The sequence below is a fragment of the Pseudochaenichthys georgianus genome, chromosome 16, assembly GCF_902827115.2.
Source record: "Pseudochaenichthys georgianus chromosome 16, fPseGeo1.2, whole genome shotgun sequence".
Classification (NCBI taxonomy): domain Eukaryota; kingdom Metazoa; phylum Chordata; class Actinopteri; order Perciformes; family Channichthyidae; genus Pseudochaenichthys; species Pseudochaenichthys georgianus.
This window is the reverse complement of record NC_047518.2, coordinates 46,267,838-46,412,016: the sequence shown is the minus strand read 5'-3', so window position 1 is coordinate 46,412,016 and position 144,179 is coordinate 46,267,838. Positions and strand designations below refer to the sequence as shown.

General features: G+C 42.5%; 5 protein-coding genes, 2 long non-coding RNA genes, 1 other non-coding gene and 1 pseudogene across 9 annotated transcripts; 5 read left to right on the top strand and 4 right to left on the bottom strand.

Moving 5' to 3' along the window:
* The first annotated feature begins 1,406 nt into the window (after positions 1–1,406).
* LOC117461598 (trace amine-associated receptor 9) lies at positions 1,407–4,876 on the top strand. The gene is made up of 2 exons (XM_034103538.1): positions 1,407–1,477; positions 3,647–4,876. Exon 2 carries the CDS (start codon positions 3,681–3,683, stop codon positions 4,728–4,730), a length of 1,050 nt encoding a protein of 349 aa, XP_033959429.1. The 5' UTR covers positions 1,407–1,477; positions 3,647–3,680; the 3' UTR covers positions 4,731–4,876.
* Positions 4,877–36,319: 31,443 nt separating this feature from the next.
* Positions 36,320–39,568, top strand: LOC117460233 (tubulin alpha-1C chain-like). Of its 2 annotated transcripts, XM_034101511.2 has the most exons (4): positions 36,320–36,433; positions 37,608–37,839; positions 37,919–38,067; positions 38,553–39,568. In XM_034101511.2, the coding sequence occupies exons 1-4, from the start codon at positions 36,431–36,433 to the stop codon at positions 39,525–39,527; spliced, it is 1,359 nt and encodes a 452-aa protein (XP_033957402.1). In that variant the 5' UTR covers positions 36,320–36,430; the 3' UTR covers positions 39,528–39,568. The 2 variants fall into 2 exon arrangements, with proteins under 2 accessions (XP_033957402.1, XP_033957401.1); XM_034101510.1 differs by lacking the exon at positions 36,320–36,433 and having other exon boundaries at positions 37,578–37,839.
* Positions 39,569–41,740: 2,172 nt separating this feature from the next.
* On the bottom strand, positions 41,741–44,041 carry LOC139435389 (uncharacterized). The gene is made up of 3 exons (XR_011644662.1): positions 43,954–44,041; positions 42,645–43,737; positions 41,741–42,290 (listed from the first exon to the last, which is right to left on the bottom strand). It is a non-coding gene; the product is annotated as an uncharacterized lncRNA (long non-coding RNA).
* A 647-nt stretch (positions 44,042–44,688) lies between these two features.
* Positions 44,689–49,892, top strand: LOC139435390 (uncharacterized). Its single transcript, XR_011644663.1, has 2 exons — positions 44,689–44,772; positions 49,159–49,892. It is a non-coding gene; the product is annotated as an uncharacterized lncRNA (long non-coding RNA).
* Positions 49,893–50,892: 1,000 nt separating this feature from the next.
* Positions 50,893–54,725, bottom strand: LOC117460296 (uncharacterized). Its single transcript, XM_034101623.2, has 6 exons — positions 54,369–54,725; positions 54,093–54,186; positions 52,861–53,196; positions 52,508–52,694; positions 52,111–52,238; positions 50,893–51,941 (listed from the first exon to the last, which is right to left on the bottom strand). Exons 1-6 carry the CDS (start codon positions 54,458–54,460, stop codon positions 51,618–51,620), a joined length of 1,161 nt encoding a protein of 386 aa, XP_033957514.2. The 5' UTR covers positions 54,461–54,725; the 3' UTR covers positions 50,893–51,617.
* An 8,562-nt stretch (positions 54,726–63,287) lies between these two features.
* On the bottom strand, positions 63,288–63,359 carry trnap-cgg (transfer RNA proline (anticodon CGG)). The gene has a single exon. It is a non-coding gene; the product is annotated as a tRNA-Pro (tRNA).
* Positions 63,360–76,645: 13,286 nt separating this feature from the next.
* On the top strand, positions 76,646–87,012 carry LOC117461517 (sorcin-like). Its single transcript, XM_034103422.2, has 8 exons — positions 76,646–76,934; positions 79,381–79,422; positions 79,511–79,580; positions 80,783–80,826; positions 82,675–82,822; positions 85,097–85,210; positions 86,410–86,468; positions 86,716–87,012. Exons 1-8 carry the CDS (start codon positions 76,893–76,895, stop codon positions 86,740–86,742), a joined length of 546 nt encoding a protein of 181 aa, XP_033959313.1. The 5' UTR covers positions 76,646–76,892; the 3' UTR covers positions 86,743–87,012.
* A 5,356-nt stretch (positions 87,013–92,368) lies between these two features.
* On the top strand, positions 92,369–120,086 carry LOC117460424 (NLR family CARD domain-containing protein 3-like; annotated as a pseudogene).
* A 3,993-nt stretch (positions 120,087–124,079) lies between these two features.
* LOC117460737 (sorcin-like) lies at positions 124,080–141,903 on the bottom strand. The gene is made up of 6 exons (XM_071206095.1): positions 141,874–141,903; positions 141,686–141,745; positions 136,212–136,368; positions 130,536–130,649; positions 124,483–124,541; positions 124,080–124,176 (listed from the first exon to the last, which is right to left on the bottom strand). The coding sequence occupies exons 1-6, from the start codon at positions 141,901–141,903 to the stop codon at positions 124,150–124,152; spliced, it is 447 nt and encodes a 148-aa protein (XP_071062196.1). The 3' UTR covers positions 124,080–124,149.
* Between the last annotated feature and the right edge of the window lie 2,276 nt (positions 141,904–144,179).

The window sequence follows — 144,179 nt, the reverse complement described above, 5'->3', positions numbered from 1 at the left end:
AGACAGCGTGCTCACAGCGTACACTCTGGAGGACTGTTCACACTTCCTGGGTGTATTTCCGGTGCAGTGTGGACATAGCTTTTCTGTCCTCAAGTCCGCACTATTGTGTTTGATTCTAGATTCAAGGCTTTACCATCAGCTCAGCAGCTTCAGTGCCGGCAAGGCAATGAACAAGTCTCAGGCTCCTCCAACTCAGCAGCAGGAATATATATATATATATATAGGACAAATAAAACGGATAGATGTGCCAGATATCCAAGTTAATACAAATAAAATATAAATAGTGCAAAAATAGTCTATATAAAAGTAAAAGTAAATGGAATATAATAGATAAATAATTTGCACGATGCAAACAGATGAATGTCATGGACGTTCTTTACAGAGTTCAGGTGTTTAGCCGTCCTATGGCCTGATGGATGAAACTGCCCGTGTTTTTATATTTGTGTGTATTGTTTGCAGGGAGCGCTTAATGCAGTATAAAATAAGATTAGATGAGATAAGATTAGATAAGATGAGATAAGATAAGATGAGATAAGATGTACTTTATTGGTCCCAATTCGGGGACATGTCTGCGTTGCAGCATCAAAAGACAAGACATAAGAGAAATGAAAAGACTAGAAATAAACAATCCAAAATGTAAACATCCAAATTAAATTAAAATAGCATTAAGAAGTAAGAGTGAAAAATATACATGCGGAAATACAAATGTACATTATCAAAATATTAAGCAGGATATTATATATTGGTTAATAGGTTCTTATTTATTGTTTTGTAGTGTTTTAGTTTTTGAGGAAAGGTCACGCGAAGCTCCGACAACTCACACACCGTTTTTATGGCAAAACAATTCAAGGATATTTGAGCGTCTTCATGTGATCTGAAATACATGTACAACAGTGGATGCAGTGGAGGGGCTACAGTCATTGTAATGGGAACACCTTCACTTCATCACCCTCAGCCAGGCCTCAGCGACACAACACATGTCTTCCCCTGACTGACGCACATCTATCAAATCAACCACGGACACGCACAGACTCACAAACAGGGAACAGGACTCGTGAGGAGGAGGGGGGGGGCATACACGCCACGCCACAAAGCTCTCATGGCTAAAAAGGGGAATATATTTTACTTTATTTTCGAGAATACAGTCGAAATGTAAGGAGTAAAATCGTTGTTGCTGCATTATTTCAAAAAGTGGAACTCTTGAAGATAAAGTGATAAAGTGAACGGGCGTGAAAACAGAAAGACGTGCTTTTTAGCGTCTCAAGGAGAGACATGCGGAAAGTGATGAAGGTTTCCTGCAGCAGCCTCTGAGAGAGGAGGGGGGGGGGGGCGAGGACACGGGGTGTGAGGAGCGTTTCTCCGCGGATCCTGCACACCGGGATCTTTCCTCGTGAAGGGGAACACGGGGGGCTTATCACGGGGGTTCGGCTGCACGTGCGGAGGACGGTGTGGATATACAAGGGGGTGACAACGCAAAGTAAGTGAAGCCAAGCTGTTGATATACTTCTGAACGTGGAGCTCAGGAAAACGGAATAGATTTTTACATTCATAAAACCCTCCTGTTTGTTCATTAAGACAACAACCATTATTGTTATATTTTACCGCTCAAGTTTCCTACATACTTATACTTTGTGTGCATTCATGTTTGTTGTTTTTACATTATCATTCATGTTTGTTGATTTGTGAAGCCCTTCAAATGTGTTTTGTGATATGGGCTCTCTAAATACATTTGAATTGAATTTGTATATTATTATTTAAATAAGATTTTTACGGTTTTTATTATTGGCTACGTATTCTTCTTTCCGTGCCTCTGAACGCACACTTGGACCAAAGCAGATTCCTCGTGTGTGTAAACCTACTTGGGAAATAAAAGCGGTTCTATTTCTGATTCTGTTTAATCCTCACCAGATTTATTTGACATCCTTGTAAACCGTGAACAGTCTGACTACTGGTTCACGTGAGTCCCTGTGGTGCGTTACAAGAATAGACACTGGAAATGTTTTCCAAAATTAACGTTTTTATTGATTTGTGGGAGTTTAAATATAATCTACCCATTCATGTTTTATGGCAGTCGATTTGAGCGGGAACGCAGTAGGTGTTACAGATGGACAATCAACTCGAAATTCGATGAAAGCGAATGCAGACATTTCACATGTTCATAGCCTGATGGAGGATAGCAGTACATCGGTCAGGTGCGACCCAAAGGACAGAGGGGTAGGATATCGGTTCCCTCATTTACCAAATGATTTGAACACTCTCAATACTCACTGAATAAGACTTCAAGCAAAGCTGTTGTTGTTGAACGGAGGATGATGTCAGCTGTCGTCCAACTGTCCGTCTGTTATCCATCCGACAACTAGTCAATCGCTCCGGTTATCACACTTTCTTCTTCATCCATCAACTATCCATATTATCAGTCAATGTTTATTTATAGCCCAATATCACAAACGTTGTCTCAGTGGACTTCACAGTGTGTACAGAATATCATGACAATACGACACCCTCTGTCCTCAGACCCTCTGTCCTTAGACCCTCTGTCCTCAGACCCTCTGTCCTCAGACCCTCTGTCCTCAGACCCTCTGACCTCAGACCCTCTGTCCTTAGACCCTCTGTCCTTAGACCCTCTGTCCTTAGACCCTCTGTCCTCAGACCCTCTGTCCTCAGACCCTCTGTCCTCAGACCCTCTGTCCTTAGACCCTCTGTCCTTAGACCCTCTGTCCTTAGACTCTCTGTCCTTAGACCCTCTGTCCTTAAGCCCTCTGTCCTCAGACCCTCTGTCCTCAGACCCTCTGTCCTCAGACCCTCTGTCCTTAGACCCTCTGTCCTTAAGCCCTCTGTCCTCAGACCCTCTGTCCTCAGACCCTCTGTCCTCAGACCCTCTGTCCTCAGACCCTCTGTCCTCATACCCTCTGTCCTTAGACCCTCTGTCCTCAGACCCTCTGTCCTCAGACCCTCTGTCCTCAGACCCTCTGTCCTCAGACCCTCTGTCCTCAGACCCTCTGACCTCAGACCCTCTGTCCTTAGACCCTCACATCGTACAAGGAAAGACTTCCAGAGAAAACCCACAGTTTAAAGGGGACATGGGAGAAACCTCAGGGAGAGCCACAGAGGAGGGATCCCAGGACGGACAGACGTGCAATAGATGCCGTGTGGAAAGTGAAAAGATAATACATTTGAAACATAGGTAGTCCAGATGTTTGGAAATGCATGTGTGTATAATAGGAAGATGAATCTATGAAGATGTCAACAATCTTGTGGGAGCCTTCAGGGAGGTAGTGTGGTGAGAGTCAGGCAGGACCGCAGAGAAATAGGTTCAGCCACGACTCGAAGTCCAGGACTCAGATCCAGGACTCAGGACTCAGGACACACGACTAGCAATAGGATCAGCCTTGACTCCGGATCGCGGCGTAGAGATAGACACCAACAAGAAAGACATTTGGGGAAGCTGGGTTGATGGGAACATGAGAGTACACAGGTACAGACAGAGAGAAGGAAGAAGCAAGGTGTCCCCGACAGTCCAAGCCTAGCTAAACTATCGTGTCCACGTACATGCACTCCCTCATCCATCCATCCATCCATCCACCATCCACACAATCTAACCGACCGGGTCTGGTAACTCTGACCCCTCGCTCTGTTTACATTTCAGGTCATGAAGTGGATAATGGACAGCAGCTTCTCTGATGAATGAGAGCGGCCCCCCCGCCCTGTTGGACCGGTCCGGGCCGGCCCACTGCACCGTGTGCTGCTGCACGCTGGCCAACAAGGTCATCCTGGTGCTCTTCATGGGGCTGCTGGTCGTCGCCATCTTGTTCGGGAACTTGGTGACTCTGGCTGTGGTTCTGGGGACCAAACACTTCCACACGCCGCAGGGGTACCTGAAGGCATCGCTGGCCGTGGCCGATCTGGCAGTGGGGGTCTTCGTGGTGCCGCTCTCCATCTACGCCGAGGTCCACCTCATGGTGAGCGACTCGGCACTGGAGTGGACTTTGTACGGCTCTAAGTACTTGAGGTTCCACCCGTGCAGCCTCATCGGGCCCGTCTTCGCCGGCTGCACCTTTGTTTCCATCACAACCATCTTCCTGCTGACCATCGAGAGGAGCATCGCCGTGTTGAAGCCGCTGCACAAGGACTCGGTGATCACGAGGAAGAGGACCACCATCCTCATCGTCCTCTGCTGGGTCGGGAGCTTCCTGTTGGCGGTGTCTCCCATGGTGTTCAGCAGCGAGATTGCGCTGGAGTACAACTCGTGCAGCCGGATGTGTAACTACGCGCAGATGAACACCCGGGCGTTCAACATCCTCCTGCTCTTCCCGGCGTTTGACTTCACGCTCCTCGGAGCCACGATGGTCATCAACGTCATCTCGATGTCCAGCATCCGGCAGCACTCGAGGCGCAGGAAACGCCTGGCGGGGAGCGAGTGCCCGAGCAGCAGCAAACCCACGTTCTCTGACATCAAAGCGGCCAAAACCATCGGCACGCTCACCGTGGCGTTCACCGCCTCGTTCACGCCAATCGCGGTCTTCGTGGTGGGGAATGTTTTGGGGAATGAATGGTGCAACTTTTCCTTTTTCGCCTTCTGGATTTTGGCCACCAACAGCTGCTGGAATGTCATCATTTACAGTGTGAGGGACCAGAGGTTCAGGCTGTGTGCGCACAAGCTCCTGATGCCTGTCCAAAGAAAAGACACGTCCAATAAGGACAAGACGCAGAACGGAGAAACGTTCATTTAGATCGTCTGTGAGCCTCGTTAAGAGACACGTCCGCATGTGGTGTCGTCCTGTGGGGATGCTACGGCTTTAAAGCATGGAGGCTTCTCAAACCGCCCAACACTCTCCCATCAGGAGAAACGCGCTGCAGCTTCAGACACGATGCAGATATGAAAACACAAAGGTTCCACACGAAGACACATCTCCAGCACCTTGACAACACATGCAGCGTTTAGAGGACATTCAGCAACTTGAGGAGACCAGGGGACACTAAAGGGTGACGCACACAGCTGGGAGACCAGGGGACACTAAAGAGTGGCGCACACAGCTGGGAGACCAGGGGACACTAAAGAGTGACGCACACAGCTGGGAGACCAGGGGACACTAAAGAGTGGCGCACACAGCTGGGAGACCAGGGGACACTAAAGAGTGGCGCACACAGCTGGGAGACCAGGGGACACTAAAGAGTGGCGCACACAGCTGGGAGACCAGGGACACTAAAGAGTGACGCACACAGCTGGGAGACCAGGGGACACTAAAGAGTGGCGCACACAGCTGGGAGACCAGGGGACACTAAAGAGTGAAGCACACAGCTGGGAGACCAGGGGACACTAAAGAGTGACGCACACAGCTGGGAGACCAGGGGACACTAAAGAGTGACGCACACAGCTGGGAGACCAGGGGACACTAAAGAGTGGCGCACACAGCTGGGAGACCAGGGGACACTAAAGAGTGGCGCACACAGCTGGAGACCAGGGGACACTAAAGAGTGGCGCACACAGCTGGGAGACCAGGGGACACTAAAGAGTGACGCACACAGCTGGGAGACCAGGGGACACTAAAGAGTGACGCACACAGCTGGGAGACCAGGGGACACTAAAGAGTGACGCACACAGCTGGAGACCAGGGGACACTAAAGAGTGACGCACACAGCTGGAGACCAGGGGACACTAAAGAGTGACGCACACAGCTGGGAGACCAGGGGACACTAAAGAGTGGCGCACACAGCTGGGAGACCAGGGGACACTAAAGAGTGGCGCACACAGCTGGGAGACCAGGGGACACTAAAGAGTGGCGCACACAGCTGGGAGACCAGGGGACACTAAAGAGTGACGCACACAGCTGGGAGACCAGTGGACACTAAAGAGTGGCGCACACAGCTGGGAGACCAGGGGACACTAAAGAGTGACGCACACAGCTGGGAGACCAGGGGACACTAAAGAGTAACGCACACAGCTGGGAGACCAGGGGACACTAAAGAGTGGCGCACACAGCTGGGAGACCAGGGGACACTAAAGAGTGACGCACACAGCTGGAGACCAGGGGACACTAAAGAGTGACGCACACAGCTGGGAGACCAGGGGACACTAAAGAGTGACGCACACAGCTGGAGACCAGGGGACACTAAAGAGTGGCGCACACAGCTGGGAGACCAGGGGACACTAAAGAGTGACGCACACAGCTGGGAGACCAGGGGACACTAAAGAGTGACGCACACAGCTGGGAGACCAGGGGACACTAAAGAGTGACGCACACAGCTGGGAGACCAGGGGACACTAAAGAGTGACGCACACAGCTGGAGACCAGGGGACACTAAAGAGTGACGCACACAGCTGGGAGACCAGGGGACACTAAAGAGTGGCGCACACAGCTGGAGACCAGGGGACACTAAAGAGTGACGCACACAGCTGGGAGACCAGGGGACACTAAAGAGTGACGCACACAGCTGGGAGACCAGGGGACACTAAAGAGTGGCGCACACAGCTGGGAGACCAGGGGACACTAAAGAGTGACGCACACAGCTGGAGACCAGGGGACACTAAAGAGTGACGCACACAGCTGGGAGACCAGGGGACACTAAAGAGTGGCGCACACAGCTGGAGACCAGGGGACACTAAAGAGTGGCGCACACAGCTGGGAGACCAGGGGACACTAAAGAGTGGCGCACACAGCTGGAGACCAGGGGACACTAAAGAGTGACGCACACAGTGAAGCAGCGTCTTCTGAAGCCCAGGGCGGACATTCCCTCACACTTTACTTGTAGATAAAATATTGCAACGCAGTCCACACAACAAGTTTCAAACAACACAACATATGAAAACCCCTCCTTTGCTTGAGACTTTGATTTGATCTCGAGCGTGAACTTATCTGTCGTCTCCGAGCTCAGTCAGGAAAGAGAACGCCTTTGGAAGCATCACGTCCCGCCGGGCACGTGGAGAGGACGAGATCAGAGAGACCGCCTCGGTCTGCAGAACGACAATCTGAAACCCATTCGTGAAACTGAACCGACTTCAATGTGGCTTCCATGTCTGATGTCCTTAAAGACGGGAACACATATAAATATATACTTTTCCAGGTTCTTTTAGCCAACTTCTGTCCTGATCATATTCTCCAAGTATGTATTTGCATTTTAACGCGTAAGATGTCACATTGTTGACATCATGCCTGCTGTCTTTTGACAGAACATCAGTCAGAGGTTGTTTCTAGCTTGATATTTGTCTCAATGATTACATCGATGTTGATGCATTTATATTTTTTGTGTGCATGAAACTAGGAAAACACTAGTGATGTTACGTATTGCGCCGAGGCTTCGGAGCGTGTGTCGAGTAATCCCCGAAGCTTTTTGTGAGGCTTGTATCGTTTTGGGCCAGTGACGTCATCGATGACAAACGAAGCCTCGCTGCCTGTCGATACCACGTGACTGCTTCAGCGATTCAGATCGGTTGGACCGTTGAACCACGACGCTCATAATACCCATGGATGTATACTAAGAACCATATTACCCCTCCTGTACCCGGGCCCGGTGACACGATGGAATCAAGAGAGCTCAGACCCTCACTTATAGAGGTCAGAACATGTCAATACGTATAAATACAAGCATAAATAAATGTAGGAATAAAAACATGAATACATATGTGTCAGTGTTTTCAGGGAGCTTCAGCGTGTGTGCTGTGGCTCAGCTGAAAGCAGTTGACTCACGACCGCAGGGTCCCTGGTTCAACGACTGAACAACACGTCTTTGTTGTTGTTTATAAAAGCTACAGCTACATGAGATAATGTAGTTAATAAATGTATTCTTTGATATGGTTTAGCATTTCTCCGGCTACAACATGGTTATGAATATGAATATTATTAAGGAATATAAATCCCTCTTTGCAATGTTTACCAGCCTCCTTAGGCTTTCAATCACAATCATTCAACTGGAATAAATACAATATTGTTAACATGAAAATATGATTTAATGTTCGTTGCTTAGAGTTATTCTAAGGCTTTACTCATTGGGAACTCGGTATGATAGAGAGCACACTGTTGAGATGTCCAATCTGGCTGTTGTACACACTTTGACCAGCAGGGGGGTTTGTGTTCAGATGAAGCCCATGATGAAGCCTCATGAGACGAAGTCTTTAGCGAACCAATTGGCTGGAAAGCTTCATAAGGCTTCATCTCGCCATCACTATAAATAGCATGCATCTGTCTCAAACACGCGACAAATTATTAAAAAGTTTAAGTTTGAACCCAGGAGTCTGTCTGTTACGCGCCGCCGTTGGTGCTTGTGTGTGTGTGTGTGTGTGTGCTTTTGTGTGTTTCTCTCTCCCTGATTGTCTCCAGGTGCAGCCTTTCCCCCAGGTGCTCCCAATCCCCAATCAGGGCCTCCTTAAAGGACCTGAGGAAGGCTGCAGTGGTCTCTCTCCGTCTCCTCTGGCTGCATGTGTGCAGCCTGTCTCTGTCTCTGTGTGAGGCCTGTCTCTGTCTCTGTGTGAGGCATGTCTCTGTCTCTGTGTGCAGCATGTCTCTGTCTCTGTGTGAGGCCTGTCTCTGTCTCTGTGTGAGGCCTGTCTCTGTGTGAGGCCTGTCTCTGTGTGAGGCCTGTCTCTGTCTCTGTGTGAGGCATGTCTCTGTCTCTGTGTGAGGCCTGTCTCTGTCTCTGTGTGAGGCCTGTCTCTGTCTCTGTGTGAGGCCTGTCTCTGTGTGAGGCCTGTCTCTGTCTCTGTGTGAGGCCTGTCTCTGTCTCTGTCTCAGGCCTGTCTCTGTCTCTGTGTGAGGCCTGTCTCTGTCTCTGTCTCAGGCCTGTGTTGTATTCATTATTAGGAGTTGTGTTCCTGGACACATTGGTACATTAGTTTACTGCGCAAATTGTCTGTTGAGCCAGTGTCCTTTTTGTCCATTAAAAGACCTGCTCGCGGCTCCAGATCAGGTTCCTCTCTTTTTTCTCGTGCCTGGTCACTTCTGTGTTTGGTACTCCCCTCCGTGCCCCTAGATTTGGAGTGAACGTAACGCTGTGTATAAAGCAGGATGTAATACTGTAATGGGATTCTAAAATGTGAATGTCTGTATCTCGAATTCTCAGTTAATTATAGACTAAATGAATAAATAAAAACTCATAACCTTAAAGGTGGGGTAGGCAGGCCCGGACTGGCCATCGGGAGCACCGGGAGGTTTCCCGATGGCCTGGCCTGCTAAGTGGCCTGCTGGCCTGAGGATTTTTTTTATGTATGTATTGTGAACGCAACGCTGCGCAAATGTGGGTCTGACTCTGCCTCACAGAGGGTGACTGGCTGTCTACATGATGTGGCCTGCCGACATGGCCACTTTCATACAGACCATACACTAACACTAATGCCCTCGATTGGTCTGTGTCATTCAAGCTCGGGAGGGTGTGTGTGTATGTGTGGCGCAAGTGAGCAAGAGAGAAAGCGCGCGCACCGGTTACGTGTAGGCTATTGTTGTTAGCATCTGGTGCTAGCTAGCTGCGCTAACGGATATCAGGAGCTGTTTCAACAACAAGGTGGAGGAGAGTCCTCTCCTGTCAGACTGAGAGGCTGATAACTACAGCTCAGGTGAGGTAAAGGACTCTCTGAGTGTTTAGATAACTTAGTTCTCTGTGGGTCTCACGGTTTGGTCACCATTCATGTAAACACATATTTCCATTTGAGGGGGGAGTGATTAGTAAAATATGCATGAATAATAATAAAAAAACGTTAACTAGGTGAAAAAATGTAAGATAAACTTTAAAAACGTGTTGAGAGCTAAAACTAGTCTTTGCTGCTGCCTCAAAGAGGAGCAGGGGGAGAGGAGGGAGACGGGTGAGGCTGGTTCAGGAGCACAGACACACTAGAGGCTTCTCAATACTCAAATTTCCCCTCCTCGACTCCCCTCCTCGATACTTAGACCCGCCCACAGGAGATGCGAGCGGAGGACCGAGGAGGGGAACCGAGGAGAGAGGAGGGGAAGCAGCAGACGTTTAAAGAAATGAGAACTCCTCTCCTCTGAGCGGTCATATTAAAGCGACGTCCGTTCATTATTACGTGGCAACAGCTGCATCAGCTGTCGAGTGTTTCGTCATATTTTATAATCTCTGTTAGATCAGCTGAACATTGTTCCCCCACATATTTACTTTGAGTTCATTGAGAGTGCGGTATAATGAGGCAATACCAGGCTACAGATGCGGACACACACACACATATATTTATATAAATATAAGCAATTTAAAGTATGAGAGCACTCTCATAATAACGTAACACAATCAGAGACTGGATATACCCCCCCCCCCTCTCTCTGGTCGCTGAAATGGGGAATTGAAATTACGGGCCAAAAGTTGTATTTGCAAGTATTAAAAGTAAGGACATCAAACCAACTGAGACCCGTCTGTCCGCCGCATCTGCGCACTGTACAACACACACCTACACACTGTACAACACGCACCTACACACTGTACCACACGCACCTACACACTGTACCACACGCACCGACACTATAGGCCTACCACACACATGCTTGGAACAATCTTCAGCAAGAATTGAAACTGAGCATCTCATTCCTCTGCATGTTTTAAAGCTAGGCTAAATGAAATGCTTGCTGATACAATGGGCACTTGTAAATGTCTATAACTATGTATCCTGTAAATATAATGTATAATGTCCTTATTGTTTTATGTTTCATGTGGGACCTATATGCTGCAGGTCTCCCTTGAAAAAGAGATCTATGATCTCAATGGGACCAATCTGGTTAAATAAAGGTTTGAAATGAAATGAAAACACCTACAGCTCCTAAAGCATAATCAGGCTACAGCCGTTGTGTATTTTATTGTGAAGCACTAAATGTTCTTAGAAAAATATGGACTCTTTGTAGATATCTACTAAACTAAAGCAAATAAAGAGAGTAGGCCTGTTATACTGAGTGATATATATTTTACACACTGCTCTGCTTTCTGCACGGGCCTCACAGCTGTTCTCTCTGTAAACATCGCGTTGCGATGAGAGCAGTTTCTAAAATAATATCCAGGGGATGCATGCAGAGCTGTCATTGGCTGAGATAAGTCCGGCCGTGCGTCACGCCGCCACCGTTCCCGGAAATGCATCCGCGGAGGACCCGTGGAGGAACCATCAGTGTATCCTCGGTTATAGCTCCTCCAGAGAGCCTCCTCGACGCTCGATCCTCGGTCCTCGGTGTGCATTTAGAGAAATGAGACGTCCTTCAAAATGGCACGCTGAAATTCATTTCCGGGTCACTACCGGAGGACCGAGGAGTCGAGGAGTTGAGGAGGGGAAATTTGAGTATTGAGAAGCCTCTACTCACAACTATAAATGAACCAAAAACAAATAAATAAACAAGTTTCAATGTTTTATCATATTGGATATGGTATGTTATTGGTTATGGCCATGTTATTATGATTATTTAAATGTATACAGTTCTGTTTCATGTGGGTGTAGTCTCTAGAGGCTTCTCAATACTCAAATTTCCCCTCCTCGACTCCCCTCCTCGAGACTTAGACCCGCCCACAGGAGATGCGAGCGGAGGACCGAGGAGGGGAACCGAGGAGAGAGGAGGGGAAGCAGCAGACGTTTAAAGAAATGAGAACTCCTCTCCTCTGAGCGGTCATATTAAAGCGACGTCCGTTAATTATTACGTGGCAACAGCTGCATCAGCTGTCGAGTGTTTTGTCATATTTTATAATCTCTGTTAGATCATCTGAACATTGTTCCCCCACATATTTTATTTGAATTCATTGAGAGTGCGGTATAATGAGACAATAACAGGCTACAGATGCGGACACACACACACAAATATATTTATATAAATATATACAATTTAAAGTATGAGAGCACTCTCATAATAACGTAACACAATCAGAGACTGGATATACCCCCCCCCCCCCCCTCTCTCTGGTCGCTGAAATGGGGAATTGAAATTACGGGCCAAAAGTTGTATTTGCAAGTATTAAAAGTAAGGACATCAAACCAACTGAGACCCGTCTGTCCGCGGCATCTGCGCACTGTACAACACACACCTACACACTGTACAACACACACACCTACACACTGTACAACACACGCACCTACACACTGTACAACACACGCACCTACACACTGTACAACACACACACCTACACACTGTACAACACACACCTACACACTGTACAACACACACCTACACACTGTACAACACACACCTACACACTGTACCACACACACCTACAGCTCCTAAAGCATAATCAGGCTACAGCCGTTGTGTATTTTATTGTGAAGCACTAAATGGTTTTAGAAAAATATGGACTCTTTGTAGATATCTACTAAACTAAAGCAAATAAAGAGAGTAGGCCTGTTATACTGAGTGATATATATTTTACACACTGCTCTGCTTTCTGCAGGACCTCACAGCTGTTCTCTCTGTAAACATCGCGTTGCGATGAGAGCAGGTTCTAAAATAATATCCAGGGGATGCATGCAGAGCTGTCATTGGCTGAGATAAGTCCGGCCGTGCGTCACGCCTCCACCGTTCCCGGAAATGCATCCGCGGAGGAGCCGTGGAGGAACCATCAGTGTATCCTCGGTTATAGCTCCTCCAGAGAGCCTCCTCGATGCTCGATCCTCGGTCCTCGGTGTGCATTTAGAGAAATGAGACGTCCTTCAAAATGGCGCGCTGAAATTCATTTCCGGGTCACTACCGGAGGACCGAGGAGTCGAGGAGTCGAGGAGGGGAAATTTGAGTATTGAGAAGCCTCTTCTCTCTTTATTTCCCCCTCAAAGTGAACCAGATTGATGCATTTAAAGGTGGGGTAGGTACGTTTCAGAAACCGGCTCGAGATACACTTTTTGTTATATTCCATGGAATGCTCTTAACATCTCGATAGCAATGAATATCTGAAGTGCTTTGACAACAAATCCATTAAAAAATATCATCTGTGGAAGCCGTGGCGCTGTAAAAAGCACGACCAATCATCTGAGCCGGCCTGGCTAAAATAACTGGATGGCCTACCTGCCTGTCAGCCTTCCATCTGTGCACAAACTTATCTCGTGCCCTCATTGGTCATGTGAGCGTTCGTGTGTGTTGGAGGAGGGGCTCTGTGAGGAAGTGGCAGATTTGTTCCGGTTGTGTATTTTCAAATTCTAGTGCACTCCAGCTGGTTTCTCCAAAATGACCTACCCCAACTTTAAGTCCAACATTTAAAAAAAAAATCTTACCGGGGGAGAATGCCCCCGGACCCCCCTATAGGATTTGAGGTCCACTCCCACTTAAAATATGTTCACATGAATAGGTTCCTAAATAGATTTGCACATTTGTTTAAATAGTAACCCATCTCCATGTTTATTTTTTGGAAGTAGATTTAGAGGGCTATCACTACGGGCAGCAACGCTGTAAATATTGACAAATAAATCCAGCAAAATGGCACAAAAAACTTGTAGTGGCCTGGCTGGGTGTATAATTCCCGGCCTGACTTATTGTCCCAGTCCGGCCCTGGGGGTAGGTAAGTTTGAGAAACCGGCTCGAGATCGCTAGAATTTGAAAATACACAACCGGAGGAAATCAGCCACTTCCTCACAGAGCCCCTCCTCCAGCACACACGAACGCGCACATGACCAATGAGGGCACGAGGTAAGTTTGTGCCCCGATGGAAGGCTGACAGGCAGGTAGGCCCGGCTAAACGGATTGGTTGTACTTTTTACAGTATCACGGCTTCTACAGATGACATTTTGTTATGGATTTGTTGTCAAAGCACTTCAGCTATTCATTGCTATCGGGATGTTAAGAGCATTCCATGGAATATAACAAGTGTATCTCGAGCCGGTTTCTGAAACTTACCTACCCCACCTTTAACCACCATGAACACCGTCAAAAACTATACATTTAAGTCCCCAAAATGTCCCCGGAGCGGCACGCGGGTTGAAGACGGGAGAAGATCTGATTTTCTGGTGAATAATGAGTGTTGGAATATGTCCTATTTCAGAATACTTAAAGCAGTGTGGTTGTGCAAGTAGAGGACTCCTGCTGCAACCGTACTTTAGTTTTCTTTGAAGAGGTTCCTCCCGAGTAACTCAGCTCGTGCTCTTCACCCTCCTGCAGCCTTGAGTCCTTCAGAGCCAGCAGGAAGAACAGTCTCTGCTCAGCATGACATGAAAGAGAAACCTCGACCCTCGAAACGATGTCAAACACTCTGCTTCCTCCACCCGCTGTGTCATCTTAGGTTGCCATGGCTACCGGATCTTCAAGTGTTGTGATAAAAGGTCTTTTATTCATCGATCAAACTTGTTTCTTCACGTGCATTGTCAAAGCTTCTTGGTCCTCTTCTGCCTCCTTTGCTTCAATGTCTTTCCTGCTTTAAAACCCTGTTGGATGTTGCAAGTCTGCTAGAAATAAAGAGCGGTGACAATCTCTATTTGGGTTACCTAGGTAACCCAAATAGAGATTGTCACCGCTCTTTATTTCTTCCAGCTCCTGGTAGTGTCCATCGCCACTCCAATGCTACTCTACACACTGTTATTTCCTTCACTCTTCCAGACTCAACATGCACTTATACTCAGCGAGCATTACTTGGACTCATCTTAAAAACTCTAGGCTCTTAACAAACAAATGCCTGGCTGTGAAATGAGTGTGCCAAGCGCCTTGCTTTGCCCTCTGATAAACCTACATGTCTTCATTAGAGTCCGTGATTAATTGTTAATTAGTTTTATTTAGCTTCGCCTCGTGCTCCTCAGAGACTCACAGCTTCATTGGCATTTTAATTACAGGATCAATTCCTGTACTCGGCATTAGGCGTGTTGATTAAGATGTTTAATTGGAGGGGCTTTGTTTACTCCCCTCATGCCCCTTTCACACCAGCGCCTTTTCAGCTCCGGCTCGGAGCTAGGCCTGAAAGCGCCGGGTTTTCCTGTTCACACCGCAGCGGCGCCGGCTCTTAGCTCCGGAATCGGGTTCACTTCCAGCTCCAAAAAATGGTCGGTCCAGAGGCAAGAGCTTCGGAGCTAAGAGGTGGCGTCGCTTACGTCTCTCTTACGTCGAGGCGTGCAGGAAACTAAACCCACCTCCCATGGGTCGACTGTTATGCCTGCCTACAAGCAGTAGTGCCTATAAACACACTTTATAAAGTCAGGCAGCACTAACCAGGCTTCATGTGATTCTGTTTATTTGTGCCTTACTTTGACCATCTGTTCGCTGTTATCGATCATTGTGGAGAGAGGCAGACGTGTTGTTTTGTATTATTGCAGCTATCGGATGCAAGTAGTCAGTTTAGCTTCGGTTGCTATGGTAACATCACCCGTTTGATACCAGAGAAACTTTCATAACAGCAATCGGGTGTCCATTTAGGTAGCACTTTCCTGGAGCGTCAGCTTCAGACAGACAAAGACATTGGAGTCCTGCTGGAGTAAGACTGACAAAGACATTGGAGTCCTGCTGGAGTAAGACTGACAAAGACATTGGAGTCCTGCTGGAGTAAGACTGACAAAGACATTGGAGTCCTGCTGGAGTAAGACTGACAAAGACATTGGAGTCCTGCGGGAGTAAGACTGACAAAGACATTGGAGTCCTGCTGGAGTAAGACTGACAAAGACATTAGAGTCCTGCGGGAGTAAGACTGACAAAGACATTGGAGTCCTGCTGGAGTAAGACTGACAAAGACATTGGAGTCCTGCTGGAGTAAGACTGACAAAGACATTGGAGTCCTGCTGGAGTAAGACTGACAAAGACATTGGAGTCCTGAGGGAGTAAGACTGACAAAGACATTGGAGTCCTGCTGGAGTAAGACTGACAAAGACATTGGAGTCCTGCTGGAGTAAGACTGACAAAGACATTGGAGTCCTGAGGGAGTAAGACTGACAAAGACATTGGAGTCCTGCGGGAGTAAGACTGACAAAGACATTAGAGTCCTGCTGGAGTAAGACTGACAAAGACATTGGAGTCCTGCTGGAGTAAGACTGACAAAGACATTAGAGTCCTGCTGGAGTAAGACTGACAAAGACATTGGAGTCCTGCTGGAGTAAGACTGACAAAGACATTGGAGTCCTGAGGGAGTAAGACTGACAAAGACATTGGAGTCCTGCGGGAGTAAGACTGACAAAGACATTAGAGTCCTGCTGGAGTAAGACTGACAAAGACATTGGAGTCCTGCTGGAGTAAGACTGACAAAGACATTGGAGTCCTGCTGGAGTAAGACTGACAAAGACATTGGAGTCCTGCGGGAGTAAGACTGACAAAGACATTAGAGTCCTGCGGGAGTAAGACTGACAAAGACATTAGAGTCCTGCGGGAGTAACGGAGCGTCCACACTACAGCTCCAAAAAAAGCTTGGAGCTGGGCGTGTCTGGAGCTTGGGGATTTTATTCAAGCAACACGGCCAACAACCAATCACATGAATCTCCCGCCCCCGACATACAAAGCAAAAACCCCCGGGGATTTTATGCTAGCAATATATATATAAACTCCCCAAACAGGCGAAAACCTACCAGTTTCCCCCACTGTCTCTGCCACCTCCCTCCATGCCTGGTTCCTCCGGTTTGTATCCCGGTAGGTGAAGAGGGTCTGGTCATACAAAACCGGGATATCTCTCCCAGCTTAGACGCGGTTTGATTGGCTACGGCTTCAGCTGTCAGATTTTGGGAAACGGGATTTGATTGGCTGGCGCTGGCTACTCCGGCATCCAGGCGACCAGAAGTTGAACAATGTTCAACTTCTGGTCGCCTGGGTCGCCTGAGACGCCTCGCTCGGCTACCCACAATTCAGTTCGGCGAAAAAGCGCGGCTACGTGACGTCACCCCATTGAAAGTGAATGGGCAGCTTGGAGCTGCTTGGAGCTTTCGACGCTGTAGTGTAGACGGGCCGTTAGACTGACAAAGACATTGGAGTCCTGCGGGAGTAAGACTGACAAAGACATTGGAGTCCTGCGGGAGTAAGACTGACAAAGACATTGGAGTCCTGCGGGAGTAAGACTGACAAAGACATTGGAGTCCTGCGGGAGTAAGACTGACAAAGACATTGGAGTCCTGCGGGAGTAAGACTGACAAAGACATTGGAGTCCTGCTGGAGTAAGACTGACAAAGACATTGGAGTCCTGCGGGAGTCACGAGGGAGGCAAAGAGGAGGCAAATCCTACTTTGATTGAGCTAAGTATCGCTGGTGTTTTATTTTATTTGGTTGTTTAGCCCCTCAGGCTATAATCATGTGTATTTTCACCATTCCTGTTCATGTGTCTTTTATCACTGGCCCCGTGTATCTCCTAATCGATATAACCCGCTCTCGTCTATCCCACATGCTCCACTGAGATCCAGCATCTAGTTTCAGGCGGCCTGAGGAACTGCCAGTCAGCTGTTCCTAAGGCTGACTTCATCTCTGGCTCCGCCTCCCTGCAGACCTTGGATGTCCTTGCTCTCACTGAGACCTGGATTACTCCATCCAACACATCCACCCCAGCAGCTCTCTCCACAGCATCCTCCTTCTCCCATACACCCAGACCCACTGGCAGAGGAGGTGGCACTGGTCTCCTGCTCTCTCCACAGCATCCTCCTTCTCCCATACGCCCAGACCCACTGGCAGAGGAGGTGGCACTGGTCTCCTGCTCTCTCCACAGCATCCTCCTTCTCCCATACACCCAGACCCACTGGCAGAGGAGGGGGCATTGGTCTCCTGCTCTCTCCCACATGGAGCTTCTCCCTCTTCAAGCTACCTAACTTCGCTCCTTCCACCTTTGAATTCCATGCCGTCACAGTGACCCATCCTATGCTATGAACCCTTGTTGTTCTCTACCGTCCACCAGGAGCCTTGGGGGACTTCTTGGAGGAGTTAGATCCTCTCCTCTCACACATCCCTGAAACTGGCCCTCCCGCTGTACTTCTCGGAGACTTCAACCTCCAGACGGGGAAGATAGACGAACTAACATCTCTGTTAACGGCCTTTGCTTTCTCACTGTCTCCGTCCCCACCAACTCATAAAGCTGGCAGTGTCCTTGATCTCATATTCTCAAGGAACTGCTCTACTTCTAACCTCTCTGTAAACCCGCTCCACACCTCCGATCACTTCTTCATTTCATTCTCTCTACTTCTAACTCTGCACCTGTCCTCCGTAACCTTCGTTCCCTCTCCCCCTCTACTCTTACCTCATCGGTGCTCTCAGCCCTCCCTTCCTCTGACTCGTTCCAACTCCTGCCTCCAAACTCTGCTGCGGAAACTCTCCTCTCTACTCTCTCCTCCTCTCTGGACTCTCTCTGTCCTCTCACATCTCGGCAGGCTCGTCAGTCCCCTCCTGCTCCCTGGCTAAATGACGCACTGCATGCTAATAGAACCGTCCTTCGGGCAGCAGAGCGGAAACGGTGGAAATCCAAACACCGTGACGACCTCCTAACCTATCAGGCTCTCCTCTCCTCTTTCTCTGCTTCCATCTCTCAGGCAAAAAGCACTTTCTTTCAAGATAAGATCCAATCTTCCTATTCCAATCCCCAAAAACTATTTTCCATCTTCTCCTCCCTCTTGGACCCCCCCAAAGCCCCTCCCCCCTCCTCCCTCTTGGACCCCCCCCAAAGCCCCTCCTCCCTCTTGGACCCCCCCAAAGCCCCTCCCCCCTCCTCCCTCCTGGACCCCCCCAAAGCCCCTTCCCCTCCTCCCTTCTGTCAAGCGACTTTGTTAACCACTTTGAAAAAGGTTGATGAAACACGTGGGTTTGCTATCCTGGCTCCAAGATGGTGGAATGAGCTCCCATTGACATCAGGACGGCAGAAAACTTACACACCTTCCGGACTGAAAACTCATCTCTTTCGACTCCACCTCGAGGATAGAACTATTAACAAAGCACTTATATACTAATAAAGGGCTGGCTTACCTAAAGCCAGTTGAGTAGCACTTGAAATACTTGGCTCTATGAAACCTGATGTACTTATATGATTCTGTTTTCTTCAAGGTTGTGTCTTCCTGGTCGAACGCACTTATTGTAAGTCGCTCTGGATAAAAGCGTCAGCTAAATGTAATGTAATGTAATGTTATCACCAAAAATGTGTTCCTGAAAGTAAAGCAAGTTCATAATTAGATAGACATCGTGAGGTATTTATTTTCGGTACAGTTTATGTTGAAACCGTTAGAGAGAGTGGCACACTTGTTAGCCTGTTCCATTCTTCTTCGTTTTCCGTAGCCGTGGCTTGGAAGTATACTTGCTTCGTTTCTGAAAGAAGTGACTTGGAAGTACGCGACTACCAAGCCAGCATCCTCGCGATTGAGAAACGGCCTCAGATTGTTCACGGAAGTTCGTGGCGGGCCGTTTGAATGCATTAATAACAGGAGATATAAATGCGAGTTTTGGTAATTAGTGGTCAATAAAGGTTTTGATTTGCAATATTTATACAACATATCGATTTGTGTATGTAGTTACATCAATATGTTTTAAAAAAAAAAGTAAAATTCGCTAATATTTGAGGATTAAGATAAAATAAGAAGTACTTTATTGATACCAATGTGGGAAATGTTTACGTTGCAGCAGCAAAAGACAAGGCATTGCACATTAGAGAAGTTAAAAGACTAGAATTAAACAATAGAAAATGTAAACATCTCAAATAGAAATAAAATAGCATTAAAAAAGTAGACGATATACATAGAAAGTGTGAACAGCTATCTTACCTGTTAACATATACAGGTTAAAGAGCCTGTTGCTGTTGTTTATTCCTTTGAATACTTGTATGGTAGTCAGGAGCATCACTTCCTAATGTTTATTGATATATTTAGAGGGAGGGAAGGAAGGTTTCAAAATTCAGATTAGAATAATTTCTACCATTTCTTTAATTCATATCCCACTGGTGAATTTACAAACTGAGGTTCTTAACAAGTGTCTAAATGAAACGACTAAATGTCATCACGCTCAACATGAGCCTCGTTTAGCTTAGCGGTGGTGACGTGAAGTCATGTGACCGTGCTGTAGTTCCTTAATAGCCCAACATTAGCCACCTTTAGCTTAGCGGTGGTGACGTGAAGTCATGTGACCGTGCTGTAGTTCCTTAATAGCCCAACATTAGCCACCTTTAGCTTAGCGGTGGAGACGTGAAGTCATGTGACCGTGCTGTAGTTCCTTAATAGCCCAACATTAGCCACCTTTAGCTTAGCGGTGGTAAAGTGAAGTCATGTGACCGTGCTGTAGTTAGTTTATAGCCCAACATTAGCCACCTTTAGCTTAGCGGTGGTGACGTGAAGTCATGTGACCGTGCTGTAGTTCCTTTATAGCCCAACATTAGAGTCCTTTAGCTTAGCGGTGGTGACGTGAAGTCACGTGACCGTGCTGTAGTTCCTTTATAGCCCAACATTAGCCGCCTTTAGCTTAGCGGTGGTGACGTGAAGTCATGTGACCGTGCTGTAGTTCCTTTATAGCCCAACATTAGAGTCCTTTAGCTTAGCGGTGGTGACGTGAAGTCACGTGACCGTGCTGTAGTTCCTTTATAGCCCAACATTAGCCGCCTTTAGCTTAGCGGTGGTGACGTGAAGTCATGTGACCGTGCTGTAGTTCCTTTATAGCCCAACATTAGCCGCCTTTAGCTTAGCGGTGGTGACGTGAAGTCATGTGACCGTGCTGTAGTTCCTTTATAGCCCAACATTAGCCGCCTTTAGCTTAGCGGTGGTGATCTGAAGTCATGTGACCGTGCTGTAGTTCCTTTATAGCCCAACATTAGCCACCATTAGCTTAGCGGTGGTGATCTGAAGTCATGTGACCGTGCTGTAGTTCCTTTATAGCCCAACATTAGCCACCATTAGCTTAGCGGTGGTGATCTGAAGTCATGTAACCGTGCTGTAGTTCCTTTATAGCCCAGCATTAGCCGCCTTTAGCTTAGCGGTGGTGACGTGAAGTCATTTGACCGTGCTGTAGTTCCTTTATAGCCCAACATTAGCTTTTTACTTCAGAAATCTTAAAGTGGTGTTAATATATGGAGATTAAACTGAAAATGAAAATAATAGTCCCCATGATCAAAATAAGAACCCCTTTGCATTTGTATTTAAAGTGATTACACATTCGAGATTTACTTGACAGTTGGAGGTCTCTGATTGGGTAAGAAGGATTCTATCTACTGTTTCTATCTAACAGTGATTCCTCCAGATTCCCCGGAGCAGAGCGAGCTGTTGAGCAGCTCGTGTCGACAGAGATTTAATCTGACGCCTCTCTGCCTGTTTACAGCTGACAGCAACAACCAGATTGAATATGCTCCATATCGCTTCTCCCACACACTTTCTGCTGTTTGTCCTGAAGAAATGCATCTGGCGCTGTGTTTTTATCACATGAACGTCTTTCTGGTTTTAGGTCGGTGATGTGTGAAATGTAGAGCCGATGTTGAAGGAATTTTCTCTAAATCACTTTAGGCTGTTCCTTGTCAAGGCCTTATTACAACAAAGAAACTTAAGCTGACATGTAGAATTGTACTTTAACAAAGGAAAGCTCATTTAAATAATTTTTTATTTCTAAGTAAACTAAATGTACTTGTTCTGCAGAAAACTGGCTCCAGTGACGTTATCATTCTGTATTGCTGCAGATTGGAAAATGTTTTCCACACATTTTGTTTCAAATGCAAAAATGATATCTCTGGCTAAACCTGATCACAAAACCAGAACCCAGAACAATGTGCACAATTATAATTTTATATATTCAATCCAATGCCAGTATGTGTCTGTAGTATATTTCTATATTTCCCTGTAGCCTAGTGAGACTGTATATTTTACTCAATTTATTCAATATTTTGTTATATTGTGTATTCTACTCTAGTCTAGGGATATACGTCCTTTCTATTCTGAATTTGTATATACTTACTGCTAATGTTAGTTTATTTTTTGTAATCTTTTAAAAAAATGTAACCCGTGTGATGAATGACAACTCTGCTGCTGTGTTAAAATAATTTATCTACCTACCTACCATTGTATCTACCACCTACCATTGTTTTTGAACTATGCTCAAAGCAGCAGTGGAGAAAGTACTCAAATCTTTAGCTTAGGTTAAAGTAGACTATGGTCGGGTAAAAGTGAAAGGCCTGCATTCATAATTTGAATTCAATTAAAATGTGCCTAAAGTATCAAAAGGTGTTTTTTGTGCAGAATGGGATTATTCACAGCATAATGTTATTATCGAATATTGTATTATTCTGTTTCTATCAATAAATACATTTCATAATATTTTAATGTTGTAGTTAGTCAATGCAGAGCAAATATTAGAATAAGAAGCAGTGTCTATTAGTAAAACAGTACTGCACCGTCAGCGTATCATGTGTTCTTAAAGTTATTTCCCCTGTAATGTAAAGTATATGTGGAAGTACTCAAGTATAGTACAATATGTCAGTTACTTTCCATCGCTTGGGAGCCACATTTATCTTTTGACTCTTCTGCACCACGCTGATGGATTTTTAAACCTCCTCATATCAAAGTCTAATTATTATTCATTACCGTTATATCTCTGCCACTCTGGAGAATATGTAAATGTCTGAATACAAATTCGATGCCAAAAACCACAGGTGCACTCTCTTTATGATTTGGCCGTGTCATTAAAGGGGCCTCATTCTGCTAATGTTCAGGATTCATATCAGTGTCTCTACTTTAAAGAGTCCTCTCCTGCTGATGTTCATATCAGTATGTAGTGTCTCTACTTTAAAGAGTCCTCTCCTGCTGATGTTCATATCAGTATGTAGTGTCTCTACTTTAAAGAGTCCTCTCCTGCTGATGTTCATATCAGTATGTAGTGTATCTACTTTAAAGAGTCCTCTCCTGCTGATGTTCAGGTGTATATCAGTATGTAGTGTCTCTACTTTAAAGAGTCCTCTCCTGCTGATGTTCATATCAGTATGTAGTGTCTCTACTTTAAAGAGTCCTCTCCTGCTGATGTTCAGGTGTATATCAGTATGTGGTGTCTCTACTTTAAAGAGTGCTCTCCTGCTGATGTTCAGGTGTATATCAGTATGTAGTGTCTCTACTTTAAAGAGTCCTCTCCTGCTGATGTTCAGGTGTATATCAGTATGTAGTGTCTCTACTTTAAAGAGTCCTCTCCTGCTGATTTTCAGGTGTATATCAGTATGTAGAGTCTTTACTTTAAAGAGTCCTCTCCTGCTGATGTTCGGGTGTATATCAGTGTGAAGTGTCTCTACAAAGGAGTTCAATGGAGGGAACACAGGGATTTTAGCCTTTGTAGACCATGTACTTAAATCTATAGAACCCACTACAGGAGAACAGAACAGGGCCTCTTTAATGAACATGCAGCACTTTGAAGTCTGACTGTTTTCCTCTGCCAGCACCCCAGTCTCCTAGAAATTAAAATGTCCATGAAACCTGAAATGTATTCTCAATTATGCAACTAGAACCAGAATACAATCAATGTCAAGTATCTAGAAACACGGCCCACTTGTGTCATGACGACAGGAAGAAGGTAAACCATGAGTAGTTATTAAGTGTGTCCTCCTTTTTTGAAAAGTGAAATCAAAACTGAACGGATCCAATTTTTTTACTAGGTAACAAAATATGAGAACATTGGTTCAGACTCTCCGGTTAAAAGGGGTCCCAAAAAAAATCAAACGTCAAACTGGAAAAGTACTGGAGAATCCAACAGGGCCCAAAAGACCTCTCAGTGTGAACAAACGGGAATAATAAACCTGTCTTTTCCAAGTAATTCGGATCAACCTTGAACATTTTTCCTCCGCCAATGCTTCACCTTTCCACCGAGTTTAAAAAAAAGTATCCCGCTGGCAAACGGAAGTAATGAGGTGATGATTAAAACTAGATATTTATAACATTTGCACAAAGATTAGAGATCTGTAAACTGGCAGAAGTAAATGACTTAGAGCCGAATCTAACGGATTCATACAAGAATCCAACAACAGCAATGTACTATTTCACGAATACTAAAAGCAATTCCTCATGCTTTTATGTCAGGCTGGTCGGGGTGTTGAGCAGCCTGTGGATATCTGTAATCGCCTGCATTCAGCTGTTTGTGCACTTGTGTGGAAGTGTCTTTGAATAAATACGAAGCGTGAAATGGTGAGTGTCAGGGAAACTGCAGAATCAAAGGCATGGAGGAAAGCGGCACCTTATCTAACTAATTATGGTGACGTGTGCTTAACCCACCGAATCCTCGCTTGGCTATCAGGTGAGGGTGCAATTAAAATCTATGCCTTCGTACATATGAATATGACAGACCTTAAGAACATGAAGCATGAGAAAGGATTTGTTTTGTCACATTTCGTTTCTGACACGGAACAATAATAAAGGATTAGAAAGAAACACAAAATGTCTCACAAAATGTTCAGGTGTATATCAGTGTGTTGTGTCTCTACTTTAAAGAGTCCTCTCCTGCTGATGTTCAGGTGTATATCAGTATGTAGTGTCTCTACTTTAAAGAGTCCTCCCCTGCTCATTTTCAGGTGTATATCAGTATGTAGTGTCTCTACTTTAAAGAGTCCTCCCCTGCTGATGTTCAGGTGTATATCAGCATGTAGTGTCTCTACTTTAAAGAGTCCTCCCCTGCTGATGTTCAGGTGTATATCAGTATGTAGTGTCTCTACTTTAAAGAGTCCTCCCCTGCTGATGTTCAGGTGTATATCAGTATGTAGTGTCTCTACTTTAAAGAGTCCTCCCCTGCTGATGTTCAGGTGTATATCAGCATGTAGTGTCTCTACTTTAAAGAGTCCTCCCCTGCTGATGTTCAGGTGTATATCAGTATGTAGTGTCTCTACTTTAAAGAGTCCTCCCCTGCTGATGTTCAGGGGTATATCAGTATGTAGTGTCTCTACTTTAAAGAGTCCTCTCCTGCTGATGTTCAGGTGTATATCAGTATGTAGTGTCTCTACTTTAAAGAGTCCTCCCCTGCTGATGTTCAGGTGTATATCAGTATGTAGTGTCTCTACTTTAAAGAGTCCTCCCTGCTGATGTTCAGGGGTATATCAGTATGTAGTGTCTCTACTTTAAAGAGTCCTCTCCTGCTGATGTTCAGGTGTATATCAGTATGTAGTGTCTCTACTTTAAAGAGTCCTCTCCTGCTGATGGTCAGGTGTATATCAGTATGTAGTGTCTCTACTTTAAAGAGTCCTCTCCTGCTGATGTTCAGGTGTATATCAGTATGTAGTGTCTCTACTTTAAAGAGTCCTCTCCTGCTGATGTTCAGGTGTCTATCAGTATGTAGTGTCTCTACTTTAAAGAGTCCTCTCCTGCTGATGGTCAGGTGTATATCAGTATGTAGTGTCTCTACTTTAAAGAGTCCTCTCCTGCTGATGTTCAGGCGTATATCAGTATGTAGTGTCTCTACTTTAAAGAGTCCTCTCCTGCTGATGTTCAGGTGTATATCAGTATGTAGTGTCTCTACTTTAAAGAGTCCTCCCCTGCTGATGTTCAGGTGTATATCAGTATGTAGTGTCTCTACTTTAAAGAGTCCTCCCCTGCTGATGTTCAGGTGTATATCAGCATGTAGTGTCTCTACTTTAAAGAGTCCTCTCCTGCTCATTTTCAGGTGTATATCAGTCTGTAGTGTCTCTACTTTAAAGAGTCCTCTCCTGCTGATGTTCAGGTGCATATCAGTATGTAGTGTCTCTACTTTAAAGAGTCCTCTCCAGCTGATGTTCAGGTATATATAAGTATGTAGTGTCTCTACTTTAAAGATTCCTCTCCTGCTGATGTTCGGGTGTATATCAGTATAGTGTCTCGACTTTAAAGAGTCCTCTCCTGCTGATGTTCAGGTTCATATCAGCATGTATTGTCTCTACTTTAAAGAGTCCTCTCCTGCTGATGTTCAGGTGTATATCAGTATGTAGTGTCTCTACTTTAAAGAGTCCTCTCCTGCTGATGTTCAGGTGTATATCAGCATGTAGTGTCTCTACTTTAAAGAGTCCTCTCCTGCTCATTTTCAGGTGTATATCAGTCTGTAGTGTCTCTACTTTAAAGAGTCCTCTCCTGCTGATGTTCAGGTGCATATCAGTATGTAGTGTCTCTACTTTAAAGAGTCCTCTCCAGCTGATGTTCAGGTATATATAAGTATGTAGTGTCTCTACTTTAAAGATTCCTCTCCTGCTGATGTTCAGGTGCATATCAGTATGTAGTGTCTCTACTTTAAAGAGTCCTCTCCAGCTGATGTTCAGGTATATATAAGTATGTAGTGTCTCTACTTTAAAGAGTCTTCTCCTGCTGATGTTCAGGTGTATATCAGTGTGTAGTGTCTCTACTTTAAAGAGTCCTCTCCTGCTGATGTTCGGGTGTATATCAGTATAGTGTCTCTACTTTAAAGAGTCCTCTCCTGCTGATGTTCAGGTGTATATCAGTATGTAGTGTCTCTACTTTAAAGAGTCCTCTCCTGCTGATGTTCAGGTGTATATCAGTATGTAGTGTCTCTACTTTAAAGAGTCCTCTCCTGCTGATGTTCAGGTTCATATCAGCATGTAGTGTCTCTACTTTAAAGAGTCCTCTCCTGCTGATGTTCAGGTTCATATCAGCATGTAGTGTCTCCACTTTAAAGAGTTCTCTCCTGCTGATGTTCAGGTGTATATCAGTATGTAGTGTCTCTACTTTAAAGAGTCCTCTCCTGCTGATGTTCAGGTGTATATCAGTATGTAGTGTCTCTACTTTAAAGAGTCCTCTCCTGCTGATGTTCAGGTTCATATCAGCATGTAGTGTCTCTACTTTAAAGAGTCCTCTCCTGCTGATGTTCAGGTGTATATCAGTATGTAGTGTCTCTACTTTAAAGAGTCCTTTCCTGCTGATGTTCAGGTGTATATCAGTATGGAGTGTCTCTACTTTAAAGAGTCCTCTCCTGCTGATGTTCAGGTGTATATCAGTATGTAGTGTCTCTACTTTAAAGAGTCCTCTCCTGCTGATGTTCAGGTGTATATCAGCATGTAGTGTCTCTACTTTAAAGAGTCCTCTCCTGCTGATGTTCAGGTGTATATCAGTATGTAGTGTCTCTACTTTAAAGAGTCCTCTCCTGCTGATGTTCAGGTGTATATCAGTATGTAGTGTCTCTACTTTAAAGAGTACTCCCCTGCTGATGTTCAGGGGTATATCAGTATGTAGTGTCTCTACTTTAAAGAGTCCTCTCCTGCTGATGTTCAGGTGTATATCAGTATGTAGTGTCTCTACTTTAAAGAGTCCTCTCCTGCTGATGGTCAGGTGTATATCAGTATGTAGTGTCTCTACTTTAAAGAGTCCTCTCCTGCTGATGTTCAGGTGTATATCAGTATGTAGTGTCTCTACTTTAAAGAGTCCTCTCCTGCTGATGTTCAGGTGTCTATCAGTATGTAGTGTCTCTACTTTAAAGAGTCCTCTCCTGCTGATGGTCAGGTGTATATCAGTATGTAGTGTCTCTACTTTAAAGAGTCCTCTCCTGCTGATGTTCAGGCGTATATCAGTATGTAGTGTCTCTACTTTAAAGAGTCCTCTCCTGCTGATGTTCAGGTGTATATCAGTATGTAGTGTCTCTACTTTAAAGAGTCCTCCCCTGCTGATGTTCAGGTGTATATCAGTATGTAGTGTCTCTACTTTAAAGAGTCCTCCCCTGCTGATGTTCAGGTGTATATCAGCATGTAGTGTCTCTACTTTAAAGAGTCCTCTCCTGCTCATTTTCAGGTGTATATCAGTCTGTAGTGTCTCTACTTTAAAGAGTCCTCTCCTGCTGATGTTCAGGTGCATATCAGTATGTAGTGTCTCTACTTTAAAGAGTCCTCTCCAGCTGATGTTCAGGTATATATAAGTATGTAGTGTCTCTACTTTAAAGATTCCTCTCCTGCTGATGTTCGGGTGTATATCAGTATAGTGTCTCGACTTTAAAGAGTCCTCTCCTGCTGATGTTCAGGTTCATATCAGCATGTATTGTCTCTACTTTAAAGAGTCCTCTCCTGCTGATGTTCAGGTGTATATCAGTATGTAGTGTCTCTACTTTAAAGAGTCCTCTCCTGCTGATGTTCAGGTGTATATCAGCATGTAGTGTCTCTACTTTAAAGAGTCCTCTCCTGCTCATTTTCAGGTGTATATCAGTCTGTAGTGTCTCTACTTTAAAGAGTCCTCTCCTGCTGATGTTCAGGTGCATATCAGTATGTAGTGTCTCTACTTTAAAGAGTCCTCTCCAGCTGATGTTCAGGTATATATAAGTATGTAGTGTCTCTACTTTAAAGATTCCTCTCCTGCTGATGTTCAGGTGTATATCAGTATGTAGTGTCTCTACTTTAAAGAGTCCTCTCCAGCTGATGTTCAGGTATATATAAGTATGTAGTGTCTCTACTTTAAAGAGTCTTCTCCTGCTGATGTTCAGGTGTATATCAGTGTGTAGTGTCTCTACTTTAAAGAGTCCTCTCCTGCTGATGTTCGGGTGTATATCAGTATAGTGTCTCTACTTTAAAGAGTCCTCTCCTGCTGATGTTCAGGTGTATATCAGTATGTAGTGTCTCTACTTTAAAGAGTCCTCTCCTGCTGATGTTCAGGTGTATATCAGTATGTAGTGTCTCTACTTTAAAGAGTCCTCTCCTGCTGATGTTCAGGTTCATATCAGCATGTAGTGTCTCTACTTTAAAGAGTCCTCTCCTGCTGATGTTCAGGTTCATATCAGCATGTAGTGTCTCCACTTTAAAGAGTTCTCTCCTGCTGATGTTCAGGTGTATATCAGTATGTAGTGTCTCTACTTTAAAGAGTCCTCTCCTGCTGATGTTCAGGTGTATATCAGTATGTAGTGTCTCTACTTTAAAGAGTCCTCTCCTGCTGATGTTCAGGTTCATATCAGCATGTAGTGTCTCTACTTTAAAGAGTCCTCTCCTGCTGATGTTCAGGTGTATATCAGTATGTAGTGTCTCTACTTTAAAGAGTCCTTTCCTGCTGATGTTCAGGTGTATATCAGTATGGAGTGTCTCTACTTTAAAGAGTCCTCTCCTGCTGATGTTCAGGTGTATATCAGTATGTAGTGTCTCTACTTTAAAGAGTCCTCTCCTGCTGATGTTCAGGTGTGTATCAGTATGTCGTATCTCTACTTTAAACCACATATGTATACGTTTTATTTGTATCGGGCTGTGTCGAGCCCCCAGGAAGTGCTCCGGACTCTCGGGGAAATATTCGTAGTGGCCAAACGACGGTACTACCACTTCCGTATCCAGTTCTTGTTATGTTCACTGGACTCTCAACTTCCGTTACGTAGCCAAGATGGCGGTCGTTGAGTGTGGGAAGTGGACTCATCATAGATACAGAAGTAAACGAGACAAAGCATAGTTTTATATGCAGTAGTGGGCTACACATACCAAGTACAGGATGCTACTTCTCCAGAGTCCTTCATATATCAACCAGAGACAGAAACACTGGTACGATGACTAATAGAAGACAGGGAACACGGAGAAAGTGTCCGTCGCAATCTTCAGTTTCTTCCCCAAAGAAAGTAAAGCCTCCATAAAAAGCTCACGTCGGCTTCTTTGCACAGCAGTGTCAGACAATAGTGAGCGCTGTGCCTTTATCCAGTTCAATGCATGCTCTTATGGTCTTCAAAGCACCTGAGTGTCTCAGCACAGGAGGAGGTGACTCATCAGTGGGATGGAGGAGAAAGAGAAACCTGGAACAGTGTGAGAGGCGTTCAGGGTGCAGGCTGGTCGACACACGGGAAAATACAGCGAGCGGATAACTAAAGCAGATTTAGTCGGATGTGAGCTGAGCCAGCAGGAGCCGGGATGGAGAGCACTATAGATTATTCTGTTACCTTTCTCTGAAGGCCTTTCATCACCTGTACATAAAACGTGTTCAGTATAAACAACGAATTCATTAAAGTCTACTGAGACAGAGCCAGGTCAATTATAGGTCCCTAATGTTTCATAAAACCCTGCCTTCCATGAATTATGTTTATGACATTAAACTTGCAATCGCAGCTTTTGTTTTTAACGCACATTAATTTCCTGCTTTTGAGTTTTGAGTTCAACAAAAATGTAAAAATACTAAATCTAAGTTAGATCAAGAAATGGAGCTGAGCGGAGTCGTTGTCTTCGTTAAACAATTTAAATCTACCTGACGTCACTTTATTTTAAATAGCTGAAAGGTAAGATTAGCGAACATGACAGCAGGAGCCAGAATACCCTTGAGCCTGAATTTCATATTTATAATATTAATATAATTATTTATATCACTTTTATTTGTATTTGTCGAGCACTTCCGGCAACGGCCCCATGGGTGTGATGTGTGTATTAAGGTCACCTGTTGCATGCTGGGGATGACAGAGGGTGAGCTAGCTCTGATTCTTTATCTGTCGTTTCATTTTGTTTATTAAACATCTCAACTTCCGTTTGGACTTTCTTCTTGAAAACTCGTCGAAGCCTAAAGCCAGATATAGCTTCTTCAATTTAAAAAGGGGTTTGATTTTAAGGTGTGTGTTAACAGTGACTTTAACACATGAACAAAATACCTCTAAAAAAAGGAGGAAATGTTGCAGCATTAAACCTTTAGAAATAAAAGACTTCTTAAATTGTGAGCAGTGCTTCAACTTCAGCCGGATGGTGATCAGTTACTTACTGAAAGCATTTCGTGAACGGTGTAACACAGGGGTGTCAAACTCAAGACCTCATTGTATGTGGCCCGTAAGAGCTTGCAAAGAATATAATACCTTTATTATACGGTTACACGCAGCTTTACAGAAGCACGTTGCCTATAAACTACATGTCCCACAATGCATCTCGTTTTGTGACACGCGCACTGAAGAGATTTGCCCTAGATTTCTGCTTTCAGACGTAGTTAATTATGAAGTTATTACCCTATCCGATAATAATCCAATGCAGAGGTAATAATGTAATATATTATAAAAGTATATTTATATAGTCTTAAAGTTACAACCGGCTGAGTTGCATCCAAAGAACACCTACTGTGAAACATGGGGGTGGAAACATCATGCTTTGGGGCTTTCTGCAAAGGGACCAGGACGACTGATCCGTGTGAAGGAAAGAATGAATGGGGCCATGTATCGTGAGATTTTGAGTGACAACCTCCTTCCATCAGCAAGGGCATTGAAGATGAAACGTGGCTGGGTCTTTCAGCATGACAATGATCCCAAACACACCGCCCGGGCAACGAAGGAGTGGCTTCGTAAGAAGCATTTCAAGGTCCTGGAGTGGCCTAGCCAGTCTCCAGATCTCAACCCCATAGAAAATCTTTGGAGGGAGTTGAAAGTCCGTGTTGCCCAGCGACAGCCCCAAAACATCACTGCTCTAGAGCAGTGCTTCTCAAACTTTGTTCAGTAATGTACCCCCTTGAAACATTTTCTCAGTCAAGTACCCCCTGACCGACCCCGAACATTTTTGATCGAAAAGGCCTATATAAATAATTACAATATAGTGATGTTCCCTCAGTGTGTGATGTATTAACTCCTTCGTGGTATGCATTAACAAACTAAGGATATTTTCATCTTCATGCATGAAAAAAAATAACATAACACTTTTATAAAACAGATTTTTTCAGGAGTTTTTCAATTTAAGTAATATTTTATTGTGAAAAACTATAAAATACAATACACACATTTGACATGTTTACATGAGGACCCCCTTGGTGGTTCTAGGAATGTTTTATATAAAATTGTGTTTTCTATTTAACTTATTTTACTAAGATAATTTTTTTAATTAGCCTTTTTTTTGTAATCTCACGTACCCCCTGCAGTACCCCAACGTACCCCCAGGGGTCCGCGTACCCCATTTGAGAATCACTGCTCTAGAGGAGATCTGCATGGAGGAATGGGCCAACATACCAGCAACAGTGAAAACCTTGTGAAGACTTACAGAAAACGTTTGCCCTCTGTCTTCATTGCCAACAAAGGGTAAATAACAAAGGATTGAGATGAACTTTTGTCATTTCATAACATGCATGTTTCCTGCTGCTGCAGCGTGACGCAGGGAGAATACAACCAAAAGGCGTGTGTTAGAGTCCTGTTATTGTGATATCTGAGTGCACTGTGGCTCCCTACCACTACTCTGCTTCTCATATTTTCTCCTCTCACTTTCACTCCCGACCTCGCTCACATCGTCACTTCTAATTATCCCGCTTGATGCCAGAGACGCAGCAGCTGATGCTTCTCTGCCGCAGTAAAAGCCTCGCTAAGTGTCAGAAATCAGAGGTTACTTTGTTCAAGAGGCTTTCGCACCCTTCCTCATTCAGGTTGTGTTGTTTTGTTGCAGGACAAAATAAATAGTAGGCTACCGTTATCTTCTTCTTGCTTGAGTTTTGCAACTAATTGAGTAATTAATGAATCCCTATGTTCAATATTTTCATGCTTGTTTGCAAAGTAAGCTTTTGGTTTTGAGCTCTTCTCTTCCCTGTAGTGCTCTATCGGTGTTAGTGCATGTAAATGGTCTGCAAAGGCTACAATCCCTGTGTTCCCTCCAGAGGGAGTTTCTCTCCCACAAACTCGGTTTTAATTTGTACTTAAATACATATTTGATCATAAACTGTCTTTTTAAGTTAAAGTTACCTTTGGATTGAAATAGTTTACACATTACCATTTACCTCTTGAAAATGTATCTTGTGATTAAAAAACTTTGACTATTTCTAACTAATGATTTAAATGGACTCTTTCACTAGAGATCATATTTATTTTATAAAATGTTAATAGTTGCTCTTTTATAACATCCTAATTCGTGTTACTGTTTCTATATCTGCACCACGATACACCAAAGCAAATTCCTGAGAAATGTTCTAATTCTTGAGAGCACTTGAGAGTCCTGACTGTTCTGCCCCCTGGTGGTCCTAGTGGTTAAAGCAATGGATGCGATCACCTTTAAAGTGACTTTCAGTGAAGTTGAAGAAGCGTCTCCTCTAATTAGGCCGCAAGGTGAACTTCGAAAAGTCCTTTAGAAAAGAAATCCCGCTTCACAGAAGTGGAACTACATAATCTTTAGTTCATAAAACAGAACGAGTAATGCTTATCCACCAAAAAAAGTTCCTGTCAATTCTTCTAAGCACGTAATTATTGGCTGAACTAGTCCCTTCAAAGCGTAATAATATCTTGGTCAAAAGTAGTGCCACGGTCCGTCACGTGTTCGTACTACACCAATTGGGTAGCTGCATATTGTCAACAGAAGTGAAAGATGGCCGCCTGCATGGTTGCGCTAAACCAGACCAAATGGATTCTAAACAGTGCTGTATGCTTGTTTTATGTCATATTTTGTCATATGTCTTAATACATCACTAAGTCCGAGGTATTTGCGTTATATACGCGGTATTTGTGAGAGGTTTTACTATCTGGGAACAGAGTTGACCATCGAATCAACATTGGCTAAGCGTTTATCAACCAACTCCAGCAACAACAACATTCCTGGACTACACCATGGCCCTTTCTCATTTCTCGAACTCCCCTCCTCGACTCCCCTCCTCGATACTTAGTCCCGCCCACCGGAGATGCGAGCGGAGGAGCCGAGGAGGGGAACCGAGGAGAGAGGAGGGGAAGCAGCAGGCGGTTAGAGAAATGAGAACTCCTCTCCTCTGAGCGGTCATTTTAAAGAGACGTCCATTAATGATGACAGAAGACACAGCAGCCCTCTGTCTGATGGACAGATGTGTTCATGATGACTTATATATGTACTTTGATTCATTCACAGTGCGGTGTAATGAGACAATAACAGGCTGCAGATGCGGACACACACACACACACACACACACACACACACACACACACACACACACACACACACACACACACACACACACACACACACACACACACACACACACACACACACACACACACACACACACACACACACACACATATATATGTATATAAATATATACAATTTCAGAATCAAACAGAGCACTCTCATAATAACGTAACACTATCAGAGACTGGATATATCGCCCCCCCCCTCTGGTCGCTACAATGAGGGAAATAAATTACGGGCCAAAAGTTGTATTTACAAGTATTAAAAGTAAGCGGGACCAACTGGGACCTGTATGTCCGCTGTATACGCACACACTGTACCACACACACCTACACCACGCACACGCACATACAGCTCCTAAAACAGGCTACAGCCGTGGTGTATTTTATTGTGAAGCACTAAATGGTTTTAGAAAAATATCGACTCTTTGTTTGTAGATATCTACTAAACAAAAGCAAATAAAGAGAGTAGGCCTGTTATACGAGTGATATATATTATACACACTGCTCTGCTTTCTGCAGGACCTCACAGCTGTTCTCTCTGGAAACATCGCGTTGCGATGAAAGCAGTTTCTACAATAATATCCAGGGGATGCATGCAGAGCTGTCATTGGCTGAGATAAGTCCACACACTGTACAACACGCACTGTACAACACACACCTACACACTGTACAACACACACCTACACACTGTACAACACACACCTACACACTGTACCACACACACCTACACACTGTACAACACGCACCTACACACTGTACAACACACACCTACACACTGTACAACACACACTGTACAACACACACCTACGCACTGTACAACACGCACCTACACACTGTAGCCTACCACACACACACCTACACACTGTACAACACACACCTACACACTGTACAACACACACCTACACACTGTACCACACACACCTACAGCTCCTAAAGCATAATCAGGCTACAGCCGTTGTGTATTTTATTGTGAAGCACTAAATGGTTTTAGAAAAATATGGACTCTTTGTAGATATCTACTAAACTAAAGCAAATAAAGAGAGTAGGCCTGTTATACTGAGTGATATATATTATACACACTGCTCTGCTTTCTGCAGGACCTCACAGCTGTTCTCTCTGTAAACATCGCGTTGCGATGAGAGCAGGTTCTAAAATAATATCCAGGGGATGCATGCAGAGCTGTCATTGGCTGAGATAAGTCCGGCCGTGCGTCACGCCTCCACCGTTCCCGGAAATGCATCCGCGGAGGAGCCGTGGAGGAACCATCAGTGTATCCTCGGTTATAGCTCCTCCAGAGAGCCTCCTCGATGCTCGATCCTCGGTCCTCGGTGTGCATTTAGAGAAATGAGACGTCCTTCAAAATGGCAAGCTGAAATTCATTTCCGGGTCACTACCGGAGGACCGAGGAGTCGAGGAGGGGAAATTTGAGTATTGAGAAGCCTCTGAGGAGTCGAGGAGGGGGATTTGATGAAATGAGAAAGGGCCCCTGTGTATTCAAATGTAAACAGAAAGCAATCATCAATATAGAGTTGTGGATTCAAAATGTCAGTCGAGGGAAATCGTAATATGTGCTGGTCACTAAAATGAAATATAAGGTCATTGCCAGGGGTTATCACCACAAACCAAGTCCATGGATCGAATAATCCTATTTAAATATATTGGTTGGTTTATGTACAGGAGAAATTATATTGTATATATACCGTATATATATATATATATATATATATAATATTGACATTAAATGTGCTTTATTTTGTAAGGTGTTTCTTTGGTTTTGGATGGTAAGCTTTCAAAAACACATCATTACACATATACCGGGCTTTGATGAGGATGGATTATGATTACATGGTTCATTAAGCAGCAGTTAAAAGTACTACAAAAAAAACTGGACAGAATACAATGCATACAATGAGATTACTGTGGGTTCCCTTACCCATACAACTGTACTATTTGGTATGCCAGAAACAGATTAAGCCATTAAGCGAAACCTACAAGTATGCCCTACTCCTGCATATTGCAGCATGGAAGCCAGCATATGGATATGGATATTCTGACCCACAATACTTTATGGAGCAAGAGGGCAAAGGTAAATATGCAATGTTGTGATGAAGTAGTGCAGTGGTGCCCTCTGGACCTGCAGTGCAGCAACACAAATTGCATAATGCATAATACCAATTGAGATTTAATACAAAATCTTACATTGAAATAAATAGTTAAGTTCTTTATGCATAAAGATACAAAAGAGAAAAAATGGCATAATTTAAAACAAACAAGCTATTGTCAGAGTCAGTAATAAAGAATATAAGGAGGGCTTACTATTTCCTATACAATGAATGATATTTAACAATAAAGAATGACAATATTACTCATATCAGACAAAGATATGTTTGAAAATGACTTAAATATATATATTTATATTGATCGTAAATCAAATATGAACGTCAAAAGTCGTTTTTTCTTATTATCTTATTTCTAAACGTTCTTGTTTAGTAATATGCATGTGTTGTATTATTCTACTACGTCTATTTATTCATGTTCAGCAATAACCACGTTTTCCCAGAACATCCATGGGACTGAAGTTCTTAGGTGGGGTGATTCCGCTTTGAACAGGAATTGCCAGTGTTCTTGTTTTCCATGTGCTCAATAAAGTTTCTTTAAAAAAAGAATTCAACCAATCAGAAGTGGACCCACTTGTCTTTTCATCCAATCAGATTCCGCAGCAATTGTGCCGTAAGATATATAAATAGCCCCGCCTAGAAAAAAAAACTACACCTGATACTTCTTACCTGCTGGACTCGTAAAGGCTCTGCTGTGAGAGATAGCTTTGCCTCTTCTTTATCGAAACCCTCTGTCTTCACAACTTCAGAAAAATGGTGAGTCCAGCTTTTCTCCACTTAGAGGATGTGTGTTTAACCAAATGAGCTCTGAACGTGTGTCATCACGCGAACACGCAGTTACAATAGGCGCGAATTGTTGGAAATATACTTCCTGTCTCATCAGTGGCGGGTTTAATGGTTTCATATTTAAAACATGATATTAACACGGATAAAACATGTGTGTCCACATTTCAGTGAACCAGGAGGGTTTCTGCCCCGTTACTTCTCTTCTTACTTCTATAAGGATAAAACGGAGGACGGAGATCTCTCTTTGTCCCCCAGCAGCTGATCTCAGAGCACGCGCCCCTCTCCTGCAGGGGGGCGTGGTCAGCTGCAGCTCACTGAATCATATATATACTTTATATAGATATGGCCCTACAATATATTGTTCAAATATAGCACGATAGGTCCACGTTAAGTAATACAAGACAGAATGATGATCTCCGCGCTCCAGCTGCTCCGTGCGTGCGTGCAGGTGACATGTCATATCCAAGCATTAGAGGCGGTTGGATGCTGCTGTTTTGAGCATTGCAATATATTTATTTTCACCATGTTATTTATTTATGATTATCCTGAGGCTCAGCAAACATTTGATGTCAGCTTTTTTTCTATAGCTAATGGTTACTGAAATAGAGCCCTGCTGTTTTGTCAGGGCCTTTTCTTTAAATATAATTTTAAAATGTCGATACAGTAGCCCCTCTTTTAAAATAGTGTTTATAGGTGTTGCTATCTGTTTTGTGTAGCGTGGCTCCAAAAGCAAGTCCGTGCATTCATGGGGTGGTGTCAGAGAGTTACAGGTCTGTAAATGCAATGAAAACATTTGGCCACAGCAAATAATTTATATTAAACATTTTTACTTTTGAATACTTCAGTACAAAGGATGTATTGAATAATTAAGCGATAAATGTGTGCACATATACATCATTCATTCGTCAAAACAGGTGCTACATTTGATTTAATTAAAATCAATTTAAAAAAATAAATAAAAATTAACTATAACTGTCGTTCTGTTCAGGTGAGCGTCATGATGTTTGGTTCTTATTAAAACAGTGTTTCTGTCGAGCGTCCTCCCACATGTGGTGGCATGCACTAGAACGTGTGTCACTGTCTTTGCACACGACTCAACTCGGCTTCCTTTATGATGTTTCCTAACACCTTGTTCCTCCGACAGCGCGAGTGCCTCTCGATCCACGTCGGGCAGGCTGGTGTGCAGATTGGCAATTCATGCTGGGAGCTTTACTGCCTGGAACATGGGATCCAGCCGGACGGCAGGAAGCCTGCTGACCAGACCCCCTCAGGGGGAGGGGGGGGGGACGATTCCTTCAACACCTTCTTCATGGAGACTGGGACTGGAAAGCACGTCCCCAGAGCGGTGTTTGTTGACCTGGAGCCCACTGTCATCGGTGAGTTCTAAAGGATCAAAGTAAATGCTTTCCCCGTCTGTCGTTCAAACGCTTCAACAGCCTCATGCTCCGCCCTCAGACGAGGTGCGCACGGGGACTTACCGCCAGCTGTTCCACCCCGAGCAGCTGATCACTGGCAAGGAGGATGCTGCCAACAACTACGCCCGAGGACACTACACCATCGGCAAGGAGGTCATCGACCTCGTGATGGACAGGATCCGGAAGCTGGTCGGTACATTCAGAACAGAATGCGTCAGTTTTGCTGAAGAACCTTAAATGAATCGGTTTATTGCTAAGTAGGGTTTCACGTGCAAGGCGTATGCATCATATTGTGGTGAATGGCACAAATAAGTATTGCAAAAGCCAAGTATCATAATAAATATGTGAAGTATATGTTTTAAAATGTAGAGCGGTTCAGTGTTTTAAACACGAGAAGTAACAATCTGGTATCACTCTTTGAAAGTGAGCATATTTCCCCGATTCTGGCCCGCTGGCATCGGCTTCCTCCGCCCGGCACCACTCGGTTAAGAGCCTCCTGATCGCATCCAGAGCGCTCCGTGGTGCGGCCCCCTCTGACCTCTGACCTCTGATCTGTTATCTCTACGTCTACATGCTGTGCACTATGCGCTTTGTTATCATTCGCCGTGACCCCGTGGCACTGCTGTCGTTGTGTTATATAAATACATTTATGTGATTGTGTCTTTCTCTTTCAGTCCGACCAGTGCACCGGTCTTCAGGGCTTCCTGGTGTTCCACAGCTTCGGAGGCGGCACCGGCTCCGGCTTCACCTCCCTGCTGATGGAGCGTCTGTCCGTCGACTACGGCAAGAAGTCCAAGCTGGAGTTCTCCGTCTACCCGGCTCCCCAGGTGTCCACCGCTGTGGTGGAGCCCTACAACGCCATCCTGACCACGCACACCACCCTGGAGCACTCGGACTGCGCCTTCATGGTTGATAACGAGGCCATCTTTGATATCTGCCGTAGGAACCTCGATATCGAGCGTCCCTCGTACAACAACCTGAACCGGTTAATGAGTCAGATTGTGTCCTCCATCACCGCCTCCCTTCGCTTTGACGGGGCCCTCAATGTTGATCTGACCGAGTTCCAGACCAACTTGGTGCCCTACCCCCGTATCCACTTCCCTCTGGCCACCTACGCCCCGGTCATCTCCGCAGAGAAAGCGTACCACGAGCAGCTCTCGGTGGCAGAAATCACCAACTCCTGCTTCGAGCCGGCCAATCAGTTTGTGAAGTGCGACCCACGCCACGGCAAGTACATGGCCTGCTGCCTTTTGTACCGCGGCGATGTCGTTCCCAAAGACGTGAACGCTGCCATTGCCAACATCAAAACCAAGCGCTCCATCCAGTTTGTGGACTGGTGCCCCACTGGCTTCAAGGTGGGCATCAACTACCAGCCGCCCACCGTGGTTCCTGGTGGAGACCTGGCCAAGGTGCAGAGGGCGTTGTGCATGCTGAGCAACACCACCGCCATCGCGGAGGCCTGGGCTCGGCTGGACCACAAGTTTGATCTGATGTACGCTAAGCGTGCCTTCGTGCACTGGTATGTGGGCGAGGGCATGGAGGAGGGAGAGTTCTCTGAGGCCAGGGAGGACATGGCCGCTCTGGAGAAAGACTACGAGGAGGTTGGAGCTGATAGCCAGGGAGATGATGAGGAAGAAGAGGAGTATTAATGTCTTTATTAATGTCAAGTAAATAAAGTTGTTTGACTGAACCTGTGCTTTCCTCTCGTCAATGAATCCACTGTCAGCATGGCCGACCGTCCAGAGGGGTTGGATGTGTTCACTTGCTCAGTTCAAGCAAATGTGTTTCCGCACAGATGCTATTACTCAATTCAGTCACTAGGAGGCAGTGGTGTTCACATGTATATCTCTTCTCTGCACAGACCAGGCATGGAGTCCAGTTAAATGTACTGCTAGATTAATCACTAAATTATTTCCCAACATCAGATGATTCAAGAGTCACTTTGCATATCTGACGTTGACTTGTTTCAGGTTGGATTTGTGCGTTACGTGAGAAGAACAGAGTCCTAACCCCGGCCTGATCTCCAATAGGGTGTGACGTCACTCTGGCCCGAGGGAGGGGTAGTGGGGCGGGGGAGGCGGGGCTCTCATGCTGGCAGACAGGTGGTGTTTAAAGTACTTGGTTCTGCTGTTCGCAGACTGGAAGCAAGGCCTTAGGAACCATGTGAAGCGACATCGAACAGGCTACATAGTGTCGTAAGGAGACGAGTGTTAAACGTTTTGTTTCAGTTCTGTAATCATTCTCCATGTTGGTTTCTAATAAATGCTTGTTCTTGACACGAAGCAGAGATATTTAATGTCATTAAAACAAAATGGACTCTACAATACACCGACCTAAATGAATGCATTCCTGTCGCCTCTTCGGTACTTCATGGATTTTGTGCCTTATGATCAGTTATCGGGCAGAAACGCATTCCAGATAAGAAATGTTTTAACGCTCGTGAAATGTCACTTCATGCGTTGCTTAGAAGGACTCCCAACCAGTTTGTTGATCTGCAAAGGAAGTGAATGTTAAAACCTGTTCTTCTCAAAAGCAAAGTGTGAAATGGCTCAGAGATAATGTGTGGAGGCTGCTCTTCTCACCGGAACACATGGCGTTAAGAACCATTCAATGCGTTTCTCCATCTCACAATCAGGAGGTCATTGGACTGTTTGGGAAATTAATAAATGTGGCTTTGCGTAACTGCCACTTCAAAATGATACAGACGCACACACGGTGCCCTCATGCGCACGGGGTGACCTATCTGGCTCCACTAAACGCCCTGAAATAAGGCATTGTGAATCAGAACGGACGCTTTACTAAAACATTCATCACATTGTTCACAGGCCAAAACATCCCCTTCTGTTGTGTTTCGATATCTCTTGTTTGCTCATTACATTACATTACATTGCATTTAGCTGACGCTTTTATCCAAAGCGACTTACAATAAGTGCATTCGACCAGGAAGACACAACCTTGAAGAAAACGGAATCATATAAGTACATCAGGTTTCATAGAGCCAAACATTTCAAGTGCTACTCAACTGGCTTTAGGTAAGCCAGTCCTTTATTAGTATATAAGTGCTTTGTTAATAGTTCTATCGCTCGAAGTGGAGTCGAGAGAGATGAGTTTTCAGTCTGAGCCGGAAGGTGTGTAAGCTATCTGCTGTGCTGATGTCAATGGGGACATAGATATATATATATATATAAATAAACACTATGACTCACCCGCGCTGCTGGCCAATGGAGACCGACGTTGCCACTTGGCCGCCATCTTGCAACAGGGAGTTCTCTCATTCATAACATTATGGTTTACTATTTAAATAACCATAGCTTGCTCAATTTTCAACCAATTTTCAAACGGTTTGGTTTTTTATAAACAAAAGATGTAGTTATGATACTGCATACTTATAATCATGGACTTTCATATGAAAATAACATTAATCAGATAAAGCAATAGCTATACACACACAAGGTATTTATATTAAATATTTGCCGGTGTATATATTTCCATTTATTTTATTATATTGTTAATATTTAAAATAAATTATAAAATTAAAATACATTTATATTTTATATATAAAAATAGGTCTCATGTTACCACTCTGTAAGCCAAGAGTTGTTAATTGAGCAATGCCTTAGCTTTAAGAACAGGGACACAACTAATGACAATAGCATATGTTGGTATATTATTTAGATAGTCACACCTTTATCAGAAGAACCAAACTAACATAAAATGTGCTCACAGACAGGCCAGTTCTGTCTAATCTATCACAATTATTTTTGACATGAGATCTTCATATCATCCTAGTTTTGTATTTAGTTTCTAGATTTGTAAATAAATCCAGAACCTTTGAAATATGTTATTGAAAAAAGACCAAGAATAATATAAACTGTACCATGTGTCCTTCTGTAGTCCATTTGTGGTTTGTCTTGTCTCACCCCGGCTGATATATCACAAAATCCACTGTTTAAATTGTCCCTATATTGCCCCTATGCAATATAGGGAACAATTTAAACATAAACTATCCTATGTGTCCTTGGGTGTAATGAAAGGCGGCCCCCCAAAATAAATGTATTATTATTATTAAGAAGAACAACTTGGTGTGGTGTGGAGGGGATGTAGGAAGCAGGAGCAGGTGGGGAGAGATGGGACTTCAAGGTTATTTGTTTTAAATGTGTCTTGGAGATAAGGACCAGCTGCACACAATAAAATACAGTATAACACAACACCAATAAGACACACGGTGACACATGGCACACCAACAATCAATCATCGTCCAGCCTCAGCTTTGGTATTCTTTCACAACCATGTTATGGGTTTATTAGACTGAGCAAACATAAACATGTGGTGATCCCACAGGTTCTTGTTTCCAGACTGCGGTGATTGGAGCATCCGTAGGCTGCACAAAAGTCCGGCATAGTCAGGTACTTCTGTAAACACAAAGCCAGCAAATTCCTGTATCATAATACAAGATGTTTTTAACAAGCCAAACCACTTGGAAGAAATCATGCGTAACTTAAGTTATGTTGAAAAGAAAGAGCAGTTCTGCCTCTCCCACTGGTGTAAAGTTGCTGGGTCAACTTTGTAATACTAGGTCTCACTGACAGCCTCTTGTTATTAGCCAGCTAATAAATACAACCACATACACAAAGAAAAGGTGCAATTTCAACATGTCCAAGCATCCTGTATCATAGCCATGCTAATCATGTTTATAATAAACCAAACCGTTTGTAAATCAGTCAAGATTTCAGTGAGTTAAGAGTATTTTTGTGCAGATCACTCACCTTACAACAGCTACCATAACGCGAATCAGAGTAACTGTTAACTGTAGCAAGATGGCGGCCGGTCAGCTACGCTGGAAAATATCCCATGAGCCATCTAGTGTTTATATATATATATCTATGGGGAGCTCATTCCACCATCTTGGAGCCAGGATAGCAAACCCACGTGTTTTTGCTGATGGGAACTTGGGTCCCCCTCGCAGCGAGGGAGCAGCGAGCCGTTTGGCTGATGTAGAGCGGAGTGCACGTGCTGGGGTGTACGGTTTAACCATGTCCTGGATGTAGGAAGGGCCAGATCCATTCACAGCATGGTACGCAAGCACCAGGGTCTTGAAGTGGATTCTAGCAGTTACCGGAAGCCAGTGGAGGGAGCGGAGGAGCGGCGTGGTGTGGGAACATTTAGGAAGGTTGAAGACCAGGCGAGCCGCTGCAGTCTGGATGAGCTGGAGAGGTCGGATGGCACATGCAGGTAGACCAGCCAGGAGGGAGTTGCAGTAGTCTAGGCGTGAGGTGACGAGAGCCTGGACCAGAACCAGAACCTGCGTGGCTTTCTGGGTCAGCTGGGGACGCATCCTCCTGATGTTGTAAAGCGTGTGTCTGCAGCAGCGGGTCGCAGCAGCGATGTTTGCAGTGAAGGACAGTTTGTTATCTAGGATCACACCCAGAGTCCTTGCAGTCTGAGTCGGGGAAACAACAGAGGGGCCGATGTTGATGGTCAGGTCAAGAGTGGGACAATCTTTTCCCGGAAGGAAAAGCAGTTCAGTCTTGTCAAGGTTGAGCTTGAGGTAGTGAGCAGACATCCACTGAGAGATGTCAGCTAGACAAGCAGAGATGCGTGCGACGATCATTCTATTGCAAAACATATTTCAAACCCAACAGGAACATACAGTCCTACTGTGACACCCATACGCTTCCTATTGCCCCGTTGATTGACAATAATGCATATTAACCCCAGTGAAAAGAGAGTTTCATGGTGTGGGACACCAGTCTCAATGCAATCAGTTGAAGTGTCACTGGACTTGCTTTGGAGCCTGAAGAGACGGAGCAGCAGCAAGATGAGAACACTGGCTCCATGTTGCACCATGTCAGCAGTTTCCTGTTGAACATTGTAGATCGTTAAAACAATAATACCAGTAATCTTCACCCGTCTGCTGCAGTGTCTCAATCAAGTTTAAGGCAGGGTGGAGAGAATATTCAGTTTGTATGTTAACATTCTTCATAATACAACACGTCTCGTGACAAAGTGTAATGATCTTTCCGGTCTAAGCGGCAGTGTGTGCCGATGAAGGGTTAATCCTTTCTTTTTGCCTACATGTGACTTCTTTAGCGCTGCTGCTTGTGAGGTAAGCACAGAGGACACACTCTGCCATCCAGCCCCGACTTCAACATGCAGACATCCTGTAGGAGCCAATGAGCTGTGGGTATAAAGGTAGGAACGTGTGTGTGTGCACACACGGAGAACACACACACACACGGGATTACAAGCAAAGCAAAGGTATTGTGTAAACGGTGATATCGTGTGGTGAATATGGAAAGAAGCAAGTCAATGGAAATAAATGGACTGTTTCAAACTGGAAACTTTGTTTCTGACCTTTATTCGGCAGCACACTTGTGTGCGTCAATTCCACTTCCACCCACCCAGCGGACCCTCGGAGGCTTAAAGCGTTGGCTAGCCTCTGCAATCATCAGATCAGACGTTCTGAATCAGGTTCATGTCCAAGAGGAGCTTCACATGGCGGCGATCTGCGTGAGGAGGCTTCTTCTTCTCTTCTTCTCTCTGGTCCTGACGGAGGAGGAGGAGGAGGAGGAGGAGGAGGCGTCTCTCTCAACACGTCTGCCGAGTGGTGACCTGCAGATTAAAACGCCATTTGTATTTTAGTATTCCCTCAAGTTTGTATACTGTGTTATTTTAATCACATGTTATGTGTTTATTAATGACCTGAGGTGGACGATGTCTCGTGACAAAATGTGTAGGAAGAGAAAGGCCAGGTTGAGAAGGATGACCGTGCAGATATCATTATGGTGTTCGGGCCCTGAAAGAGAAGTAAGCATGAGACCTGAGGGCAGCGGGAAGGCAGGGGGCCATCTTGTGAATGTGGAGAAACAGTTTGGAACAATTATCACATCAGAGGTAAGATAAAGAGTCGGAAGTGTGGTCCCGGCTCTCCTCTCGCCGCTCCTCACACCGCGTATCGCCGCTCCTCTTGCCGCTCCTCTTGCCGCTCCTCTTGCCGCTCCTCTTGCTGCTCCTCTCGCCGCTCCTCACACCGCGTATCGCCGCTCCTCTTGCCGCTCCTCTTGCCGCTCCTCTCGCCGCTCCTCTTGCCGCTCCTCTTGCTGCTCCTCTCGCCGCTACTCACACCGCGTATCGCCGCTCCTCTCCGAGCCTGTGCTACCGGCGGAGATGTAAAGTGGATTAAATAGCCGGTGTAACGCGGTGGGATTACCTTCTCTACTCTGCTGTGCTGCTGTAGCTGAGGCCTGGTTCCACCTGCTCTGCTCTGCTGTGCTGCCGCCCGCTGAGGCCTGGTTCCACCTGCTCTGCTGTGCTGCCGCCCGCTGAGGCCTGGTTCCACCTGCTCTGCTCTGCTGTGCTGCCGCCCGCTGAGGCCTGGTTTCACCTGCTCTGCTCTGCTGTGCTGCCGCCCGCTGAGGCCTGGTTTCACCTGCTCTGCTCTGCTGTGCTGCCGCCTGCTGAGGCCTGGTTCCACCTGCTCTGCTCTGCTCTGCTGTGCTGCTGTAGCTGAGGCCTGGTTCCACCTGCTCTGCTCTGCTCTGCTGTGCTGTGCTGCTGTAGCTGAGGCCTGGTTCCACCTGCTCTGCTCTGCTCTGCTGTGCTGTGCTGCTGTAGCTGAGGCCTGCTCCACCTTGCTCCGGGAACAGCGTGGATACTGTTGTGCTGGACTGGGAGAATGGCGGGTGTCGTGTTTCTGCTGTGCCTTTTCTTGGCTGTGCTGGACAAGGAGAAGATCGCTAGTCGTCCTGAACAATCTACTGGATTCGGGTATGTTCTGCCGCCCGCAGTGGACATCCCCTGTACAGTTTCGGAGGTGTTGCACAAACAATTGCTGGTTGCACTGTCGCGGACATTCATTTCGGAAAATGTTTGTCTTTCTCACATGCCTGCCACGATGGTCCTTCAGAATTGTTTTTTAAACTCTAATCTCACTTTCGCGAAGTTTGCTGGTGACTCTAGAACAGCTGACAATGTATGTGTGTTGATTAAGAGGAAAAGGTGCTTGGTATTTTTATTGTTGTTACTATCAGGAAATGTACAGCCAAATCCAGGTCCACCGAGCAGTATTAGTCAAATAGCTACTCCTGCTGATTTTATATCTAGATCTGGGCTAGGTTTAATTCATTTAAATGTGCGTAGTCTGTTACCTAAATTAGATTTTGTCCGTATTTGGGCGAGCTCGACTGATGCTGATGTCATTGTCTTATCAGAAACGCGGCTAGATAAATCCATTTTGGCCTCTGACATTTACATAAATGGTTACAGTGTATATCGTACTGACCGGCCTAAAAAAGGTGGTGGCGTTGCCATTTATGTGAAAAATAAGTTTTGTGTAACTAATATGGTTTCCAAATCTGTTAGTAAACAGCTAGAATTTTTAGCCGTGAATATTGAGGTAACAAAGGGTCAACAGCTCATGGTGGTGGGCTGCTACAGGGCCCCTTCGGCTGTCAAGGACTCTTTATCGTCTTTGGCAAAACTGTTATCGCAACTTTCCTACAAGGAAATAGTGCTGCTTGGTGATTTTAATTGGGACTGGTTAACTTCTGTGTCAGAGGATTTTAAAAACCTGTGTACCTCTTTGAATTTTACCCAGATTATAGACAGTCCTACTCGCCCAAATATTAAGTCCCCAAACAAATCCTCCTTAATTGATCTAATTTTAACAAATGTTCCACATAAATACTCATCTGTGGGAGTATTTGCTAATGATGTGAGTGACCACTGTGTTGTAGCCACAATCAGGGACACTAAGGTCCAAAAGGTTAAACCACGTGTCATCACAAAGAGAGACAAACAACACTTTGTGGAGCAGGGTTTTGTGCATGATCTGTTTGATTTTGATTGGGGTAGAATCAATTTGTGTGCTGATGTAGAAACTGCATGGTCTTATTTTTATCTTGGTTTTATGAAAATTATAGATAGACATGCACCTCTGCGTACATTTAGAGTGAAGGGACGAAACAATCCCTGGTTTTCTGCTGAGCTGTCCAGTCTCCTTCATGAGAGAAATAATGCTTGGGCTAAGGCTAGGAAATCAGGCTCAGAGGTAGAATGGCTACGTTTTAGGCAGCTAAGAAATAGCTTCACATCCCAAATAAAAAGTGCTAAATCAAAGTACTATTTGTCGGTTACCACAGAAAACCTGAATAATCCTAGGAAATTTTGGAAAGCCATAAAATCGATTTCCACTGGTGATATCCCTAATGAGCTAAATGTGCCTCACCACAGCATCTGGCACTATATCAGACAGGGCTACTATGCTAAATTGCTTTAATAAGCATTTTGTGTCTTGTGGCTCTCTGTTTGGCTGTGTGGCTCCTGTGAACGCTCCAATCCTTGACTCTGAACAATGTGGTCTGGAAAACCCTTTCAGTTTTACTCCTTTAACTGTTGGTATTGTTCATGAAGCATTATCCAAGTTAGATCCTAGGAAACCGGCTGGCCCGGACAACGTAGAACCTTTCTTTTTAAAGATAGCTGCAGATTTTATTGCTCCACCTCTTACTTCTCTTTTTAACCTCTCCCTCAGCACGAACACAATTCCAAAAGTATGGAAGTCTGCTTATGTCTTGCCTTTACTGAAAGAAGGGGAGGCAACTATTTTAAATAACTATAGGCCAATCTCTAAATTGTCAGTTCTGGCTAAGGTGCTTGAACGCCTAGTGAGTGAACAAGTAAAGGAGTTTTTATGTATAAATGATATCCTGTCTAAACATCAGTCAGGATTCAGAAAGAAACACAGCACCATCACTGCCACGATGAAAGTGGTGAATGACATTACTACTATTTTAGATAATAAGCAGAGTTGTGCAGCTCTGTTTATTGACCTTTCCAAAGCGTTTGACACCGTCGATCATCGCATTTTAAAGCAGAGGCTACTCAGTATAGGCATATCCAGCCATGCAGTGGGTGGTTTGTGAACTACCTCTCTGAAAGGTCCCAATGTGTTCACTTTGATGGGCTGTCTTCTGAGTGGTTGAACAGTTCTAATGGTGTACCACAAGGTTCTGTTTTAGGACCACTTTTATTCTCCATATATATTAACAGCGTAGGTGATAATGTGGATGAAGCTACTTTACATTTTTATGCGGACGATACTGTAATGTATTGTGCAGGTCCCTCCATTAAGGAGGCTGTTGTTAAATTACAGGCTGTTTTTAACACTATTCAGACTCAGCTCTCTGAACTAAAGCTTCTTCTAGATGTGGATCAAACCAAGGTAATGCTCTTTTCAAAAGCTAAAAAGACTCCAGAGCCTGTTTTAGATATTGTAACTACGCAAGGAACAAAACTTGAAGTTGTTGCCTGTTACAAATACCTTGGTATCTGGCTTGATGATTGTCTCTCTTTTAAACTTCATGTCAATAACCTGCTAAAAAAACTGAGGGTTAGGCTAGGGTTCTTCTACAGGAACAAGTCCTGTTTCTCGCTTGAGGCCAGGAAAAGGCTAGTCACTGTGACCTTTGACCTGTGCTGGACTATGGGGATTTGTTGTATATGAATGCACCTGCCAATTACCTGAGCAAATTGGATGCTGCGTATCACAGTGCACTGAGATTTGTCACAAATTGTAAAGCGCTGACTCATCACTGTACACTGTATACCAAGGCAGGTTTACCATCTCTCTCTGTACGGAGGCTCAGTCACTGGTACACTTTTATCTATAAAGCTTTGTTGGGTAAACTCCCGTATTATATCTGCTCTCTGATAACACAGAGAGTTGCAAGCAGCTATTGTCTGAGGTCACATGATGTAGTCTTGTTAGATGTGCCAAGAGCAAGGACTGTCTTCGGTAAGACAGCTTTTATGTGCGCAGCTCCACTTGCTGGAACAATCTTCAGCAAGAATTGAAACTGAGCAATCTCATTCCTCTGCATGTTTTTAAAGCTAGGCTAAATGAAATGCTTGCTGATACAATGGGCACTTGTAAATGTCTATAACTATGTATCCTGTAAATATAATGTATAATGTCCTTTATTGTTTTATGTTTCATGTGGAACCTATATGCTGCAGGTCTCCCTTGAAAAAGAGATCTATGATCTCAATGGGACCAATCTGGTTAAATAAAGGTTTGAAATGAAATGAAAATCACTCAAGAAATATGTGTGGGTATTTTGGGAAACCAACAGACATCAATGTTCAATTGATGATCGAAGCTTGTTCCTTTTTAAGAAGATGCAAATGTATTTTTAAAAAAAAGTGATTTTAGTTGTTAACTTATCTATTTTTAAGACAGCTGTAATTATATTTGTAATAATTATATTCCGACCTCTGCAGCTCACCCAGAATGCAGCGGCTCGTCTGGTCTTCAACCTTCCTGAATGTTCCCACACCACGCCGCTCCTCCGCTCCCTCCACTGGCTTCCGGTAACTGCTAGAATCCACTTCAAGACCCTGGTGCTTGCGTACCATGCTGCGAATGGATCTGGCCCTTCCTACATCCAGGACATGGTTCAACTGTACACCCCAGCACGTGCACTCCGCTCTGCATCAGCCAAACGACTCGCTGCACCCTCGCTGCGAGGGGGACCCAAGTTCCCATCAGCAGAAACACGTGGGTTTGCTATCCTGGCTCCAAGATGGTGGAATGAGCTCCCATTGACATCAGGACGGCAGAAAGCTTACACACCTTCCGGACTGAAGACTCATCTCCCTCGACTCCACTTCGAGGATAGAATTATTAACAAAGCACTTATATACTAATAAAGGGCTGGCTCCTCTAAAGCCAGTTGAGTAGCACTTGAAATACTTGGCTCTATGAAACCTGATGTACTTTATGATTCTGTTTTCTTCAAGTTTGTATTTTGTTGGTCGAACGCACTTATTGTAAGTCGCTCTGGATAAAAGCGTCAGCTAAATGTAATGTGATATTTCTGAATCACTTTTAAAGGTGGGGTGGGTAATTCACTTCAGAAACACTTGTTATATTCCATGGAATGCTCTGAACATCCCGATAGCAGCAATGAATATATTAAATGCTGCCTTTGACAATAAATACATAATAAATATCATCTGTGAATCGCTGCAATGTTTGCCGTGTGTGTGTGTGTGTGTGTGTGTGTGTGTGTGTGTGTGTGTGTGTGTGTGTGTGTGTGTGTGTGTGTGTGTGTGTGTGTGTGTGTGTGTGTGTGTGTGTGTGTGTGTGGTGTTAAGGACACAAGTTCCCTCGCTTTTTTTTTTACCTACAAGTGATTCAGCTATTGTATTACAATAAGATATGCGGCGATTTTTAAAACGTCCAATTTCTGGGACGTTTTGGCGTCTACTTCTGCACTAAGTGGACACTGGTTAATGAAATTGTAGCGTGTTCAAGTAACCAAGGGATATAGTAGTTATCAAATAAGTATAAGATGTGCACAGTTATAAGTTTCACAGATGCAATGCACTGCTGTTGGGGGGAGAGACCGCCCCTTCCATATGAGTGTGTGTGCACAGCAAATTTGAAATCTAAAATTCAACACCCATGTAGTTAATTTTAACACTGAAAGAGTTTATATTGAAACCACCAGCAAAGTGTTAAATTAACACTTTCCAAAGTGTTGACAATATAACACTATCACAGTGTTACTATACCAACACTAAGAGTGTAAGATGTGAACACCAACGCCAATAACCACACTAACAGTGTTGGCTGCATCTTCAATTCAACAGTGTCCTGGTGTAGAGTAACACTACAGTAGTGATACATCTTCTCCCATCTAACACCTTTAAGAGTTAAACATGTACACTGAGCTAGTGTTGAATGCACATTATACTGGTGTTGCATTTTGCATTAGCCTCAACACCTCTGGGAGTTCAAAATGAACACTAATCTAGTGTCAATGTTGGGTATTGGTATTATGATGTACAACAAACTGGTGTTAAAAGTTACAATGACCAATAAATCATTCCAGATAACATATATGCCAAGTGCTTTATTTGAATGGTGGCATGTCTCTTAAGACTGACAAATGTTCACAATGCACAAATTCTCACAATATGCAATTCAACAAATAAAAAAGATAACCCTCTTTGACAGGGGATGTCCGAAAAGGTTGTTTGTTGCCTGCCGTGCCAGGCAACAAACAACCTTTTTGGACCTCACACACCCATGGGGTGGGGGGATAAATACAAATTACAGCACATAGCTGTCTAAGACAACATAAAAAAGGGTGTCATTGGTACTTGCAGACATTTGCAGATAAAAAGGCTTATGAAATTGCAGTGCATCAGGTTTGATGACTGAAAGACTATCCTGCTTAACAACATTAAAGGCATGAAAACGCTCAACAAATAAACTTTCCATGTCTCTTAAGACTGACAAATTCTCACAATATGCAATTCAACCAACATTCAATATTGTTCAACAGCAAAAATGTATATGTACAAAAATAAAAAATAACCCTCTATGGCAGTGGAGGTCCGTGGAGGTCCGAAAAGGTCATTTGTTGCCTGCCGTGCCAGGCAACAAATGACCTTTTTGATCCATGTCAGAATCACCAACATGTAAAATGTCTTCCCTGAGAATAACAGCTTGTTGGACTGGTGATTAAGGATTATTGCTTGAAACGACCCCATCCTTATCATGGTATTTCTTCAAGTGTTTTTTAAAACCTAAAAAACTTTTGAACTGCAATGAGCAGCCATCCTGAGCGCATATCAAATAAAAATGTTTTCCTGGATACAAGCCATGAACAAGCTTAATGTGCCGAGTTAAGGATCCAGGCGTATCAAGCAATAATCTGCATATGTAACACTTATACATTACTCACAAACTTAGTTCTCAGTTCCTTGACCTTGGGGCTCTCACTGGTGGTGTCAACGTCTATGTTATAGACAGTTGTTTGCAGAAATGTGTACATGCTTTTGAGTGCTGGATCATAGCTAGTGCCTAAGACAAAGTGAAGCTTAAAAAGTTCATCAATTGCTGCTAAGGAAGTGGTAGCCTCACAGGGGATGAGCTTCTTGTCAATCAGAATGAAGAAGTTGCCGACAGCCTCCTTGCTGGTCCCTGAAGCAAGAAGATATGGCTGGCTCGTGTCCATATGGCTCTGAAGGTGCTCATCCAGACTCCTACAGGACTGAAGGACAAGGCAAGCAACATTTTAATTTTACATGGCTAATTATGCGCATGTGTGTGTTTTTAGGAATAGTTTATATTTGCACTAGCCTAGTCCTACTTTATCATAGTGACAGCTCTCTGTAGTAGTTCTGGTGGCTAGATCTAACATTCTTAAACCTGCCACATACCTTGTGAAATACGACCAGATGGTCAATGGCCTGAGCTACACTGATCTTCTGGGTTTTCTTCCTTCCCGCAGGCTGGGGTGACAGGAGGTGCAGAAGGAGGAGGATGGATGCCATATCACTGTCCCACTCTGTAAGAAAAGAGAACAATGATCAACTTCTTTTTTTTTTTTTTACCAATCTGTATAATGTCCAACAGTTCATAGTGCATGTACAAGCAAAATACAAGACATGAAGTCTCACAACACAATAAAGTATGGAAAAAGTGAAGTGGCCTGAATACTTTCCAAACCCACTGTACCCTGGCATTCTCCAACTGTGTGGTCATACACTCCCTCCAGCCTCACATAGACCATTTACAATATGACATGATATGACAATGCAGTTCCTAAAACCATACCTGGTGATTCCAGTGATGGTTCATCAGCCCTTTGGTTCTTGGCAGACAACAACAAGCGCTTCAGCAAGGGTGTGGAAGTCAGCATTTCTGCCTGTTGGATGACCTTTGCTTTGAAGGAGGTTGGCCACTTTTCCAGTAGTTTGGATGGAGTTTCTGACCCAAAGAGGAGACTGAAGTCTTGGAGAATCTAAAACACATATACAGCACAAACGCAAGAACCACCATCAGGTTTTCAATTTACTACCAATGCCAATTTCACAGATTTAGATCATCTCCATTTAACTGAAGGTTGCTTAAAACATCTATCAAAATAACATTCATAATAAGCAAAAGTAGGAGTAATAAAATATTACCAATCCTTTAGTGTCCAGCAGGCGCGGGAATACTGAAAGGACAGTGGAGGATCTCTCAGGATCGTGGACAAGGCGCCGTCTATATTCCAGTGTGTCTCTCATCTTCTTCATGATGACTTCTCTGTTGTTTGTATGATTCATCACAGATATGAGTTCTTGAAATCTCTGCTCATCTGGATGATCATCACAGTGGCCTATCTCTCTCCTTAGCATGGGGCCTCCATTCTCTTCTATTCTGGAATCCTTGGACCTCACAGGAAGTCGCGTTGCTCTCTGAACGGACTTCAGTCGCCACGCTAGAAACCCACCGCCTTTCTGCCCGTCATAAAAATGCTCCTGACCGAAAAAAACAAAATTGACAATTCACCCATTGACAAACATTCACATAACCAATGGCGGCAGCTGCCATGCAAGGTGCAGGCCTGCTCATTGGGAGCAATTTGGGGTTCAGTGTCTTGCCTAAGGACACTTTGACATGTGGACAGGAGGAGACGGGATTTGAACCACCAACCCTGCAGTCATTGGACTATGCGCTACCTCCTGAGCCACAGCCGCCCAAATGAATTAAACTACCCTACAGTATGTATACAACTACAGGAATTCTTAAATGCAGTAGCATGTTATAGAAATCCCACAGCATTCAAGGAACCATGTAAGCCAGGGGTGTCAATCTCAATTTCATCGCGGGCCACATCAGCATTATGGTTGCACTCAAAGGGCAGGTTGTAACTTTAAGACTATATAAAATGATGTATTATATATTACATTATTGCCTCTGCATTGGATTATTATCAGATAGGGTAATAACTTCAGAATTAACTACGTCTGAATGTAGAAGTTAAGGCAAATAATTGCAAATCTCTTCAATGAGAATGTCACAAAATAATTTTAAAAGAAAAACCAAATTCTGGAAAAAAAGTCAAAATCAAAAAAAGAAGTGACATTTAAAAAAAGGGAGGTGAAATAAAAAAAGAAACATTTAAAAAAAAGTCAAACTCTGAAAAAAAAAGTCAAATTTGAGATGCATTATGGGACATGTAGTTTATGGGCAACGTGCTTCTGTAAATCATCATGTAACCATATAATAAACATATCATTCTTTGCAAGCTCTTTGCTGGGGCCACAGAAAATGAAGTCACGGGCCGGATTTGGCCACCCGAGCCTTGAGTTTGATACCCCTGATGTAAGCCATCTAAAACAGTCTACTTTGATCATAATCAAGAATAACTCACATAGCCTGTCTTCCCATGTGGATCTTGGAGCGAGGGAAACAGGGTAACAATCCCCAGTGCATACTTCTCTTTGGTCAGTCGCTGAGGGATTCTCCTGTAGAGAAAAAACAGTCATTTTCAACATTTAATTCATTTAAGTCTAAGAGACTCAGTTTAAGATCATATAAACCTAATGAACTCAATTTATGTAGAAATACAATTGCACCAACTTCATCCACACTTAGCCTATACATACATGACACTTTCATGCAAAGCTATAACAAATTAGAATCTTACCCCTCACTCTGCACCATGTCTGCAACTAGAATGTTCACCATCACTTTTCTTGTGGCAGGACTAATTGTTCCTTTTTCCTCATACTCCTTCATCACATCACTTCCTCCTGGTTTGGTCAGCAGAACCTGTTTTATCAGCTTAAAACAAAACGCAACAAAAATGACACCCGTTAAGTAAGCAGTAGGGATGCTCCGATCGCCAATTTCGGGGCCGATCGCCGGAATCAGTATCGGCCGATACCGATCGCGTGGGCGGGGCCTAAATGGAAGATTTAAACATCACTTTAAATCTTCCATTTAAAGTGATGTTTAAAACTCAGTTAATGGGCTCATTCACTGGAGCTTCCACAAACAACAATCAACTTAATTATTACATTCAAATGATGTACATTATTCAAGTTTACATTCACTTTGGAGAATATTGATAACACGGGAGAAATGAGCGGAATCTCTCTCTCTCTCTCTCCCTCTCTCTCTCCCTCCCTCTCTCTCCCTCTCTCTCCCTCTCTCTCTCTCTCTCCTCTCTCTCTCTCTCTCTCTCTCTCTCTCTCTCTCTCTCTCTCTCTCTCTCTCTCTCTCTCCTCTCTCCCTCTCTCTCTCTCTCTCCCTCTCTCTCTCTCTCCCTCTCTCTCCTCTCTCTCTCTCTCTCTCCCTCCTGACAGCCTGTCAGTATCTCATGCAGCTCACTGATCTAGTAATGAGTGACCCGACAGTGAAGAATAAATATATTTATAATAACTAGTTTAGCTTGTTCCAGAAGTAGATAAAATAACTAAGTGTGTTAGGTCTAACTCTTGTGTGTTTCGCTCCGCTTACCGGTCCGGCGGGCGGAGCTGCAGGATTTCTGCTTCACGTTGCATTCCGCTATTTTACTGTCTTTTTCAGACACCTTAAAATACTGCCAGACCGTTGAAGCCATTTTGGCGAGCTTGTTTTGCCGCACACAGAGAAAAGTGTCATGTATTTTACGTCATGCGATCGGCTCTCACGATCGGCATGTTTAGAGAGCACCGATCGATCGGTAGAGAGTGAGTATCGGCCGATATCGATCGGTGACCGATCGATGGGAGCATCCCTAGTAAGCAGTATAGGTTTATGAGCAATCTACTGGTACAGACACACGGATGGACAGACGTCACTAAACTGTAAAACAATGGTGTACATGACATATTGAATATGCACTCACATCTTTGGCTTGTGGACCCTGCAAAGCCTCCTCCTCTTTTCTGAAGCGTTTCAGAGTGCCACTGTAGAAATCGATTTCACTGCTGCTTTTCGAAGTGACTGAAATAGTATCTGTGCCTGAAGCGGGGGATGAGGATGGCTCTGGAAAATAATGTCATCACACAAGAGATATTAAATATGAATATTGAAATTATATGGTCTTCCTTTGTCATGTCTTTATGTAATCTACTGGTGAAGTGTTCTCAAAAATACAACAGACCCACTGAAAACCTCCATTGCAAGTATGAGTCCCAAAGTCCTTGTCCACAAGAGCGCACTCTACTTGGGACCAATACTTAAGACAGCAATGGTGTTTTTTAGTCTAGCAAAAGCTTAAGAACAAGGCTTTCAACAAGAACCCCAAGTAAGTACACAATTATGTATTTTCACCAAATCAGTGGAGTACGCACATTTGATTCCTATAAACAATACTTTACCTTTTAAGATAGTATTGTTTATAGCAATGAAATGTGTGGTGTGCTTGACACTTGCATGGGGATAATTAGCATACAATACAATTGAGAAATGTAAAATCGACCCTTTTCTCAGCAGCCATGTTGACATGCAGCGTAAACAGAGATGTAATTTAGGATGTAGGCAGGCCAGGGCCCTGCTAATATGCCGTCTCACTGGAATGGCTGTGACACACTAAATAGATCGGGCCAAAATTCATTTGATCTATTACACCTGTGTTTACCCTGCTATGACGTCAACATAGCTGCTGAGAAAAGCGTTTATTGTCGTCACTCACCACCACTGTCATTCAGTTCATCTTTGATGACAAAGCATATTCCACTGGTAGTGAGTAGATCTGGAAATGCGTAGTCGTCCACTTCTGTGCCAGTCTCATCCTCCACTGATAAGATGCTGTCCACATGGATGGAAAACCTCTCTTTCACTAAAAGGATTGAAGACCAAATATAAGCAGAAGCCACACACACACACACACACACACACACACACACACACACACACACACACACACACACACACACACACACACACACACACACACACACACACACACACACACACACACACACACACACACACACACACACACACACACACACACACACACCCCCACACACACACACACCCACACACACACACACACACACACACACACACACACACACACACACACACACACACACACACACACACACACACACAAGGGGGGGGGACTGCCTCAACAGTGCATCATGTCCATCTAATGTAACAGTAGGTTAATGAGGGTGGATCGCAAAATTCCCCTCTGTGGGACTAATAAAGGTATTCCGATTCTGAAGTGGTTTACTTGCCTTCAGTGATGAAGATGTCAAAAGAAGCTTCTGGAATTTTGATGTACTTCTTTTGGTTTCGGTATTGCACTTTGACTATCATCTTCAGCTGAAGAGAAGAGCCCTATATGGGTAAAATGGAGAAACACAACATTTGTTATTCCACAAGTTATTATGATGCATCACAACTTCCCCTTCTTAAGCAAGCAAATACTCCAATTGTGTAAGGGTGGCATAATATAAATTGGAACTGTCTTTAGATAAAGAAATTCTACTTTATGCTCCGTTCTTTTATTTTTGTATCTTTAAGCTGAGGCTTCTATCTGTGCATGACAAACGTTTCGGGACCAAATTAAGCACAGTGTTGGTGTGTTGCAACCCAGTCTCACGGCATTTCGTGTTATAGTAAAAAAAGACACGATTTCCCCATTTTTTTCGTGTCACACAGAACGACTTTAAAAGCAATGTAAATAATAACAAATTAGAAGGAAAAAGAGATTTTAAAAACAAATACAGATTTCAGTATTCTGACACAGAACAATATTTAGAAGCAATGCATTTGTATTGGTAATATGTTTCGTGCCTGCGCCAAATTACAAGGAAAAAAAGATGACAACAAATACAGATTTCAGTATTCTGAGCCATTTCTTTTCCTCCGACATTATACCATTTAAAATAAAAGGGTTAGGCTAAGGGTAAGATATTGAGTAAGAACATGTTTTTATGAACCACACAGCTTCTGGTTTTCCAAGAAAAGAAAATCGTTCTGTGTGCCACAAAACAAATGCGAAAATCGTGTTTGTGAACACAAATCAATAGATTAAATGTATGCCGTGAGACTGGGTTGCAAATATTCTTAGAAATATAGTTAACATTATTAGCTACCACAAACAACTACAATTATTTTCAAGGGAAATTAACTAATGTTAGCTAACTGGGGAACAAATTCAATTAAATGTAACGTTATCTAGATAACTCACTGCATGCAGTCTGTTGTCGAGGCCACACAAGATGGCTGCTTCCGCACGGAGCAGAAGAACACGTGCTAGAAAGGAAAAGGAGCCAATTAGCCAACAACTGTATTACTGTACTACATACACTTAAATAATTTCACTTGGGGAACAAATTCAATGAAACGTAGATAACTTACAGTCACACGGTCTGTCGAGACCACACGGTCGAAACCCGCGGCGACTGATGGCTGCTTAGGTGACACTGAGATAGTGATAGAAAGGAAATTGGAAAAATAAAAGTTGTTAGCGAAGTCGGCTAACTATACCGATAAGGACCAACACCAGAACCTCTTAGCTAGCTAGCTGTCGAACTAACGTTAGACATGTGCAATACGTTGGTGTTTGTAATGACATAATAGTATGTAACATAGCTAATGTTATCTAAGTTGACATCTGTGTGTAATTCGACAGCTAGCCAGCTAGCTAACTGGCTAGCTAACTGGGTAGCATTTAGCAAGCAGGTGCACGGCCAGTACAGACAAATATTCTTAGCAAGCTAGTAAACATTATTAGCTACCACACACACAACTGTAACATTATTTTTAAATTAAGTAATGTTGGATAACTGGGGAACAAATTAAATGTAACGTTATTTATCTAGATAACTTACCGTCACTCACTGACTGCAGTCTGTCGAGGGCGAGGCCAAGCGATCACACTTGCTGCAAGACGGACTGATGCTAGAAAAGTAAAAGGCGGCAATTATCGAACAACATTTTTACGGACACTAGAGCTTGTTAGCTCGCTGTCGAACTAACGATAGACATGTGCAATACATTGGTCTTCGTAATGATTACATATTATGTTACATATCTAACGTTAATTCGACATCCATATCTAATTCGACAGTTAGTTTAGCAAGCAAGCATTGACTGTATGGTCTGTGCACCTGCACCTGGTCATGACAGTCAAATAGTAATAGTTAGCAAGCTAGTAATGAAAACAATACATTTACAATTACGCTACCTACCACACACAACTGTATTTTCAAGCTAAATTAATGTAAGCTATCTGGGGAACAAATTATGAAACGTAGCGATAACTTACCGTCACGGACTGCGGTCTCTCGAGACTGAAGGTTGCATCAAAATGATGGCGGAGATCTAAATAATTTCACGCACATCACGTAAAAGTACCCGGATTGAGAGAACACACTATCCGTCGTTAAATATGTTTAACACCATGATCCAACCCTGTACTATATAGTGTGTTAACAACAGGCGGTGTTAATCATGTTAAATGTAAACCACAACACTTTACCCCGAAAAGCTCTAACACCAGGATTTTCACACTGGCGAATTTGCTGTGTGTACGGCGGGCATGAGGCGGACTCAGTGCGGTGAACGCTGGTTTTATTGCTTCTGTATCCGTAGCACCCCACGCGATAGTTGGGACTGTGTACTGACGTCAGTAAAAAAGGTTTTCCCGCCCAAGCGCAACTGTCAAACTCCACCTATGATGTTTGCGAAGCTTTGGTCCGTGAAATGCCGCGCACACAGTACCGGCTCCAACATCTGAGGGAACATGTTAACAAGAAATGTCAACCACTGACTTCGTCGTGTTCTGCCCTCGGTAAAGCATGCATTGAACATTCCCCTCACCAGACAGGAAACAGACCCTCGTTGGCATGGATACAGGTTTGAACTGAACCTGAGCTTCCAACAGTATATGCTCGGCTGGCAGAGGGTGCGGGATAGCGCTGGGCGTGGCTACTGGGTATCCCTACGTCACGATACCCAGGAAGAAAACTCGCTACAGGGTGCACTGTGAGGGACGGGGAATAAAAGCATGACATGGGACCTTTAACTTGAATTAATGAAAGTTCACTCAATGTCTGATCATTTTATTACATCATATCATATTAGGCTACATTATATGTTTCTATTAAAAATGAAATCATACATAAGATAACCTAATATCGACTGTTGTGAAAAAGCAGTCAACACATTTGACACATTGGGGAGATGAGCCAATTTGTATTTCTGATGTCCTCCATTCACTTCCTGAGTTCTCTTGTTATGAATGAAGTGTGCACACTGAGGCATTGTATCACATGTAGTCTACTCTCTATTGTAATAATGTAAATGTCCCGTTGCAGGACACACAGAGGGATCCTGCTCCACGCGGGCTTCATGTGGGGTAGAGCGGGGCGTGCAGCAGCTCGGGGTCCAGCAGATCATCCGTGTATACGTCCTCCGTTCTGAGGGGAGAACACGTCTTTTTCAACCAAACATGCACCGGAACCCAAGAATGTTACAATATGTTCTGTGATGGCGCTGCCTGCTGCTGCATTGCGTCTGTTTTGATCGAGTTCCCTTTCTCTGGAACCAGCTTCCTGTTTTGATCAGAGAGGGAAACAGTGCTGCACACTTTCCTTTTTAAGAGAAGTGACAGCAGGGGCGGCGGGTACTGTAGGCTAAGCCTTCCCAAATATTTGTGTCACTGCATCCTGGTAAAATAAAAATATAATGTTTGTGTCTTTGACATTAGCGCTGCTGCGCAGCCACCTGTGCCCTGTACTACGAAGCCAGTTCAACAGACCATGATATGTTTGAGTTATCTTAACTAACCCTAACAAACGAGATCTCGCTAAGCGGTCCTACACGCTGGTTATCAACTCTAGCCTCATCCCAATACCCCTCCTCGACTCCTCCTTTCCCTCACTCGCGTCCCTTGCTCGCATCTTAGCTCCGCCTCCGTAAGATGCGAGCGAGGGACACGAGGAGGTGACGCGAGGACAGAGGAGTCCTCGGGTATTAATTGGGATGTCCTCGTTCACTCAAACGCCACTCTTAAACGATGTCTGTTGATGATGACGTGTGCACAGCTGTACCCCCTCTCATCGGGCTGAACTGAAGAACCTTTAGAACCGGCCCATTTGTGGTTAAATATTTATTTAAATGAATGAATCTTTCTCTTGTTAGTCAAGGAATTCAATGTATGATGGTTGGTCCTGCTTTTGTGTTCCGTTTTGGTGTAAAATGTAACCTACATTTAAATACAAATATAATTATAGTAATGTGAAAGCCTTTTAGAAATGAATTGCACCTAATAATTCCCACGGAGCTGTGAGCACTTTACATTTATGTGACGCTTTTCCACTCATCTTCCAGTTGTGGGTTTTCCTCTGTTGAAATGGACCAGCTGTGAAGGTGGGGGCGGGGCTTTTATACGCGAGTAGTGAAAACACTTCCATGTAGTCTGCTCGCGTGTATCCTCCCTTTCGTCTCCTCCCCCACCCCTCCTCGACTCCTCCGTGTGCATTTCAGCTATTGGGACGTGTCTTGATCGATTTCCGGGTCAAGTCCCGGAGGAGGGGAAGAGAGGAGTCGAGGAGGGGTAGAGAGGAGTCGAGGAGGGGTATTGGGATGAGGCTGCTTCTGTAAATCAAGCCAGGGTTTCTCTCTCCAGCTGAGAGCGCATTCATGTAAAAGGGGCGGGGTTAGCAACATTTGACCAATCACAAACAGGACAAGTGTACTGACAGCGCAGCGTCATACTTCAGTAGGCTAATGAAAAGTAAACTAATATTAGACAAATATGAGCTTTAACCATCCATGACTTAAACATATAATCCAGGATACAACAAGCCACATAGAAAATAAATAAACTACCGAGCGTTTGAAAGCGTACAACAGTTTTATGATATCAATACCCCACAGTGGATCTGACTTTAATTACATTTGAGTTGAGTGTTTCGTCAAGCTAATGTGTTGCTGCATACAGTATGTGACACGGTAAGTGTTGCACGGCCAGATACGGCTCAGCTGACTCAGATCAGGAAATATATATTATATGATCGATGATCTGATTGATGATGTGATATGAATGATAAGTGCGACACGTCGGCGTCTCGCCTGCATACGGCAGTTTAAACTGTATTTCCTTTATCCTGTAATATGACGTGATAGATTTAAACTCCGCACACTGAGCTCTGATTGGTCACTGAGTTGATCTCTTTCATATACACGCCGCAGGCGGGCAGCGTCAGGTAAAACAAGTTCTTTAGCCTTCCCAACCCTGAGCCTCGCGCGCCGCCATGGTGACTGCGTTCGTATTTCAGTTAGAAGGTTCTTTAGATCCCAGCTCATGCAGTCAACATGTCGATGTGTCCTTGGGCAAGATACTGAACCCTGAGTTGCTCCGTGTGTGTGTGTGTGTGTGTGTGTGTGTGTGTGTGTGTGTGTGTGTGTGTGTGTGTGTGTGTGTGTGTGTGTGTGTGTGTGTGTGTGTGTGTGTGTGTGTGTGTGTGTGTGTGTGTGTGTGTGTGTGTGTGTGTGTGTGAAACAAGTGGTGCTGCTCTGCATGAATGAGGTGAATGACTCGTAGTGAAGAGCTTTGAGGGGTCGAAGAGACCTGATAGAGAGATTCATAAGTACAGTCCTTTTTACCAAAGCCTATCATTACATCTGGTTTTAGATTACCCATGTCTGCCCTCCTGATTTCTACATTTGAGGGTATTTTATTAATGTTTTCATTGTATTCTTATTGTCTTTCTGTTGTATTTCACCTCATTTTATTTGTATTTCTCGTTATATCTGTCATTTCCATTAATTGTCTGTAATTGTATTTATCTTTTTTTTCATCTCTGTTGGTTAATCTGTAAAGTCCACTGAGACACACATGTTTTGTGATATATATAAATCAGCTGTGATTGAATTGATGGTACATATGTTATGAAAACAACTGCCTTAGTGGTCCGATAGCATAACTTAATACATATATAATACTTACATCACTTCGATTGTGTCTTCAACAGCGACCTCCTCCACCACCTGCACGCCAACCACCATCCTCCTCACTGCAGGAAGCACAACACAGTACTGCTGTCAATCAGTGGTAACAGCACTAGCATTAGCTAAGTACACGAAAAGTACTGTTCTTAAGTACCATTTTGGTGTACTTGTAATTTACTTCCACTACGTTTCAGAGGGACAAATTGTTCTTTTTACTTAAGTGAAATAACTTAGGTTGCTTTGTGGCGCTTGTGCAGAATAAGTACTTTTTAATTTTGGTACTTTAAGTATATTATATATATATATTTTGTCTCTTCACTTGAGTAAATAGTGAGAAACAATACATATTTCTCAAGTGTTTGTTAATCATAGAATTCTGTCTTTTTAATCAGAAATCTCACTTTGAACAAACTTTAGTTGAGTTCTCGAAATAATTAGTAGAACTAAAAGTAATAATTTCTGTCTCGTTTAAAAGTGTTGGTTTATAAATCAGAATACTATAATAACTAATCAAGCTCGGACACTTGTGTACTTCAGAAGTACATATTACACATCCCCCTCAGTTTGGGTGTTGCGAGACTTTTCACGCCGCTTCGGCAGTTTAGGTAACACGGACGCATACGTAGAAATATGTGATTTAATTAAGTAGAGATTTTCAAAGTAAGGGCTCGTCCGGGATTTGAACCCGGGACCTCCCGCACCCGAAGCGAGAATCATACCCCTAGACCAACGAGCCACTTGAGAAAACACACAAAGGGGCCGGTATTATAACTACTCAAGTAGAGTTCAAGTACCTTGTTACTAAAGTGGAGTACTTGAGTAAATGTATTTGGTGACTTTAGAACAATGTATATTAACAGGCATTACACATGAAACATAGAATAAAATACAAATAGAATAAAGTAAAAAATAAATATATCAATAGTAAAAAACGATCAACAGATTATCTATAGAGTAAACAATATAAAATATGCAGGAAAATAATATAAATCTACTGCAAAACACATAAACATTACAAAAGTGTGCAGTAGCTGCACTTTCTTTTTTTAAAATATTAATTTAAAGGTCTCCTATTATATTATTTTTAGGCATATATTATAGGTCTCAGATAAATAAAAATATGTCAATGAAGTGTTTTGCTCAAAATACCAAACAGACCATCCATATAGCCTCAAATCCCTCTCTCCGGGACAGGTTAGCTCTGAGTGTTAGCGATGCTTGCTAATGTAAACAAAGACCGTATTACTTCCAAAACACATCTCATTGTTTCTGATTGGTCCGTGGGTCTAAAGCCCGCCCACATTTCAGATATTACGTCATATCGGCCGCAAATCTGGATCAGCTCCGTTTTTAGAGATTTGGGTACGGAGGAAAAGAGAAAGAGATTTATTTTGTGACGCTGCGTGAGTTCCCTGACGCACCGGGGACACATAGTGATGTATAGAATAATAATAATAATAATAATAATAATAATAATAATAATAATAATGCATTTTATTTATATAGCGCTTTTCACAACTCAAAGACGCTTTACAGTACGAGGGAGGGTAGACAAACAAGGACAGGCAAACAAGTAAAATAAAAAGGCAGTCAAGAGGAAGTTGATTGAGAGGGGGGGGGGGCTTATGGGTAGGCAGAGTTGAAAATATGTGTTTTGAGGCGGGACTGAAAGACTGTGAGGGACTCGGAGTCACGGAGGTCTTGGGGGAGGGACTTCCAGAGCCTAGGAGCTGCCACTGAGAAGGCTCTGTCCCCAAAGCTGCAGAGTGCGGATGTGGGAGTGGATAGGAGTCCGGCTGCGGTGGATCTGAGGGGCCGTGGGGGTTGATAAGGAGGGAGAAGGTTTGTGAGATAAGGGGGGGCCAGATGGTGGAGGGCTTTGTAGGCGAGGACCAGAATTGAGGAGCAGAAGAAGACATCACAAAGTGCATTTTGCATGATAGGTCCCCTTTAAAGTTATGCGTCAGGTAAAGACTCACCTCCGTAGTAGACGTGTGAAGATCCAGGCCAGTGTAGACTTTCCGGGTCCCTCTGCCCATAAACACACACACACCCCTGGGTCTCCATCCCCGGACCTCCCCTCTGCTGACCCCCAGGGAGAAGCTGCTGGTCCCACCCCCCACCAGGGATAAGCTGCTGTCCCCCCCCCTCACCAGAGAGGCTCCACGACGGCAGGGAGGAAGGAGGAGCTGCAGAGCAACGAGCTTCACCTCTCTGACGGAGGATCGCATCACATCCTGCAGACACGAGTTAAGGGGGATATAGGTTCAAAAGGCTTTACCGTCATATTCAAAGTAGTGTAGATATGCACATGACACACTTAAGTCACACGCTCCTCCAACAATGCAACATAAATATATACGAGACATAAAACTAAATAAATAGTGCAAAAAGAAACAGAAAGAAAATGTTCCGAGACTAATGTGCAAATAATGCAGGAGAAGTTAAATCAAGTAGAATAGAATGAATGAATGCTGTGCGGTGAAATTAAATACTGGATATTAAGTACATTCACTAAAGTTCTTACTTAAGTACAACTTTGAGGTACTTGTACTTTGCATTTTCTTTCTTTCCTTTACCCCAATACTTCAATTTCATGGTAAATATGACACTTTTTATAATTATTTTACAGGTTTAGTTGGTAGTTACTAATTAAGAGTGATTAAAGGTGGGGTAGGTAAGTTTCAGAAACCGGCTCGAGATACACTTTTTGTTATATTCCATGGAATGCTCTTAACATCCCGATAGCAATGAATATCTGAAGTGCTTTGACAACAAATCCATAAAAAGATTTCATCTGTAGAAGCCGTGATACTGTAAAAAGGCCTACCTGCCTGCCTGCCTGTCAGCCTGTCATCGGGGCACAAACTGATCTCGTGCCCTCATTGGTCATGTGCGCGTTCGTGTGTGTTGGGGGAGGGGCTCTGTGAGGAAGTGGCAGATTTTCTCCGGTTGTGTATTTTCAAATTCTAGCGATCTCGAGCCGGTTTCTCAAACTTACCTACCCCACCTTTAAGTGAACATGTGAAAGTAGCAGCAGCTGTTCTCCTCTTTGGAGTGTGGCCTCATGCTGGACTCACTTCAACATGCATTTGTTTTATATCTTCAAAATGTAGAAAGGCATCATTTACTATAAAAAGCATTTCCTTCCCACATCAGACATGCATGGCTGGCTGAAGCAGGGCTGCAGGTGGAGGCGCACTCAAGTCTGAGCGTCTGTTTCCTGCTCCTGCTGGGTCTGCACCATCTGAGTAAACTGGCCCTGAGGCCCTGTTTTAATAACCAATCTTTATAACCACCACGGCCCCTGAACCCACACACACAACAACACATAACACCCCTTGTTGTTAAATACCAACGATGTGCAATATGTGCAATATATATATATATATATATATATCATTAATAACTGTGTAATATATACCTGGCTGCTAAATCTTCAGATCTGTTACAGCAGGGGGGTCAAACTCAATTACCTCGCGGGCCACATCAGCATTATGGCTGCACTCTAAGGGCCGGTTGTGACTTAAGACATATATAAATATACATATATAAATATTTAATATATAAAAATAATGTAAAATATTACATGATGCCTCTGCGTTGGATTATTATCGGATAGGGAAGTATCGTCATAATTAACTACGTCTGAAAGCAGAAGTCTAGGGCAAAGTCAAATTCTGAGAAAAAAGTCAAATTTCAGATGCATTGTGGGACATGTAGTTTATGTGCAACGTGCTTCTGTAAATCGGCCTGTACCCGTAAAAACATTATATTCTTTGCACACTCTTGTGGGACCACAGGAAATGAAGTCACGGGCCGGATTTGGCCCACGGGCCTTGAGTTTGGCACCCCTGTTACAGGATGTGTATTTGGAAATTGTATTTTTTTTTTTTTTTAATATTTTTTGTATGCATGCTTCTAGTTAACATTAAGCTGTCTTCGGCTCTTTCTGCTGTAACAATGTACATTTCCCCTCTGTGGAACGAATAAAGGTTTTCTGATGAGGGTCTGGGCAGACTCAATAGGACTTTAGCACTGAATAAATGATACAAATCTGTAAGTATCACCGCTGCACCTGTCTGTCAATTGACCGAAAATCCGGCCTAATTGTAAAATAATAATAATTCTTCATGTTAAAGTCATTCCTGTCTTATAAAGATGTTACGTCTGGACTCAACAAACACTAACTGCAAAAAGTGAATATTTTAATGTTTGTTTTACCTACCTTATATCTTGCTTTTAAATGATATTCATAACATGTTTCTTAATGCTCTTAATGTCTTAAAGCACTTTGAATTGCATTGTGTTGAAAGGTGCAGGATAAATAAACTTGCCTTACCTGTAATGTAGCAGCAGACAGCAGGATGATCTTCCTCCTCTCCCTCCTCTTCCTCCTCTTCGTGGTGGTGGTGGTTCATCACGGTCGAGTGTGGAGGAAGGACACAGAGAGGAGGTTGAGGCAACAACTCCCAGAAGTCAGGATTCAGCCCGGACATCTTCAAGAGGACTTCAAATGAGTCTTCAGTATTTCCTCTGACTCCGAACTCAGAGGCACAGATGGTGTTTACTCTCTGGACGCAGCGGGAGCTTCCAACGAGTCACAGGGAGAGCAACAAGCTGATTGGACACATCCTCTCTGCTTATGATGTCATGTGTGTTTTTATTTATATATATGAACATGGCAGAATTTACCAAAAAGGAAAGCGCTCCGAGTCCGGCCTCATATGGCTATGGTGAGCAACCAAATGCCTGCCTGGCTTTGGTGCCAATCCCCGGTGTTGTGTCAAATGATGCCCCCCCCGTCGTGGAATGCACCCCTTGACACGGGAACGCGCCTTTGAACGTATAGTCCGCTATTCTGTGTTGTCGTTTTGATGGTTGGGTTGTCGAATCCTGGATGTTGCATTCATTCCTCACTTATTTTTCAGTTAATTTTGTATTTAATATATGTTTTTATTTATGTCTGTATACTTGTGCTTGTGCTTTACAATGTATTGTTAATTTTGACATCAAGTGCTTGAGGGTGGGATTAATAGAAACATTTTTATTTTGGGGGGTGCAACAGCCTGGTTGCCACGATATGCACCGCTTGCTATCTCTGACACGTGTCACATGAAACTTGCTCCATTTAGTCCGACAACTATACCCTCCAAAGTGCTTGAGGGTGGGATTAATAGAAGCATCTTTTTTGGGGGGGGGGGGTGCTTTATACGGCAGGCCAGGGGGTGCATTTCACAATGGGGGTGCATCATTTGACACAACACCTGTTCAATCTGTCCCCGGAAATGTCCCTGTTTTTAAATATGCTTTTAAGAGCGCCTCTAGTGCAGGATTTTGGAAAATAGATCTTGAGTTTTCTCATGCAGTTAGAGTAGGGGACACACCAGGGGACTTTACTTCCTCTTGAACCGTCGCTATTTACAAAAACCACCTAAATATACTTGTTATTGTGCTTCTGTCTTTCTGTGTCTTTCCATCTGTAAACTCCCTCACCCTCGCTCTCTTCTCTTGATCGCCCTCTCACGGAGAACACTTCACTGTCCGCTTCATTGTAGGATTTCTGCCATGTCTACACTTCAGTTTGACCATCTCCGTGGAATACTAGACAAAGTAATTAGATACCTTACTGAAGCGGCCAAAATCATATAGAACTAAAACAGATAACTTAACAGCCGCTGAGGCACTAGTTAGCGGATATTACGCAGGGCAATGATCCAGGTCCAGACAAGATTCTCGTTGTGCATTTATTATGATCCAATATCATTGATAATGAACATGTTTCCTATGGTTGGTTCCTTTAAGCCGTTCCTATGGCTTTCCTTTCTTGTGGTTGGAAAAACCCTGATAAAAAAACCGTTTGCCTCCTAGTGCTCTGGCTCCCACAACCCACCTGTCTCCAATATAACAATTACACCAGGTGCTCTAATCACCCAGTGTCCAAAACATGCCTTCAAAATAAAAGCATAGAAACTACTTTAACTTATGACGCTAATTAAGAATACATATAAATGATAATAATAAACACTATAAACAGCAAGAAAATAAATGTTTAAACTATTAAAATATAAAGAGATATATATATATAGCTCCAACACTTACGTTAGGGTAGGGTAATGTTGTGAATCGAGTGGCCTGTGTCGTCGTCCATAACATACGCCTGCCCATACCATAACCCACCACCACCACGGGCCACTCGATTCACAACATTACCCTACCCCTACCCCTACCCCTCACACCAGATACTGACTGGTTCTCGGACCCCCCCCCAATAAAGCAAAACTGCACGTTTCAGAGTGGCCTTTTATTGTGGCAGCCTAAGGCCCACCTGTGCAATAATCCTGCTGTCTAATCAGCATCTTGATATGCCACAGCTGAGAGGTTGGGATGGATTATCTCGGCAAAGGAGAAGTGCTCACTATCACAGATCTTTTCAGATTTGTGAACAATATTTGAGAGAAATGGTTATTTTGTGTAAATAGAAAATGTTTTAGATCTTTGAGTTCATCTCATGAAAAATGGGAGCAAAACAAAAGTGTTGCATTTATATTTTTGTTCGGTGTACATGAGTTAAATTGAACAAATAATAATTTCAACAGTCACAGCCTGGGACATTGTTATAGTTTTATTATTTTACAACATTTCCCTGATTACATACTTTACAGATCTAACATGTTTTATATAAGACATCTCGTTTAATGAAAGTCCAATGTGGTAATAGTACTTGTATACTGAAGTTAAGTATCTGAATACTGTCTGTGTGTCTGATCAGTGTTTATTACATTGTTTTTACATTGTTGTAAAACGCTTTTGTAGCCAGCGCTCGCTGTGCTCTGATTGGTCGGTCAGCTTCCAGAGGAAACAGGACCTTTAATAAGAACTGTCTTCTAAAATCCTGCTTTTACATTATTAAATTAGTTACATAGCAAATAATAATTGTAACAGTCACAGCCTGGGATCATTTTCATACTTTGCAACCGTTTCCTGATTACATTGAAATGGAATCTAACTACGGCCGTCTCCGACACCGAACTCCGCTGCTGATAAGGCTCCGGTGAACGGCCATCCAATGTTTTTAGGACTTCAAAACCCCCCAGAATCTACACGCGGGATCAACGTAATCTGCTTAGGGGGGAGTTTACAACGTGGCCTCTAACACCACGCTGCCCGTCGTATCCCTATTTTAGGCACTTCGGCCCCGGATGTCCGACCGCTTTAGGATAGCAAAACGGTGTGTCTGGTGTAGTAGGTGTTGGTGGGCTGGAAGAACCCCAGAGCAGTATCCAAACGGCCCTGGAGGAGAATCCCTGTTAATGGGAGACTCCCTGGTAATTAGGGCAGCTTCAGAACCCACAGTCCCTAACCCCACAGTCCCTCACCCCACCCTCTCGTGATCCCCAGATATATCAATCAAAACAATGTAATTTCAAACACAGCCAGTCAAACATCAATATCACAGCAGTGACATTACCACATCAGCATCGTGTCATATTCCCCTAAACAATTTAAATCCAAATGATCAACTAATGTCAGCCTTTTCCAAGGAAGGGTGTTCTTACCTCACTCTAAGACCAAGCAGATATTCAGATACCACAGAGAGAGAGAGGAGAGAGAGAGAGAGAGAGAGAGAGAGAGGGAGAGAGAGAGAGAGAGAGAGAGACAGAGAGAGAGAGGAGAGAGGAGAGAGAGAGACAGTAGAGAGGAGAGAGAGAGAGACCAGAGAGTTTTGCGTCGAAGTGTACAAAGTACAAACCGGATTTATTAAGGTTTCAACAAAAATTGAGGATTAAAAAGAATCCTTAAAAATAATAAAGACAACAAGTCAAAATACAATAGCAATGTCTTTATTAGGATCCCCATTAGCACAACAACAGGTTCACAAGTCAAGTCCTCAAGCCCAGGCCTCCGAAAACTTCCTCCAAGAAGCCTCCAAGCTCTCTCAAGCTCTCTCAAGCTCTCTCAAGACCTCTCAAGACCTCTCAAGCTCTCTCAAGACCTCTCAAGCTCTCTCAAGCTCTCTCAAGACCTCTCAAGCTCTCTCAAGCTCTCTCAAGCTCTCTCAAGACCTCTCAAGCTCTCTCAAGACCTCTCAAGCTCTCTCAAGCTCTCTCAAGCTCTCTCAAGCTCTCTCAAGCTCTCTCAAGACCTCTCAAGCTCTCTCAAGCTCTCTCAAGCTCTCTCAAGCTCTCTCAAGCTCTCTCAAGACCTCTCAAGACCTCTCAAGACCTCTCAAGCTCGCACAAGCACACGTCTGAAGCTCTCTCAAGCTCTCTCAAGCTCTCTCAAGACCTCTCAAGCTCTCTCAAGCTCTCTCAAGCTCTCTCAAGCTCTCTCACGACCTCTCAAGACCTCTCAAGACCTCTCAAGACCTCTCAAGCTCTCTCAAGACCTCTCAAGCTCTCTCAAGCTCTCTCAAGCTCTCTCAAGACCTCTCAAGCTCTCTCAAGCTCTCTCAAGACCTCTCAAGACCTCTCAAGCTCTCTCAAGCTCTCTCAAGCTCTCTCAAGCCCTCTCAAGCTCTCTCAAGCTCTCTCAAGCTCTCTCAAGCTCTCTCAAGCTCTCTCAAGACCTCTCAAGACCTCTCAAGACCTCTCAAGCTCTCTCAAGACCTCTCAAGCTCTCTCAAGCTCTCTCAAGCTCTCTCAAGCTCTCTCAAGACCTCTCAAGCTCTCTCAAGCTCTCTCAAGACCTCTCAAGACCTCTCAAGACCTCTCAAGACCTCTCAAGCTCTCTCAAGACCTCTCAAGCTCTCTCAAGCTCTCTCAAGCTCTCTCAAGACCTCTCATTTCTTCTTCTCCATTCTTCTTTATCGTCTTCTTCCTCCTCCCTCTCTTCATTATGTCATCCCCCTTTCTCTCTTTGAGTCAGAACGAGGTCACAACGTTTCAACGTCTAATTATTGAACATTAACAAATGTGAGGTTTAAAAATGAAACTGCTAGTCATGATATGTAATTTGAAAGAGAGGGAATATGAACGGTTTCCATGAAAGCAGAACACATTGTCAATGTCATGTTTTAGAATCAAGTTATTTTCTTTAAACATTTCAACATGCAAACTTTATACTTTAATTCATTAACAGAGACTTCATTTATCAGACAGATAAGGACAGCTTGTCTCTACGATTCGCTGGCCCAGGACGTTGATTTGAATCAGTGCGCAGGTCGCCTGCATCCTGTGCCTCATGGTCTGCATACCCGCTGTACGCGCTCTCAAGGTTTCAACAACCACAAGCGCCTTCTCTGAACGATACCTGGAACTTGTCTAGAATGTGTGAAAAAAAAAAGTCCAGAATGTTCTATCTAGTTTCACATGCCTGAAACAACACATGTTGAGTTTTCTCACGGCAGTTAGAGTAGGGGACACACCAGGGGACTTGGTGTCCTCTTGACACCGTCGCTATTTACAAAAAACACCTAAATATACTTGTTATTGTGCTTCTGTCTTTCTGTGTCTTTCCATCTGTAAACTCCCTCGCTCTCTTCTCTTGATCGCCCTCTCACGGAGAACACTTCACTGCCCGCTTCATCGTAGGATTGCCTCACGGTCTTCATACCCGCTGTAAGCGCTCTGGGGCGGACTGGCCATCGGGACGTTCGGGACGAATCCCGATGTGCCGGTACTGAAGTGGGCCGGTCGGACGATGTGGGCCGGCCGGTAACCGGCAGGGCTCGACATTAAATGGCCCGCTGGCCCGGAAGCACTATTTAGACACCCCGGGCCAGCATAACGTACTTTCCACTTGCCCGCTCGGGCCACTACAAATATTGCTTTAAAATTAATATTGTCCTGTGGTATTGGTATTTTGACTAGCAATTTAGTTACATTGTTTCGTTTATCAACGCTACAACATAGCCTTCCGTGAGTCGGTTGTCGTTGTTGGGTGCTCCTTCACTACAGACTATCGCGCCACCTAATCATTCGCCAAATGGTTTTAATACCAGCCGTAACCGGCCAAGCGCCGGGCAAAAAACAATCTTCAAATAAAAGAAAGTCACCGGAGGAGTTAAAGGAGAGTGACAGGGAGTATGGGAAGAAGAGGGAGAGAAAGTTTCAGCCAGCTTGATCGATGGAGTTGGCTGCAGTGACGCGTCCTAAAACCCTTTTATAATCTATCGATTAGATTTATGATTCGAAAATGATAAAAGTAGGGTAGACATGTGGAGATTATCCGGCTGAACAAAACGTGCATTTATCAAACAGGTTTGTTTTCCACAGACCTTATTTCCAGCTATTTTCCAAAACCCTTGTCGAGGGAACCAGCAGCTTACTTCCTGGTTTCAGGACGCGTCACTGCACCTCTCAATATGATGCCAATATAAACAAGGTCTTCTGTCGGCTCTGTACATCAATGCCGACCTGCTGACAAGTAAGTGAAGAGTAGACCATATAAAGGTATTGGCGAAAGATAAGTGCAATCACTCATCCCTGCACCCTGGCTTTGAGTAGAGAATAATTACACAATATGTACAGCGGCCCTGAGAATTCAACGCACTCAAGAAAACATACAACACACAATCAAGTGAAGAAAGAATCTTCACCAATTTGACATGTGCCGCATTGAGCTGCAAATACTCAAAGCACAACAAATGAAACTGTTTCCAGGGGAAACTAAAAAGTGCTGTGTCAAGAACCCCCTCAACAAGGTTCTGAAACATTATCTTAACAATATGCAAAACATAGTTGTACAAAGTGGGCTCAGGCAAAACATATGAAAAAGGTCACTAGTTGCTAGACACCATAACTACCAAGTATGTCCTCTGAACTGCAAGTTGAAGAAACATCTTTGTCTACACTTAGGCTACAAGTTTGTTGCACAATGCATGGACTTAGGAGACATCTCCAGGACATTTAGCTCAAGCTTCTGAAATACTTCAAAAGTGTATTTCATCTTCATTACATTACATTTAGCTGACGCTTTTATCCAAAGCGACTTTCAATAAGTGCGTTCGACCAGGAAGACACAACCTTGAAGAAAACAGAATCATATAAGTACATCAGGTTTCATAGAGCCAAGTATTTCAAGTGCTACTCAACTGGCTTTAGGTAAGCCAGCCCTTTATTAGTATATAAGTGCTTTGTTAATAGTTCTATCCTCGAGGTGGAGTCGAAAGAGATGAGTTTTCAGTCTGCGCCGGAAGGTGTGTGAGCTTCTGCTGTCCTGATGTCAATGGGGAGCTCATTCCACCATCTTGGAGCCAGGATAGCAAACCCACGTGTTTCTGCTGATGGGAACTTGGGTCCCCCTCGCAGCGAGGGTGCAGCGAGCCGTCTGGCTGATGCAGAGCGTAGTGCACGTGCTGGGGTGTACGGTTTAACCATGTCCTGGATGTAGGAAGGGCCAGATCCATTCGCAGCATGGTACGCAAGTACCAGAGTCTTGAAGTGGATTCTAGCAGTTACCGGAAGCCAGTGGAGGGAGCGGAGGAGCGGAGTGGGGTGGGAACATTTAGGAAGGTGAAGACCAGACGAGCCGCTGCATTCTGGATGAGCTGCAGAGGTCGGATGGCACATGCAGGTAGACCAGCCAGGAGGGAGCTGCAGTAGTTTAGGCGTGAGATGACGAGAGCCTGGACCAGAAGCTGCGTCGCTTTCTGGGTCAGCTGGGGACGCATCCTCCTGATGTTGTCCATCTTCGGTGGATAACTTAAGTTCATTGCATATACGAAGCCCGCGAGCAGAAGGCAAGCCTTTGACACACATCTGCAGTCATCGAGAGCCTCACTTCCCTCGATGATGATGGACACATCGGCCTTCGTGTGCTGCACTTCCACGGAGGACAACTATGTTCATGACGTGCTCAGCAGAGTCCTCTGTCCTCCTGTCAGAACATGTGAATCGGTGATGAGATACTGTTTCCTTTGTGTGACTGAATATGCAGAAGGAGATTCATTAGGGCTGAACTACCGATCAAAATGTTATCGAACTGCAATATTGCCAACAACAATTTTCAAATCGCAGCAGGTGCGATATTTGTAAAAGGAAAAATGAAAGGAAAACATTTTTGTTTGCTACAAATCCTCTATCGTTCAGCCCTAGTATCTAACTAACTATTGATTTTATAGTTGCTTTCCTTTTGTAGATAAGGACGGGGTAAGTTATGTAGGGAATTTGTAGTCACTTTTATTTCTTGGTTTGAAAAAGCTGCTCTGTTCCAAGCAGGAAGTAAAAGCTGGAAAGGACTGGATTCAGTTTAGCGAAGATGACGTGGGTCAAAGGCTCAAATCCTCAATTCTACTGGAAACCAAATTATGAATCAGAATGTAGAAAAAAGATCATTAGAGAAAGAAAGAATGGAATAAAGTAAAATGCTTTTATTTTAAATATATTAAATACCAATTTATTTCATCTAAATGTTAAACTTACTTAAAAGGAAATGCCTTTTCCACATACTGGCATGAGTCACTAACCTGTAGAGATATCCATGTACAACATCATCGTGTACCTGGTAGTCTTCCTCTGTAGACTCTCCAAGGAACTCCATCAAGCAGCGGATGATGGCATCTCGTCTATCTTCTACATCAGGGGTGTAAAACTCAATTTCATCGCGGGCCACATTAGCATTATGGTTGCACTCAAAGGGCCGGTTGTAACTATATAAATAAAATATACATATATAAATATATAATTATATAAAATAATGTATTATGTTACATTATTGCCTCTGAATTGGATTATTATAGGATAGGGTAATAACTAACTACGTCTGAAAGCAGAAGTCCAGGGCAAATAAGTGCAAGTCTCTTCCGTGCGCATGTCACAAAACGAGATGCATTGTGGGAAATGTAGTTTATGGGCAACCTGCTTCTGTAAAGTGGCATGTCACCGTATAATACACGTATTATATTCTTTGCATGCTCTTGCGGGGCCACATAAAATGAAGTTGAGGGCCGGATTTGGCCCCCGGGCCTTGGTTTGACACCCCTGTTCTACATGTAGCTGTTAAAACAGACGAGTACGTTATTGAAGAGAGAAAGCAAAACCAATTGAACCAAAAGCTCCAAAAGAAGGCACCAACGAGGTGCAAGGATGCAAAGCAGGATCAAGCTGTGCATCCAAGTGAGTTGATACACATTTAACTTAAAGCATCCTATGATGTGCCAAAAGAAACCACGCAGGATCAGTTGGGTAGATGGCGTTGGGTCTTGGTCCGGCCGGCCAGATCATTACATTATTATTATTATCTTTTCTCCGTGAATAAGAGCCCAACATACGTGGATTGATTGTACTTGTGAATGTTACACTTTACCTGACTGAGTGAATCCAGCAGGGTCTTATTTTTGTGCCTGCAACTCCGCCTTTTGTCCCAAATATCTCCTGCAGTCTTCGTTGGAGAAAGACCTCTCCATCTTTTCACCAATTCAGTAAGTCCATTCTCTCCCTCTCTAAAGGGTCACCTGTCTCCCCAAATGGCCGTGGTGGCAGGTAGTTCACTTCAGCTTTCTTAGGCCTTTCATTTGACGCCTGACTTTGTAATAGCTTTAACAGGATGTACAGTCAATACAATAATGTAGGTAATATTTACTTGGTGCTATTGTTAAAATTCACTTATCAAAATGAAGATTCAAAATGACATAGAAACACAAGTAACACATTAAATAAAAGGAGACATTTTGAGTAAAATTACTGAAATAGTAATGTATTGTAGAATTTAAACATATAAAAGTAATATTTACAAAGCCAAAAAGTCCTTTTTTCAGTGAAGGAAACATACATCATTTCCATTCACTGCCAATTTAGCATCTTTTTATCAATGGTAAATTAGAGGTAGGTGAAGCAAAGGTCAGGTATGACACGGCGCAGCAGAACTGTCAACACATACTTTACAGATCTAACATCTCCTTTAATCAAAGTCCAATGTGGCGATAGTACTTGTATTGAACTAAAGTATCTGAATAGCCTGCTGTGTCTGCATACTGCTGATCAGTGTTTTCATTGTTGTAAAACGCTTTTGTAGCCAGCACTGTGCTCTGATTGGTCGTCCAGAGGTCACATGGTCATCCACAGCCAATCGGCTTCCAGCAGTGAGGACATTTAATCACCTAACATCTTCACATTCTCTCTGTCGCACCTCGCCCTGTTGGATTACTTATCGGTTTACGGCATATATTTGCTTAAAACCACGCTTTTAATGCTCCAGGCTCTTCTGAAATACTCTCAGTTGTTGGTGTGTGTGTTTCTGCAGACACACCCTCCGAAGTGAAGGAGGAGAAACCGAGCATTTTCTCACTGTTTTTTCCGGTTATCTGTTTTTTACTCTATATTGAAGTATGGCTTTCCAAGGATACGGAGCAGCCCCCGGGGGCATGGCGGTAAGAAAGCGTTACAATGTGATGTGTTATCGGGATTAAAGCAGAATATGTGCTCGCTGCCCGGGACGGCCCGGGCCGGAAGTGGCTCGAGTTGACTGAAAATACCTGTTTATTTGACATTAAAGCGGTTGAGTATGCTGTCGAGTAGCCTACACTTAAAATAAAAGGCGTTTTTAAAATTGCTTCCACATGTTGGCAATGGTGGAAGAAATACTACTAAAAGTCATGCAATCAAATACTCGTTTACATTTATATTATTATTATTATTTTATATATACTAAGGATATTAAAATACTACATTAAGTGCTCTTTGATTGCTTTATCCTTTATCACTAAAAGTCATGCAATCAAAAACAAAATTCCTATTATTAAAATTAATATGTATTGTTTTATTTTACTTTTACTCAAGTACAAGATCTGAGTACTTCTACTTTTACTCAAGTACAAGATCTGAGTACTTCTACTTTTACTCAAGTACAAGATCTGAGTACTTCTACTTTTACTCAAGTACAAGATCTGAGTACTTCTAATTGTACTCAAGATCTGAGTACTTCTACTTTTACTCAAGTACAAGATCTGAGTACTTCTACTTTTACTCAAGTACAATATCTGAGTACTTCTAATTTTACTCGAGTACAAGATCTGAGTACTTCTGCTTTTACTCAAGTACAAGATCTGAGTACTTCTAATTTTACTCAAGATATGAGTACTTCTAAATTTACTTTTACTGAAGTCTAAGTTTTACTAAGTCTAAACCTCGAGATTATTAACATCATTCAAAGGATAAGCAGTAAATATGAAGCCATTTAATATGTTTTAAAAAAGGTAAATGCCTCAAAGGCTGCACAAACTGACAAATGAGTCAACGGGAAAGATTTAAAATCATGATCACAGAAGAACGACGAACTTCCTGCACGTCTTTTCCTCATTTAAAGTTGCTTCATTCAACAGTCAGATGTTCACACACTCTTTCTTTGAGGCATTGTGAGCCTCGAAAAGCTTCTCGTTACCCCCAGTGGAACACGATCCCTTTCTTCAGTAAAAGCACTAATACCAAACTGTACAAGTATACACATTCCTTTGGACATAACGTATTCCCAGGGCCGGCCCTGACCAATTTGCCGCCCTAGGCAAGATTTTAACTGGCGCTAAACTTTATTGTACTGTCAGTATTTTATACCTGTTTTTCACCTGTTCTCTTATTTTTTTATAATGATCATATAGAGGTGTGCCTTTACCTCACTGAGCTGAGGTTATCAGAGCCTCTCAGACTTTCAGGAGAGAGCTCTCTAAAGCTCTCCCCCTCGCGGCCGCTTACACAGTAAATTCCAATTGTTAATAAAAGCACACAGAAGCTGTGTACGTTTTTTGGGAGTTTGATTTATTTTAAATGAATACAAATACAAAATTAAAACCTATAATTGCACACTAAAACCATTATTTCCAAAAAAGAACAATTTCACATAAACCTTTGGTTTTTACTGGGACTGGGGCAGTTCAACTTGATTTTGGGGGGGGGTGCCATAGTTTATGGGTGCTGTACGCAATATAGGCGTAGTTCTGTTAGTATAAGATAATAAGATGTACTTTGTTGATCCAAAATCGGGAAATTGTGTTGTTATGAAATAAAAAAAAATATATTTTTTTATTTCTAACTTTTTCTTTTTTTTCAATTTTCGGCGCCCCCTATGGGTTGATGCGCCCTTAGCATTCACCTATACTGCCTATGCCGAGGGCCGGCCCTGCGTATTCCCCAATATGCTGTTCACGGACATCCAGAAACAATTCATAAACTGCCCCGTTTATTCCTCTGTGTGAGGATGCTTGTTCCAGCTGATTCAAGACGCTCTTCAAAGACGTTATTTAGCTTAAAGAGAGAGACACATGGAGGTCTGTGCTATGATGGGCCTTCAGGGTGTCCACTTCAGAGCCAATGAGATGATAAGAAACCAAAGAAGTGCTTCCTGTAGGGATGTGCAAGTAATCGTATTTTAATCGCAATTATGATTTTAGCCACAATTACGAAAACAACAAAATCGAAAACCAATTATTTAGCTTTGCGTGGTTGTGACATATTTGATCTAATTGATTTTTATTTATCATATTTATATATGTTTAGTGGAAGTGCGCTCCGAAATATTTGTTGATCTTGTTTATTGGTATTTATTATTTTGATATTTATTTAAATGTATCATTTATTTGTGTATTGTTTTCTCAGTTGGATTATACGTTCAGTGTAATCAACAGTTGAAAAGATACTGTTCAAATTATTATTTGTATTTGTTTTAAAGATCAATAAATGGATGTTTTCAAAGTCAACAAATAATCGTATTTAATAATCGTGATATCAATTATTGACCAAAATAATTATGATTGTTGCCATAGTCGCGCAGCCCTAGCTTCCTGATCCCCACACTTTGTTCTCTCTGTGTCCTCGTCTCTGCAGCAGGATCCAATCTACGGATACTTCACAGCCGTAGCTGGACAGGTAACCCCCCCCCCCATAGCAGTCATTGGCGTGTCTCTTATCTCTGGATTGTTATTCACCGTTTCTTTTCCTTTTGAATCTGCGACAGGATGGACAGATCTCAGCAGACGAGCTGCAGCGCTGCCTCACACAGTCCGGCATCGCTGGCTCCTACAAACGTAAGAACATCTATCCTTTAATAATGATTATATCCACGCGGGACATTTCATCATAACGCTCGTTTCCAGTTGCCCACACGTGGCATTGAGGCATCAATCAGAAACGGGTTTATCAGCAGGTCGGTTGACACGTACGAGGAATCTGACTTGGTGTCGTGGCGCGTACATGAAAGTGAAACAAGAATTAAAGACAGTGTATTATAGTGTTCTATTTTAAGAACACTATAATAACATAAAATCATGTTTTATATAATAGTACATCGTGGCTATGGTTTTTACAACGATCTGTAAATTCAATTAATAAAAGGTTTGAACATCATTCCAGTTCTGAAGTCTTTACACTGGCTTCCTGTGTGTCAAAGAATAGATTTCAAAATACTGCTGCTGGTTTATAAAGCACTGTTTAGGCCCAAAATACATGTCTGACCTCCTGCTAAACTATGAAGCATCCAGATCTCTCAGGTCTTCAGGGACTGTTCAGCTTCCTGTCCCCAGAGTCAGAACTAAACATGGAGAAGCAGCGTTCAGTTATTATGCTCCAAACATCTGGAACAAACTCCCAGAAACCTGCAGGTCCGCTGCAACTCTGACTACTTTTAAATCCAGCAAGAAGACTTTTCTTTTTGTCGCTGCTTTTAATTGAACTATTCACATCTTAAACTGCACTGTAACTTTTATCCATGTATTGTTTCTTTTAATGTTTATTTTAATGACTGATTTTAAATGCCATTTTCTTAATGTCTTTCAATTTTTGTAAAGCACTTTGAATTGCCTTGTGTTGAAAGGCGCTATATAAATAAACTTGCCTTGCCTTGAAGGCATGAGCATTATAAAACATTCAGTTTGGAACACTCACGCCCTGATGGGCTAAGGGGCGGGACATCTCTAAGCGGTTGACCAATCACAACAGAGCCGACATCTGTCACTGACATTAATATATGTTTCTGTTGTCAGACAATTGCACTTTAATGGCATAGTGTATTTTTTTTAAATTAAGACTTTAATATTTAAAAGGCAGAGTTTTAAATCTCTTTATCTTTGAAATGATCCTGATGGAGAGATGTCATGTTTGAAAAGTGATCTTATCAAAGTTCTCGCTGCCTACGAAGCCAACCCTTTCACATTGTCTCAGTGTTGGCATCGATGCACTTTCCCACTGACTTTTGGATCATGTTTTTACGTTCTGACTTTTCTTTCTGCAGCCTTCTGCCTGGAGACGTGCAGACTGATGATCACCATGCTGGATGTATCCTTCCTCAGGCCTTTCTCACACCACACACTTTCCCTCAATAGCAAAAAGCCCAGCATGCATTTGGTTTACTTCCATTGAGCTGCTTTGATTGATCTGGTATTGCACTTGCATGCTCCGAGGCGTGGAAATCCTCCCTGGAAACATATACAGATGATGATTAAGAACTGTTCAAGGCTTCTTTGTCATCCGTAGCTACAGTGTAGATGTGTCAATGAAAATCTTAGGTCACAGGCAACACAATACAAATAGAAACAATTGTGCAAGTAAATAAAACAGAAGAATAGTGCAATAAGAGTCATACAAGTAATTGGAATATGATATTACATAAATAATTTCTAAGTAGCAGCCAGACGAATGTTGTGGATATTTCAAAAGTGCAGGGGTTTAATAGTCTCATGGCCCGTGGGATGAAACTGACCCTGAGTCTGGTGGTTCATTTAGTTAACTTAAGATGTGGAGGTTTAAAATGAGCTTGTTTTTGTTGATAATTTCCACGTTCAGATTGTTTACCAGTGGCTTGATGCCCGCAGCTTTCAGGGCTGTGGGAAATAAACAGGAAGTAGAGAAATGTGGAGTATTTACTGAAGGTTTTCCCCATGGATGTTTTATAAGAACTGGATACAGCGTGGGAGGCGAAGTCCCGCCCTTCTACTTCCGCCCCACGGGACCTTATTTAGGAAAAAAGTATGTATTGAAGTCAATGGAGAGAGAGAACTTATCTTTCCATCCCGTTTGAATTGTGCCACGAAAAAAGATAATGTCCAAAAGTCAGTTTGTCGTAAAACTGTTGAAATATAAGGCTATGAAAAATACACCACTAGAAAGACTACACATCCCAGAGTAAGGCAAGGCAAGTTTATTTATATAGCACTTTTCAACGAAAGGCAATTCAAAGTGCTTTACAAAAAATGAAAGACATTAAGCATTAAAAAAGAAAAGCTAATAAAATAAACATTAAAAGAAAAAATACATGGATAAAAGTTACAGTGCAGTCTAAGATATGAATAGTTCAATTAAAAATTCAAACGTGATGGAAAGATAATCTTTCTCTCTCCATTGACTTAAATACAGACTGTTTCCTAACTAAGGTCCCATGGAGGAAGGGGAGGGGCTTCTTCGCCTCTCTGTCGGCGCATGAGGACAAAATGGCCCAACTTTTGAGTGAGCGAAACGTCACAGATTACCCAGCATGCCTGGCTGTCAGAGCAGAAGTGCCCGTATGTGCGCTCACGGAGCATGCGCCCCTTAAGCCCCGCCCCCGAGCTCCCACTCTCGGCTCGGTAGAATGAATGGAGAGAGAAAATAAATCTAGATTCGGCTTTTAGTGCATTTTACAACTTTAAGGACCGAATGATTCCAATAAGGGCGATAAGATGGTTCATACTGGGAAGTTTATTTAGTTTAAAAAAGTACCCTCTGATTTACAGACGTCTCTTTCTCCATGTTAGTCGATGGGGAAAGTCTTTCTGGGCCAGTGACGTCACGGACTGATGCGGAGGTTGTAGTACCGCCGTTTGGACACAACGAATATGTTCCTCAGAGTCCGGCGCACTTGGGGGCTTGGTTTTAAAATGTTGGTGTGGGAAAACTGGCTTGGTCTTCTTGCATTGTTATGTTGGAAACAGCAAAGAGCCAAACACAAAATGCTGCAGGCTGGAAGCTTCTGTCTACAATATTTGATCTGTATCATGAAGGCTGTTATTGAGTCGTACTGTGGCCACGCAGTGATGTATCTTCTGGTTCCAGACGTTTGTCCTGATGATAAAGCGATCTTTTTGAGTAAAGTGCATGGTAAAAACCCACCAGTAAGAGTATGTGATGTGTCCTTGACGGTCTCCTCAGAGGGACATGTCCAACAGTATGGGCTTTTCTGAGTTCAAGGAGCTGTGGCAGTCGGTGAACGGCTGGAAGAACACGTTCGCCTCATACGACCGCGACCGCAGCGGGACGGTGGAGGGACACGAGCTGCAGCAGGCCTTCAGCGCCATGGGTACTCACACACCCCCCTACACACACCCTTACTCAAGTAGAAGTACACACACCCTTACTCAAGTAGAAGTACACACACCCTTACTCAAGTAGAAGTACACACACCCTTACTCAAGTAGAAGTACACACACCCTTACTCAAGTAGAAGCACAGATACTCGTGTTTAAAATTACTCTGGTGAAAGTAGAAGTACTGACTAAACTTCTTTCCTCAAATCAAAGTAAAGCCTTTGAAGTGTACTTCAGTAAAAAGTACCCATAGCTAGCAGCTGCTTTAAAGAGTACCTGACCTCCCTTTATATTAATAGAACAATAATGTCATTGTTAGCTAATGAATGTTTCCATGCTGACCAACGGCAACATGACAACGTTTCCATTGGTCCCTCTTCTTTAGAGAAGACCAGGAAGTGATGGATACACGGATCGTGTTCCAACCAATAGGCACGCAGTGACTCTAAAGAATAATGATCACGCACCAACACACATTCAGACTAAAGGAACCAGCTGTTTGGGAAATGAGAGAAGTAGAAAGTACAGGTATTTGAGTTCAACATGTGAGAAGTAGAAAGTACAGGTATTTGAGTTCAACATGTAAGAAGTAGAAAGTACAGGTATTTGAGTTCAACATGAGAGAAGTAGAAAGTACAGGTATTTGAGTTCAACATGTAAGAAGTAGAAAGTACAGGTATTTGGGTTCAACATGAGAGAAGTAGAAAGTACAGGTATTTGAGTTCAACATGAGAGAAGTAGAAAGTACAGGTATTTGAGTTCAACATGTAAGAAGTAGAAAGTACAGGTATTTGGGTTCAACATGAGAGAAGTAGAAAGTACAGGTATTTGAGTTCAACATGAGAGAAGTAGAAAGTACAGGTATTTGAGTTCAACATGAGAGAAGTAGAAAGTACAGGTATTTGAGTTCAACATGTAAGAAGTAGAAAGTACAGGTATTTGAGTTCAACATGTAAGAAGTAGAAAGTACAGGTATTTGAGTTCAACATGTGAGAAGTAGAAAGTACAGGTATTTGAGTTCAACATGAGAGAAGTAGAAAGTACAGGTATTTGAGTTCAACATGTAAGAAGTAGAAAGTACAGGTATTTGTGTTCAACATGAGAGAAGTAGAAAGTACAGGTATTTGAGTTCAACATGTGAGAAGTAGAAAGTACAGGTATTTGAGTTCAACATGTAAGAAGTAGAAAGTACAGGTATTTGTGTTCAACATGTGAGAAGTAGAAAGTACAGGTATTTGAGTTCAACATGTAGAAGTAGAAAGTACAGGTATTTGTGTTCAACATGTAAGAAGTAGAAAGTACAGGTATTTGAGTTCAACATGTAAGAAGTAGAAAGTACAGGTATTTGAGTTCAACATGTGAGAAGTAGAAAGTACAGGTATTTGTGTTCAACATGTAAGAAGTAGAAAGTACAGGTATTTGAGTTCAACATGTAAGAAGTAGAAAGTACAGGTATTTGAGTTCAACATGTAAGAAGTAGAAAGTACAGGTATTTGAGTTCAACATGTAAGAAGTAGAAAGTACAGGTATTTGTGTTCAACATGTAAGAAGTAGAAAGTACAGGTATTTGTGTTCAACATGTAAGAAGTAGAAAGTACAGGTATTTGTGTTCAACATGTGAGAAGTAGAAAGTACAGGTATTTGTGTTCAACATGTGAGAAGTAGAAAGTACAGGTATTTGAGTTCAACATGTAAGAAGTAGAAAGTAAAAAGTCGTCAGAAAAATATGTAGTGGAGTAAAGTACTGATACCAGAAACATGTACTTAAGTACAGTAACAAAGTATTTGTACTCCACTACTGCCCTTCTCTGCTCCTAAGACACTGGAAGGAATGCTGCTCCAAAATCAAGTTAAAGAATAATATGTGTCCCCTCTTCTCCATGTCTATTTTACATCAACATGTGTCCCCTCTTCTTCATGTCTCCTCTACATCAACATGTGTCCCCTCTTCTCCATGTCTCTTCTACATCAACATGTGTCCCCTCTTCTTCATGTCTCTTCTACATCAACATGTGTCCCCTCTTCTTCATGTCTCTTCTACATCAACATGTGTCCCCTCTTCTCCATGTCTCTTCTACATCAACATGTGTCCCTCTTCTTCACGTCTCTTCTACATCAACATGTGTCCCCTCTTCTCCATGTCTCTTCTACATCAACATGTGTCCCCTCTTCTTCATGTCTTTTATGTTAAAGTGAGTTTGTATTGGGTTGAAATGAATATGATGATGATGATGATGATGAATGTCCTCTATGATGTTCCCGTGCAGGTTATAATCTGAGCCCTCAGGCGATGAGCATCATCATGAACCGCTACAGCGTGCAGGGAAGAATCGGGTTCGACGACTTCATGAGCTGCTGCATCAAACTCCGCGCGCTGACCGGTGAGTCTGAGGCTTTTAAATAAAATACCAAACATTACTACTGAGCGTCCACCAATCAGAGGGTCTGCGGTTCTGGAGCCTAAATGATCAATTACTTGTATGTATTGTCTTTACTTTAAAGAGTCCTCTCCTGCTGATGTTCAGGTGTATATCAGTATGTAGTGTCTTTACTTTAAAGAGTCCTCTCCTCTGATGTTCAGGTGTATATCAGTATGCAGTGTCTCTACTTTAAAGAGTCCTCTCCTGCTGATGTTCAGGTGTATATCAGTATGCAGTGTCTCTACTTTAAAGAGTCCTCTGATGTTCAGGTGTATATCAGTATGCAGTGTCTCTACTTTAAAGAGTTCTCTCCTGCTGATGTTCAGGTGTATATCAGTATGCAGTGTCTCTACTTTAAAGAGTCCTCTCCTGCTGATGTTCAGGTGTATATCAGTCTGTAGTGTCTCTACTTTAAAGAGTCCTCTCCTGCTGATGTTCAGGTGTATATCAGTATGTAGTGTCTCTACTTTAAAGAGTTCTCTCCTCTGATGTTCAGGTGTATATCAGTATGCAGTGTCTCTACTTTAAAGAGTCCTCTCCTGCTGATGTTCAGGTGTATATCAGTCTGTAGTGTCTCTACTTTAAAGAGTCCTCTCCTGCTGATGTTCAGGTGTATATCAGTATGTAGTGTCTCTACTTTAAAGAGTCCTCTCCTGCTGATGTTCAGGTGTATATCAGTATGTAGTGTGTCTCTACTTTAAAGAGTTCTCTCCTGCTGACGTTCAGGTGTATATCAGTATGTAGTGTCTCTACTTTAAAGAGTTCTCTCCTGCTGATGTTCAGGTGTGTATCAGTATGTAGTGTCTCTACTTTAAAGAGTCCTCTCCTGTTGATGTTCAGGTGTATATCAGTATGTAGTGTCTCTACTTTAAAGAGTCCTCTCCTGCTGATGTTCAGGTGTATATCAGTATGTAGTGTCTCTACTTTAAAGAGTCCTCTCCTGCTGATGTTCAGGTGTATATCAGTATGTAGTGTCTCTACTTTAAAGAGTCCTCTCCTGCTGAAAAACATTTTTGATGAATCTCGTTTTTGGAGTGCAGCGTTTCTCCGCAGTTGTCTTCCCTGAGACGGCCTTTATCTGGGCGTGGAGACGCGACACTCATCGTCAACGGAGCGAGTAATGAGGAAGTTCATTAAAATGTGCTTTAATGTGTTTTCAGATCAGTTCCAGAGGAGAGACACAACCCGAACGGGCAGAGCCGAGTTTCAGTTTGACGAGGTATGGCAACCATTTGTTATTATTTTATGTATCTTATTAAATATTTTCCATATCTTTTACTTTAACTTTTCAATGTTTGTATTCATTATTTTTTTTTTTTTTCATATAATGATTTTTTTTTTTTTATTCTATCCTATTGCAAAATGAAACAACTGATACAAAATTTCCCCCGATGGATGAATGAAGTATTTTTCCTCCTGTTTCCTGTGAATGTTGTATCGGATATTAAAGATGTCTCTCTCTGCAGTTCATCCAGGTCACCATGAACATATGAAGCGGGGAAACCTCATCATGTCTCTCTGCAGTTCATCCCGGTCACCATGAACATATGAAGCGGGGAAACCTCATCATGTCTCTCTGCAGTTCATCCCGGTCACCATGAACATATGAAGCGGGGAAACCTCTCATTAACAGCATGAACTCTTTTTATTGTAATAGTTTTAATCATTGTACAAACACGGTTAAAATGTCACTTTTTCACATTCATAACTTACGTATATTTTTATTTGAACTACTAGCAACAATAAAGTAACCTCAGTCTGTACCAATGGTGATAACCCTCTGTGCCTATGTGTGTGAACCATAAACTGTATATATGAATGGACGTAGTGTCCGTGACGACACCCATAGGATTCTGCAGAGTTGCCGAGAAGCCGAGAAGCCCTTAGTAGGCGGAGTCGGCCACTAACGGCTCGACTGTGACGTCAGAGTCTAATCCCGCCTGCTCCAAATAAGGGCAAAGAGGCGGAGCCGAGGCGGGACCTGCTGCCTCCGAACTGGAAGTAAACAGAGCTAGCTCAGGCTAAGAAGCTAAGCTAACATGAAATACATGCATACCAAGTTACTGCCAACAGTGTGGTTCCCCATATATAAACGTTACATTCATAATCAAATGAGACAATCTGCAAGAGAATTAGCTATATTTTGTTATTCTTAATGCTTGTCATTCACACGTTGAGAAAATACGGACTCCACCGCCCGGACCTAACGGAGCCGCAGGGGGCTAGCTCCGGGACGCCGGCTGGAGCTAGCCCCCTGCGGCTCCGTTAGCTCCGGCGGCCACCACTGGGATAATTGGGTCCCCTATTAACATTTGCTCCAGTTTAGCATTATGGGCGTCATAGCCATAGACTATAAAAGTCTTACCCAAGGCTGAATCATAAACTAAAATGTATATGTATGTATAAAGGGTTATGTCCTTAGCTGGCTAATAAGTAACAAGCTAAGCTACCAAGCACACAAACACCTGCGAACGGGGTTAACATGTATAATATCATTTTAGACTTCTTGGAAGTTCTGTTAGTACATTCAAGCGCATAGCACAACATTTTAATTGTCTGGTATTTGTAACAATATTCCCTAAAAGGCACAATCACCACGAACACGGCTAAAGCTAAAGGGTCAAGTACAGTACTATGACTAACTAACGTTGTAGCCTCTGTGGTTGTAGCCTAGCAGAGTGGACAAGTTGCTGACAGTGAGGCATGTACGTGTCCATCAACGTGACCACGCCCTAATGTATGCAAACACTTTAAGACCTAATATAAATAAAAGGGTCGTGTTAGAAAACAATTCACTCACAGATCCATAATCATGAAGGTGGAATCTAACTATATCGATAATATTTGTTGCATCCATGGGTAGAAACATGTTTTTTTAATGCTGTACAGTTGGGCATTTTAACATGGGGGTCTGCTCCTCTCTGCAGCCAGTCCCTAGCGGCCCATGCATGAACTGCAGTGTGTGGCACTTCCGTTTTGGCTTCCCGGCTGTTCCCCAGAGTTTGCCGCTTGGTGTGAACATGTACGACATTCATAAAAACCCTTTCTGGCTCTTACATTACGTTTCATAAACTCAGCTGATGCTTTCATACAAAGCGACAACACGTGCATTTGTTTTAATCCTACACAAAAGAGTGGACAGAAAAACAGGGGGATAAGAGATCAACCATAAATTAAGGTTTAAGATAAAACCGACTTATTTGATCAGTGTTTAAAACATTGTTTATTTAAGCAAAATGTTGTTGTTCGTATCAAGTTTTCTTAGTGGCGCTTTTACACTTCTATAACTGCAGGAAGGGAGAAGTACTCAGAGCTTGTACTTGAGTCAAAGTAGAAGTACTCAGAGCTTGTACTTGAGTAAAAGTAGAAGTACTCAGATCTTGTACTTGAGTAAAAGTAGAAGTACTCAGATCTTGTACTTGAGTCAAAGTAGAAGTATTCAGATCTTGTACTTGAGTAAAAGTAGAAGTACTCAGAGCTTGTACTTGAGTCAAAGTATAAGTAATCAGATCTTGTACTTGAGTCAAAGTAGAAGTACTCAGATCTTGTACTTGAGTCAAAGTAGAAGTATTCAGATCTTGTACTTGAGTAAAAGTAGAAGTACTCAGAGCTTGTACTTGAGTCAAAGTAGAAGTACTCAGATATTGTACTTGAGTCAAAGTAGAAGTATTCAGATCTTGTACTTGAGTAAAAGTAGAAGTACTCAGAGCTTGTACTTGAGTCAAAGTAGAAGTACTCAGATCTTGTACTTGAGTCAAAGTAGAAATACTCAGATCTTGTACTTGAGTCAAAGTAGAAGTACTCTGATCTTGTACTTGAGTCAAAGTAGAAATACTCAGAACTTGCACTTCAGTAAAAGTAGAAGTACTCAGATCTTGTACTTCAGTAGAAGTACTCAGATCTTGTACTTGAGTCAAAGTAGAAGTACTCATATCTTGTACTTGAGTAAAAGTAGAAGTACTCAGATCTTGTACTTGAGTCAAACTAGAAGTACCAGAGTGTAGCAATACTCTGTTACAGTAAAAGTCCTGCATTCAAAAATGTTCTTCAAGTTAAAGTACAATGTTGTTTATATTTCACATCATTCATCCAAATCTGTAAAGTAACTAAAGGTATTAAATACATGTAGTGGAGTAAAAGTACAAAGTATTAAAACATGGAAATACTGAAGTAAAGTACAAGTATCTCAAAATTGTACTGAAGTACAGTTCTTGAGTAAATCTGTAGTCACTTTACACCTGAATGGATGGACTGATGGACGATGCTTGAAAACAGGAAGCTTTTCATATATCTTGTAAGTTGTTACAGTTCAATGGTAGAGAGTAGTGTGAGCATATATTAAATCAAATGAATAGATGAATATATGAACTGATGTTACTGAAGGCTCTTGTATTTTGAAAAAAAAATCTGTCTCGTCTATCATCTGAATTCCTAAGCACACAGTTTCATCTGGCTTCACACATCATTGAAAAGTACTAGAATATTTCACACAGGCACAAGTAAAAGTGAAACTGTGAAATTACACCTGGAGATAAAAGAAAGTAGGTCAGTTATATACACTCTAAATACACATTACTGGACATAACAAGGGCGGATAATGATCATGTTTTATAATATAACCAGAGCCATTTAATAGAAGAGTTACGACATCTCCGTTCACTCCAATGGACCACTTTTTTACAGCAATGGCGGATCGTGGAGCCTCTCAATCGTTCCCCGGAAGTTAGCGCCAAGGCTGGCAGAGCTGTGGAGTTTCTGCATAATAGACCGTTCGTGACGGACTTTTAAAGGTAAGAAGAAGTTTAAAGATGTATATTGCGGATATTATCAGTACATCTGATTCAAATGAACATGTGTATTAAAGGATGTCAGTGGATTATCCCTAAATTAGTAGATTTAGGGAACGTTTACAGATAACAGATTAAGCTAGCATACCGAAGCAAGTTAGCAACACACGTTGAACAGCCTTTTAATTGTAAATTCCGTTCTCTCTATGTCATTTCGTCCAACATGTTGAATTAGAGAAGAGGGGCTTCTAAACGGGATTGTATGCGGGGGTGGAGGGAGTTAAATATTAGATAAATATAACTTTGGTACGTGTAAGAGTGAGTGTTTTTAGCAGAGCCATATTGTGTCCTTGTGATTCTGTTGATTATTACCTGTCTGTATAATGTTGCAGCCCAGCTGATTCTGGATGGATGGCAAAGGGAGAGGGACTTAAGTGAGAGTGAAAACACAAGGTAAGTTTAATACTACTGTTTTATATAAGTAAACACGTTATCTCCCAAGGCAATAGGTGTGCTATATAGGTGTGTATAACCCTTTCTCCTGTCTGTTACTCCCTCTCTCAGCACAAGAACCAGAGGGGGGTTCAATGGAGCCTGAATACCTGCACTGAGACCCTCACCCTGCACCCTGAGTCTCAACTCTCAGTGTTGTTCAAGCCTTTCCCTGTTTTTTTGTATTAAACAAAACATTAAGCTTTCCCAATGGTGTGGTTTTCGTTTTGTGAAAAAGTGCAAATGCAGTGTTTGTATATAAATCACATATTTTGTTGCTGTTGGTCGTGAAATTGCTCCTGCTGACTTGAGCCATCCATTTTTTCCTCCGCTCTGTGTCAGTGGGGAAGCCGTACATTCGTACTCCTTTCTCTGAGCGATTTGAGCATCCCCAGGCAGCACATCAAACCATGGTGGCTACTAGGAGGCAGCACAGCAAACCAGGACAACACGGAGGAAAAGGCACCGACAAACTGCATGATATGCTATTCAATGTTTATTGAATTCCATGTATTTGCAATGGATGTTCCTAAAACAACACATTTAACATCATCATCATCATATCCTGTCGGTCTCCTGTCCTTTCTGAAAGCCATAAAGACGACATTAGTCATTTAGATAACTTGTGTCCTCAATTACCAGGGGATTACTGAAACTACCATGAATTTAAGAAAATGGTAGAAATGAATCCAATCTGAATTTTAAAGCATTACTTTAGATCCCCTCCCTCTAAATGTATCAAACATTAGAAAGTGATCTCCTGACTACCATACAAGTTTAAGAAGATAATATTGGTTTGAAAGAATTCAAAGCTATAAATAAACAGCAACAGGCTCTTTAACCAAGGCACTGTTAGTAACATGTAAACTAGTTGTTCACACTAATCCTAATATTATCACTTAATATTAGCAAATTCGATTTTATTTTTGAAAGCATATTGATGTAAATACATACACATATCGATTTGTTGTATAAATATTGCAAATCAAAACCTTTATTCACTAATAATTACCAAAAATCGTAGTTCTATCTCCTGTTATCAATGCATTCACATTGCCCGCCATGAACTTCCGGGGAACGATCCCTCGTCTACATGAACCACGTGACGATAACCGTTTTTGGACTTCCGGTGTCGTAACTCTTCTATTAAATAGCTCTGAATATAACTATTCAACTTTTAAATAAAATCCCTTACCAACAACAACACAACACACAACACATTCTCTATAGGCAGATATTTGGAGCCTGTGCTACAAGGGATTATTACCGAGACATATAATCAACTTTTTCAGTAGGGATTTATAGAAAGACAGGAAAACTCATAAAAGCTATAAAAGTGTATTTATCTGATATCTCTTACATTTAGTAAAAACAACTCTATATACACTTTCATATACTTCATTTACGATTGTAGATTGTAAAGAATGTGTTGTTTGCTTATAATACTCTGTTCTTTTACTCAAGAAGCCTCTCTGTCACCTGTTACACAATATAGAGCAACAAGGATTGGTGTCAAAGTCCTTATATCGGCACTCAAAACTGGTATAAAAAAAAGCATCCAATCAAAACAGCGCATAGACGCAACGAGCCAATCACAGCACAGTACTGGGCGGGGGCGGAAAAGTTTTGAGATCACTCGTGTCAAATAACCCCTGTTTTTGTTACTTTATACCCTCCTGAAAATCAATTATATCCACCTGAATGGTCCATAAGAAGACTGATATTCTTACAGTGAGGTTTTACTTAAAAAATGATTTCAGAAACACATTTTATTAATGCCTGACTCCCTGTAATCCGTGTGTTTTCTATACAACCAACCTCCAACTGACGTGTCAGATCTCCTTGTTATGTTTGAGTCATGTTAAATTTCACTTTCACTTTGGCAAATAACTGCTGCGCCCTAAAGGTAAGCTGAACTGCGGATTTAACCCTCGACATATACACGTATATTATTGAACACTTTGATTCAGTCTCACTACATATTAAATATCTATATGTAATACTACTAATGCTATCTAGTTTATAAATATATTTAACCGTGTATGCTAGCTAGGACTCAGTTTGCTTTGCACAAACGTCCTTATTGTTCTAGAAAACTTAAAAGTTTTTTTAACGGCTTTATAAACCGTTAATGTGACGGTTGGTCGCGATATTTTTGTGTTGCTGTACATTGTTACCACAACCAAAGCTGAATTAAAGTTAGTGATATTATTATTATTAAGTTGTTGTTTATCTTTGTCGGACATTTTGTTTTATAAGGAGATCTTACGTAATGTGTTATTTCCAATTACAGGAAACTCTTGACATTTAAAAAATATGTCATATGTATTATTGCTACATAAACATTATATTGCAGTTTTAGTTTCGCCAACTCCGTTTCTGATATGCAATAAGACTACAAAATATGATGTATTTTCGATCTTTCCAATCTCTCCCCCGTCTGTGTGACGTTGCTGCTGCTGCATGCAACACGCACGCACGCACGCACGCACACACACACACACACACACACACACACACACACACACACACACACACACACACACACACACACACACACACACACACACACACACACACTTGTGGCCCTACGCATATAATGAAATAGTACCATTTATATTTTAGGCAGGATTTTTAATCTGTATTTTGTTGGTACTATTTATTAGTTTTTATTGATTTATTACAAATAGCACATAAAAAAACTTCTGATAACAGAATATGCAGGTGAAGGACAACAACCTTAAAGCTTAAAGCTTAAAGCTTAAAGCGTAAAGGCTTATTGAGGTATTCAGAAAGCGACCTGAATGGTTTTACAAATACAATTTTTAAATGCGAAGGCAAGGTTTTTATTTTTCATTTAAATCTGTTGTTTTTCTATTGTAGAAACTGATCTGAATACTTCTTTGCATTTAATATGTTTTTATACACGTCATTATTTTCTCAAGGGAATTGGAGGTCCTGATTGATTCCAACCTAAATCATAACTCTGTAATGACTCCTGCTAACACAACATGTTTGATGTGTTTTCAGGTCCTGTTTGCACCATGAGTGGATCTGAGGATGAAGAGGGGGGGGTCCCGCCCTCCAGCAGCACTCTGTCTGAGGGACATGAGAGGTGAGAGCAAGATCTCTGAGATGTGACTGATTCAGAAAAGTGACTGTTGCATACACTTAGCAGAATATGGTGTCAGTTTCTCTTCCCGCCACATGATTACAAGAATCAAGATCACTTTACTGGCTTATGAAATATAAAATGTGGCCTTGTAGGCCCTTGTGACTTTTTATCTTTATATTTGATATGACCTTCAGCAGATAAGCGTACCAAAGTTCACCATTAACGTCTGTTGGATTTTTATATGGTTTTATTGTTTTACCACGTCAATAAAATAAATATTTTGCAGCCTCAATATTATTTTAAAGACAAACGCTATGTGTTATGTGCACTACACCTGTTGACAGCTTCTCTCACGGTACGTCCACACAGCAGCTTTTCAAAAATCTTGACAATCTTGGAGCTGGGCGTGTCTGAAAGCTTGGGGATTTTTTGTGACCAACAACCATTCACATGAATCTCCCGCCCCCGACATACTAAGCAAAAAACCCCGGGGATTTTATGCGAGCAATATATATATATATATATAAACTCCCCAAACAGGCGAAACCTACCAGTTTCACCCACTGTCTCTGCCACCTCCCTCCATGCCTGGTTCCTCCGGTTTGTATCCCGTTAATAGTTCTGGTCGTAAAGAACCGGGTGATTTGCTACCGTAATTTCTCGTTTGGAATATGAGGAAATGAACTGCGGTCTGGTTCTCCCTGCTTACACGCGGTTTGATTGGCTAGCGCTTCCACTGTCAGATTTGCATAAACGTGTTTGATTGGCTGACGCTTCCAGCTCAGCGTCAAAAGTTGAACATTGCTCAACTTTTGAATCCTGGAGATCCTGGAAATCTTCGCTTCGCTCCCCCACAATTAGTGCTGCGTACCTGGACTCACATTCAGGTTCAGGTCCGGACTCAAGTCCAGAGGTTCAGGTTCAGGTCCGGACTTATAAGTCCGGACCTGAACCCATGGCTTGTGTCAAGTTGTGTGACTAAAGTGAACTTATTGTGAGCTAATCATCAATTGAAAATTAACTCATAATCAACTCAAATTCAAACTCGTCAGGTTTATTTTGCTCCCTTCCAACTTGTGTCTACATTTCTCTACAAAGTACAAATGTAAAAAAAACACTTTTTGCCACTTTTCTACAACTCTGCATGTGTACATTATACAGTACATACTCCATACATAGTGATGTACATACATACTGTTAGAAATTCAAATCAATGTTGATATGGCGTAATTTTGAATTAAATACACTATTTAATTTAAATCAGTTTTATTCTGAAAAAACCGGAAGTTCACACTATTAACTTAATACTTTTATTCTGAAAATTCTTCCCTTCCGGTTAGCATTAGCATGTGGCGAAATGCTACCTTTTCAAACCGTGAATCGAAGGTGAAATGACATGTGATGTTGTACACTGAGCACACTGGGATTAGCACTCATTTATTGACGCTGAATAACGTTTATCAGGGAATGTTTAAATAACCACAGACACCAGAATATACGTAAGTGCTAGTTTTTTTTTGCGAGTCCAAGTACCGGTTCCCGACGTTCCGGACTTGAACCGAAACTTTTTACAAGTCCAGTACCGGTTCGGCGTACCGGTACGCAGCACTACCCACAATGCAGTTCGGGGAAAAGTGAGGCAAAGTGAAGTCATCCCCATTCAAAGTCAATGGGCAGAGAAGCGTTGGAAGCGTTGGAAGATTTGTTTAAAGCTGCTGTGTGGACGTACCGTTAGAGGTGATAGGATATTTTATATATATCACCCAAAAAAAAACACTGATCTTTTTTCAGTCATTGAGCTTCATATTCTTCCACCTCTCTCTCAACGCTCCATTTATTTCAGAACTGAGCAGAAAAGAGCTGATTCTCCTGAACCATCCTCCGTGTCCATGAGGAGTGACCGGTCCACGGGGGACCCCACAGCTTTCAATCAGTCAGATTTAATTCCTAAGTAAGTTAACAGAACCTTCTGAGCTCAAATTTACCTATAAGGAATTTCAAATGTAAGACATTTGTTGTTGACATTGTTTTTTTTACCATTACAACCAACCTGAATAATCTTGCTACACTTTGCATGAAAGTGCTTCACTGCTCAGTCTGACGGCCCGTCAGACATATGCGATGTGGACACGGGCCCTTACTATATTTAACTATTCAGGGCTCGACAGTAACGGTTGCCAGGTTGCCATTGGCAACCATTCAGAACAAATGTCAACCACTTCTTGGCCTTTGGTTGCCATCAGTAGCAACCACTTTTCAACATGAAGAAATAAGGACAGCAAACAGATAAATGTGCACCCCAAAATAGATAAATGTTAATTATTTGTTGTATTAAGAGTGATATTTAATTATTGTTGTGACCAGTCGGAACCTGATACTTAAGTTGCACGTGCATTGGTGTGATTACGGAGCCAGAAAGCGATGCACGTTTACTTGCGTGCGCGGTGCGCCGTGTGTTTGTTTTACAAAAAATGGCGAAGCAAATTAATTTGTTTGACTGTAGGGTAAAAAGTTCCCGTCAATATCTCAAACGAATGTTCAAAGTGATTCAACTGATAAAGCGCAAGGTGAACCCGAACGAAAGGCAAAGAGGAAATGTGTAAAATCTTGGTAGGAGAAATACATTCTGCCTCGTTGTGCATTCACTTCCGGTAAAAGTTCCTTCAAAATAAGAGTCCCGATCTTGTTACTACCAAAATAAAAGTGTAAAACGAAACACATTTTAAATATAGTTAGACGTATTAAAGGTAATTTACAGCATTAATAATTAATATCTCATTATTAACTGTGAATGGTTTTCATTTATTTAACATTAGAAATGTATTAGTCTGGCCAATCCAAGACTTCAATGCTGAAGGGCCAATGGATCTATGGTGGGGGTCAGCACAAAGGTCAAGGAAAACAACGGATGACCAAGAAACTAGTGACTTGCTCAATTCATGTTTGGGGGATCAGTATATGTATGTATGTATAACTGTATAGTATCTTAATTATTTAAAATATAAGGTGTCTAAAAATGGCAACCGTATTTTCAGTTTTGGCAATGTATTAGATTCAGTTCAGAGAAAGTCCAAACATCTTTAATTGGGCAGAAATCAAATGCTGCTCTTATGAAGAACTAATGATGTGTGTGAAACGTGTGTTTCCACAGACAGAGAGCAGGGTCTCCAGCCCCCAGCTGTCTGTCTCTGAAGAGTGGCCGGTCTATAGGGCAACCTCTAAACTTCAGTGATGAACCTGGACCCCCAGACACAAGGTAAGAGTCTGTTTCTACTGTGACCTGAAGAGGATTCAGCTTTTATGTCATCTGATAATATAAACTGCTTTATTAATAATAAATACAGAAGGGCAGTATATTACAGAAACACAGTCAGTTTAGTTAAGTAGTAAGATAGCAGTACAGTACAGTGTAAAAGGGCTGTTTCAATTTAAAACAATCTATCATTTTTTTATTGTCATCTTTTCTTTTTCAGAACAAGGGTTTCTACCTGAGTGTAACCCTCAGCATCTTTTTAAATGTATTCTTCAGATGGTTAATAATAAGAGTAATAACTTGGTGAGGAGGAGGTTAGGTTTAAGAAGTGCGGTTGAGAGAGAGCGAGACACACAATGACACAAAGAGAGACAGAGACACACACACACACACACACACACACACACACACACACACACACACACACACACACACACACACACACACACACACACACACACACACACACACACACACACACACACACACACACACACACACACACACACACACACAGGTTTCTTTTACACTCAGCTCTGGGCTGCCACCCAAACCCTTCCCTCACAGCTCCACGCTCCTCTCTGATGTCTCCCTGCCGGTATCTGCTCTCGGGGTTTAGACCGGACACAAAGCTAATGTTCAGAACCTTTTGAGCTCATGTTGTGTTTGAAAATAAACAATGCCATATGTGCTTGTCTACAATCTACTGACACCATGAAGAAGATCACCGGAAATGACGACAGAACAGCTAAACATTACATTTCACACCGTGTCAGATGTTGGTTTTTTTGGGGAGGTGGAGATAAATCCTATTGTTTGGTGGATGCAGTTTTTATATAACGCAATGTAATGTATTAGATTCAGTTCAGAGTCCAAACATCTTTAATTGGGCAGAAATCAAATGCTGCTCTTATGAAGAACTAATGATATGTGTAAAACGTGTGTTTCCACAGACAGAGAGCAGGGTCTCCAGCCCCCAGCTGTCAGTCTCTGAAGAGTGGCCGGTCTATAGGGCAACCTCTAAACTTCAGTGATGAACCTGGACCCCCAGACACAAGGTAAGAGTCTGTTTCTACTGTGACCTGAAGAGGATTCAGCTTTCATGTCATCTGATAATTAGAGCCGGGACTCGATTAAAAAAATTAATCTAAATAATTAGAGGCTTTGTAATTAATTAATCGAAATTAATCGCATTTTTAATCAAATATACATATTTGATCTGAGAACAGTGAGAAGCAATTTTCACATGGATTTTACTCCAGGTGGTCTACAGTCCAAGTGCATGACATTAAGGATTTTGGGAGATGGCCCTGTCTAAGCTAATTTACAGATGGCCCTGAGCCCAATAGAGATTGCCCTGAAAAATGCACGCGGACGAAATGGCACGAAGGGTTTGGGGGGCCTCCGAAAATTTTGATTTTTGCAGGTCTTAGATGCTGTCTGGTGCATTCTGACTGAATTATAAGATGAACCACCACAATATTATATTGTACAATTTCAATTTTATTCTTCATTTCACTTGTTTGTTTGTTCTTGTTTGTGTTTGCTCGCTTCCTGCATAGCTATAAGAAATACTTAAGTTGTTGGTCAAAACACTTTCCATCTGATGAAGGCAAATGCCTTCCCAGATGGAAAAAAGTAGAAAACATTACATTCAGTTATAACTGCCAAAACAAACATTATTTACACTATTATGGCCCCTGTTAAAAATGTTTGTAATGTTAACTACTGTAAGTTGGTCGAACGAATGCCTCCTCATCCGGAAGCTGACCGAGCAGACCCGAGCAGCAGTCGAGAGGAGCGAGCGCATCCGCGAAGCACACGTCAGAGTTCCCGTTAGCCGGCAAATCTAAATATCTTCGGTCAAAATAATTTCCCTTTAGAGCAATACCGCTTCAGTTGCGCCACTTATGTGACAGACAAGAAGAGTATGTGACAGACAAGAAGAGTCAACTCTAATGTCTAACACTTAATGTGGAGAAAGAGATTTCCTGTATGGGTTGATTGTGCGTTGATCTGTTGGTAATGCCTCGGGGTTCCGGTGGGCATGTAAACAAATGCATAATGCTGTGCTATACTTTGTGGCCTCACCCAGTTGCATTGCGACACTTATTGTGTAGTTGTCTTTTAATCAGCAGGTAGTCATATCATTAGCTAGAACTAGCTGGATCTGATCGATATGGACATAAACGCGAGTGAAGTCTAATCTGACGGGAGAGAGAGATCAGCTGCTGCTGACGAGTCGAGACTCGACACGCAGCTCTGCATGACCACATGCAGCGGTGAGCGGAACAAAACACACACTTCAGGTTAGAATATCACACGTAGCTATTTTAATTACCTCTCAAACTACCTTAACTAGTTATAGATATGTTTAGTTTTACTGTCGGGTCACTCATTACTGGATCCGCGAGCTGCATGATACTGGCATAATAGATTGCCCGATCGGGCAACCAGCAGGTGAGGCTTCATTGCCCGAGCTAAATACTAGATGGCCCCGGGCCATCGGGCAGTCCTTAATGTCGAGCCCTGTATAGTGAGCCAGGGAGTTGGTTATTTTCTCAGACGTGGACTTACTTATCCTGGCCCTGAAACCAGTCATCTGGTTGAGTGTGGGTTGGGTCAGGGTGTGGTTCCTTGCACTCGGAGTCAGGCTAACTGCTACATGCTAGCTGCTACATGCTTTGCATTTAGGTGATACTTTAGGCTTGATGTGCTGCGGTGATATGCAAATTCCTTTTTGCATAATTTGCACACAACCGTGCTCTTATCGACGCTTCCATCCGTCCGTTTTAAAAAAAAAAATGTCCCATCCACGGGGCCGACCAAAGCGGTCTCATCAGCTTGTTCGTTCATGTTTGAGTATTGTTCACCGTGGTTTGTTGTTGTTTGAAGTCCCATGCTGAAGTCATGAACGTTAGTTGGTGCTCCAGTATAATCGGTACCCCTGAAACTCATCCAGTGAGAAACGTTCCGCTGTGCAAAAATAAGTGCGATTAAAATGCGTTAATTATTTTAACGCGTTAATTTTTATGTAATTAATTAATCTTAATTAACGCGTTAAAGTCCCGGCCCTACTGATAATATAAACTGCTTTTAATATCATGACATGAGTAAAGTACAGAAACACACTGGAAGAGAGTAAATAAGTGGTTAATATTAACTTGGTGAGCAGGGTGTGTTTAACATTAGCTACCACAAAAGCTCTTTGCTCACAGCCACATGCTCCTCACTGATGTCTTCCTACCACTCCCTGACCCAGGTCACCAGCGATAGTAATTCATTAGAGATGTCCCGATCCGATCACGTGATCGGGGATCGGAGCCCGATCACGTGATTTTCAAAAAATTGGGGATCGGGAGAAAAAAATCGGGGATCGGGTTTTTAAAAAAAAAATTTATATAATTTTTTATTATTATTTTATTTAATGTTACAAAACAAAAATGACCATGTTCACGTCTTAAAGTCATCCTGAGGACTTAGCTTTGGTTTAAAATTACACAACATCATGTATGTGTTGCTTTCTTTGGGCTTGTTTTCAGACCTGGTTGCTTATTCCTCTGAAAGCTGGCAACAGAGTGGGCGCAGTGTCTAATAGTAGCAGTAAGCTAACGAGAGGCTACGTTCAGCTGGTGACTCGGGACAGAGAAAATGTCAGGAGTTTGGAAGTATTATAAAATTGAAAGCGAAGGCAGTGTAACAGCCAGATGCAATGTTTGCAAGGCAGAGGTTCCGCGTGGTGGAAAGAACAGAGCTACGTTCAACACGACCAATCTAATACGCCACCTGAGAAACAAACACCAACAACAACACGGCGAGTACACAGCGGCCACTCGGGTAACGGCACTGAAACAACCGACACTTTCAGAGACTTTCAAAAGGAAAGAGAAACTGCCCCAGAACAGAGAAAAGGCCACCACAATAACAGCCAAGATAGCTGAATTCATCGCTTTGGATGACCAGCCCGTTATCTGTTACCTTTTCCTCTCTTAATGCATTGCATAAAGATCGGATCAGGAAAAATCGGTATTGGCAGATTGTCAAAATCAAATGATCGGAATCGGATCGGGAGCAAAAAAAGGTGATCGGGACATCCCTAAGTGAAATCCTTCTCACACTCAATAATAAGGACTTTGTTTTAGGTAAAGCTAAAACATTACAAACATTTCAATCTTTTAATCCTCTCAAATGACTGGTAACTACTAGGGATGGGAATTTGACAGCAAATGTAGATTCGAATATTCGACTGCCAAAAAAACGGTTAACCGATTAACCGAAATGTACATATCCTATAAAAAAAATAAGAAATGTGGGAAAAATGTAAAAAGAAAACTAATTTGTAAAAATAAATGTTCAGATAAATTTAGAAACCAAGTCGAATTTGTCAAATGTATTGAACTGGTGATCACAGTTTGAACAGTGGACAGCTGTAGGCTACAGCTTTCATGCTTAAAACATAACTTGGTTTTTAAATGAAAGAGGGATCACACACGAACAACATAACGTAACCCGTGACAACCGAGATCAACAACCTGTAACAGGGCCTATGCACAGAATGCAGCAATACTCAGTCTTGTTTAAGAATATGAGCATGTCTACTCAGGGGAGAGGCGGGTCACAATCAGGCCAGCTGTAGAGAAGACCCTCTCAGCTGGGATTTGGGCATAAGATGAGGTTTGGGTCTGCGTGGTCTGCGTGCAGGGAGGGGCAGCAGCCGTATCGTTAGCTAGAACTAGATCTGATGGATTTGGACATAAGATGAGGTTTGAGTCTGCGTGGTCTGCGTGTGGGGAGAGGCAGCAGCCGTATCGTTAGCTACAACTAGATCTGATGGATTTGGACATAAGATGAGGTTTGGGTCTGCGTGGTCTGCGTGTAGGGAGAGGCAGCAGCCGTATCATTAGCGAGAACTAGATCTGATGGATTTGGACATAAACGCGAGTGAAGTATAACCGGACGAGAGAGAGACCTGCAGCTCTGCCCGCTGTGAGGGGCCGGTGAGCAGAGCACACCTGTAGACCCAACACGCTCAGCTATGGCACTGTCGCATACATTGAATTATTGCATTTGATCATATGTAATCAACTTATGCATCCCTCTCAATACAACATAAATAAAAATTACACTAAAAATATTCATAACTCACATTCGAATACCTGAATAATTTGTAATATTCGATTAATCGTTCAAATCCCTGGTAAGTACAGAAACCCACAAACACGACTTCAAAACAGAAAGTTGAGGGCAAGTCTGAACATCTTTAATCAGGTAATGCTTTTCTTATGAAGAACTAATGATGTGTGAAACATGTGTTGTTTCCACAGACAGAGAGCAGGGTCTCCAGCCCCCAGCTGTCTGTCTCTGAAGAGTGGCCGGTCTATAGGGCAACCTCTAAACTTCAGTGATGAACCTGGACCCCCAGACACAAGGTAAGAGTCTGTTTCTACTGTGACCTGAAGAGGATTCAGCTCTTATGTAATCTGATAATATAAACTGCTTTATTAATAATAAATACAGAAGGGCAGTATATTACAGAAACACAGTCAGTTTAGGTAAGTAGTAAGATAGCAGTACAGTACAGTGTAAAAGGGCTGTTTCAATTTAAAACAATCTATCATTTTTTTATTGTCATCTTTTCTTTTTCAGAACAAGGGTTTCTACCTGAGTGTAACCCTCAGCATCTTTTTAAATGTATTCTTCAGATGGTTAATAATAAGAGTAATAACTTGGTGAGGAGGAGGTTAGGTTTAAGAAGTGCGGTTGAGAGAGAGCGAGACACACAACAGGCGCGGTCACACCGCAGTACTTTTCCCACTTTAGTTCATCAGAACTCTTTAGTTCTCATGAACTGAGTACAGATCGCGTTCACACCGGAATAATTTCCTGAGGGAGGATTAGGCAAATGAAGCCGCTGACGTCACTTCTTCTTCTGCTTTGGGTTTACTGGCAGGCCGCAAACAACTTCACGGCGTATACTGCCGCCCAAAGTCCCCGGCCGGAAGTCCCCGAGTAAATCGCCAGAACGCCGACACCTCCTCATCTCCACCGCTCTCATGTTTTATTTGGTGTTGCCATAAATTAGTCTCTCTGCGTTTCTGCGCTGGGCTAATGCTAATAATGCTAATGCGAGGATGATAAAATGGCGGCTTCACAAAACTTGGGGTAGTTTTAGGGGCGTGGTTTGCAATCCGCCCAGCCAATCAGACATAGGAACCTTTTTCTCCATGAAGGTCAATGCTCTCCAGCAGGGACTGAAAAGGGGGTGAAAAGGTTCTCATGAACTAATTTTAGTTCCGGCTCTTTTTGGTGTGAACGCGGAACTACAGTATATCGGAACTAAAGTGGGAAAAGTACTGCGGTGTGAACGCGCCTATTGACACAGAGACAGAGATTCTCACACACACACACACACACACACACACACACACACACACACACACACACACACACACACACACACACACACACACACACACACACACACACACACACACACACACACACACACTAGGGTTGCCAGAAACTGACCATGATCAAAATCGATTATTCGGCAGCCCTGGCGAATAATAATCGATTATTCGACCGATGGTGGATGTTTGGTGGATGCAGTTTTTATATAACGCAATGTAATGTATTAGATTCAGTTCAGAGCCCAAACATCTTTAATTGGGCAGAAATCAAATGTTGCTCTTATGAAGAACTAATGATGTGGGTAAAACTAACACCTACACACACACAAATATTTTTAACATTTTTTAATTTTTTTAAAGAAATATATATATTTTTTGTTTGGGTGGAATGAATACCTATAGTGATGCTTCAATGTAATACAATGATTGTTATAGTCTGGTACCTGAAAAAGGTCAAATGGCACTGATGGAACCAAATGTGCCCAAAGCTTATTCCGCCTGGACTTTATTTACATAAACCTCTCTAAAAAGGTCAAATGTCACTTGTTTTGCCTCAATCTTGATACAGGGTACTTATTATATGTTATACTTTGGATTCCTAAAGCTTTTAGGCTACTACCCCATCATTCAAGGTTGGTCTGATGTGTGTAAAACGTGTTGTTTCCACAGACAGAGAACAGGGTCTCCAGCCCCCAGCTGTCAGTCTCTGAAGAGTGGCCGGTCTATAGGGCAACCTCTAAACTTCAGTGGTGAACCTGGACCCCCAGACACAAGGTAAGAGTCTGTTTCTACTGTGACCTGAAGAGGATTCAGCTCTTATGTAATCTGATAATATAAACTGCTTTATTAATAATAAATACAGAAGGGCAGTATATTACAGAAACACAGTCAGTTTAGGTAAGTAGTAAGATAGCAGTACAGTACAGTGTAAAAGGGCTGTTTCAATTTAAAACAATCTATCATTTTTTTATTGTCATCTTTTCTTTTTCAGAACAAGGGTTTCTACCTGAGTGTAACCCTCAGCATCTTTTTAAATGTATTCTTCAGATGGTTAATAATAAGAGTAATAACTTGGTGAGGAGGAGGTTAGGTTTAAGAAGTGCGGTTGAGAGAGAGCGAGACACACAACAGGCGCGGTCACACCGCAGTACTTTTCCCACTTTAGTTCATCAGAACTCTTTAGTTCTCATGAACTGAGTACAGATCGCGTTCACACCGGAATAATTTCCTGAGGGAGGATTAGGCAAATGAAGCCGCTGACGTCACTTCTTCTTCTGCTTTGGGTTTACTGGCAGGCCGCAAACAACTTCACGGCGTATACTGCCGCCCAAAGTCCCCGGCCGGAAGTCCCCGAGTAAATCGCCAGAACGCCGACACCTCCTCATCTCCACCGCTCTCATGTTTTATTTTGTGTTGCCATAAGTTAGTCTCTCTGCGTTTCTGCGCTGGGCTAATGCTAATGCTAATAATGCTAATGCGAGGATGATAAAATGGCGGCTTCACAAAACTTTTTGGGAGTTTTACGGGGCGTGGTTTGCAATCCGCTCAGCCAATCAGACATAGGAACCTTTTTCTCCATGAAAGTCAATGCTCTCCAGCAGGGACTGAAAGGGGGTGAAAAGGTTCTCATGAACTAATTTTAGTTCCGGCTCTTTTTGGTGTGAACGCGGAACTACAGTATATCGGAACTAAAGTGGGAAAAGTACTGCGGTGTGAACGCGCCTATTGACACAGAGACAGAGATTCTCACACACACACACACACACACACACACACACACACACACACACACACACACACACACACACACACACACACACACACACACACACACACACACACACACACACACACACACACACACACACACACACACACACACACACACTAGGGTTGCCAGAAACTGACCATGATCAAAATCGATTATTCGGCAGCCCTGGCGAATAATAATCGATTATTCGACCGATGGTGGATGTTTGGTGGATGCAGTTTTTATATAACGCAATGTAATGTATTAGATTCAGTTCAGAGCCCAAACATCTTTAATTGGGCAGAAATCAAATGTTGCTCTTATGAAGAACTAATGATGTGGGTAAAACTAACACCTACACACACACACAAATATTTTTAACATTTTTTAATTTTTTTAAAGAAATATATATATTTTTAAATATATATTTTTTGTTTGGGTGGAATGAATACCTATAGTGATGCTTCAATGTAATACAATGATTGTTATAGTCTGGTACCTGAAAAAGGTCAAATGGCACTGATGGAACCAAATGTGCCCAAAGCTTATTCCGCCTGGACTTTATTTACATAAACCTCTCTAAAAAGGTCAAATGTCACTTGTTTTGCCTCAATCTTGATACAGGGTACTTATTATATGTTATACTTTGGATTCCTAAAGCTTTTAGGCTACTACCCCATCATTCAAGGTTGGTCTGATGTGTGTAAAACGTGTTGTTTCCACAGACAGAGAGCAGGGTCTCCAGCCCCCAGCTGTCAGTCTCTGAAGAGTGGCCGGTCTATAGGGCAACCTCTAAACTTCAGTGGTGAACCTGGACCCCAGACACAAGGTAAGAGTCTGTTTCTACTGTGACCTGAAGAGGATTCAGCTCTTATGTAATCTGATAATATAAACTGCTTTATTAATAATAAATACAGAAGGGCAGTATATTACAGAAACACAGTCAGTTTAGGTAAGTAGTAAGATAGCAGTACAGTACAGTGTAAAAGGGCTGTTTCAATTTAAAACAATCTATCATTTTTTATTGTCATCTTTTCTTTTTCAGAACAAGGGTTTCTACCTGAGTGTAACCCTCAGCATCTTTTTAAATGTATTCTTCAGATGGTTGATAATAAGAGTAATAACTTGGTGAGGAGGAGGTTAGGTTTAAGAAGTGCGGTTGAGAGAGAGCGAGACACACAACAGGCGCGGTCACACCGCAGTACTTTTCCCATGTCAAAAAATAGCCGAAGGACCTTGCGATGGTTAGTTTTCGTGTTGAATTCGTGTGTCAATTTTGCCCTTCGTAAGGCCATCGTGAGGGCATCTTGTTATCATCGGTGCCATCGGGCATTCGCCCCGATCAGAGTGAGGGCGAATGCACCGATGATAACACGAAGATGACACGATTTGACAAGATGCCCTCACGAGTGCCTTACGAAGTTGCCGCTCACGAAGTTGCTGCCGGAGCCTGAGAAACTCCACCGGCGGTCATACGATGGCTGAGATGCCCTCACGAATGGCCCGATGTTGCTACGATCACAGCCGAATTTGAACATTTCTTTTATCGTGTGTCCATCGGGTGTCAATTTCGGGACAGTGTGACACGGGCTTTAGCCCGTGTCACACTGTCACTTTTTCACTGTTTTCAACCCAGCGAAAACTCTGGGTTTCTGGTCCTACGATGCTGGTTCTCTTTTTACCGGGCAAGATCTCCATGGTAACTCATGTTGAACAGCTAACCTGGTCCGGAGCAGGTTAGGTTCCAGGATAGGAGATCAACTTAGTGTAAGCACCGCCTGCTGACCAATCAGAGCTCAGTGTGCGGAGTTTAAAGCGATCAAGTCATATTACAGGAGAAAGGAAATACAGAAAAACTGCCGTTGCACGTTTTGAGTTAGTTAAGCCAGATAACTCAAACAGATCCAGGGTCTGTTGAACTGGATTCGTAGCAGGCCTCTGGTGGCTACGGTTAGTTAATGTTCTACCTTGAAACACCTTTTTTTTCATGTACCATTAACAAGCTCTTGTTCTCGAGTGAGGGAACAATGGAGCGTGAGATGGGCCGGAGAATCGGAGCAGCGGGAGCGGTACTGCAGTCGCTTTACCGCACCGTTGTGACGAAAAGGGAGTGAGCCAGAAGGCAAAGCTCTCTGTCTACCGGGCCATGTTCGTTCCTACCCTCACCTATGGTCATGAAGGATGGGTCATGACCGAAAGAACGAGATCGCGGATACAAGCGGCCGAGATGGGTTTTCTCCGCAGGGTGGCTGGTGTCTCCCTTAGGGATAAGGTGAGAAGTTCGGTCATCAGGGAGGGACTCGGAGTTGAGCCGCTCCTCCTTCGCGTCGAAAGGAGCCAGTTGAGGTGGTTCGGGCACCTAGTAAGGATGCCACCTGGGCGCCTCCCTAGGGAGGTGTTCCAGGCACGTCCAGCTGGGAAGAGACCAAGGGGTAGACCTAGGACCAGGTGGAGGGATTATATCTCTTCGCTGGCCTGGGAGCGCCTTGGGATCCCCCAGTCAGAGCTGGTTGATGTCGCCAGGGAAAAGGAAGTTTGGGGCTCTCTGCTGGAACTGCTACCCCCGCGACCCGACCACGGATAAGCGGGAGAAGATGGATGGATGGATTAACAAGCTTTAATCCTTTTGACTTTGTTTATAGATTCACCTTTTTTTCTTCAGTGGTTGTTTGACTTAAATCAAACACTAATGAACGTTTTTTCTCCCCAGGGATCAACAGGAAACTTCAGAGGTTCCCATAGAGTTGGACTCCATATTCATGGTGTGTAAACATGCTCCCCTTTAATGTGATATTTCGGATTGTTTGAAGTAGTGTTCTTATATCCATGCAGTAGATCAAGTTATTTTGATGCTACATTGATTTGTAATAGGAAGAAAGGTGCCTCTCTCAGTCCCACTCTGCAGCCCAGGGGCGGACTGGGAGGAAAAAGTGGCCCGGGGATTAATTGACAGACAGGCCCACTTAATGCGCGACATGTATCGGCCGGCCGGCGACGAAATTATGTAACTTAACAAAAAACCCTGCATTTAATGTTATTTTGGACCATTATTCATATAGTAATCACATTACCTGAGCAGCCCTTGAGTTGCTAGAGCAAAATAGTTACGGCATATATTTATTCATTTTATTGTTAGCAGATCATTGATGCAATAACATGTGGACCCAATTTGCCTGACTTGACACATGGAATAAAACATGGGCGTAGGAAGCATCCTCAATGTGGGTGAGACAATTGAACAGGGGGTGCGGGCAGGTGGTGGACCTCACCTCCTCCAGGGGGGTCCGGGGGCATGCTCCCCCGGGAAGATTTTTTGTTTTTAAATGTTGAAGTTAAATGCGTCAATCTGGTCCACTTTGAGAGCAACATTAGGGACTAAATCTATGGATACATCTCTCAACACCCATATGAAGCAGAACTGTAAACAGATTTACTTTTTCTTTCAACATTTATTTGAACGGCAAGTGGAGGCAAAAGTGACTGCACCCAAAACAATAAACCTGCTAGCTAACTAGCCTAAACTCAGTAACAGAATGTGGGCAACACGTTCTTCTCCACAGCCGCGCGACCTCTGAGTCAGACGTCACTTCCCCCTTTTCTATCCTACGGGTACAGCCACTCCCCCTGAACCCCGTTTCCCTGCCAACCCCCCCCCCCTCCCATATGCAAGCCCCTCCCTCTGAACCCAGGGCTCGCTACAATACTGTATACTGTATACACAAACTATACAAAAACGCCTTTATGCTTTGGAGCTTGTTTATCCTTCTGTAAGCAACTGCCAGCTAGGTCTCTCAGTCACTCACTCCTGATCGTTCACTGCGCAGTGACAGCTGCTCCGGGCCTGACATTTTTTTTTTTTGTTGGCACAGCACAGCACCGGCCCACTGGGGAAACTCCCGGTATTCCCAATGGCCAGTCCGCCCCTGAGCCCAAACGCATGTTCCTGCACGTTGCATGTAATCTTTCTGTGCAAAGATTGTAAGATTATCGGCATTAAGTTCACTTAATAAAATTGGATGATATTTAATGAATGAAATGTTTCCTGGGGTTTCCTCTGATGGCCTCTAGAAACTCCGCTTCAACTATCGGTTATTTACTGGTAATGTTAACTGCTGCCAACGCAAGTTAGCAACAATCTGAATATGAGCACACAGGCTAGCGACAGGGGTTTGGACCACTGGGAGGAGAGTGTTTTCTGGGTGGGGGGGCAGGGTGGGATGGGGATCGCCGGGCGTCGACATGTTGTGCAAGAATCAGAGCAGACACTGGAGGAGTGATCAGAACCTCTACGTACGTTTTACTGACCTTGCTTGTTTTTCTTGTGTTAGCAAGTGAATTGCAAACAGAAGTGACACAAAAACGAGTATTAATTAATGTTTTGGACCTATGTCAATTTTATTGAATTGCAGCATCTTGAGGAAAATATATTTGCTGATCTGAAGAAAGAGCTTAAGAAGTTCCAGGAGGTTTTGAGAACTAATAACCCAGAATGCTTCGAGAGCCAAGGTAAGTCTGAAGAAGTGGTTGATGGGGAAGAGGAAGAGCAGAGGAGGAGCAGAAGAGAGGCCTTTCTGAAGATCACACTGGACTTCCTGAGAACAATGAAGCAGGAGGAACTGGCAGACTCACTGAGAAACAGTAAGACGTTTAAGATACATGTTAAAATCATAGATTCACACGTCTACAGTTTACTGTCAATATTCAAATCTGCATTAGATCTGTACATACTGGCTTAACACACCATCAAAAGCTGTGTGTCTAGCTGCGGGCGGGCAGAAAGAGCCTACTGTTGCGTCGACTTCTCAAGGTCGCTGAGGCAGCTTTCGCCTTTAGTTGCTAAGTGACCATAACCAGCGAACAGTGCCATCCTATCTTCCAGGTGTTGTTTTTTAAAGTTCTATTAAAATATTGTCCATGGGACAGCAGTATTTTCCCTATAAAACGCAGTTTGCTTCGCTTCGTTCTTGGTGTGTGTGGGTATGTGCATGACATGGGCACTTGAGAGACAAGAGCAGAGATTATTAATGTTCGTGTCACATTTGATCAGTGGTTCTTATAAAATGAAGAAAGGTGAAACACTGGACAGATCAGTGTCAGTGGAATGTCACTAAAATAAACCATTTCTGCCTATTGGCTGCATACCAATATTTACGAAAGTCAAGATATCTCTCGGCTGTGATTGGTTGTTCCTTTTCACATTACAAGCAGTGCAAGCTGATGCCTTCCCAACGTTTAACTTTCAACTCTGGGCGTTGCTTTCTCGTTTCCAGCCGTGTCTTTGTTGACAACAATGAAAATATGCAAGCCTAAACACGGCCAGTGTACAGCCCCTAATCTTTTTTTTTTCTTGTAGAATTTCTTGCTGCTATGGGCCAACCTAAACTCAAATCTAATCTGGAGAAGAAGTTTGAATTTGTGTTTGAGGGGATTGCTAAAGCAGGAAATCCATCCATCCTGAACCAGATCTACACAGAGCTGTACATCACAGAGGGAGAGACTGCGGAGGCCAATAAAGACCACGAGGTCATACAGATTGAGAAAGCATCCTGGAAACCAGACACACCAGAAACAACAATCAGATGTGAAGAAGTCTTTAAGGCCTTACCTGGAAGAGGTAAACCAATCCGAACAGTGATAACGAAGGGTGGGGCTGGCATTGGGAAAACAGTCTTAACACAGAAGTTCACTCTGGACTGGGCTGAAGGCAAAGCCAACCAGGACATCCAGTTCATATTTCCTTTCTCTTTCAAAGAGCTGAATGTGCTGAAAGAAAGAAAGTACAGCTTGGTGGATCTTGTTCATTACTTCTTTCCTGAATTTGAAAAACCAGGAGTCTGGATGTTTGAAGAATCCCAGTCCTGTTGATCTTTGACGGTCTGGATGAGTGTCGACTTCCTCTGGACTTCCTCAACACTGAGATCCTGACTGATGTCACAGAGTCCACCTCAGTGGATGTGCTGCTGACAAACCTCATCAGGGGGAAGCTGCTTCCCTCTGCTCGCCTCTGGATAACCACACGACCTGCAGCAGCCAATCAGATCCCTCCTGAGTGTGTGGACATGGTGACAGAGGTCCGAGGGTTCACCGACCCACAGAAGGAGGTTTACTTCAGGAAGAGATTCAGAGATCAGGAGCAGGCCGGCACCATCATCTCCCACATCAAGAGCTCACGAAGCCTCCACATCATGTGCCACATCCCAGTCTTCTGCTGGATCTCTGCTTCAGTTCTGGAGGACATGTTGAAAACCAGAGAGGGAGGAGAGCTGCCCAAGACCCTGACTGAGCTGTACATCCACTTCCTGGTGGTTCAGTCCAAAGTGAGGAAAGTCAAGTATGATGGAGGAGCTGAGACAGATCATCACTGGAGTCCAGAGAGCAGGAAGATGGTGAGCTCTGGGGAAACTGGCTTTTGAGGAGCTGCAGAAAGGCAACCTGATCTTCTATGAATCCGACCTGACCGAGTGTGGCATCGATATCAGAGCAGCCTCAGTGTACTCAGGAGTGTTCACACAGGTCTTTAAAGAGGAGAGAGGACTGTACCAGGACAAGATGTTCTGCTTCGTCCATCTGAGCGTCCAGGAGTTCCTGGCTGCTCTTCATGTCCATCTGACATTCTTCAACTCTGGCGTCAATCTGTTGTCAGAAGAACAAAGATCCTCACTGTGGTCTAAATTGATCGGAGTCAGACCTGAACACTTCTATCAGAGTGCTGTGGACAAGGCCTTACAGAGTCCAAACGGACACCTGGACTTGTTCCTCCGCTTCCTCATGGGTCTCTCGTTGGAGACCAATCAGACACTCCTACGAGGCCTGGTGACACAGACAAAAAGCTGCCCACTGACCAACCAGGAAACAGTTAAATACATCAAGAAGAAGATCGAAAATAATTTCTCTGCAGAGAGAAGCATCAATCTCTTCCACTGTCTGAATGAACTGCACGAGAGTTCACTAATTCATGAGATCCAGAAAGGCCTGAATTCAACTGATAAGTGGTCACCTGTTCAGTGGTCAGCTTTGGTCTTCATCCTACTGTCTTCACAAAACGACCTGGAGGTGTTTGACCTGAAGACATACTCAGATTCAGAGGAGGATCTTCTGAGGCTGATGCCAGTGGTGAAAGCCTCCACCAAAGCTCTGTAGGTTGAAAATGAGGGTGCTCCAAGGGGGTGTTATTACTTAGTATTTTAAGTCTTTTAATTATTGTGAAGCATTATTTATTATCGAAACCATTCTAAAAAATGAATATGAAATATTAAAGAAACATCTTACGTTTTTGTTGCCAATCCTTCTTCAGGCTGAATTGCTGTAATCTGTCAGAGAAAAGCTGCAAAGCTACAGAGCTTTGCAGCTTTTCTCTGACAGATTACAGCAATGTAACACACTGCAGACAGCTGCAGTGCTGAGCTCTGAGTCCTCCAGTCTGAGAGAGCTGGACCTGAGCAACAACGACCTGCAGGATTCAGGAGCGCAGCTGCTCTGTGAAGGACTGCAGAATCCACGCTGTAAACTGAAATCTCTCAGGTCAGGATTCATTCGTTTGTTTAACAATTGTTGTATGAAAGGTGCTATTCAAATAGATAGACAAAGTATTTAGAAAGAGAAGTGTCCAGTTTAGTTTTATGTAGGGATGTCCCGATCACCTTTTTTTGCTCCCGATCCGATTCCGTTCATTTGATTTTGACAATCTGCCGATACCGATTTTTCCCGATCCGATCTTTATGCAATGCATTAAGAGAAAAAAAAGGTAACAGATAACGGCTGGTCATCCAACGCGATGAATTCAACTATCTTGGCTGTTATTGTGTTGGCCTTGTCACTGTTCTGGGGCAGTTTCTCTTTCCTTTTGAAAGCCTCTGAAAGTGTTGGTTGCTTCAGTGCCGTTACCCGAGTGGCCGCTGTGTACTCGCCGTGTTGTTGTTGTTGTTTGTTTCTCAGGTAGCGTATTAGATTGGTCGTGTTGAACGAAGCTCTGTTCTTTCCACCACGCGGAACCTCTGCCTTGCAAACATTACATCTGGCTGTTACACTGCCTTCGCTTTCAATTTCATAATACTTCCAAACTCCTGACATTTTCTCTGTCCCGACTCCCGAGTCACCAGCTGAACGTAGCCTCTCGTTAGCTTGCTGCTACTATTAGACACTGCGCCCACTCTGTTGCCAGATTTCAGAGAAATAAGCAACCAGGTCTGAAAACAAGCCCAAAGAAAGCAACACATACATGATGTTTTGTAATTTTAAACCAAAACTAAGTCCTCAGGATGACTTTAAGACGTGAACATGGTCATTTTTGTTTTGTAACATTAAATTAAAAAAAAAAAATTTATAAAAAAAGAAAAAATCCCGATCCCTGATTTTGTTTCTCCCGATCCCCGATTTTTTGAAAATCACGTGATCGGCTCCGATCCCCGATCACGTGATCGGATCGGGACATCTCTAGTTTTATGTATTACAGTGTCTGTTTATTGTTAACTGTGGAGAACCAGCAATAAACAGATGTTTCCATCGGCACCCGAACGGACCGTTCATCTTTTCTCCGTGATAAATAAAAGACGAGCTGCGTCAGAACCTTCCGGTGAGCATCCAAACTACGGTTTAGGAGCCTAGATACCGATAGTAAAGAATGTAACAGAACTTTTGCTCATGAAATTTGACGTTGTCCCAGTCTTTTCATCTATCATCGTTTTACAGAAGGGCATTTTGCCTGCTCTTATTGTAAAAGCACACAGCACGATGCGGGGTAGTGTGTCCAGTGGCGTTTTTATATGTACAAAAGTGGTGGGGCACAAAAAACGTAGATGTCTATACATAAGCTTCTGCAGTGACGTGCAGTGAGGCACCGACTCTTCAGGTTTACAAATATTATATTTTGACCTAAATCAAAATAGATAATAAATAAGATCCCATTTTCAATAAAATTGCGGTCTTACCTTGACTTGAAGATGAAGTCCATTGGCCTATCCTTCTGGACAAAAATCTCTTACTTTTTTGTAAAAGTCCTCCTTATCTTCTTGTAGTTTCAAAAGTCTATCATAAATCTAATCGATTAGATTTATGATTAGAAAATTATAAAAGTAGGGTAGACATGTGGATATTATCCGGCTGAACAAAACGTGCATTTATCTAACAGGTACGTTTCCCACAGATCTTATTTGGAGCTATTTTCTAAAATCCTATGGAGAAATCTCATTGCTTGAAACAATGCACAGTTTACTTCCGGGTTTTAGGACGCGTCACTGCACCTCTCTCGTCTCTTCACACACTACACTTTTCGCTGTACACATACTTACAGCCTAACCTGTGCTGGAGAGCATGTGTGTGAAGAAGCAGGAAGTAAAAAGGAACTCACCTTGTGGTATAACCGGCAAGAGAGAAAGCCTTTGAGCTGCAAACTGTTTCAGATCCTTGATAATCCATGATATGGCGTTTCATCACGGCAGCATTTAGTTTAGACGGTAGCTGCCGGGTCCGGCATGAGCTCAGACCCCTCCTTTTTTATTTTTTAAAGCTTTATACCCAAAATCATCACTTTTGAAACAGGAAGTGAAATAGAGGGATATGAGGCGTGGCTAGAATGGGTGATCTGTTTGGTATTTTGAGCAAAACACTTCATAGACATGTTTTTAATATATTTGTATATATCTGAGACCTATGCTATTGCCTAAAAATATCATGATAGGTGACCTTTAAGACAAAACTTGTTTGAGTCCAAGTCCGATCGTCAATGTCCGAGTCCTCATGCTCAAAAATGCAAGGGTTCAAATCCATTACAGTCCTGAAAATCGGCCGAGTCCAGGACTCGAGTACTCCAAGTCTGATATGCACTTACAGTGCACAACAATCTGTGTAAAATGCACCAGAGTAAGTGGGAAAGGGGTCATTGGCATGGCCTTGGATTTACGGCCTTGTTCTTTACAAATCTCCAAGAACTTGGAGTTTCAGGCTCTGCACTTTCCCTCCTCACCTCCTACCTCAAAGACCGCACCTACAGGGTAACTTGAAGAGGGTCCGAGTCCGACCCTTGTCAATTAACTACAGGGGTCCCTCAGGGCTCTGTTCTCGGTCCCCTCCTCTTCTCCCTGTACACAAACTCGCTCGGATCTGTCATTAGCCCGCATGGTTTTTCATACCACTGCTAAGCTGACGACACCCAATTAATTCTGTCCTTTCCCCGCTCAGAGACCCAGGTCGTCGCACGCATCTCTGCTTGTCTAGCTGACATCTCTCAGTGGATGTCCGCTCATCACCTCAAGCTCAACCTTGACAAAACTGAACTGCTTTTCCTTCCGGGAAAAGATTGTCACACTCTTGACCTGACCATCAACATCGGCACCTCTGTTGTTTCCCCGACTCAGACTGCAAGGAATCTGGGTGTGATCCTAGATAACAAACTGTCCTTCACTGCAAACATCGCTGCTACAACCCGCTGCTGCAGATACACGCTTTACAACATCAGGAGGATGCGTCCCCAGCTGACCCAGAAAGCCACGCAGGTTCAGGTTCTGGTCCAGGCTCTCGTCACCTCACGCCTAGACTACTGCAACTCCCTCCTGGCTGGTCTACCTGCATGTGCCATCCGACCTCTGCAGCTCATCCAGACTGCAGCGGCTCGTCTGGTCTTCAACCTTCCTAAATGTTCCCACACCACTCCGCTCCTCCGCTCCCTCCACTGGCTTCCAGTAACTGCTAGAATCCACTTCAAGACACTGGTGCTTGCGTACCATGCTGCGAATGGATCTGGCCCTTCCTACATCCAGGACATGGTTAAACCGTACACCCCAGCACGTGCTCTACGCTCTGCATCAGCCAAACGACTCGCTGCACCCTCGCTGCGAGGGGGACCCAAGTTCCCATCAGCAGAAACACGTGGGTTTGCTATCCTGGCTCCAAGATGGTGGAATGAGCTCCCCATTGACATCAGGACAGCAGAAAGCTCACACACCTTCCGGCGCAGACTGAAACTCATCTCTTTCGACTCCACCTCGAGCGATAGAACTATTAACAAAGCACTTATATACTAATAAAGGGCTGGCTTACCTAAAGCCAGTTGAGTAGCACTTGAAATACTTGGCTCTATGAAACCTGATGTACTTATATGATTCTGTTTTCTTCAAGGTTGTGTCTTCCTGGTCGAATGCACTTATTGTAAGTCGCTTTGGATAAAAGCGTCAGCTAAATGCAATGTTAACAAAAGGTCTTCACAAAAAGCAGGAACACGTTTTATATTCTTGTAATAAAACCCTTAATTGTGTGTGCAGGTTATCAGGCTGTCTGATCACAAAGAAAGGCTTTTCTTCTCTGGCCTCTGCTCTGAGATCCAACTCCGTCCTGAGAGAGCTGGACGTCAGCTTCAATAATCCAGGAAACAAAGGAGCGAAACTTCTTTCTGCTGAAAGATTTCAATCTCTCAGGTATGGACACACGGGTTGAGTTTGTTTATTCAGTAGCTCAAAAAGTCGTTTAGAGTAAGTCATTAAGTGCTGATCTGACTTTGTTTTCACCCCAGGGTGGACCTTGGTGGACAGCAGTTAATGAAACCGGGTCTAAGGAAGTGTAAGTGTGTTTTTATTAAAGAAAGTGAACAGGTTGAAACACAGGAGGACAAACTGTTGTTCTTAGAAAACCTTGCTGTAAATGTATCTTGAACAATACCATAGGGATGTATCCCTTTCTAAATAAGGATCTAGCCCAAATGCTTAACGATGCGCATGTCCTGCCTGGACTGCTGCAACCTCCTTGTGAGATAACATATTGAACATCTTCAATGGCGCCCAAAGCCTACCATTCACTGGTTCACTTTGTGGGCTGTTTGGTCCGGACCTGGTTTCACTGGTCCGAACTGAAAAGTCTAAAATCCTGTCCAAATGAGGTGGTCTTGAAAGGGCTCTTGGAATCTACAGTCATGCACGTGCCTCGCTGTGATCCAAGCTAGAAGGTAACATTAAGATGCTGAAATGCTCACATTAACAATGCTAATATTCTCTCCATCAGACGCCCGCAAACTGACACTGGACCCAAAGACGGCAAACAAAAATCTCATTCTGTCCGACAACAACAGGAAGTTGACAGCGAGCAGAGAGACGCAGCCATATCCTGATGATCCAGAGAGATTTGACTACTGGAAACAGGTTCTGTGTACAGATGGTCTGGACGGTCGCAGTTACTTTGAGGTAGGATGGACAGGACATGTTTATATAGGAGTGGCTTACAGAGGAATCAAAAGGAGAGGAGACAGGGAGGACTGCTGCCTTGGAAGGAATGACCACTCCTGGAGTCTGAGCTGCTCTGAAAAAGATGGCTACTCTATCCTGCACCGTAACAAGAGAGAACAGATCCCTGTCCCCATCTCGAACACAGTGGGGGTGTACCTGGACTGCCCTGCTGGCACTCTGTCCTTCTACAGGATCTCTGCAAACAAAGTCACCCACATCCACACCTTCCACACCACATTCACCGAGCTGCTCCACCCTGCCTTCAGGGTACGGATGGACATGCAGAAGTCGTCAGTGTCTTTGTGTGAGATTTGGAAACAAAGCCCCAATATCAAGACGCCCTGACTTTGAGGCGCGTTGCCCTGCTGAAACCTGTGAGGGCAAAGGGCCGTCCCACTTTCAAGTCGTCCAGTGCTGTGACTCGCACTGTGACACATCTTCATGCAGATATTTGCTAAGTCAAAATTTTTGCAGACTTTGCCCTCGGGCTTTACCCACAACTTCTAACAGTATGATGATAAAACATATATATATATATATACATATACCGTACTTTTCGGACTATAAAGCGCACCTGCATATAAGCCACGGCAGCTAAAGTGTCCGTCTGTCTTGCTCTCGTTCTGTCTCTCGGTTCCACTTTTACTTTGGCGCGCTACCTGTCTCGCTCTTTTCCGGCCTCCAGCTTTTCCTGCTGGAGCCCGCCGCTTAAAGGTGGCGGGCGCGGACCGGTCATAGAGCCCGTAGTGTTAAAGGTGGTTAATTTTACCTGTAAAATCCATAGATCTAGGAGGTTCCCTAGTGGCCGTTAGCTGCACAAAGAAAATGGGGAAAAAAGTCGCGGCTTATAGTCCGAAAAGTACGGTATATATGTTTATGAATACAATCGTTTTGTGTACATCAAACGGAATGCTAATCAGTTAACAGCTAATACCTGCAGCAACCATAATGTACCTAAGTGCACTTTCATTTGAAAAAGTGACGTTTTAAAATACATAATCGTATAAACCATTAAACAGTGAAACATCAGGCAAACTTTTAAATGTTGAATCATTGTTATATTGCATTGTATGCCAATTTAGACAAAACATGGCATGCAGTCGACTTAGTTGGACACAGGCTGAAATATAGTATCATCAAAATAATAAGCACAACATTTTGGATTGTATTATTTAAAATGTTATTATTTGAGTCAAAGTGAAGAAGTAACCAAATCAGATTTGGTTTTTTAATGAATGAATTACAATGTCATGGTTATATGTTGTATATGTTGCACATGTATGCACATAATAACATTGAGTTTCTCTCTTTTGAGGTTGCAGTGAATAATGTACTTGTTATAATGTTGTGTCTCTCAATGCCCTGTTATTATATAAGCTCTTTGTTGTAGTGGCTGCACTTATTATACTTTTTTAAAACAATATATTAATCTCCAGCTCTTCCAATGAATTACATTACTACACATCTGTATTCATTCATGGCATCGTTGCATCACCAGCCCTAGTCCTCAGTCTAGCATAATCCACTGGGCACTGTTACGACCCCCTCCACTCCACTAGGGGGCTCTGCCTTTGTGTTCTGCTGGCTGGCTCTTGTTGGTCATTCAGGTGATCAACCTGATAAGCCACACCTGGAGGGTTTTCTCATTTCTCTCATTTCCCCTCCTCGACTCCTCCGCTCGCATCTCCTGTGGGCGGGACTAAGACACGAGGATAGGAGTCGAGGAGGGGAAATAGAGAACTGAGAAACCTTCCTGGGCCGTCGACATAAAAGGCCAACACCAACCCATACTGCCCTCTCACTCTTCTGTTGGACACGGCCGCGTCTTTGTTTCCGCACAGTTTCACACACGCAATCATTACTGATGACACTTAAAGGTGGGGTAGGTACGTTTCAGAAACCGGCTCGAGATATACTTTTTGTTTTTGTTTGGATGGCCTACCTGCCTGTCAGCCTTCCATCTCGTGCACACACAAATGTATCTCGTGCCCTCACTGGGCGTGCCCTCATTGGGCGTGCATTGCGGCAGCACTTCAATGACTCGCCAGCGACAGGCGGCCACTTCCACCAGTCTGCTGACGTCATGTGTTCCTGTGTGTGGAGGAGGTGCTCTGTGAGGAAGTCTGAAGGAAGGGGCGGATTCTTTTCGGCTGTGTACTTTCACATTGTAGTGCACTCGAGCCGGTTTCTGAAACGTACCTACCCCCACCTTTAACTTGTCAGCTGGTAAAGCTGACTTTAATGACTTATACTCTTTGTACTGTTTCTGATTTCATGTAAAGTGTCTTTGAGCATTAGGAAAAGCGCTATACAAATCCAATGTATTATTATTATAAGTATCTTAGTTTAGGTCTCCCATTATAGTACATTATAATTCATTAGTTCATTTAACATTTGTATTAACAATATTAACCTGCAAAGAAATATGTAACTGTCAAATAAGTATAAATTAGTAAAGAGTACAATATTTGCTCCCAAGTTTTAGTGGAATATAAATATATGGTAGGATAAAATGAAAATACTCAAGTGAAGTACAAGTACCTCTTAATAGTACTTAAGTCAATGTATGTGGTAACTTTTCCAACACTAATCTGTATTATATGAACTCATATATTGGATAATAAGGTCCACTGTTTGAAAAGCATGTGATAAATAAATATTACTTACCAGTTTGTGAACTATATTTTCAGTTAACCTGTTGATTGGTTGGAGTGTTCTTGCATTTCGATGTGTTGTTTTTGTATATACCTGGGAAAGAGTATTTGATCTTCCGGTGTACAAACATATTTTGAGATTGACAATAAAGTTGACTTTGCCTTGATGTACATTTTAATGAACCATTTCGTTTTCTCTGTACTCCGTTTCATTTATACTTTTAATTGTAGTAACACAACAGACCAGGAGTTTCCAAATCTGAAATTGTAAAATAAATCCCGTTTACCTTCTTTCACCAAATGCATTGTTAAATATTACGTGATATTTTTGTTAATTGTTGTAATATGTCTTCACTCGTGTAACTTCACCAGATTCCTCTTTACCTCTTTATTGCAAGTGGGAAGTACCAATTATCCCAATTTAACAAAGTTATCCAAAACATGCAAACTGAAAGAAATAGACTTCAGATATTGATAAGGGAAGTCTTGAGCTCTCAACAAGTTATTCTCCGTGTTTAATGTGTACGTATTCGAAAAGTGAAGATTTGTGAATGTAGGAAATAAAACGACAGCTCTTAAAGGGCCCATGTCGTGGTTTTCTGGTTCTCACCCGTCCCCTTGTTGTTATGAAGGTTGTTCTGCATGTAGACGGTCTGCAGAGTCAAGACCCTTAAAGTGCACCCTGTAGCGAGTAAAGCTCTAACACAGAGAAGACCTGTCTGTGCTGCCCCTGAACGCCTCGCCACAGGGAGGGGGGGGGGGAGCTCCAACAAGCCGTTTAGGACAGAGATGCTGGATGAGAAACCAATGTGAGTTTGGAGCATTGAACAATGTAAATCTATTTTAGTAGACCTCAACAATGGAAATATGATCAGTAGAAATGGCCATGACCTTTAACATCTCTGCAACAAAAAAAAACCGCTCCTTGACTCCATTCAGCTTCCATTTGATCCTCATTATGGCTGATTTCATGAACTGAAAGGAGAAAAAAATATATATTATAAATTAAATATAACCTTATTCCACTCCAGATAAAGGATATTGTCACAGCAGATCAACAGTCGGAGAAACAAAGTAAACTAAATGACTGAGTGGTAAATACAAAAACAAACACCTGTATGCACCTAATACGTGTCACATTGTAATAGAAAATAATATATAACTAACTATATATATTAATTTCACTTCAGACAGAAATATAGATCTCTTATCGTGTTTAATTAAACATGTAAATAAATATAAAACAGTGTTCTATTATGTTGAGTGTAGTTATGCAGCAATTCTCAAAATGCAGCCTTGTAAATAGATAATGTGAAAACATGAAGGACAGACCATCTGTTTATATTTATCTTTAGAAAGGGGCATATCAGATGATGTTCTTCTCCCTGCTCCTTTTCGGGTATGGTTTGTTTATAGACACTTGTTTTGTAAATAATTATTATACATTACGTTTTGCATTTCAATGAACGGAACAAATGACATCCAGACATCCCTGGAATCGTCTCAGAGAGTAGATGATCAGTGGGGCCTTCTTTTTACTGAATGATTTGTTTTTTAATGGGGAAATCAAATATGAGCTTATTTTTAGGATTTTCGGAGACTTTGCACACGTTTTCACAAACATGTTCACGCTAGGGAGTACTTCCATTCGCTTTGTCTCGATCTGTAGATGTGATTTGATGTGTCGTGTGTCTCCCAACTCCTCTCCAAAGGTCAGATACTATATAAAAATACTAAAAGGTAAATAAAACATGAAACATAATGACAAAATAACAACCTGAAAGATATGTATTCTATCTACACATTTCGTAATTATCTAATCTAGTGGCCTTATAAAAGTGTTGGCTAAAGTAACGCAGAATATATATTTTTTTTATTGTAGATAATTAGAAACATTATTTATGTGCACAAGTACATGGGACCCCACCATAGCACCCCACACATAACAAGCTGTCCCGAGTTCCTCCGGCTGCAGTTCCGCAGACGGCCGGTGTGTGGCAGCAGAGCGCTGGGAGCAGAGGGAGGTGAGTAGACGGATATGACGGATGACGGGTGCGACGGAAATACACCCGAACATATCTGGTAGCCCGAACACATCTGGTACCCTTTCTCATTTCTCGATACTTAGTTCCGCCCACAGGAGATGCGAGCGGAGGAGCCGAGGAGGGGAACCGAGGAGAGAGGAGGGAAAGCAGCAGGCGGTTAGAGAAATGAGAACTCCTCTCCTCTGAGCGGTCATTTTAAAGAGACGTCCATTAATGATGACAGGAGGCACAGCAGCCCTCTGTCTGATGGACAGATGTGTTCATGACGACTTATATATTTACTTTGATTTATTCACAGGGCGGTATAATGAGACAATAACAGGCTACAGATGCGGACACACACACACACACACACATATATATATGTATATGTATATTTATATAAATATAAACAATTTCAGAATCAAACAGCACTCTCATAATAACATAACACTATCAGAGACTGGATATATCCCCCCCCTTTCCCCTCTGGTCGCTGCATTGAGGAAAAATAAATTATCGGCCAAAAGTTGTATTTAAAAGTAAGCAGAGGACACCAAACCAACTGAGACCTGTCTGTCCGCTGCATACGCACACACTGTACCACACGTCTACACCACACACACGCACATACAGTTCCTAAAACAGGCTACAGCCGTTGTGTATTTTATTGTGAAAAACTAAATGGTTTTAGAAAAATATCGACTCTTTGTTTGTAGATATCTACTAAACTACAGCAAATAAAGAGAGTAGGCCTGTTCTACTGAGTGATACATATTATACACACTGCTCTGCTTTCTGCACGGACCTCACAGCTGTTCTCACTGTAAACATCGCGTCGCGATGAAAGCAGTTAATAAAATAATATCCAGGGGATGCATGCAGAGCTGTCATTGGCTGAGATGAGTCCGGCCGAGCGTCACGACTCTTTGAAACATCTCTGTTGCCGGAAATGCATCCACGAAGGAGCCGTGGAGGACTGTGGAGGACCCATCAGTGTATCCTCGGTTATAGCTCCTCCAGAGTGCCTCCTCGACGCTCGATGCTCAGTCCTCGAAGTGCATTGAGAGAAATGAGATGTCCTTCAACATGGCGCACTGAAATTAATTTCCGGGTCACTACCGGAGGACTGAGGAGTCGAGGAGGGGGATTTGATGAAATGAGAAAGGGCCCGGGAGGGTGTGTGGCACGAGCGAGCGAGAGAGAGACCTTACGTGCATTGATGTTGTTAGCATCTGGTGCTAGCTAGCTGCGCTAACGGATATAAGGAGCTGTTTAAATTAAAACAGAGGAGCGACATTTCGCCGAGCACTTGACTTTATGCAGGCAGCCAGACAGTGCAACATTGTACGAAAAGTCAGCACACTCAGCACGGATAGTGCGCAACATGATTGCAGTGTCCAGGCAGCTCCCGTTCGAGCATATGCCTTGAGTTGCACATAGCTCCAACGATCCATCACACACACACACACACACACACACACACACACACACACGAAAATGCATATTTTAAGGTTCATTTGGCCATTAAAATGCGTGTTGATGTCATTTTATGCGAGTAATGAGTTTTTATTTCTGATTATTTGTGCAGTACATGTACATGATGTTTAGTTTGCTAGTTATGACGAAGATTACTTCATGAATGTGTACACATTCATGGTAGCTAATGTTTTTTTGGTGGAAATGTGTTTTTTCACAGCAAAGTCACCCTCTGTACTTGGACTTCTTGGGAGAATCTAAAGGCAAGAACATCCCAAATATTCATTTAGGTCTTTATTGTAGACCTTTAGTGTTGCCGTCTGTGAGGAAAATACATGGGGCTCAGAGCCTCGTATTTTTAAAATCTTTTTTCCTTCCAATTTGTTATTCTTTTCAAAATAACACACTGTTATTTACTCACCAATAACACACAATTATTCTTGCTTTTATTTATTGGTTTAATTCCAATGTATGAATGTCGTACATGTTCACACACATGGGCACAGAGGGTTATCATCATTGGTACAGACTGAGGTTACTTTATTGTTGCTAGTAGTTCAAATTAAAATATACATAAGTTATGAATGTGAAAAAGTGACATTTTAACCGTGTTTGTACAATGATTAAAACTATTACAGTAAAAAGAGTTCATGCTGTTAATGAGAAGTTTCATATGTTCATGGTGACCGGGATGAACTGCAGAGAGACATGATGAGGTTTCCCCGCTTCATATGTTCATGGTGACCTGGATGAACTGCAGAGAGAGACATCTTTAATATTTGATACAACATTCACAGGAAACAGGAGGAAAAATACTTCATTCATCCCTCGGGGGAAACTAAATTTTGTATCAGTCGTTTCATTTTGGAATAGTATAGAATCAAAAATAATAGAATAGAATAAAATAAAATAAAACAAAGTAAAATAAAACAAAAATAAATTAAATGTCATTATATGACAAAAAAATAAATAATGAATATAAACATTGAAAAGTTAAAGTAAAATTGACAAAGAAAACATTTAATAAGATACATAAAATAATAACAAATGGTTATCATACCTCGTCAAACTGAAACTCGGCTCTGCCCGTTCGGGTTGTGTCTCTCCTCTGGAAATGATCTGAAAACACATTAAAGCACATTTTAATGAACTTCCTCATTGCTCTCTCTGTTGACGATGAGCGTCGCGTCTCCACGCCCAGATAGAGGCCGTCTCAGGGAAGACAACTGCGGAGAAACGCTGCACTCCAAAAAATGAGATTCATCAAAAATGTTTTTGCTGAATTTTTTGTTTTTCTACTTTTCCACATCTCTTTATTTATTGTCAACAAGCAAATTAACAGATGATACCAAATTAACTGATTTATCAACTAAAGAAAAAAAGTATAATAAACGAGGCACTATTACGCTTTTTGGGGTTTGGCGCTTTTCTTGTCTTTTGCGGCCACTTATGGCGCATTTCCACTACACGGCCTCGCTCTGTATGGCTAGGCCTCGTTAGGACAGGCTCACTTTATGGCGCATTTCCATTACAGTTTAGGAACTGGGGCAGTATCTATAGTAACGCAGTGTAGGCGGAGCCGTGACGTCATCTTCAATGAGAACCACAGAAAACCAACATCAGCCGTTAGCTGTTAGCACTCAGAGCTCACAGCTCTTCGTATCTGTTCAGAAACTAGACAAAAGTATAAACCACAGACTGCCTGTGTCATGGAGAATACAGTCGCTGGTTTATTTATGCCTGTCGGCCGTTGTTGTGAGTATGGACGGTCGGAGCGTATACTGCGTTAGCTTAGCCGATCTCCATTCAGAAAACACGCATTTTAAAAAGGTGTTTCGCCTGCCGTCTGTCTGCCGACTCAAAGCATTAATTCATGGTTTTTACTAACCGGTATCAGTATGTTGTTACTTCGGCATCATTTTGAAACGTGTATTACAATTAAATCACGGTCAAATATGTTCATCTTGTTGTAGTTGTAGCCCCTTGCCAGCGATTCTCTCTAGTTTAGCATACTCAGCCCGACTCAGCCTGGTTGATGGCCCGGAAGGAACCTCGATTTTATGCGGCCAGAAAAACTGTGAAATATATACAATACCATACAATTAATGTATTATTTAGGCAACAGGACAGGACTCTTTAAAGTAGAGACACTACATCCTGATATACACCAGAACATCAGCAGGAGAGGACTCTTTAAAGTAGAGACATTACATACTGATATACACCAGAACATCAGCAGGAGAGGACTCTTTAAAGTAGAGACACTACACACTGATATACACCTGAACATCAGCAGGAGAGGACTCTTTAAAGTAGAGACACTACATCCTGATATACACCTGAACATCAGCAGGAGAGGACTCTTTAAAGTAGAGACACTACATACTGATATACACCAGAACATCAGCAGGAGAGGACTCTTTAAAGTAGAGACACTACACACTGATATACACCTGAGCATCAGCAGGAGAGGACTCTTTAAAGTAGAGACACTACATACTGATATACCTGAACATCAGCAGGAGAGGACTCTTTAAAGTAGAGACACTACATACTGATATACACCTGAACATCAGCAGGAGAGGACTCTTTAAAGTAGAGACACTACATACTGATATACACCTGAACATCAGCAGGAGAGACTCTTTAAAGTAGAGACACTACACACTGATATACACCTGAACATCAGCAGGAGAGGACTCTTTAAAGTAGAGACACTATACTGATATACACCTGAACATCAGCAGGAGAGGACTCTTTAAAGTAGAGACACTACATACTGATATACACCTGAACATCAGCAGGAGAGGACTCTTTAAAGAAGAGACACTACACACTGATATGCACCTGAACATCAGCAGGAGAGGACTCTTTAAAGTAGAGACACTACATACTGATATACACCTGAACATCAGCAGGAGAGGACTCTTTAAAGTAGAGACACTACATACTGATATACACCTGAACATCAGCAGGAGAGGACTCTTTAAAGTAGAGACACTACATACTGATATACACCTGAACATCAGCAGGAGAGGACTCTTTAAAGTAGAGACACTACATACTGATATACACCTGAACATCAGCAGGAGAGGACTCTTTAAAGTAGAGACACTACATACTGATATACACCTGAACATCAGCAGGAGAGGACTCTTTAAAGTAGAGACACTACATACTGATATACACCTGAACATCAGCAGGAGAGGACTCTTTAAAGTAGAGACACTACATACTGATACCTGAACATCAGCAGGAGAGGACTCTTTAAAGTAGAGACACTACATACTGATACCTGAACATCAGCAGGAGAGGACTCTTTAAAGTAGAGACACTACATACTGATATACACCTGAACATCAGCAGGATAGGACTCTTTAAAGTAGAGACACTACATACTGATACCTGAACATCAGCAGGAGAGGACTCTTTAAAGTAGAGACACTACATACTGATATACACCTGAACATCAGCAGGAGAGGACTCTTTAAAGTAGAGACACTACATACTGATATACACCTGAACATCAGCAGGAGAGGACTCTTTAAAGTAGAGACACTATACTGATATACACCTGAACATCAGCAGGAGAGGACTCTTTAAAGTAGAGACACTACATACTGATATACACCTGAACATCAGCAGGAGAGGACTCTTTAAAGTAGAGACACTACATACTGATATACACCTGAACATCAGCAGGAGAGGACTCTTTAAAGTAGAGACACTACATACTGATATACACCTGAACATCAGCAGGAGAGGACTCTTTAAAGTAGAGACACTACATACTGATACCTGAACATCAGCAGGAGAGGACTCTTTAAAGTAGAGACACTGCATACTGATATACACCTGAACATCAGCAGGAGAGGACTCTTTAATGTAGAGACACTACATACTGATATACACCTGAACATCAGCAGGAGAGGACTCTTTAAAGTAGAGACACTATACTGATATACACCTGAACATCAGCAGGAGAGGACTCTTTAAAGTAGAGACACTACATACTGATATACCCTGAACATCAGCAGGAGAGGACTCTTTAAAGTAGAGACACTACATACTGATATACACCTGAACATCAGCAGGAGAGGACTCTTTAAAGTAGAGACACTACATACTGATATACACCTGAACCTCAGCAGGAGAGGACTCTTTAAAGTAGAGACACTACATACTGATACCTGAACATCAGCAGTAGAGGACTCTTTAAAGTAGAGACACTACATACTGATACCTGAACATCAGCAGGAGAGGACTCTTTAAAGTAGAGACACTATATACTGATATACACCTGAACATCAGCAGGAGAGGACTCTTTAAAGTAGAGACACTACATACTGATATACACCTGAACATCAGCAGGAGAGGACTCTTTAAAGTAGAGACACTACATACTGATATACACCTGAACATCAGCAGGAGAGGACTCTTTAAAGTAGAGACACTACATACTGATATACACCTGAACATCAGCAGGAGAGGACTCTTTAAAGTAGAGACACTACATACTGATACCTGAACATCAGCAGGAGAGGACTCTTTAAAGTAGAGACACTACATACTGATACCTGAACATCAGCAGGAGAGGACTCTTTAAAGTAGAGACACTGCATACTGATATACACCTGAACATCAGCAGGAGAGGACTCTTTAAAGTAGAGACACTACATACTGATATACACCTGAACATCAGCAGGAGAGGACTCTTTAAAGTAGAGACACTACATACTGATATACACCTGAACATCAGCAGGAGAGGACTCTTTAAAGTAGAGACACTACATACTGATATACACCTGAACATCAGCAGGAGAGGACTCTTTAAAGTAGAGACACTACATACTGATATACACCTGAACATCAGCAGGAGAGGACTCTTTAAAGTAGAGACACTACATACTGATATACACCTGAACATCAGCAGGAGAGGACTCTTTAAAGTAGAGACACTACATACTGATATACACCTGAACATCAGCAGGAGAGGACTCTTTAAAGTAGAGACACTACATACTGATATACACCTGAACATCAGCAGGAGAGGACTCTTTAAAGTAGAGACACTACATACTGATATACACCTGAACATCAGCAGGAGAGGACTCTTTAAAGTAGAGACACTACATACTGATATACACCTGAACATCAGCAGGAGAGGACTCTTTAAAGTAGAGACACTACATACTGATATACACCTGAACATCAGCAGGAGAGGACTCTTTAAAGTAGAGACACTACATACTGATATACACCTGAACATCAGCAGGAGAGGACTCTTTAAAGTAGAGACACTACATACTGATATACACCTGAACATCAGCAGGAGAGGACTCTTTAAAGTAGAGACACTACATACTGATATACACCTGAACATCAGCAGGAGAGGACTCTTTAAAGTAGAGACACTACATACTGATATACACCTGAACATCAGCAGGAGAGGACTCTTTAAAGTAGAGACACTACATACTGATATACACCTGAACATCAGCAGGAGAGGACTCTTTAAAGTAGAGACACTACATACTGATATACACCTGAACATCAGCAGGAGAGGACTCTTTAAAGTAGAGACACTACATACTGATATACACCTGAACATCAGCAGGAGAGGACTCTTTAAAGTAGAGACACTACATACTGATATACACCTGAACATCAGCAGGAGAGGACTCTTTAAAGTAGAGACACTACATACTGATATACACCTGAACATCAGCAGGAGAGGACTCTTTAAAGTAGAGACACTACATACTGATATACACCTGAACATCAGCAGGAGAGGACTCTTTAAAGTAGAGACACTACATACTGATATACACCTGAACATCAGCAGGAGAGGACTCTTTAAAGTAGAGACACTACATACTGATATACACCTGAACATCAGCAGGAGAGGACTCTTTAAAGTAGAGACACTACATACTGATATACACCTGAACATCAGCAGGAGAGGACTCTTTAAAGTAGAGACACTACATACTGATATACACCTGAACATCAGCAGGAGAGGACTCTTTAAAGTAGAGACACTACATACTGATATACACCTGAACATCAGCAGGAGAGGACTCTTTAAAGTAGAGACACTACATACTGATATACACCTGAACATCAGCAGGAGAGGACTCTTTAAAGTAGAGACACTACATACTGATATACACCTGAACATCAGCAGGAGAGGACTCTTTAAAGTAGAGACACTACATACTGATATACACCTGAACATCAGCAGGAGAGGACTCTTTAAAGTAGAGACACTACATACTGATATACACCTGAACATCAGCAGGAGAGGACTCTTTAAAGTAGAGACACTACATACTGATATACACCTGAACATCAGCAGGAGAGGACTCTTTAAAGTAGAGACACTACATACTGATATACACCTGAACATCAGCAGGAGAGGACTCTTTAAAGTAGAGACACTACATACTGATATACACCTGAACATCAGCAGGAGAGGACTCTTTAAAGTAGAGACACTACATACTGATATACACCTGAACATCAGCAGGAGAGGACTCTTTAAAGTAGAGACACTACATACTGATATACACCTGAACATCAGCAGGAGAGGACTCTTTAAAGTAGAGACACTACATACTGATATACACCTGAACATCAGCAGGAGAGGACTCTTTAAAGTAGAGACACTACATACTGATATACACCTGAACATCAGCAGGAGAGGACTCTTTAAAGTAGAGACACTGCATACTGATATACACCTGAACATCAGCAGGAGAGGACTCTTTAAAGTAGAGACACTACATACTGATATACACCTGAACATCAGCAGGAGAGGACTCTTTAAAGTAGAGACACTACATACTGATATACACCTGAACATCAGCAGGAGAGGACTCTTTAAAGTAGAGACACTACATACTGATATACACCTGAACATCAGCAGGAGAGGACTCTTTAAAGTAGAGACACTACATACTGATATACACCTGAACATCAGCAGGAGAGGACTCTTTAAAGTAGAGACACTACATACAAGTAATTGATCATTTAGGCTCCAGAACCGCAGACCCTCTGATTGGTGGACGCTCAGTAGTAATGTTGTATTTTATTTAAAAGCCTCAGACTCACCGGTCAGCGCGCGGAGTTTGATGCAGCAGCTCATGAAGTCGTCGAACCCGATTCTTCTCTGCACGCTGTAGCGGTTCATGATGATGCTAATCGCCTGAGGGCTCAGATTATAACCTGCACGGGAACATCATAGAGGACATTCATCATCATCATCATCATCATCATCATCATCATCATCATCATCATCATCATCATCATCATCATCATCATCATCATCATCATATTCATTTCAACCTAATACAAATTCACTTTAACATAAAAAATAATTTGTTTGCACATTTCCGCACAATGCAAAAAGGTCCCCTATCATTCTGTTGTTCATCAACATATCACAGGTCTCAGATATATACAGAGCCTGTCTCTGATTGGCTGAAACACCAAACAGGTCATTGCAGCATTACCCATAATCCCCTCTGTTTCAGCCCTGTTTCCAAAGTGCTGATTCTCTGTCTGTTACTTTAGATGAAAACAAGGAGCCCCTCCCCCACGCCCCTCTGAGAGATATTTGGTTACAAAGACTCAATGGAGCTCTAGGGAGTCAGGGGGGGGGGGGGGTTACCTTGGTTGCTGATTGGCTAATGGTTACACAAGACAACACATCGTTATGACATCATCAAGTGGCCAAAATCTGATCAACTCATTTTCAGACAGGTTTTTATAGAAATGGATCAAAAAGAGAGAGAATCTTTGTTCCTGAAACTTTCAGAGTCTCTTTCCACAGAGGGGACACATGTTGATGTAGAAGAGACATGAAGAAGAGGGGACACATGTTGATGTAGAAGAGACATGAGAAGAGGGGACACGTGTTGATGTAGAAGAGACAGAAGAAGAGGGGACACATGTTGATGTAGAAGAGACATGAAGAAGAGGGGACACGTGTTGATGTAGAAGAGACATGAAGAAGAGGGGACACGTGTTGATGTAGAAGAGACATGAAGAAGAGGGGACACATGTTGATGTAGAAGAGACATGAAGAAGAGGGGACACATGTTGATGTAGAAGAGACATTAAGAAGAGGGGACACATGTTGATGTAGAAGAGACATGAAGAAGAGGGGACACATGTTGATTTAGAAGAGACATGAAGAAGAGGGGACACATGTTGATTTAGAAGAGACGTATGCAGCATTATACACCAGAGCAAATTCCTTTAACCAATCATTCTGATTCTGATCCGCAGTGGCGAGCCGTGACTTTTATACCTAGGCCCTCTGACCCCCCTTCCCTCGAAAAAAAAGAAGAGTTATTACGTCACAGCGCATACTTCTTGAATATCAAAACAGCGGCCCGGGGTGCAAAACGCATCAATGACAGCGACCCTCTACCACACAAAACAACATCATTTATATAAACACCTATCATGACAGGGCACCCACAGCCAAGTAACAATTACAAATGAATTAAGTCGGCACGGCGGCCCGCATTGAAAATGACTTAGGCCTACCTTTGATGATCAAATCACTGAAACACAAAGTCCATCCTCCTGTCCTTTTGGATGAAGCACTTGCGGGTCATTCAGCTGATCCTTTGCCACTCCAGTTTATCATTGTAACTCAATCTTGAAAATGACTCTGTTAATAATTTTGCAAACGATGTCATCATTATCACTGAAGTGAGCCATCATGAACGAACTTATGCTAATCATAAATCTATCGATCATAAATCTATCTATTAGATTTATGATTCAAAATTAATAACAGTAGGGTAGACTTATGGATATTATCCGGCTGAACAAAACGTGCATTTATCTAACAGGTTCGTTTTCCACAGACCTTATTTCAAGCTATCTTCCAAAATCCTATGGAGAAAACCCACTGCTTTCTGTCGAGGGAATCCGAGCGCGGCTTACTTCCGGGTGTTAGGACGCGTCACTGCACCCCTTGCATAGACCTCACAGCGGGCGGAACTTGTCATAAAGTCCGCGAAAATAAAGCCCGCCCATTTAGAGGGAAGATATGATTGGTCAATTGTACTGTCATTTGACATTACTCTCTCGTTGAGTTAATATAGCTGGCCCTCTGTGAATGTAGAGAGGGACCAACAAGCTCTCCCGTCTTCACGGTCGCAGAGACGGCATGTAACCCTTCACATTCTAACAGAAACTGAACAGGCAGATTCGAAGGATTTATTTATTTGGAAATGTTATTTTAAATACAATTAAATCGAGTTATGTTGGTAAAACTAATGAAAAAGTAGGGTAAAAATAATATATATAATTTTTTTTTAATGTTTTCAAATATTATTTTTTAGAATATCTTAGGCCCTCACAGAGGGCCTAGAGGGCCCTGACGGCTCGCCACTGCTGATCCGAGACACTGTAAGCACAGACGTGTCTCTGTACCAGAGTTCCCGTTAGCCGGTAATTACCGGACTACGACCGGTAAAATATGCTGAAGACAGGCAAATCTAAATCTCTCCGGTCAAAGTGTCCGTCCAAAATAATTTCCGTTTAGCGCAATACCACATCAGTTGCGCAATTTGCGCCACTTATGTGACAGACAAGAATAGTCAACTCTAATGTCTAACATGTAATGTGGAGAAAGAGATGTCCTGGATGGGTTGATTGTGCGTTGATCTGTTGGTAATGCCTCTGGGTTCCGGTGGGCATGTAAACAAATGCATAATGCTGCGCTATACTTTGTGGCCTCATCCAGTTGCATAGCGATACTTATTGTTTAGGTGTCTTTTAATAAGCAGGTAGTCCTATCATTAGCTAGAACTAGCTGCATCTGATCGATATGGACATAAACGCGAGTCTAATCTGGCGGGAGAGAGAGATCAGCTGCTGCTGACGAGTCGACACGCAGCTCTGATCACCTGCAGCGGTGAGCGGACAAAACACACACTTCAGGTTAGAATATCACACGTAGCTATTTTAATCACCTCTCAAACTACCGTAACTAGTTATAGATATGTTTAGTGTTACTGTCGGGTCACTCATTACTGATCCGCGAGCTGCATGAGACTGACGGGCTGTCAGGAGAGGGAGAGCGCTCCGTTTATTATATAAATTACTGAACACTTTTGAATAATGTGGTTAATCTGCTATTATTAGTTTGTTTAATATCGAATCATCAATTTGTTTTAAAGCTCAATACATAACAAAGAAGACCTTTGACCGGCACTTTTCTCATTTTGTCCGGAAGATTTAAACTTTAACGGACATGTTGACCGGAGAAAACATATTCTAACGGGAACTCTGCTCTGTACGTGTGGGTTTCTGAATCTTGATTATCCCACCAACCCTTGGACCGATCTGCTTCCTGTTTAGTGTGGGTGTTGCTAAGGACAACGGGCAGGTTAATGCCAAACGTGAAGTTATTCGGATCAGAGGTTCTTTGGGGAAACTAAGAAAACTCAGTCTGCCTGGCCGGGCTTTGGTTAGCGCCTGTGTTACGCTGTGAATGTGCAAATCAACATACAATAAGGAAACAGCTACGTTTGCAGCATTTCTGGCTTATTTCGTTAATCGTTACACATTTCCTGATCCTGGCCGTTCAAAAACGTTTTGCAAGCTAATTAAAAGATCTGATATATCTAAATATCAAAAGTTCACTTGTTCTATCGGCAGGGACACTCATTACAAGTGGAAACATATTGTTGTTATTTTTCTTTAACTTGATTTTGGAGCAGCATTCCTTCCAGTGTCTGTCAGGCAGAGGTGTACAAATACTTTGTTACTGTACTTAAGTACATTCTTCTGGTATCAGTACTTTACTCCACTACATATTTTTCTGACGACTTTTTACTTTGAATTCTTACATGTTGAACCCAAATACCTGTACTTTCTACTTCTTACATGTTGAACTCAAATACCTGTACTTTCTACTTCTTACATGTTGAACACAAATACCTGTACTTTCTACTTCTTACATGTTGAACTCAAATACCTGTACTTTCTTACATGTTGAACTCAAATACCTGTACTTTCTACTTCTCTCATGTTGAACTCAAATACCTGTACTTTCTACTTCTCTCATGTTGAACTCAAATACCTGTACTTTCTACTTCTCTCATGTTGAACTCAAATACCTGTACTTTCTACTTCTCTCATGTTGAACTCAAATACCTGTACTTTCTACTTCTCTCATGTTGAACTCAAATACCTTTACTTTCTACTTCTCTCATGTTGAACTCAAATACCTGTACTTTCTACTTCTCTCATGTTGAACTCAAATACCTGTACTTTCTACTTCTCTCATGTTGAACTCAAATACCTGTACTTTCTACTTCTTACATTTTGAACTCAAATACCTGTACTTTCTACTTCTTACATGTTGAACTCAAATACCTGTACTTTCTACTTCTTACATGTTGAACTCAAATACCTGTACTTTCTACTTCTTACATGTTGAACTCAAATACCTGTACTTTCTACTTCTTACATGTTGAACTCAAATACCTGTACTTTCTACTTCTCACATGTTGAACTCAAATACCTGTACTTTCTACTTCTTACATGTTGAACCCAAATACCTGTACTTTCTACTTCTTACATGTTGAACTCAAATACCTGTACTTTCTACTTCTCTCATGTTGAACTCAAATACCTGTACTTTCTACTTCTCTCATGTTGAACTCAAATACCTGTACTTTCTACTTCTCTCATGTTGAACTCAAATACCTGTACTTTCTACTTCTCTCATGTTGAACACAAATACCTGTACTTTCTACTTCTTACATGTTGAACTCAAATACCTGTACTTTCTACTTCTCTCATGTTGAACTCAAATACCTGTACTTTCTACTTCTCTCATGTTGAACTCAAATACCTGTACTTTCTACTTCTTACATTTTGAACTCAAATACCTGTACTTTCTACTTCTTACATGTTGAACTCAAATACCTGTACTTTCTACTTCTTACATGTTGAACTCAAATACCTGTACTTTCTACTTCTTACATGTTGAACTCAAATACCTGTACTTTCTACTTCTTACATGTTGAACTCAAATACCTGTACTTTCTACTTCTCACATGTTGAACTCAAATACATGTACTTTCTACTTCTTACATGTTGAACCCAAATACCTGTACTTTCTACTTCTCTCATGTTGAACTCAAATACCTGTACTTTCTACTTCTTACATGTTGAACCCAAATACCTGTACTTTCTACTTCTCTCACGTTGAACTCAAATACCTGTACTTTCTACTTCTCTCATGTTGAACTCAAATACCTGTACTTTCTACTTCTCTCATGTTGAACTCAAATACCTGTACTTTCTACTTCTCTCATTTCCCAAACAGCTGGTTCCTTTAGTCTGAATGTGTGTTTTGTGGTGTGGTCATTATTCTTCAGAGTCACTGCGTGCCTATTGGTTGGAACACGATCCGTGTATCCATCACTTCCTGGTCTTCTCTAAAGAAGAGGGACCAATGGAAACGTTGTCATGTTGCCGTTGTTCAGCATGGAAACATTCATTAGCTAACAATGACATTATTGTTCTATTAATATAAATGGAGGTCAGGTACTCTTTAAAGCAGCTGCTAGCTATGGGTACTTTTTACTGAAGTACACTTCAAAGGCTTTTTACTTTCACTTGAGTAAAGAAGTTTAGTCAGTACTTCTACTTTCACTAGAGTATTTTTAAACACGAGTATCTGTACTTCTACTTGAGTAAGGGTGTGTGTACTTCTACTTGAGTAAGGGTGTGTGTAGGGGGGTGTGTGAGTACCCATGGCGCTGAAGGCCTGCTGCAGCTCGTGTCCCTCCACCGTCCCGCTGCGGTCGCGGTCGTATGAGGCGAACGTGTTCTTCCAGCCGTTCACCGACTGCCACAGCTCCTTGAACTCAGAAAAGCCCATACTGTTGGACATGTCCCTCTGAGGAGACTGTCAAGGACACATCACGTACTCTTACTGGTGGGTTTTTTACCATGCACTTTACTCAAAAAGATCGCTTTATCATCAGGACAAACGTCTGGAACCAGAAGATACATCACTGCGTGGCCACAGTACGACTCAATAACAGATAATGCACGATATATACACTCAGCTCCCGAGTCAACTATTACAGGTCGTCTAGTATTTCTGTTTTCACAGGTGGGGGGATATGCAAGACGTGCACCAAATACTGGATCAAAAACGAGGTAATGGGGACGTGTATAGTCAGTTAAACTTAGAAGTAGATTTATACATTTTGTATATGTCTTTGTATACATGTATGTATGTATGTATGTATGTATGTATGTAGGTACGTGTATGTATGTGCATGTGAACATGGGTATACATATGAGTATATGGGTACAAGTATTACTATTCTTTATTCCCTTATCTATACATTTTCTTTTAATATTATCTTCTATATTACTTTACTTTTACCTATACAGGTATCTATCTTATTTATTTAGTTAGTTATTTATTTTACTAGCTAGGACCGGGAGGGAGGGAAAGGGGAAAAATAAATAAAAATATTGACTGTATAAATGTAAACTCATTGTGCCTGACTCAATAAAAAAAAGTATAAAAAAAACAAAAACTTAGAAGTAGATTTATTCCCATTATGCATGCACTGCATTGTGGGATAACGCTCTCCATTTGCTCAGAAATAAAGCACGTAATATGCAGATTCACACACGTGAGAGGTATCAAAGCTTGCATATGAAACACTGGAGACATCAACAGTGAGCCAGATGTCTTTCAATCGTGCAACTCTCCTCCATGAAAGAGGCTAGCAGCTCCGAAAGTCCAAATGTAATTATTGAATGGACACCTTTTCAGGGCTTCAACGCATACTGTGGCAAACATGGTGTGGATTTGTAGGAAGTGTGATAAATATAATCTGTAAATGTCTCTTTGAGTACCATGAAAATCACTCTTAGTAATCAAGTCATATTATTATTATTATTATTATAAAATATCGCATTACTTTGTTTTTTTTCCACAGTGTGTTAAATCGATTGCTGTCGGATGTAAAGATGTATTTTAATGAATATACAAATGATTTGAAAAGACATTCCTGACTAGCTTTTATGTTGTCCCTTTACTTGTGAAGCGTGAACAGCTAGATCAAATAACCACAAGTGTTTTTAAGTTTATTTCCGCTGTGAGTCTCAGTTTCCTGTTGAGGTGAGGAGGGGGGGGGGGGGGGGGGGGGGGTCTTCATGATACAGATCAAATATTGTAGACAGAAGCTTCCAGCCTGCAGCATTTTGTGTTTGGCTCTTTGCTGTTTCTAACATAACAATGCAAAAAGACCAAGCCAGTTTTCCCACACCAACATTTTAAAACCCAAGCCCCCAAGTGCGCCGGACTCTGAGGAAAATATTCGTTGTGTCCCAACGGCGGTACTACAACCTCCATATCAGTCCGGGACGTCACTTGGCCCAGAAAGACTTTCCCCATTGACTAACATGGAGAAAGAGACGTCTGTAAATCAGAGGGTACTTTTTTTAAACTAAATAAACTACTATAGAGTGGGAGCTCGGGGGCGGGGCTTAAGGGGCGCATGCTCTGTGAGCGCACATACGGGCACTTCTGCTCTGACAGCCAGGCATGATGGGTAATCTGTGACGTTTCGCTCTCTCAAAAGTTGGGCCATTTTGTCCTCATGCGCCGACAGAGAGGCGAAGAAGCCCCTCCCCTTCCTCCATGGGACCTTATTTAGGAAACAGTCTGTATTGAAGTCAATGGAGAGAGAAAGATTATCTTTCCATCACGTTTGAATTGTGCCACGAATTACACACATGATGTTTGTCAATTTAAAAGATAATTTTGCAAGTAATTGTTTTTTAAATGTGTTGTAAAACTGAAGTAACACTTGTTGGTATGAAACCGCTCAATGAACTACATCTCCCGTCTCGCACCACACACCCAGACGGCCGTCACGTTGAACATTTCACTTCTTTCTTTCAGAACGAGGCGGAAAGTATTCAAAGAGGTGAAAATCACTACTAGTCTGGGCGTGTTGAGAGCTGCGCGTACACACAGGGGAGTTAGTCGGTTCCGTGAGAGCCAGCATGCGGGACCGGCTACAAGGTTTCAGTGAGTAACACGAGTGTCATGTGTAACGTTAATGACATCACTTACTCTGGGATTTGTAGTCTTTCTAGTTGCGTATTTTTCATAGCCTTATATTTCAACAGTTTTACAACAACCCTGTTGTTCAAATGTTACACTGAGCATGCGAGCGCAACACCAGATCAATCAAAGCAGCTCAATGGAAGTAAACCAAATGCATGCTGGGCTTTTTGCTATTGAGGGAAAGTGTGTGGTGTGAGAAAGGCCAGCTACGGCTGTGAAGTATCCGTAGATTGGATCCTGCTGCAGAGACGAGGACACAGAGAGAACAAAGTGTGGGGATCAGGAAGCTAGGGCTGCGCGACTATGGCAACAATCATAATTACGATTATTTTGGTCAATAATTGACATCACGATTATTAAATACGATTATTCGTTGACTTTGAAAACATCCATTTATTGATCTTTAAAACAAATAATAATTCGAACAGTATCTTTTCAACTGTTGATTACACTGAACGTAGAATTCAACTGAAAAACAATACAAAAATAAATGATACATTTAAATAAATATCAAAATAATAAATATCAATAAACAAGATCAACAAATATTTCGGAGCGCACTTCCACTAAACATATATAAATATGATAAATAAAAATCAATTAGATCAAATATGTCACAACCACGCAAAGCTAAATAATTGGTTTTCGATTTTGTTGTTTTCGTAATTGTGGCTAAAATCATAATTGCGATTAAAATACGATTACTTGCACATCCCTACAGGAAGCACTTCTTTGGTTTCTTATCATCTCATTGGCTCTGAAGTGGACACCCTGAAGGCACATCATAGCACACAGACCTCCATGTTTCTCTCTTTTTAAGCTGAATAACATCTTTGAAAAGCGTCTTGAATCCGCTGGAACAAGCATCCTCACACAGAGGAATAAACGGGGCAGTTTTTCTTTCAAAATAATCTGAAAATGTCAAAGAAATGTCTGAAAATGACATGAATTGTTTCTGGATGTCCGTGAACAGCATATTGGGGAATACGTTATGTCCAAAAGGAATGTGTATACTTGTACAGTTTGGTATTAGTGCTTTTACTGAAGAAAGGGATCGTGTTCCACTGGGGGTAACGAGAAGCTTTTCGAGGCTCACAATGCCTCAAAGAAAGAGTGTTTGAACATCTGACTGTTGAATAAAGCGACTTTAAATGAGGAAAAGACGTGCAGGAAGTTCGTCGTTCTTCTGTAATCATGATTTTAAATATTTCCCGTTGACTCATTTGTCAGTTTGTGCAGCCTTTGAGGCATTTACCTTTTTTAAAACATATTAAATGGCTTCATATTTACTGCTTATCCTTTGAATGATGTTAATAATCTCGAGGTTTAGACTTAGTAAAACTTAGACTTCAGTAAAAGTAAATTTAGAAGTACTCATATCTTGAGTAAAATTAGAAGTACTCAGATCTTGTACTTGAGTAAAAGTAGAAGTACTCAGATCTTGTACTTGAGTAAAAGTAGAAGTACTCAGATCTTGTACTTGAGTAAAAGTAGAAGTACTCAGATCTTGTACTTGAGTAAAAGTAGAAGTACTCAGATCTTGTACTTGAGTAAAAGTAGAAGTACTCAGATCTTGTACTTGAGTAAAAGTAAAATAAAGCAATACATATTAATTTTAATAATAGGAATTTTGTTTTTGATTGCATGACTTTTAGTGATAAAGGAGACATTTTTTAAATATGGAAGCAATTAAAGAGCACTTAATGTAGTATTTTAATATCCTTAGTATATATAAAATAATAATAATATAAATGTAAACGAGTATTTCTTCCACCATTGCTAAAATGTGGAAGCAATTAGAAAAAAAACGCCTTTTATTTTAAGTGTAGCCTACTCAACAGCATATTCTATATACAAGTGCATATATATATATATATGCACTTGTATATAGAATACATACATACATACATACATACATACCTGGCCCAATCCCAAACCACTCCCTCGACCCTACCCCTCCGTGACGGAGTGAACTCCGTCTGTAGCCACACTCGCAGCTCAATGAGGCTCCTCCCGTCAGATGGAGGGAGTAAATACAGCAGCAAGCTTTGGGACGGCCTCCCCTCTCTCCGGGGGAAACAGGAAATGCTGTAACTGTATGTAACGACGGTTTCAAATCAGCTTCTCTTAGACAAAACATGTAAATGAATAACTCAAATAAAACTCCAAACATCTTTCATTGTGTTTCAAATCTCTTTTAGTTTTAAACCTGATGTTTATAAGCTTCTTAGTTTTTGCAACAGTCTGTAAATATACACAACTTTATAATAAAATGCACACATTTACCTTTTTCTAGACTAAACACAGGTTTGATCCTAAGTTAAAAACATATGAGGTTATCATGAGGTCGTTAACATCGCAGTTTATCAGTGGATGTTTGCTGGAACTACTTGTTAACAGCGTGTTTCCTGACGGACACACACAGCGTGACTCCGGTCAGGTAGAGACCGGTCTCAAGTCAGCACCGCTGCAGACTCGCTGTGTGAGGGCTTGATAGCCCACTCCCCCTCCACACTCGTTGGTTTGGAACAGCCCTCAATATGGCGGACCCTCCGCGTGAACGCGCAAACGTAGGGGTAGGGTGTAGGGGTAGGGTGTAGGGGTAGGGTGTAGGGTGTGTAGGGGGTGGTTTGGGAATGGGCCTAAATGTCCTCACCGCTGGAAGCCGATTGGCTGTGGATGACCATGTGACCTCTGGACGACCAATCAGAGCACAGTGCTGGCTCCAAAAGCGTTTTACAACAATGAAAACACTGATCAGCAGTATGCAGACACAGCAGGCTATTCAGATACTTTAGTTCAATACAAGTACTATGGCCACATTGGACTTTGATTAAAGGAGATGTTAGATCTGTAAAGTATGTGTTGACAGTTCTGCTGTGTAAGTGGCCGTGTCATACCTGACCTTTGCTTCACCTACCTCGGTGCATTCACACCTAATAGTCTCTGGTGCGCACCAGACCACAGTGTGTTACATTGTTTCATTCTTCAGAAGGTTCGGTTTGCGTTCACACGGCAAAACTCAAACGGACTATAAACTTTAAACACAAGTAATGTGCACGGAAATGCTGTTCAACCATTGGTCAGACATTAAGGGGGTAAAAACGCAAATCCCGGCAATTTCTACCGGAGCCTCCGCCATGGAGCATCGGCACTTTGGGCAGGTTATTCTCATGCTGCTGTTAATCTGGAGATCAACACACATATGATTATATGACCAAGACCCAAAGCCAGCAAGGCATCTACCCAACTGACCCTGCGTGGTTTCTTTTGGCACATCATAGGATGTTTTAAGGTAAATGTGTATCAACTCACTTGGATGCACAGCTTGATCCTGCTTTGCATCCTTGCACCTCGTTAGTGCCTTCTTTTGTAGCAGGTTCAATTGGTTTTGCTTTCTCTCTACAATAATGTACTTGTCTGTTTTAACAGCTACATGTAGACGATAGACGAGATGCCATCATCCGCTGCTTGATGAGTTCCTTGGAGAGTCTACAGAGGAAGACTACCAGGTACATGTTCTGATGATTGTTGGACATGGATATCTCTACAGGTTAGTGACTCATGCCAGTATGTGGAAAAGGCATGTCCTTTTAATTAAGTTTAACATTTAGATAAAATAAATTGGTATTTAATATATTTAAAATAAAAGCAAACATTTTACTTTATTCCATTCATTCTTTTTTTCATTCTTTCTCTAATGATCTTTTTTTACATTCTGATTCATAATTTGGTTTTCAGTAGAATTGAAGATTTGAGCCTGTTTACTCAGGATGTTTCTTCCACACTTGCCCCTGCTAACATCTCAGTAAATGAGCTAGTAGATCATTTTAATTCAAAAATTAAAAATGTTATAGATGCCATTGCTCCAACTAGGGTAAAGGAAGTGACTGGGAAGAACATATCTCCATGGAGAAAGGCCATGACCGTGGGAACAGAAAAAAGAGAATGACTGGATGTGTCGGAACTTTCTCCAATTAAACAAAGATAAAACTGAGGTCATGGTTTTTGGAGCCAAGGCAGAACGTATAAAAGTTAGCGCTGAGCTTCAGTCTGCAATGTTCAAACCAACAGATAAAGCCAGAAATCTAGGTGTAGTCATGGACTCTGACCTGAGTTTCAACAGTCACATTAAAACAGTTACTAAATCAGCCTACTATCACCTAAAGAACATATCTAGGATTAAAAGACTAATGTCACAGCAGGATTTGGAAAAACGTGTCCCGTTATCTTCAGTAGACTCGACTACTGCAATGGTGTCTTCACAGGTCTCACTAAAACATCTATTAGGAAGCTGCAGCTGATTCAGAACGCCGCTGCTCGAGTCCTCACTAACACTAAGAAAGTGGATCACATCACTCCAGCTCTGAAGTCTTTACACTGGCTTCCTGTGTGTCAAAGAATAGATTTCAAAATACTGCTTCTGGTTTATAAAGCACTGAATGGTTTAGGCCCAAAATACATTTCTGACCTCCTGCTAAACTATGAACCATCCAGATCTCTCAGGTCTTCAGGGACTGGTCAGCTTCCTGTCCCCAGAGTCAGAACTAAACATGGAGAAGCAGCGTTCAGTTATTATGCTCCAAACATCTGGAACAAACTCCCAGAAACCTGCAGGTCCGCTGCAACTCTGACTACTTTTAAATCCAGGCTGAAGACTTTTCTTTTTGTCGCTGCTTTTAATTGAACTATTCATATCTTAGACTGCACTGTAACTTTTATCCATGTATTTTTTCTTTTAATGTTTATTTTAAATGCCATTTTCTTAATGTCTTTCAATTTTTGTAAAGCACTTTGAATTGCCTTGTGTTGAAAAGTGCTATATAAATAAACTTGCCTTGCCTTGCTAACACACTACACCATAATGGATCAAATCCTGCAGCGCCTGAAGGCCCCATGCTCAAGAAGACTCCTGAAAGGCCACCATCATTGTCACAAATGGGCAAGCTGAGAACTGGAACCAAGTCAGATTGGTGGGCTGTTTGGAGGACCTGATTTCTTTACAAGAGAATGCATCTCACCGCACAGTACAGGTCATCATCCTTGATGGGGCTGCTCATGTGAACATGCGACCTGGTGCTGCTAAGACGTTTTTTTGATTATGTGCAGAAAGTGTTCTCACTATACTGACATGCTCTCAGCTGGAGCATGTCAGTATAGTCGATGTCGTGTGGGATGATTATTTCCCCGAAAGTCTGAAACACGCAGCAAGAGAGGGAAGGGAGTTCATAGACATGTTGAGCCATCCAGTGTCATTCCTGGAAACTGGCCAGAGTTTCTGCGCATTGAAGACAAGAGGGCTGAACTGTTCTCCTTCCTGGCAACCAGTCTGACAGCCCTCAACACTGGCAAACATATAATCAGTATTTGCACCATGCACACATGAGGAGGATAACCACATCCTACTGCACCTAGGAGATGCTGTGAAGGAAGGGTATAGCAAGGTGTCAATACGCACAGTTGACACGGATGTGGTAGTACTGGCAGTCACAGCAGCCCAATCCCTCAACATCACTGAGCTGTGGGTTGCCTTTGGAGCTGGGAAGAGTTTTAGGCATTTAGCAGCTCATGAGATGGCGAGATCACTAGGTCAAGATCGATGCATAGCCTTACCAATGTTC

Excerpts from the sequence above, each read along its gene's own strand:
- LOC117460296 (XM_034101623.2), bottom strand. The coding sequence starts at position 54,460 with ATGAAGGAGTATGAGGAAAAAGGAACAATTAGTCCTGCCACAAGAAAA. Across the intron at positions 53,197-54,092 it reads CACATGGGAAGACAGGCTAT|GAGCATTTTTATGACGGGCA; the intron begins GTGAGTTATTCT and ends TTTTTCGGTCAG. Across the intron at positions 52,695-52,860 it reads TGCTGGACACTAAAGGATTG|ATTCTCCAAGACTTCAGTCT; the intron begins GTAATATTTTAT and ends TATGTGTTTTAG.
- LOC117460737 (XM_071206095.1), bottom strand. The coding sequence starts at position 141,903 with ATGCAAAGCAGGATCAAGCTGTGCATCCAA. Across the intron at positions 136,369-141,685 it reads GCTCCATGGCGGAGGCTCCG|TCTCCTCAGAGGGACATGTC; the intron begins GTAGAAATTGCC and ends TGTCCTTGACAG. Across the intron at positions 130,650-136,211 it reads GCAGGCCTTCAGCGCCATGG|GTTATAATCTGAGCCCTCAG; the intron begins GTACTCACACAC and ends GTTCCCGTGCAG.
- LOC117461517 (XM_034103422.2), top strand. The coding sequence starts at position 76,893 with ATGGCTTTCCAAGGATACGGAGCAGCCCCCGGGGGCATGGCG. Across the intron at positions 82,823-85,096 it reads GCAGGCCTTCAGCGCCATGG|GTTATAATCTGAGCCCTCAG; the intron begins GTACTCACACAC and ends GTTCCCGTGCAG. Across the intron at positions 85,211-86,409 it reads CAAACTCCGCGCGCTGACCG|ATCAGTTCCAGAGGAGAGAC; the intron begins GTGAGTCTGAGG and ends ATGTGTTTTCAG.
- LOC117461598 (XM_034103538.1), top strand. The coding sequence starts at position 3,681 with ATGAATGAGAGCGGCCCCCCCGCCCTGTTGGACCGGTCCGGGCCGGCC.
- LOC117460233 (XM_034101510.1), top strand. The coding sequence starts at position 37,578 with ATGTTTCCTAACACCTTGTTCCTCCGACAGCGCGAGTGCCTCTCGATC. Across the intron at positions 37,840-37,918 it reads CCTGGAGCCCACTGTCATCG|ACGAGGTGCGCACGGGGACT; the intron begins GTGAGTTCTAAA and ends CTCCGCCCTCAG. Across the intron at positions 38,068-38,552 it reads TGGACAGGATCCGGAAGCTG|TCCGACCAGTGCACCGGTCT; the intron begins GTCGGTACATTC and ends TTTCTCTTTCAG.